Source organism: Brachycentrus maculatus, unplaced genomic scaffold (genome assembly GCF_059751285.1).
Source record: "Brachycentrus maculatus isolate JH-2025_06_01 unplaced genomic scaffold, ASM5975128v1 h1tg000292l, whole genome shotgun sequence".
Classification (NCBI taxonomy): domain Eukaryota; kingdom Metazoa; phylum Arthropoda; class Insecta; order Trichoptera; family Brachycentridae; genus Brachycentrus; species Brachycentrus maculatus.
Window position 1 is genome coordinate 417,505 of NW_028281043.1, and position 144,179 is coordinate 561,683.

Below are 144,179 nucleotides of genomic sequence, written 5' to 3' on the forward strand. Positions count from 1 at the left end.
TGAGCCTTTGAGTCAGCAGACCTGCACAAAGTGAAGTTCTGCTGACTCAAAGGGTTTGGTGGTGACCTTCGAGATATCTAGGAGGCGGTGGAGTGGCTGATGAGACTGGAGCCAAGACTTATTTATTTCTAAGACACATCCCACATGAATGAAGAAGAAGCCGGAGCCACACGACAAGCAAAGTAAGTTGTGGACAGAGGGCTAATGATGAAGATGAAGGATAAATGAAGACCTGGGTTAAGTTAGGACGCAGCAAATCTTGGGTTTAACTTTAGTCAAAAAATGCGATTCAGTTGGCTAAGTCATGTAATCCGCATGCCTCCCGAGAGCTTGCCTCTTTTACAAGGCATCAGGTTCGCGCCGCCCAGGACGACTACTGCTGACAATTCGTCTGCAGTTCTCGTCTGAACTTCGGACTTGACTCGGGAGGATGCGAGGGAGCTGTCCACCGACAGACAGTTTGTGGACATGGTTGAATGAATGGTTAAGTTGGATATGCGCACCTTGGGGGCAGCTGTCGTTGTGGTCGAGGGGGTCGCCTTGTTGGCTTGGCTGCGCGCCAGCGCCCCCCGACGCAGCAGAGAGTTGCGTGGCCTGGGTGCTTCGCCCTCTGGGTAGTCGGCGTCTTGGGCCAACACAGCCACCACGCACAGCAACACTAATCTGCAACACAAAATGCCTCGAACATGACACCATCGACAAGGAATCTAAAATCAATCACACGACACGTACAAAGTGTCGTTGGACGACTAATGGTTACGTAAAATAAGCTCGCATTATATTTGATGTAGGATACAAAACCATAATTAAAATATGTAATCATGTATTATAGAAAATAAAATTATTAATCATTATCGCTCAATAGTGTTTATTTTGACATCCCAACATAGATGAAGAAGAATATGGAAGTCTGGACATTTACAGGGCTTATAACCTATCATGTGCTGGTAAAGTGATCACTTTATACGAGTGCAACATTTACCATTCTACCCACGATTGACTACCACACTTCTAAAATTTTTGGAACTCATACATATATTATAATTCTCATGTCACTTCGTAATTCTACATACACCATGAATCTCATGATGCTGTACATTAGTAATCTCATGACCGACGAGTATGAGTTCACAAGAGCTATTGTAGAATACTTTGTATATTATTTTAGTTCGTACAAATCAGGACAAATTCGCATAAAAAAAGTACTGACAAAATAATATCACATCTCCTGCTTTTGATCAACAGGAAGACTACCTTTTTTCAAAGAAAAGTCAATAAATGTACATAAAAAATTATAAAAATTATAATTAATTCTAGCCTCAAACGAAAAATTCGCCCTACTAAGTCTGATTTGTATAGTTTTTCTTCGTATTGCACGACTAGGCTGTGGTGTCTTCTAGAATGTATCATATTTTGTGTATTTAATTCATGAACATGAAGGATAAATATATGAACTACAAATCGAATTCTCAAAATCGTTAAAAAAAAATAGGTTTGAAATATGAATTATGATCATCTTAAAAAATGTATTATTTTTATATTTTCAGAATTAATAAAAAAAACGCATTATTAGTTTGCGGATTAAAACGTAAAAGCAAAACAGGTCGACATAAAAATTAAACTTCGCATAGTATAAATAAATACATCACAATTTATAAAACAGTCGCAACATAACAAAAGCCTTTAGTAAAAACATTGAATCGCTTTTTTTTACATGTAAACATATGCATAAATAGATTTATATTAATACATAATATAACGCCAGAAATATTTGTTTACATATATATATATATATATATATATATATATATATATATATATATATATATATATATATATATATATATATATATATATATATATATGTATATATATATATATATATATATATATATATATATATATATATATATATATATATATATATATATATATATACATATAATAAAAAGAAAACGATCATTCATATTTAAACGAGCTAGAGAAAAAATATATAATTGTGACTCTGTTCATTCATTTATTTTTATTTATTTATTTATATATTATAACTTCACAAACAGAAAAAATGTACATTGGAAGCTTTAATGCTAAGAAGCATTGTCTACTAAGCAACCAAAATTGCGAGGACTCATTAGTCAGAGTTTCCCGGTTCAAACCCACTCTACTACAATTTCATACCTATATTTAATAATGAGCCGCCTTAGCTCACAGAAATAGTATGAAGTTAAGTATTTTTGAAAATAATAATAAATATTTTTTTTAAATATACGACGCGGATTCGGGATCTCTCGCATTATAGTAACTACCATCTTCTGCACCGAGCTTATTAAATACGAGCGAGAAATTATTTAATACTAATTTTTTTTTTTTGACATCTCATCAAAGATAAAGAAAAATATGGAAGTCTGTGCATTTACGGCACTTAAACCAGCCTATGACGGTCGTAAGCCCCGTAAATGCCCAGACTTCCATATTCTTCTTCACCTTTGATGAGATGTCAAAAAATAATATGAAAATAACTCCTGTAATTGGAGATAATCCAGATTTTGTGAACAAGTATTTGGACACACTCAAAATGTTGTAATTACATTTTTTAATAAGTTTTCTTAAACTTTCAAGCTCATTTATAATTTGCGCATTGCACGTAACATTCCAATGGGTGCTGATATGGTTTACAATAAAAATACATTCAAGATGGTCTTCTTCTTGTTCTTATTATTATAGGCCTTTTTAAGAGGGATTAGCCTCCCAGCTATCGACCCATCTCTTTGGTGGTCTGCCCGGGAGTCGTCTACCATGGGGTTGGCCGTACAGTGCGATGTGGAGGAGTCTGGATGGTTCCATTCTCCTCACATGCGCATACCATTGTCTCCTTCGTTGCCTTCCCCACCTAACGACATCTTCGATCTCGCATATTTCCCTGGCATTTCTGATTCTATCTCGAAGACTCTTGCCTGTCATGCTTCTCAGAGTTTTCATTTCTGACACTAAGCGCGTTTTTTTTATGGTGACAAGTTTTATCTGGACATTCAAGATGGTGACAAGTTTATTTTAAGTACGAATATTATTCGGATATTTGAGAGGAATATGTTTATGTTTAATACATATTCTTCTTCTAAATACCCCGACATTCATATTCCCTTAATCAGTGATGAGATATAATTTACATATCATACTATCAGAGTTTAGTAACACTATAGATTGCTTACTTGTTATTCTATTTTTTTAAACCAACAAGCACTATTTCATTTTATACCTAAGATTTATCAAAGTTTGGAATCTATGTGCTATAAATAATTAATTGTTATTTCAAAAGAAAAAAAAATATTTATTGAATTTATGTTAGAAATTCTGAAGGTTTAAATCATTTAACAGCTCTTGATAATGTTTAATATTGTGACCATGAGGGTTCAGTGCATCGATTTGGCAATATTAAACTGTATGTATTAGTATGTATACAATATGTTTTTTGTACTTATTTTTTTAACACGCTTTATGCATCTAATATGCATAATGCAAACAAAACTCTTTGCATAAGAAATATATGTGTATTCTAACATGAACAATTATCATATATGTGAATAAATAAAAATGTTAATATTAATTTGCTCATTATCTTAATTCTTAAAGAATTTTTTGTAGGTCAGGATGGTATATCTAGTATAAAAATAAGTCAAAAAGCTACATTGATATTTGCACAAATAGTTTAATTATTTATATGATTTAAATATTCCATTAGCTACAATGACATTACAATTTCGATGGAAATTCCATCAGTTGGCAAAGTAACGCAGTTGAAAGCAAGGCAACGCGATCGTGAGATTACTGACACGGTGCTATCCTTGTGCATTATAATTCACGGAATAACTGTATTTTTTGTCCATTCCACGGTGAACTACACCGCCAATCCATTACAAATTAAACGTTATATATTAGCGTTTCTGAATCACTCCATCTGCGTGTGTATTGGACCAGTAAACGCCTCCAACCGGCTTACCTTGAAGCCGCGGTTTGGGAAATAAATGATTATTGGTAACCGATATTTACCAATCGTTAAATAACGGGAAGGTGTTCAACAAGTGCTTATTACAGGTAGGACTTGACATTAAACACTCGTGTTTTCGACTGTCTAGCCCAGTGGTCGGCAAACTTATAAGCATAGAGCTAAATATGCACATTACAACGATCAAAAAAAATATTAGTTGCCTTAGAAAATTCTCCTTCCCAAGGATTAACAAGATCCTCGCAAGGGATTGCCAATGTCCAATGATTTATGGCATATTTAGTTTATTTGTCTTAAAAAGGATAGTGCATGTGTATAGTTGATAATAAATTAATAAGGTTGATCCCTTACAACAATACAATAGACACAATGGATTCAATGTTTCATTTCAATCAAGATTTGTCACAGAGCTCATTTATTTGTCTCGTTCGTCTTTTCATATTTTCTAAATAAGACACCACATTTCTGAAAAAATAACAAAACTAGGATGTCCAAAAAAGAGTAAAGTCTACGTAATTGGAGGGCATGTAGGCAAGATGTATGGATGTGAAAGAAGCGTGGAGTGTATGTCGGGACAGAATATTGTGGCATTCCATCCTCTCACGAAACGGCGTGATGGTATTAGTAGTAGTAGTAAAAAAATGTGAAAGGAGGGTATCCATAAGAACACTTGTTGCGAATTATGTCCTTACATCTCTTTCGAAAGTTTGATCAAGACAGGATTGTATGTCGTTATATTTATAAATATAAATAAGATAATTCCTCCGTTTGCTTTTAATAAGTTTTATGCTCGAAAATATTGTTGGCATAAATACGCAGAGTCGAAGAGCCTTCCCGCGGAGATTTGTTCTTAAAGGGTCAAAGAGCCACATTCGGCTTCGGAACCACACTCTGCCGACCAATGGACCAGCCTGAATGTAACTAAATACCCGGGTTATTGAATTCGTAATAGCCGCTGGAACGATTGGCTACATTAACTTGTGATCTAAGAACCGGATTACGGTTCGCAGGTTACGATTTTTTCTTTTAGAATGCTCTTTTTGCAATGTGTTGACGTATCGAAACGACTTAAAATTCCCTAACCTTGCTGATTCTACTTTTACCCCTGCGAGATGGTCGTGCGGTCACGCGGCTATGACGCTCAGATGGAGTTGAAAGATAAGCCGTGCAGTAAAATGTCAGATATCCAGATAAAACTTGCTATACTAGGCTGCATACATGTGTAGTGTTGGCGAAACCTCCACCACCGTCCCCTCTACCGCTGCCAATCTACCGAGAGAACATTCTATTCACCAATATCTACATCCGCGTTTCGTCCATCTAAAGGTCGCGACTCCGCTTTCTGAGCCGTTGTTGCAACTCGCTAATATATTCGCGTTTTTTGTCTCTCAGCACAATATGTAAGTGATTTGGGCGATGTAAACATTCCATAGGTGGCCGAGAATGCAAACAATTTCGCCTCAGCACAGTACACGTAAGTGATTTGGGCGATCTTAACATGCCAAGAATGCCAAAAATTTCGCCTCAGCACAAAACACGTGAGTGATTTGGGCGATCTAAACATTCCATAGATGACCCAGAATGCCAAACAATACACACGTTTCTCATTTTCTAGCTTTAAACATGCATATTAACTTATGTTTTTTTACATGCCTATTTCCTGTAACTTTTAATTTAATTTTGAAAATAAAAGAGATATTTTTATTATTCACAAAAATACAATTTCAAACTATTTCTGTGAGCCTTAGCGGTTCATTATGAGAAATTAGAAGGGGTTCGAATTCAGAAACTCTGACTCAACAGGCCTCAACACTCAAGGGACCACAACCCGACACCCGTTTTATTGCTTTATATTTTATATTTTGCCTAGTGTTTTCATATTTGTCACTTTCTTATCTGTTTTTCAGTCTTGACATCCTTAATTCCATGTCCCAAAACGAGTAATGGAAGTTACTCATCGGGAATATTATATATCGCTCACTCCTTTCAACAACGTCATAAATCAAAAATCGTCAATTTTCAGCTGTGCATGTTTTCGGAGTGCCCAGAAAATGTACTATATCCTAGCAAAAGCGGCATATTTTTAACTTAATATTTACCCGCTACAGGGCAGAAAGTGACGTTTTTGCATTTTGAAGAAAATGTAAAGTTTAATTATTTTTTTTTTAATATACTAAATATCTTTCAAATGGAGAAAAAAACCTTCAGGTTTTACATAAAAAGATCTGTTGCACAGTAAAAAGTTCAATAAGAGGGTTGATATTTATTTTAATACATTTTACGTGTTATATTTTTAAACTTTAAAATCAATTGCTTGGTATCCAAAATAAAACTAGGTTTGTTGGATTGAATTCTACATTTAGTTATGTATATGTTAATACGTGACGCGTTTCGTCTTCTTAGGACATTATCAAACACGAGACGAAGAATTGGCATTGCAACATCCATTAAGAAGAAGAAACGCGTCACGTATTAAGATATACATAAATAAATGTAGAATTCAATCCAAAAAAACTTGTTTTATTTTGGATTTATTACCCAACAATTCAATATGGAATTCTACCAACTGTCTGCAGTTACAATAAATAATTTAAAAACGATTTCCTAAAAATAAAATTGATGTATGACTTTGTTGAAAGAAGTTAGCGATATGTGACTTATGTATGTAATATGTTAAAATAAATAAATAAGATTCGTCCACGTTTCGCGCGGTATTCGAGCGCCGAAGAAACGTCCGAAGAAAGTCCGATCAGCGTCGGACACTGGTGAGTGCGTCATCGGCGCCGATATTTATGTAAATGTGTCGAGTCGCGTGGATAACGCAATGTTACAAAACCGATACCTCTTATTGAGGGAATTCAGCGATTTACACAAGTACTAGAATGCCGTCAGCCGAGATCGGGAATGCGAGAGAAGGTGTGCGCTGGTGCTAGCGGGCGCATTATGCACTTTCTGAAAGTAAGAGTGGCGGAGAGATGCACTCGCAGGATGCTGCAATGCCTATTGTTTATGTGGACGAAACAAATTACGCAAATCATAGCTCAATAGATATGCTACAACATTTCATATTTCGACTCCAATAATTATCGGTATTTCTTTAAAATAAAAGCAAATAAATATTTAAAAAAAAACGTTATTTAATTGAGATATTATGGTAAAATATATATTAATTTACGTTTTACTTGGTTAATACTACTATATCTTAAAACTTGTTTATTGTCTTTGTTCCAAATAATTAAAGACATTTCTTTAAAATAAACGCAAATAAATTGAGTCGGCAATCACTCTGTGGTAAAATATTCTAATTTTTATTTATTTTTTTATTTGGTAAATACCACTTTTTCTTAAAACCTATAGTCTGTGTTCCTACACATAAAAAAGAATTAATAATTTAATAAAAATAGGAAACAACCCCTACCCCCTCTTCAACATTCATCGTCCCAAGGATATAACTCTAAAATTTAGACTTAGCTTCACATACGGTGTTTGAAAATGATGCGCAATGCATCGAAACACGTGTCACGATAGATTTTAAGGAATTAGTAGCGATATTTACCAGGTAATACTTAAATTTAAAATAATACAAAAAAACTTCTTTTTCTAACCCTTATTCGCACCCAATGGTGCATAGGGCACTGTCACAAATGTACAAGTAGAGTTATATTGATCGTTGAATACATGAAAGAAAGGTGTTTCAAGTGAGTCTACTCTGTGCTTCCAGTACCAGGCCCGGGTAATATTAAATATTACATCTAAAAATCACTTATTTTGACCCCACCTGGTAATAAACTTAGGACATCCGTACCGTAACCAAACGCGCTTACCAATGTACTACGGAAGTGGACAATACATATTCAATTAAACGGTTTAAAAATAAAAATTAAACAAATTTATGAGGTGAATGTGGTTGATAATAGCAGCAAAGCAAGACCGAGGAAATCTTGACATGATCAAGTTTATGAAATACTTGAAAGTGGTCAGGTCAGGTTCGCTGATTATTTAGTCAGAATCAGACTCCTGAGTCGGAATAATCAGCGGGTACGGTAAGAGGAGATAAATGAATGTGAAAGAGGATAACAATGTTTGCAAATACAGATTGATGCGGCGTTCTATTCTCTCCGCCTACCCCTGCGAGGAAGCAATGTTATGGTAAGCTAGTTAGTTATATAATAAATGAATAAATAAAAATATTTAACCAATATGTTTAGTTAAGATCTGAGATGCTTTTACAATAATTGAAATTTAATTATCCGTATCATTTTAATATATTTACATATCTTTACAAATTGCGTGTATGTGTGTGTATGTGTGTTTTTGAAATATTAGGAAAAAAAAAGAAAACAAAAAAATGTTATGATATTCGTGATTTAGAAATTATGAAGCGCTTCGGGTAGATTTAAAAATATATGTGTTCATACGGTTATTTAAAAAAAGTATTTAATCATAAGTGATACGATGAGAATCTAATGGGAAAAAAACATATGCAGTAAGAGGCAAAAAATAAAAACTTTTGCTTATGACGTTACTTTCACAATTCAACAATAATTGATACTTAACGTTCATTATAATTGATAATTTTAATGAGTCTTCTTATATTTTTTTTCTTTAAAAATTGTGTAAAAAGTCACTTAATAAAATTTATTTAAAAAAATGTTTTTAATATTTCATATTAACATGATTATAGACTAGGCTGAATTATGGCAGGCGCTGTGGCGTAGTTGGGTAGACGCTCGACTGCGAATCTGTGGTCGCGGGTTCGATTCCCGTCAATTGCAAAATGAATTCAAGATATTTTTTTTTCAATTGGTCTGGGTGTTTGTGATCCTATCCTCACTATCCTATCTGCAGACAAGCCTCTAAAATAGAGACTTTGCGGGTTATTCCATTTTTAGAAATGTTAAAATTATCACATTTTACTGATATAAGTATCATATATATAATTTTTTTTTGGTAGCGTGCTTTTTGTCTAAAATAATCCCTAAAGTCATAAAAGTCACAAAATTTCAGCAATTCTTGTGACCCAAAAATGGATTAGATGATTTCATTTTTTATTTAATAATACCCATATTATTTAGATTAGTGGTAGTTAACAAAACTAGCTATCCAGACTAGATTAGTTTTTTTTCCCATTTTTACCCAACAATTATTGCGTTTATTTTATATACGTATATAACTGCATTTTAATATACTCTCCACGTGTTATTATAATTAAACTAATTTATGTTGTACAATTGGTAGAATTGTGAATATTATACCGTGTGTAAAGTGATCACTTAAACAGCCTTTGATAGGTGATAAGCCCTATAAATACCCACACTCCCATATTCTTCTTAAACTTTGTTAAAATGTCAAAAAAGTATAATTACTATACAGTAGACTAATAATTATCAGTAATAAGGACAGTCTAAAGAATGAATTACCTCTCTTTGTAAAAAAAATCAACCTTTCTAATAACTTTTAAGAAACGTCTGAGACATTACTATCTATGTTAAAATTCTAAACGTCCATCAAACCTCATCCCTAAGTTTTTCCCTCTATCTCCTTCCCTTAACTACATTTTTAATTGCCTTCCTTATTATCATCAATTTTTAATTTTTTTTTTTTGCTCAAGTACAATCATCCCTCTTATTGCAAACAGGTTTACAAGGTATCAAACATTCTTACTAATATCACTAGTCTGTTTTTGGTTGGTTGGAAGATATTACTTTTTAGCTGTACATGATTTTTTTTTAATGTACATGAAGTTTAAGTAAATAAATAAAAGGGAAAATCCTAGATTTGTAAAAAAACGTTTAATCGGGAGACGGTTAATGCGACTCGGATAATCAAGAGTCCAGTATACTAAAATTGTCTACTTTTATTAAGGGTCTATTCTTTAGTAGGTGTGACCTTGTATCATTCGCGATATCCTGGTTTCACGCATTGATGTTATGATAAACTCGTATAATTATTTTTTATTTTATTATGTATCATGTTAATCGGACAATACAACCTACCTATCGCAGGTGACCTTCGATATCAAATACTTCTACACTGTAAAACAAGTCTGTCGTACTTAAAAAGTAACATAGTATACGGGTGGCACTGAAAGTATCGAGCAAGAAAAAAGTTGCTTGTAAAGGTTTTGATTTTTTGGTCTACGTATAATTACTTCTTATTGCCAGTCAAGTTTTAATTGACTGTATAAAAAAATCTGTCAAAACACGCATTTTTAAGTCGAATATTTTCAAATTACAAATAATTTACTTCATAAAAACATTTAAAAAGGGGAAAAAACGCAAATATGAAAAATAAATACCACGTTTTATCGAATCAATGTTTTAGCCCAATAACTCTTATAACCTTCATTATTCATGTAGTTATTGAATACCTAACAATCGTCCGCCTCCGTAGTGTAATGGTCAGCACGCTCGGCTAACGTTCTGGAGGTCCCGGGTTCGATTCCCAAGGGGGGTAAAATAAATATAAGTGATTTTTTCACTGTCATATTTATCCAAGATTACCCTGGACTGGTATCTGAAGCAGAGGGCTGATCACCTTTCCTTCATGTGTAAACGATCAAGATAACACTGCGTTTATATGACGCAGTACCCCATGCACCATTGGGGTGCGGATAAGGGTTTGATTATTTATTATTAACAATCTAGAAAAAGTAATTGATAAATACGCAATGGAGGTAGGGACAAAAAACGAAATAGTTAATATCATTCAAATTTGAATGATTCGTAAAAACACATACTTAAAGAAAAATAACAGTATAAAATGTGCCCACGGCATATTTTATAAATTAAATGTAAATATTCAGTACTTTATATGTAGTGTAAACATAAATTTTAATTCACATTACTGTGAAGTATTTTTAAGTGATGGAGATTAAGACTAGCTCCCCTTTCTAAAATCAATCGAAAATTCTCACTATAATTTTTTCGCTTGTAATTTCGTATGAAACCTTAAAAAAATCATGTCCAAGTAGAAAGAAAATCTACAAGAGACCAATTTTACACGGAACGTCAAAATTGTTTACAGAAAACGTCAAAATGTAAACGCAGGCTTGCCAACGTAACGTACTTGTATTGTTTGTCAGCCGATGATACATCAATACGAGTATATCATAATATCAAGTTAAGTTAAGTTATATTTAATATATATGTAAATATCTACTATTAAATAATTATTATATATCATAGTACGTCGTTTAATCGAGCAAAATGATATGTATTTGATATCGATTTATTATATAATGATCGATTTTAGTACTGCAAAGAGATGAATGGGTTAGTAAAATAAATAATAAATAAAATAATTAAATAAATAATGTTGGAACTATCGGACAGGCAGAACGGGGGCGACCGGAGGCGTTTGAGATGTGATGCTACAGGCGCATGTTGGGGATTCATCGGTTGGAACATGTAGGGAACAACGAGGTATAAAGCAGGGCTGGGGAGTCAAGATGTTCACTAAATAAAGTAGCACAACAGCGAGCAAAATGGATAGGCCATAATAATACAAGACAGGCCCGCTTCTTACGATTGCGGAAGGCATGTGCAAAGGCACAAACTACAGAGGACGAACCTGCATAAGCCAAATGGTTCAAATTATCTCCGACATGCTCTGCAGCGGGTTCGCCGAATTGAAGAGACGAGCGGAAGAACGGGTGGAGACTGACCATAAAAGAAACAAACCATCATCTACTCGCGAAAAAAAGGATTCATATATATATATATATATATATATATATATATATATATATATATATATATATATATATATATATATATATATATATATATATATATATATATATATATATATATATATATATATATATATATATATATATATATATATATATATATATATATATATATATATATATATATATATACATGAATAAGAATGCAACAAAATTCCGATTATACTTGGTAGTTTGATCCCATACCTCTATGTAGTTGGATTTGATTGATTTATTAGGGTTGGATTCAGATTTATTTATGGACAGATTTGAAAATGTGACTATCACGTCAATACAATTACTAGACTCTTGAAAAGACACCCAAATAAAAATGAAATAAAAACAGTACAGTTTAAATTCTTCATTATTAAAAGGAATATTTTATAAGTCACAATTTGAAATAATGTTTGCCCAGCTATAAAAAATAATTATTTTATTAAACAATGGAAAACAGTTTAAAAAAGTAACTCGTCAAATGCATCAAAGGACCTTTCATTTTCAATTCACAGTGATAGACATTGTCGAATATTCGCTAGCTATAAAAATGACAAATAAATATAAATTATTTTCGCTCATGGCAAAACCAACTATAAACCTTAAATTGATTTAACGAAAGAAAGGATTGAGATAGCGCATATAATATAGGGTTATTCCAATTTTCTACTTTTTGTCGTTATGCTTATATTAGCTTGACGATCAAGATTGCGTTTACATTGATTTTAAGTACATGGAATACAGAGCGACGGTTATTTAGTAGAAAAATGATTGTTTTGTTATTGGGTGAGTGTAGGGATACAGGTAATTAGTATCGGCCTAAAGTGTTTCCATTACAGCCGTCACTAATTTCTCGATACTGATAAATATAAAAATACGATAATAATAAAAAAAATCTCTAGTTTTTTTTTTCAAGAAAATAATTAAATTTCTATCTGGGACTGACGTAATTTTAAGTCATTTTAGATAATTTCTCACAAAATGGTAAATAACGCGATCAGACGATATTTTACTTGGATTTTGGGTTTTTAAAATAAATAAATAAATTCAAGGGGTTCTGGGCACCGGCTATACTAATTCGGCCCTGGAAACTATGATGTAAATCCGTAATTATTTCTTAAACATAATAAAGCACAAACAACGTTATGACTGGTTGCCAAAGCCTATGCAATTGTAAGGCCAGTATTAGACAAAGCAATTTTGTACATTTCAGATATCATTTCGCAAGTGTTCTAGTAATTGTAAAAGCCGGTTTTGTGTGAAAACTTCACTGAACCAATACCACAGATGGCGACCTAAATCAACCATTCCGGAAGTTAATTTTATTAATAATACTCAAATAATATGTAAATATTGCGGGTAATTAATCGCAATTAGTTAATTTCTACATAAAAAAATAGAAGACAATTGATTAAATTATATTTTTTAAGAATCAAATAATATAAATTTGGTACTGACATCAGTTGATGGAACTGCATTTATATAATAATAAAAAATCGACTTAATGCATTTTCCACATATATTTTAATATTTGTGGAAAGTATACTTTATAATAATTATCAAATAGGATATCCGAGGAGGTAAAGAGAAAGAGAGAAGAGAAGAAAAAAAACATATTTTTTTTACTGAAATTAAAAAAATGAAATAAATGATACGATATACCATACATTAAATACAGTTCATATTATGTTTTTATCTGCAATTTATTGTAAATTAATAATCTCTAATGGGTTTCAAGAAACCCTTGAAACATTACTATTTTTCATCCTAGCTGTCAATCATATTGTGCTCTCCTAAACTCTGTACCTAATCCTACTTCCTTTGCCTTCTTTTCTTTCATTAATTTACAGTTAACAATATTTAACGTAATAATTATTTGTCAAATCGTATTGCAATCAACATTTTTTTATACTTATGCGCAGATGCTATCTCCTATATCATAAATGTACAAACAGCTGTGTGAGACTAATTTTTAAACAGAATCACTAGTATGTATTTGGTTAGGTGGAAGATATTGCTTCTTAGCAATGTAGCAATAATCCCACTCAGATAAATACATGTATTCTGTACTAAAAGACACACACACACAAATATATATATATATATATATATATATATATATATATATATATATATATATATATATATATATATATATATATATATATATATATATATATATATATATATATATATATATATATATATATATATATATATATATATATATATATATATATATATATATATATATATATATATATATATATATATATATATATATATATATATATATATATATATATATATATTCTGTACTAAAAGACACACACACACAAATATATATGTATAAATATGTGTGTGTGTGTGTGTGAGAGAGTGTGTGTGTGTGTATTATGCAGATATATTATTATGATCTACAAATGTTGTTAAGAGTTCGCGCTTGCGTATTGCAGCCTCCTAGTATCCAGACAAGGAGCAGAACTTCATTGAGCGCGTGTTATGTATCTCGGCTGATAAGATATCGAATTTTTATATATTACTTAAGAAGCATATTACCAAATTATCAGGTCATCAAAATATAATGGCCTTGCTCAATAAGGTGGGGAAAGTATACTGCAAACATTTTGCTCCGAGACTTGTTATGTACGATGTGTGTCGCAATAATGAATATGAGCTTAACAGCATTTTAATTTAAACGTATCTTGCAACAATTAACTCATACATATTCTAATTAAAATATTAATATTGTATGGAGACGAATTTTTAATTGGCCCGTTCGCGGATAATGCATCTGCAGTTTAAGATTTTGAAAAACCTTTGATTGATTTCAACACTTCATCAATGAGTTTTAGTTGAACGTCTTACTACAGTATTGTAAGGCAAAGTATCTTTTTGAAAAAGAGACGAGATTTATTCCGAATTGGTTCACATATATTTTTAGGAGACAGAGCATGAAATCATATAGATCTATTTTGTACAAATGTACTACAAGAAGTAGTAAATTTGTACAAAATATGTCTAAAAAATGTAACGTTTTTTCTTAACTAATTCGGAATAAATCTCATCCATATTCGATTGAAGTAAGCTATATAAAGCTCACAACTGCTTAACTGATGGCGTTATTATCAGTCGTACTTTTGAATCTATTGATTAACGAAAACGATTAAAGAAATCCGACAAAATTGCATAGATGGATCTTTTAAAAAAAATGCAATATGGATCATATGGTCACACAAGTATATAAAATGACCACTCAAGCCAGCCAAATAAGCCCTGGGATGCTCAGACATTCATAACTAACTAACTAAAAAGGAACGATAGATGTTTTCTCTCAAGTTGAGACACCTATAATAAAATATATGTATCGCATATGCCGTTAAGAATTCAGTCCTAAATATTATCAACAGTTAAATAAACACAATTCACAACAAAATAAGTAAACTGATATTGAAAATCCCGCGAATCGAATCCAAAAATAATATGAACTAAGCAATATTAATCACAATCACCCGGTCCGTGTGACAAGTTATACAATATAAGAGTGAAAGCTAAAATATAGAGAGAGATATATGAGTGTATAATAAACAAGGCGTATGAAAGAGACTCACAAAAACGTGGAGTTCATGTCTTGTCGGTCGGCGAGCAGGCGAGTGGCGTTCTGAGCTAGGAACCAAACTGCCTCGGCGGCCGGCCGACATCTCTATTTATCATTTCTCTGGGCCCCGCGCTCACCGCGCGGCCCGCGGCCGGAGCTCGGAGCCCAAAGGGTGGATGATCCGGTAGAAGAATGATCATCTAGCTAGCATCTAGCCTCTTTCAGGATGAGGCCTGCAGATTCAGAGGCACCCTCATCTCGACTAGCCCCTGTGGATGAAGCACCAATACAGACAAACGGGACGATATCTAGCTCCATAGATACAAGGTATAATTATTAAAGACAACAAGAGCTTATTTTATGAAAACTAGTTTCGGAAGCTAAGCTTCCATCTTCAGGTCTAAATGTAAACTAAACCATAATAAATAATTTACTGTTCTATAAATAATAAAGGGTTAAGTTAGTCAGTTAGTCCGCCCCCTTGACTAACCCCCCTCCCCCTAACTTACCCATCTCCTTATTTATAAATCAGTTAATTATTTATTATGTTTTAGTTTACATTTAGACCCGAAGATGGAAGCTTGTTATGTATACAACATAGAATTTTGTCTAGCCTTACGCCAGTCAGATGACGTCGGTTACGACGTAACCCGGTTGTTGGTCAAATGAAATTCACGTTGAAAAAAATACATTTATTATTTACATACAAGTTATTATTTTATTTCATAGGTACATTATACATACAACAATGCAACAGACCATCTTTATAATAATTTCCACTTTTCAGATTTGTTGATGAAATATTACTACATCTTAATCAGACTAATTTTATGAAAAATTCTTAATAATATCAAGTTCAATAATTTCATTAATTGATTTGGCACTTTGTTGTAATATATACTCGTTTAAAATAGTGTAAATAGTGGTATTTACTAAGTAAAACTAAAACATGTTCAACAGAAGTAAGCTATAGCTGTTTAAACTTCATGAATATCTCAAATGATGGCCCACCATTTTTCTTTTAAAAAGTGTATTGAAAAAAAATAACTCCCTACCTAATCACATTTTTCGTACCAAAACTATATAAAAATGTATTTTTTTCGAAGAAAAACATATTTTCAATACTAAAAAGGCGATTTAAACAACAAATTTGTTTATTAAGATGCGGGCTTTGGATTATCCCGCCTTAAAAGACCATTAAGATACCAAATAAGGAACACGGAAATGGGGAAAATGTGTAGTACGGAGGATATAGTTAAATGGAGCAACAGCAAAGACGATTCTGGAATGCCCATGTCAATAGGATGCAAGAAAATAGACAGACCGATTTTGCTCTTCAAGAGGACCCAGAAAGAAGTAAACCACCTGGAAGACCTCCAAAGCGATGGCGTGACAGCTGGCAGTCCACGTCACAAGAGAAGGATTACGGAACAGACAGATCCGAGGATCTACTCGTTTAAGAAGAAAGAAGAAGAAGAAGCTTTCTACATTGGGGACTTGAATTTTGTAAAATAAGTTTTCTTCGTTCTACATAGAATTACATAAATGATTGTTCTCTGAACTATTTTGTTCTCTAACTCGGAGCTCAAACCTTGTTTTATGCTGCTCCCTATCCAACAATGCCATATTGTAGTGCAAAATGAATAATGGCATAATACACTATTTTTATGTAGTCGATACCTAAAATCTTTCCAAGTCTAATAAATACATGGTTTTTCACTTCAAATTACAAAACAAATTAGACGTTGCATTGTATTTTATAAAAAAGTTTAATTTATATTCTAATTCTTAATTCATAATTTTTATTCTAATTAGTACTACGTATACTGTCAGTGTGAATACCTTCCCCCATCTTTTATTCTTAAGACTAGCAAGACGTTAAGTTGGTAAGCCTGTGCGGCGCGCTGTCATAGTCTGTGTACTGAAGTTTTCAGACAAGATTTTCATTACTAGTTTGAATAATAAGTACTTTGAATATATTTTTACAAATTCTATTTTTTTTGTGAAACGTAATGTAATTAATCTAATTCGTTTTGTAAAATTTCCATTATGATTTATAAGGCGTCCAATTTGGTTTATAAAACTTTCAGTTTGGGGTGATCCTGTGTATGCATTTCCGTTTTCAACTTAAAACAGAGCAAATGTTTGTAGTTATTGTTATGAATATTAATATTTATTAATTTTTTTGGGTTTTTAAGTTGTTGAATGAAAAAGAATAAGGAGTTAGTTAATCATTTTCAAACACCGCCTCAATTTCAAACGGTGTTTGAAAATGAGGCGGAATGCATCGAAACACGTGTCATAGTAGAGTTAAAGAAATAGTGTATTTACTAAGTAAAACATTAATTAAAAATGGATTGATTTTACCACAAAGTGACTGCCGAATCAATTAATGAAATTTCAGGGAAAATTAGTTAATTAAAAATGTTTGGGAGCCAATAAAATCGAGTTGACCATTAAAATAGACAAAATGTATTATGTGCATGTCTAGTAATGAAAGGAAGTAATTAGATTCAATTTTCCATAAACAGAGAACCACACCAATTTTGGAGTATTTATACATATACGTTCAATAGAAAAAATCTTAAAGTTAGTGTCCTTTCAAACGACCCTGATCAGAAATAAAGTAGAAAGAGTTGAACATTAATTTTTTTATTAATAAATAAAATTAATTGTGAATAAAATAACTGATCAAAATACAAGCACAGCATAATTATTATAAACCAATCCAAATAAATAAAACAATTCGTGAGGAATCTTACAAACATTTCATAAAGGTTTTTGCTAAATAAAAACTTACTCAATTGAAAGACAGATGGTGCCGTGAGACTTTCATATTTGTTTTCATATATGTTGAGATATCAAACTAAAAACAATATTCAACTTATAGGGACTTGTATAGCAATGTCCAAATAGCGATATCCAAGTTACACAAGATGATACGATGCAACCCCGAGTGGGCTAGCCTGCTGTTATTCTCGATTCCTACCTTATATTCTTCCTTCATTACCTTTCACACTGTAGGTCCTTCACCCTTCATATACGTCCCTTCAGAGAAAATCTATATTATTAATATATCTTTACATGTCGCTCACTCCTTTCAACATCGTCATATATAAAAAAAAATTGATTTTTCAGGAGATCGTTTTTAATGTTAAAAAATTTAATACAATGTATTAAAAATAAATATCAAGCCACTTATTGAACTTTTTACTGAGCAACAGATCTTTTTAGGTAAAACCTGAATATATTTTTTTCTCCGTTTGAAAAATATTAATATATTTAAAAAAAATCAAACCTTTTCTTCAAAATGCAAAAACTACACTTTCTGCCCTGTAGCGGGTAAATATTAAGTCAAAATTTGGCCGCTTTTGCTGAGATATAGTACATTTTCTGGGTATTCCGAAAACATGCACAACTGAAAATTAATGATTTTGATATATGACATTGAAAGGAGTGAGCGATGTGTACAAAAATAAAATTCATATATTTACTTCATTTGTGTCTTTTTTCATTTAATGTTTCATAAGCACATAATCGAGTTATTACTCAATTATGCGGCAAAGTGTTATCCGAAATCAAATATATTTTCCTAATGTACTTTTCATAACTGTTTGTGTAGAATCATTTATATTCTTGTATACTTATTTATTTATGTTGATTTACTATTCTTCTTCTCACCTTTATCCCCACCCAATGGTGCATGGGGCACTGCATCGTATTGACGCCGTGTTATCTTGATCTTCAATTACATGAAGGCAAGATGATCACTCCTGCGTTTCAGGGACCAGCCCAGGCAGTGTCGCGCATAGAGTTTATAATCAGGGTAGCCAGTAAAAGTGGTCGTGTTTCTAAATGGAACGTTTAGTAATCCAGTTTAGGCACGTAACTAATTAAACCGTAAATTAATCACTCAAACCTTAATCTGTACCCGATGGTGCATAGGGCATTGCAACATATAAACACAGTGTTATCTTGATAGTTTACAGATGAAGGAATGTGATCAGTCCTCCGCTTCAGGTACCAGTCCAGGTAAATATTGTATTTATATTAAAGTAAAAAAATCACTTATATTTATTTGCCCCCCCCCCCCTTAGGAATCGAACCCGGCACCTTCAGTACGGTAGCCGACCATGTTGACCATTAATAAAACCACAATTTTATATGGTTGATCTAACAGGGATTTCCGGAGTGGCGAATATAACATTCATGGAACAGCACTACGGAGGCTGTTATACGTTCCTACAAATATGATGTGAGTAAACAAGATAATACTTATAACAAAAGAGAAAAAAATCCGTAAGACGTGCATCGATTACATATCGCATTTTAGTCTTTGTATTTAAATATGAGAATTCTTGAGCCGGATTTGACTATATGTGGATATTACGTGTACATTCGTTGAAGGTAGGGTGACTCCCTCTCTGAGTGCTGAATATTCTACGGTTAGTTATCACGAGGGTGATGGTAGTAGTGCAGGGCTGGCCAAAGCTATGTTGGAGATCCATTGGTCGGCACATGTAGGGAACAACGAGGTATTAAACAGGGCTGGGGGGTCTCGATGCTTACTAAATAAAGTGAGAAATGTAACTAAAACAAATTAACAAATTAACAGCGTAACAACAAAGTAACAGCGAGCCAAATGGATGGGCTATAATATAATATAAAACAAGTTTTGCGCAAAAACTTTTTTATTCCTTGCGCCAAGGATATTTAATTTGCTGCCCGAAACCATTTAGATTTCCAGTAGTGATCAGGTCTTTAAGAACAGTGTCCATCGATGGTTGCTTCGCATTGGAAGGGACAAGGCAGAAAGTGACTTAATTAAGGTCCAGGTGTAATTATTTAATTGTAAAACCTTTAGGCTGTAAATTATTATTGTATCTCTTGTATGTAATGTATATAATTTAATAATTAAAAAAAAAAAAACAAAAAACAAATAATAATAAAAAAAAGTATCAACGTGTTATTATTTCGGCTCAACACAGGCCATGCCTAAAGAGCCGTAATACATTTAGTAAATGTATCTATGAAATAAATATGTATCTATGAATGTATCTATGTATCTATGGAATAATAAACATTATATATAAGACCACCTTTTTAGAATTGTGGAAGGCATGGGCGAAGGTAAAAATTAATCGCAGATATGCGTTGTAGCGGATACGCCGAGTTGAAGAGACGAGAGATAGAGACGGGTGGAGACTATCATGAAAAAGCAAATCAATTATTACACATATTGTAACCTACGAAGTAGAAGTTTATCTTTGTATTTGTTTTGGTTTTGAATTACTAATTTTCTTTTGATCACTTTACACATACAATAAAGATGTGACTAACGGATAACTGATGCTTATTCGGTTACCCGATAGCGATGATATTCGATCATTTTTCTTGATTGATTTTTCTTTACAGATTTTTTTGCAAAAATGTTTTGAGCTGGAAATACTCAAATTTTAACCAACATTATGCAATGGCTACGTTGATTTGCTTTAAGTGATCACCGAATTCAGTAGCGGCTTATTTTAATGAGTCGCCATTTTATATATTTTTTTTTATTTAATTATCGCGTCCATATATGATGTTGGTGCATCGCCGGCTTTATTAATTTTTTAATTCGATCAAACGTTGCCACCCCTGTTGTAGTGTGTTTCCATATCATACCAAAAACCACACTTACATTACTGGAAATACCTTTAGAGATGTGATTGCTTCATCGTAAGTATTTTAAAAATATATAATTTTTACATTCATTGTACGTGGTTTATTACATCTAATAAAATCTACTTATGTATACAAATGTATTATTTTAAGCCACTCTACTCCAAAAACTTATAAGTATTTGTGCTTGAAGAGCAACTAATACTGACATATATCAAATGACAGTGTTTTTTATTTATGGGAGGCTATTTAAATGTATTATATCTGAATATAACTCGTATAATTTTTATGACATTGAATAATGTTACATTCATAATTGTTCACATTGTTATTTGGTTTAATTAATTATGTAATTTTTTAATTGAGTCCTTTTCCCATAGAGTAATTCCACAATGGTGTAATGAGTGAACAAAACCGAATATATCGTAGTCGTACAGGAGAAAGTGACCAATTAATAATATGTAAAATGTTCAGGAGGGCCATTTAAGTCACTTTTGCTTGGCAAGAAAATAAACATCAATGCAGTTAGTCATTTTTAACAAGTCAATATACTATAATTCACAGTTTAAAATCACTTTGGGATATTTTCAGGGCAATATTAAGCTAGTAAGATATCAAATAGTCAATGACCATGTTTTTGTAAGAAATGCACTTGGTCACTTTCTCCTGTATGACTACGATATGTTCATATGTTCATGTATATTATGTACATTATTATTATCGTTCATATATATATTTGTATATATTTATATGTGTATGTAAATATATTAAACAGTATTTTTATTAATTATATTAATGATTTTTTGTAAATTATCGCACGAAAATATAACTAACGAATACTTGGGTCGTAAAAATTCACACAGAAAGAGATTCACATCATAAGTTTTTAATTCTCTTCGTAAACCATATTTGAAATTTAGTTACACATTAATAACGAAGTTTAACATTAATTATAAAATTTTAAAATATATATATGTATATAATGCATATAATATTAAAATTACTTCGATGCCCTGTAAAACAAAGAAATAAATGATCAAATCCTTCATTAAATTGACGAAATGTAGTTTTCTCTAGACTGAATAATTTTACAATAAAAAAAATTCTCTCAATTCTTTTAAATGAAATAATAATTCTTTTGATCGGACTTAGAGCGGGGACTTTCCCTAGTTTGTCTTCTTCTTATTATGCTGATCCACGCTGATGGTTAGCGAACATGAAGGCGATTTTTGCTTTGTTTGCAGTCGCAACGAATTAGTGCTACAGTGGAACCACTCTTTCAAGTTTTGGGACCGGTGAGTGAGAAATATATTTATTTTTTATTACTTTGTCCATTTCAATTACATTTTCTATAATTTGTATTAAGTGAGTATTAATAATAAAAAAAATATAAACATAAATTTATATACCTGTGAGTAAAACTAGTTTCAATAGTTTATATCCATACGAAAGGGAGACACGCCATAACTTAATTAACGAAATAAAATTATAACCAACATATTTTTGAAAAGATTTTTCAAAAAAATATATATTTGTGTGTACAGTAAAAATACAAATGATTGTATTAAATTGGGTTTTCCGACACAATTTTATAATGTCCTCGCGGTTTAAAGAGTAAAATCATTTATTATTTTGATTTGAATCATGTTATATAAGTTTATAAAGCCATCACATACGCCAGGTCGTAAGCTCTAGCATGCTCAGACATCCATATTATTTCTTTAAAAACGAAAACGCTTCGTTTCAAGTTGAGACAATTATAATATATTATAAATTGGTATAGCCTCTGTTTGGTGAATAATCCAGTATCTGAACGAATAAGTAATGTAATATAATTCCATGATAATATCCTTGATAAATATGAATGTTATCCAAAATAGTTTAAAAGAAGATTTAATTGAAGGATAAACATCATTTCCATTTCGAGTTGACAAATGTGGTTGTCAATCATGGGTAAAACGGTGAATGTTACACGTGTATAAAGTAATTACTTAAACTAGCCTATTAGATACTAATTTTAAGCTCTACAAATGCTAAGAATTTCACATATTCTTCTTTATCCATGTTGAGATATCAGTAACAATAATAATAATAAATCCCCTACCGCACCCCAATGGTGCATAGGGCACTGCTTCAATTTCAATTTTCAATTTCAATTTCAATTTCAATTTCAATTTCAATTTATTCAACAACAAAAATAATGAATACATAACAAACAATATTCAAGGCGTATATATTAAAAGTAAGCAAGAAGACTTAAAGGTGTTGAAGAATCCCGCTTCGGAAAACTCCTTCGGACAACTCCTTCATATAAACGCAGTGTTATCTCGATCGATTACACATGAAGGAAAGGTGATCAGCCCTCCACTTCAGGTACCAATCCAGTGTAATATTGAATAAATATTAGAGTGAAAAAATCACTTATATTTATTAAACCCTCCTGGGAATCGAACCCGGGACCTCCAGAACGGTAGGCGAGTGACAATCTTGATATATATTATAGTAAATAACTCCTAAGTGTGGTCAAACCAGGAAACTGCAAGCGAATTGCGACACACACACAAAATACTTACATTTGAAATCCAAAATTCGCAATGAAATATTTGGATCTTGTTCAGAGATCCCGGCGCGAAATTGCCAATCTTGATTGTTTGCCCTTTTATTAGATCAACGGAAGACTTTGGAAATTGCACTCGGTTTAGTGATCAATTTAAGTGCAACGAGACGCGCACAGGAAACAATGCATCTCCTTCGAACTAGCAGAAAGTGCTTTGACATTATGACCCAGATCAGCATGTCGAATAAAAATGCTGGTAGCGTGTCAATCCAATTACATGCGTTCTCAATAGTGGAATTATCATGCGGATTTCACAAAGCCATTCACATTCTGATTTTAATTCAATTCTTTATACACCATACGTACATTACATGTGGAACAATACATTTATAACCAAAACATATCTTGATTTCTAATCGCTGATTAGCACTCTTATGTATTTTGTCGCTCCTTACCTGATTTTAGTCGTTTTGGATTATTCTTATTTCTACGTTTGGAAATTAAAAAAAAATATTTTGTAAATTAAAAGCATTGTCTACTTTGCGGTATGGTAATATAATAATCTCCTTATCATTCGTAGTTCACCGTTGTTTAATAACACGTGTTTTTAAGCGGCATTACACAAAGTGAACGATGAATGATAAGAAGATTGTTATAAAAAAGTTACTATTTCAATATTATCATTAATATACCTGAAAAAAAATGATCCTACTGAATTTATTTATCTTTTCATTGATTCAGCAGTCACTTTGATTTAGTATCTATCCATTTTTAATTAAAATTATACTTGATATATATCAGTTTAAAAAAATATATTATGACACGTATTTCGATGCAACCAGCATTATTATTAAACACCATATATGTTTTTTTTTCAGATTATTTTTTAAGAATTTTCTCTTCTATCGTATGTATGGTACAGCACACGCATTAAAAAAAAATCATAGCTAATATATAAAAAGAAAAATGATAAAAAATATATTAGTACAAAAATAAAAACATACATTTATCAATTTATTCCAAACCTTGAGGTAAATTTCTCAGAACGTTGAGGTTAAAATTCCGGATACATTATAAAACATGTTAAATAGAAAAATATAAAGATAATAGGTTTTAAAAATATTAACAAAAATATATTAAACGAAATTGTAGATATATATTTATGAATTAGACACAGCGATGACAATTGACAAAAATTTTCACAGAAAGATGCATTCGAATACGCGCGTGTTTTAAACATATCTGGGACAGTTTTTTAAGAAATGTAAAAAAATATTGTAACATTTGAATATAACAGCAACAAACGCAATGCAAAATATTGCTCATGCGGACAGCTTATCTCTTCAGACCTGCTGTCAGCATTTTTGTTAGCATTTTTAATGTTTTCGATTGCATCGTTAGTTTAAACATTTCAAAAATATATATTTACCAACATTGTGAAATCAAATATATCGCTCACTCCTTTCAAGAACGTCATAAATCAAAAATCGTCAATTTTCAGTTGAGCATGTTTTCGGAATGTTTTTGTACTATATCCCAGCAAAAGATGCATATTTTCAACAAAATATTTACCCGCTACAGGACAGAAAGTGTTGTTTTTGCATTTTGAAGAAAAGGTATTGTTTAATTTTTTTTAAATATACTAAATATTTTTCAAATGGAGAAAAAACCTTCAGGTTTTACCTAAAAAAATCTGTTGCACAGAAAAAGTTCAATAAGTGGCTCGATATTTATTTTTAATACATTGTATTATATTTTTTAACTTTAAAAACGTTCTCTTGAAAAATCAAGTTTTTTTGATTTATGACGTTCTTGAAAGGAGTGAGCGATATCAGAAATTTTCATGTTATATTTTTATTTTTCCATGTTATATTTTTATTTTTAACCAGACTGAGGCACAGCAACGCGTGGCCGGGTACACCAATTAACTAATGAGTGTAATAAAATAACGTTTAATTTAATCGAAAATATTAACATTTGTACGATGCTCATAGTTGCGACAGTAGCAGGAAATGAAGTTAATGAATACAGGAAGTAATTTAAAAATTATTACCATTGAACTTGCCGAACACAAGAAATTTCAGCTTCAGTCTAACCGCGGCGCATGTAAGCCGGCGCATTTCTGCACTCCAAATTCTACAATACTAAATTCCTAACTGGTTTCAAATGACCTCGGCAAGAACCTTCCTTGTATGATTACGCATGTACAATACAAGGTGCCATAAAATGAGGTTATCTCTTCGGGCAATTCGAGAATGTAACCATTTTTAAGTATTTATTAATATTTTTTATATATTTATTTTAACATATTACATACATGGGATAAAGGTTATTAAGACTGAAAAATAGATAAGAAAGTAATAATAAAAAAAAAAACAAATAACATATCGATTAGACTTATAAAAAGTTCTACAAAATAAGGTTGAATCTTTGGGCAATTTATGAATGTGACCGTTTTTAAAGTTTTGATGAATCTTGTCTAATATGTATAAGTATGTATTTTTTTAAATAAGAATTGCATTTATTATTCACATTGCTTATTATGTACGAGGTTTATAGATCATTAAGTGGATTTTTGTTTTTTCTAACTAAATAAAGATGTTTTATTTAAATCTGTGTTGGAAACAGGAGGGACAATCTAGTGTGGGCCAATCAAGAACTTCTCAGCATTTGCTCATTGGGAGGAAACCATGTAAAACTCCTCGGGAGAAGGCGTACTGTTGACTGTCGTAAGCAGACCTTCCGTTCCACTAGAAGAGGGTTGGCATTTTCTTCCTAGTTTCGTTTATTTTACCAATGTCCTTTACTATTTTTATCATGTATGATACCACCTCTCGTGACAGTTCCTTATGAACTATCACGGATCCGATGTCAGATTGGTCCTCACCCAGACTCCTGCAACGCGCCTTATTTATTTATTCAAACATATAACTAACATAAGTAACATATCGCTCACTCCTTTCAAGAACGTCATAAATCAAAAATCGTCAATTTTCAGTTGTGCATGTTTTCGGAATGCCCATAAAATGTACCACATCCCAGCAAAAGAGGCATATTTTTAACTTAACATTTACCCGCTACAGGGCAAAAAGTGTTGTTTTGCATTTTGAAGAAAAGGTATTGTTTAATTATTTTTTTTAAATATGCTTAATATTTTTCAAATGGAGAAAAAACCTTCAGGTTTTACCTGAAAACATCTGTTGCACAGTAAAAAGTTCAATAAATGACTTGATATTTATTTTTAATACATTGTATTTTATTTTTAAACTTTAAAAACGTTCTTCTGAAAAATTGAGTTTTTTTATTTATGACGTTCTTGAAAGGAGTGAGCGATATATGATATTACCGATCAGTAATTTCCTTTTCTCATTTTGAGACATAGGATTAAGGTTAACAAGACTGGACAACAGTGAGAAAGTAAAAAAAAAAACAAGAAAACAATTAATTTTTCGATTAGACTTCTAAAAATTGCTATACTGCCATATTGCCATAGGTTACAAATCTCTTGGAACAATTCGGAGAATGTGACCACTTTTTTAATTCAAATTAATTTATTTTGAATATTTATCGATTTGACTTCTAAAAAGTACTACAAAATAAGGTTATCTCGTCGAGCAATTTTTAATTGTGAAAATTTAAAAGTTTGCATTAATTTTGTCTGATGTATTTACTAATTAGACTTCTAAAAAGTGCTACAAAATAAGTTTATGTTTTTCGGGCAATTTGAGAATGTGACCATTTTTTAAATTTATATAAATTTTGTCTTGTACATTTATCGATTAAACTTCTAAAAAGTGCAACAAAATATAGTTATCTCTTCGGGCAATTTGAGTTGAATTTTGTCTCATATATTTATCGATAACACTTCTTGTACAGAATATATGTACACTTAAAATATGTACCAACCAACTATGAAAAGACTTTAATAATGGATCTCGACTAATGGTGTCGGCGTGAACTTTGTTATTACCACTTCTTTTGCAAAATAATTGAAATTTAAGTGTGTTAATTAAAAGCCAAATATACAAATTCTGTTAACTGAGTGATTTAAGACATTTGATATATATTTTAATTAATTAGCAGAAGAGTGGTATATATATATATATATATATATATATATATATATATATATATATATATATATATATATATATATACATATATATATATATATATATATATATATATATATATATATATATATATATATATATATATATATATATATATATATATATATATATATATATATATATATATATATATATATATTTATATATATATATTTTATTTATTGTTTCGGCATTAACTTTGTGGTAAGACATGTTACAATAATTAAAGAAAACACTTTGTTTTTTACCACTTGAGTTTTATTAAAGACTACATGTTTCAGAAGTTAAACTTCCATCATTCAGGTCTGTATAATAACTAAAATATAAAATATAAAATTTTTCTATAAATAAGGAGAGGGGAAAGTAAGGGGAAGGGGTTAGTCAAGGAACGGAGTTTGAAAACAAAGGAAAAATTGAAAGCAATGGCGAAGAATATTGTTTCAAAATTCTTCGCCATTGCTTTCAATTTTTCCTTTGTTTTCAAACTCCGTTCCTTGACTAACCCCTTCCCCTTACTTTCCCCTCTCCTTATTTATAGAAAAAATTTATATTTTATATTTTAGTTATTATACAGACCTGAATGATGGAAGTTTAACTTCTGAAACATGTAGTCTTTAATAAAACTTAAGTGGTAAAAAACAAAGTGTTTTCTTTAATTATTATATATATATATATATATATATATATATATGTATATATATATATATATATATATATATATATATATATATATATATAAATATATATATATATATATATATATATATATATATATATATATATATATATATATATATATATATATATATATATATATATATATATATATATATATATATATATATATATATATATATATATATATATATATATATATATATATATATATATATATATATATATATATATATATATATATATATATATATATATATATATTTATATATATATATATATATATTTATATATATATATATATATATATATATATATATATATATATATATATATATATATATATATATATATATATATATATATATATATATATATATATATATATATATATATATATATATATATATATATATATATATATATATATGCATTGCTGTGGCTCAGACTAATTAGTTGAAAAAGTGATAAATAGAGAGCACAAATCTCTAACATATTTAATTTTACAATGCTAAAAAGTGAAATTAAACACACACACGTATGTTCTGTATCATGAGATTGATCATATATCTAGGAGTTACAAAAAAATTAATAGTGTGGTTGTCAATTATGGGTAGAATGGCGAATGTTTCACGTGTTTAAAGTGATCACTTAACTAGCCTATGACAGTTCATAAGCCCTATTAATATATTATACTAAATATTCAGACTAACACATTATTCTTTATCTATGGTGAGATGTCATAAAAAATGTAAACCAAAGTTGAACATTTCCTCTCCAAGATTTTAACGTATTCAGTTATTTTTTGCAAATTCCTTTACTGTGTTTCGGTCTTGCACATTTGCGATGACAGTCACGTCACATCTTGGCGTGTGCTATGATTTTTCCAGTTATTTTTTTATTGCAGATGTCATCGTCATAGCTATATAAAAAATTGGACCTAATATTCTCCTTTATTACATACCATTATTGCTGGTCAAGTAAGAATCGAATCAGTGGCTCAATTATTTGAGACGTTTGTGCTCGATTCGTATGCAGTTTAGGACTGTGTGGCTTTCGTCAAAATATTTTAATTTTGATACTGTTGAAGATAATCAAATAATTGACCTCTAAAATGTGGTTGTTTGAGAGATAATTAATTACATTAGTTGTGCATGTTTTTGGAATGCCCAAAAAATGTTTTATATCCCAGCAAAAGAGGCATGTTTTTAGCTTAAAATTTACCCGCTACAGGGCAGAAAATGTTGTTTTTTGCATTTTGAAGAAAAGGTATTGTTTAATCATTTTTTTTAAATTTATTAAATATTTTTCAAATGGAGAAAAAATATTAAGATTTTACCTAAAAAGATGTGTTGCACAGTAAAAAGTTCAATAAGTGGCTTGATATTTATTTTTAATACATTGCGTTATATTTTTAAACTTTAAAAACGTTCTCCTGAAAAATCAAGTTTTTTGATTTATGACGTTCTTGAAAGGAATGAGCGATATCACAATAGAAGTTTTAAAAAGTTTTACTTTGTGGATCCAGGAGCACAGAAACTGACAGAGTATTTTTTTGTGGACATATTTAATTGTTGGTTAGTTAGTATAGAATATATTTGAAGCCTTAAGAAGATTTTCTTAATGTATTTTATCCCAGGAGCACATAAATGGACCGAGTAATTTTTCATGATAATATTTAGCTGTCGGTTCTTCAGTATAGAATACTCGGACATTTGAAACCTTAAAAAAATCTTCATGGATTTCATATCAGGCGCACAGAAATTGACGGAGTAATTTTTCATGGAAATATTTAGCTGTCGGCTCTCCAGTATAGGTACGTTACAAGCCTTAAGAACATTTTTTCATGGATTTTATACCAAGCGCACAGAAATCGACGGGATAATTTTTCGTGGACAATTTCGTTTGATCAGTAAAGAATATATTTGAAGCCCTAAAATATTTTTCTTGTGGAATTTACCAAGAGTACAGAAAGTGACGAAGTAATTTTTCATGGACATATTTATTTGTTTGTTAGCAAGAAAGGAAAAATATATTTGAAGCTTTACGAAGATTTTCTTTATGGATTTTTAACCAGGCGCACAGATATCGACGGAGTAATTTTCATGACATTTAGTAGTTGGTTTTGCGTGTGTGTTTTTTTTATTTCATTTTGTTTATATTTATTTTAATCTACCTTGTATTATATTTATATGTTGTATTTATTTATTTATTCAGTTGTCTTCTTACGAAATAGTTATCGCATCATTATATTCTCTCCAACTTCATACAGCGTGGAGTTGTTAAAAGAAAGCTGAAAATAGACTGAATGCTGTCGAAATGCAATATCTCAAAAGAATGTGCGGTAAAATGATGTATTATACATATTCGAGTCGTCAATACAATTAAGAAAGGTGTGTTGAGATGGTTCGGGCATGTGAATCGAATGAGTGAAGAAAGACCAGTAAAATAAATTTATGTGTTTTAGTTTGTAATAGAAGCAGAGGAGAAACGAAGAAAATTGGTACTCCTGCATATACCATAAATCTCATGACGCGTAATTGCATACATCTAAATAAAGAAGTCTCTGCTAAATAAAATCTGACGCAAAATTAATATGATTACTTATCTGACGATTTTTTTTCAAAATTGGATTTTTTTCGGTATAAATATCTACATAAATTAAGAACTAATTTATGAAAAGAGGTCATAAGGTCGTGACTGACTCAATGCAAGGGACTTTAACCGGAACATGAGCTATTGACCTATTCAGATCACACCCATTTATATTGATGTGTAATTTAGATACGCCTTTTTACTTAAAATTAACCTGAAAAGGTTGTGTCTTCAATCAAAGTGCAATTTAATTGACAGTCCTCAAATATTATTGACCAAAAACTGTTTAAAATTTAGAAAGAATATAGGGTAAGGTTGTTCCTTAAATTTCTCAGTGTGATGTCACCATGTTCAGGTAAAGGCTACCTATACTCCACATACAGAATTCATCTCTTTGAATGTATCTAAATCATTTGGCTGTTGAAACAGTTCTGAAACCCCAAGGTAGGTCCATTTTTATAGTTCTTAACCATGACAGTCCCTCAATCATTTTCCCGCTACCTTCCCTAAAATTATGATTTTGAGGAACTCAAACTTTGCCTCTTTTTATGTGACTTTATATTTTCTATATACATATTGTCCGCCTCCATAGTGTAATTGTCAAATAAATATGTGATTATTCACCCTAATACGTATTTATTCAATATAACCCTGGACTCACTGAAACCCTGGATCACCTTTCCTTCGTGTGTAAAAAATCAAGGTAACTCTGCGTTTATATGATGCAGTGCCTCATGCACCATCGGATGCGGATAAGGGTTTGAAGATGAACAAGAAGTTCTGGAATATATTGCAGTTGCAACATTTTAACTACGTAGTGTCGATAACTTTGGTTTAACAACTGGTTTTAAATACCAAATTAGAAATGAAAGTCTAGAAGTAAAGTGAAATTCATCTTCGTTTCATTGATAAAACATTACAAAAATGTTAATAATAAGTAGTGATTGTCCTGACGAAGAGACGGGTACGAAACCGGTAGACATACAAATCTCGGTGAGTGGTTATACTCGTATACTATATTATTAATATTTTTGTAAATAAAATAAATAAGTATAAATGACTAACAAAAAAATGCTTTTAGTGTTAATAATATTGAGAATATGATAAAACATTAACATAACGTATGTAATTGTTCCACAGTTTTTTTTTTTAAGTGACATTGACATTTCGTTTATTATTATCAAATTCTATCATCTAACAATTAATTTTTAAACATAAATGGGCCACCAAATACTGGCATATTAAAAATGATTGTTTTCATCTTTTGGAGGGCATTGTTCATTATTATTATTAAAATACAATCACGCCCTCTTTCGATGTTCTCGGCGTCGCGTCGCTTCGGATGGCTCCGCGCTTTATGGCATCGCCTAGCGAAAGTTTATTGTTTGAGAATGTGGTTAACCTTATGATGAACAAGGTGGTAAAGGTTACAATCAACTGTCACGGCTCGCTCCAGTCACAGATACACTCTCAACTTAATGTCACCATTCCAATATGAACTATGACCCACTCTTCATGACTTTGGAGAAAAAAACGCCGTAATACCTTATGCATTAATAGGGCGTTTGTCCACTACACGGAATTACACAGAATTTTACCGTCCGGCACAAGCGAGTGTTTTTGCCAAGAATTTTTACTCATGAATTACATGAAATTATAGTAACTTTAAACATAAAGAGTAAATCCACTCACGAGTAGGCAAAAGCTATGAAACTAATAAAGTTGAAGCCTGAGTAGGGACATGAAAAACGGTGTTACATAAGCTGTATCTAGATTTCAGAGTCACTTGGACGTTAGGTAATTTAAAAAAAAAAAAACGTCAGTTAGCGTTTTAAAACGACGATTGGCTTGGATTGGCTTGTGCTTTTGTCCATCTTTATTCGAATCGGTGCTCTTGATCGGTGCGTGAGCACGTTGCGCGTAAATTCGATAAAGCTAAACTGTCGTAGTCGCTTTCATTTTTCAAATCCGGACTGCCGGACGGTCAAATTCCGTTTAGTGGACAATCGCCCATAGGGTATTGTCACTCGAGAGGAATATCTAATATAACATACTCAACATATAAAGGATTGTGTACGACTCGTTTTGTGTTTATAACAGCCAATTTAATCAATATTTTCATTCATCATTTTCTTTTGCAAAATTCGCCTTCGTAAAAACGTTGTTTTCGTAAGTTGGTAACGAATGACGTCACAGAAACGTATCCACGCTACTACTATTACAGCTCTATAGAGCAGATACATAAAGAGATACGCCCCATAACACACCCGATGACGTAAAATTTGATGACGTATAGCGGTGTAAGTTTTTCGTTTTATTAAAATATCTAAAGTCTAAGCCTCCATATCTCCCTAGCTTCTCTACAGATTTCAATAAGAATGTATCCGATGGTCTTGTGATTTTTCAGCTTAATTTTTTAGCCAATAATAACACACCATGAGAATGATCCATTCAAATCTCTGGTGACATATAATATAAAACAAGATTTATATCATATTATTTTGACATCTCAACATAGATGAAGAAGAATATGGAAGTCTGGGCATTTACGGGGGTTACGACCGTCATAGGCTGGTTTAAAATATCCTTTTCATTTTATTATTTAAGCTTATAATTTGTTATCGCTTTATATCCATTTAAAAATTTAATATTTCAAAATTTAATATGCCGAAATGCAATATCTAAGACGAATGTGCCGCCAAACGATGATAGATGTTCAAATGGCGAAATAAGGAAATATGCAAGGCTGAGATAAGCATTATATATCAAATTAAGAAAGGTGTAGGTATTGAGATGGTTTGAACATGCTGAACGAATGGGTGAGGAAAGAACGGTAAAACAAATTTATGAGGCGATTGTTGTTGGAAATAGGAGCAGAAGGCCGAGGAAAACTTACTATGATCAAGTATGTCAAGTACTTGAAAGCGGTCAGGTCAGGAGTCGCAATAATCGGCAGGTATGTATAAGGAAGAGCAAAAAATGATAATACAGAGTGGTGTGGCATTAAATTATTTATGCTTTCCTCTGCAAGGGAAGTGGCGAGATGGTTAGTTTGTTATTTACAATATTCCATAGTCAAAACAATTGTGCCGAGTCATATATATATACATATAATCAAAGGGACAATCCAATCTTGATATATAAACATTTAAAATTACTACCGGTACGTGGAATATTGTGGATGAGTACCATCGTTGAACAGCAAACTAGACAAAAATATCGAAATCCTTTTGTACACAACCATGATACACGATTTACACACAACGAAGGTTTGATAGTCCCAAGAATTAACAATAAATATGGGAGTCGAACACTGCAATATATCGTTCCGAACATTTTTAATTTGTTGCCGACGGATGTTAGAGGTCAAAATAAAATATGGAACAAAGGCAAAATAAAGGAATGGGTAATTGATCAAGAGTTAATTTATGAAAATTGTAAAATGTTTACCAAATATTCTTAATTTTTTTCTGTTTTTTGTGTCTATATTAGGTTAAAATCGTTAAAAACAATAAAAAATGTAAGAAAAAAGAACTCCACCGACAAGACACACAAGGTGGCTTAGTGGGTCTCTGCAAAAAAATACTAAATACGTATAAATTATGATTTCAGTAAATGTATATAAAAAAATAAAAATAAAATTTTTAAAGATTTTGAAATTTATTTTCATATTTATAAACACCGTAATAATTATTAATTTGATTCTGATACAAAAAACGCAATTTTATTTATTTTATTATCAAACTTATTTTACAAAATAAACTAACATTGGCGTGCTTATTGCCAAGAAGCAATATCCTCCAGTCAACCAAAAACAGAATGGTGATACAGGTCAAGGTTTATACCTTATACAGTTGTTTGAAAATTAGTGGGCAGATACTGTTTGTTCATAAGTAAAACGAAAAAATAAGATATAAGATGCATTATGAATAATTTTATCAAGTAGGCGACTTCATGTAAATTTGTTTCAATATTGTTTACTTTTGTTCCTACCGCGCTCAAAACTAAGCATTAGCACCGTTACATAGCGTTTTATGACTTAAAAACGATTTACAATATTACAAATACGTTATTTATTTATACCATATGGTGTATATATGGTTTATCATTGAGAATCTTATGATAAAAATATGTTTTACTCGTACATGTTATAGTATAAAATTTATGTGTAGGGATTTTTAAAACCATCTTCGATCGCAAAAAAAACTTTATTAAAAAATTTGTGAAACATAGGAGAATGCGAAATTTAAAATTAATTCAACAAAGGAAAGTGGACAAAATCATATTTTTCTATGATAACTCTTACTGGATGTTGCGCTCATCAAAGGGTTTTAACAATGATTTTACGTTCTTATTATAAAATTATACAAAATTATATATTTATGCTTTCTTTTATAACTGTATACAAAGCTTAACCTAAAAAAAAATAGAGTTGTGTTTAAGTGAAGAGATGAAAAGATAAACAGTTGACCCCGTTAATTTCAAGAGTAAAAACCGAATGTACTGATTTACATATGGCAGCATTTATTTAGTACACACTTAGTTCCTTTCTGGCAACATCGACCGGCATGGAGCAATACAAACGTCAAAACGTCAATAAACATGACGGGCGGTAGGCCTCGGCGATGTTTTCGTTTTGCAGAATATTTAATGTTTTGAGACGTACTTGTTAAGAGAATGAAAACCGATATTAATTCAACAAATTTATTATTTATTTTTGTGTATGTAAATTTTTAAACACATAGGTAAGTGAACCGACTTATGAAAATACAATTTCAAGTTTAGTTTTTTCGTACGAATTTGAAAGATCTTTCCTTCTTGGGCAAGTGCTATTTGGTGTTTTATTTTATTTTAACAATATTAATTGTTAAATTTTTGTTTGAAAACGTAATTCCATGCCTTTTTCCTTATAGATATGTTTTCAAATTGTGAAATCACGATGAATTTAAACTTCATCTGGACTCGTGAAATCCAATGTCCTCTTTTTTGCTTTCGTTGAATTTTCAACGACCGAAATGAATTGATTGTGAATTAGAACTATGTTTGGTAAGAAATTTACAGTACAGGCCGATCTGAACTTGGGTTTTGTGAGTTGTTAAAATTGAATCTATTTCTAATTTTTAATGGTATTCTTTCAAACACCGACACTTCGCACTACGAACGATTAAGTTTAAGCTAGTATTATTAACACATTTTTTGTGAGCGGTTTTTTCATCAACCCCGACCCTAATTAGTATACTAATTAGAATCGTATACTAATCACAAGTAACCGCAAACCCAACTACGATCTGTACACTTTTTTTAGGTGCCTAGCGCTGTACCAAAAGTAAGCAAATAGTCAATCATAAGTGTCTCCCGCTCCCTACTTATGGTATGTTAAAGACGTTTTCAAGCGTTTCCCGCAAACAATGTGTTAAGGAAGTCTTGCATTTTGAAGAAGTGGTCTCTCGCCATTTCTATCCTGATCTTCATCTTTAGAAAATGGCCCCACAGGTCATAAAGCCAACAGCCCAGATATTTAGAGTCCTTCTTTAATTAGTGAACTAAGCTTAATTACAACATTTTGAGTATGTCCAAATACTTTTTGGTCTGGTTTATCTCCAATTATAGGAGTAATTTTTTCATATTATTTTTTAACATCTCAACACAGATGGAAGTCTAGGCATTTACGTATATTTTGCTGGATATTTTCTGGCATTTTTCATGTATATGATTATAATCCAGGATTCGGACCTCACTTACAAATAAAACAGTTTCTGCTCAGTAAAAAACTTCTTCATCTCACCAATAGATGTCTCTACTGAAATTCTGGTGATTCAAGTACAGCTTCGAAATTGGATCATATTTATATAATTTTTAAGAATTTGACTAGTGTGGTTGACAATCATTGGTAGAATATGACCGTGTAAGGCCTGTAAATGCCCGGACTTCCATATTCTTCTTCATCTGTGTTGAGATGTCAAAAATAATAAGGTTAATTAAATTAATATTTTTGTTTGTTTGTTTCAGCAGTTAGGAGTAGAAAGTTTTACAAACGACATTTTTAAAGAATCGCATAAGCCAGGATGGCATTATGGTTGGCTTTAGCCTGTTTTGAATTCTGATTATGGAATTTGCAATTTAGGTGTTTTAGTATTTTACTGAAGTAATACAATTAGTTGAAAAAAGAAGACAAAATGGCAATATTTAAATGGAGATTCATCAAGTTCCCAAGGACTTGGAGGTAAGATTCATGACAAAATCTGTCAAAATGCAGTGGGAAGCACATTTGGCTACTGTACTTGGAGGCCCTGGTTTCGATTCCCAGGGGGTCAAAATAAACATTAGTGGCTTTTCAGTCTACTATACATACACTTATTTAAGTATTACTTTAGACTGGTGCCTGAAGCGCAGGATTGATCGCCTTGCCTCCATGTAGGTAACGATCATGATAGCACTGTCAATACAATGTAGTCGGTGCTCATTGTACCACTGGGTGCAGATAATGGCAGTGATGTGCTGCTAATATCTTAGCAACAGGCTCGCATTTTGGTAAACACATAAGATGCAGCAAATATTCAGTAGTTATTTGTATTCGCCGTGGTTTAAATGTATGGTATTGGGCATAATATTCGGCTGAGATACTGCCAACCGCGTGGAATGCCAATCTAAATAATTTTTTAACCCATAGCAGCACATCGCTGTATAAGGGTTTGATGAAGAATGAGAAGAATTATTTATTAAATCATAATATTGCTTATTTTATGAAAGAAAAATGTACAACATTTTGAGTGTGTCCAAATACTTGTTCACAAAATCTGGATTATCTCCAATTACAGGAGTTACAGAAGAGAACAAGTATTTGGAAACATTCAAAATGTTGTAAATAAATTATCTGGTCAAATTATAAGCTTAAATAATAAAAATTAAAATGATATTTTCTGGCATTTCTCATGTGTGTGATTATAATCCAGGATTCGGACCTCACATACTAATAAAAGAGTTTCTGCTTAACAAAAAGCTTCTTTTTATCTCACCAATAGATGTCTCTTGTGAAGTTCTAGTGATTCAAGAACAATGTTTCAAAATTGGTTCATATATATATAGAACTTCCAAGAATTTGAGTAGTGTGGTTGTCAATAATGAGTAGAATTGGTGAATGTTACACGTGTGTAAAGTGATCACTTAAACCAGCCTATGACAATCGTCGGCCCCGTAAATGCCCAGACTTCCATATTCTTCTTCATCTTTGATGAGATGTCAAAATATAATATGAAAGAAAAATGAGTCATGACAATAATAAGAATGAAACAATGGCAGATTATCATTATCCTCAGACTCCCACATGGCAAACCAGTGCGTAGGGACTTTACAATTGTTTAATATTTCTATAATAACACTTCTTTACAGGCGAAAATACTTAAGGGCTTGGAAGGAATGGAAATTAACTGTTGATTCCCTTACATACAATCATCATATGAATGCCAACTACGCCACCGATGTAGCTCTGGAACCCATCTTTTGGTTTGTAGATAATTTTGCAGGTGCACTTGGCAAGGTATGAAAATATGTAATTTATATATCGCTCACTCCTTTCAAGAACGTCATAAATCAAAAAACTTGATTTTTCAGGAGAATGTTTTGAAAGTTTAAAAATGTAATACAACGTATTCAAAATAAACATCAAGCCACTTATTGAACTTTTTACTTTGCAACAGATTTTTTTAGGTAAAACCTGAAGGTTTTTTCTCCCTTTGAAAAATATTTAGTATACTTAAAAAAGTAATTAAACAAAACCTTTTCTTCAAAATGCAAAAACAACACTTTCTGCCCTGTAGCAGGTAAATATTAAGTTAAAAATATGCCGCTTATGCTGGGATATAGTAAATTTTCTGGGCATTCCGAAAACATGCACAACAGAAAATTAACGATTTTTGATTTATGACGTTCATGAAAGAAGTGAGCGATATGTTTAATAAAACTTAACGGTATAATAGATCAGTGGCCGGCAAAACGTGGCTTGACAGCTGCAACCAATGATGAACATTATACAAGTGTATAATGTGATTACAGTTAAGCCAGCCAAATACCGGGTCTTGATGCTTAGACTTCCTTATAGACTATAAGATGTTTAATCTGAAGTTGAGACACTTACATTGATATATCATCCGTAAGATGAATAATCCAGTGTAAATTTACTAACCATCCAATTTTATACTATTTACTACAAATTAATCTACTCTTTTGTCAACATATTGTTGTCGGGCGGACTGCATGCTAATTAGTTCCAGGAGTAAGCGTTTTATTTTATTTTATTATTTTTACATATTTTGCAAAAATTCTTTGTCATACCTTTGAAAATATATATATAAATAACATATTGTTGAAAATTTGTTTGACTTATATTTTTATTTGTACATTGCATGTGTGTTGAAAGTGCAATTTTTTGTTTACTTTTATGGTTTTTAGTTGTTGATCAAAACCAATATTCTTGTAATTATTCACTATACAAGATAGTTTGAATATTGCGGCTTTTGTCATGTAAACCCACTTTACTGTCTCCATCACAGAGCAATATGTCCAGTGCTCAATGTGTGTATGTCCATTGTTTTATGCTATTTCTTTGCAAGTACGCAACCCTCGCTTCCATGGGGGGTCACCTATTTTGTTACCTATAGCTTTTATTACCTGTTTTCAGTTTTTCATATTCGCTGTTTCGATGCTGACTCTTGCGGTTGTGGGAATCGCCTACTGGCTCGGTCTACCATACTGGTGGGAAAGGAGTCCCTCTATGACCGTATTCCTCATGATATTTGGGCATTGGCTCCTTATCAATGTTGTGTTTCATTATTACAAAGCCGTTGTGACTCCTCCAGGAATCCCTCCAGAGGTAAGTACGTCTGCACATTTTCAAAGGCGAAGCAGTTACTAAATTACCATAGATTATCTATAGTTACACTATGGATTATCTGTAGTTTGCATACAGTGCTGAATTTAGAGTAGTATCGGCTTTAAGCTAAAATATAAATACGGCCTATTAATGTTTTTTTTTATTATTTTAAATAATAAAAATATAAAGCACCTTTAAGACAATATTTAAAAAAATGAAGCTTTGTGAATTAGCCAAATATTACTATCATTATTATAAATTAACTACTTTTAATTTACAACCTTTAAAATCTATTCCGCTGTGTGCATACATATATAATACATAGATAATTGAAATTTTTTGACTTTTTCGCATTGAATTTCAGTTCAGACAAAAATTTATGTATTTTATTTTTAGTACATATCTCGTGCAAATAAATAATTTTAAAAATAATTAACGCCACCTCTTGGACATCAGCAAAAACTAATTCCAACACTTTATTTACTTAGTCCCTAGATATCAACACTTTCTATGTACATATACTGTTGTATGTCCCAAATTGTCAATTTCAATGTCAAAAAGTCAATGTGTAATTTAAAACTAACAGTTTTATTTCTGCGACTATTACATTTATATGGTTCATTGGAAATTTATTGCGATAACTCTCCATTATTTTGTCAACTACTTTCATCCTTCTTTTGCCAACTCTTTGCTTCACTTCCATACATTATGTATAAGAGACAGTTTGTTAATTATGTCGAATCTCCTCAAGGTATTCATAGATTTTTTTTGAAATTTTCAACTACAAATATTCACATAGTAAAATTGGCCAAGCTAGGACCAACTTTAATGTAGTAAAAAAAGGTCAATTCGTGTATCATACAGGTATCTTACATGTTCTTCAAATGATTATAAAAAACTTTTTTTTTCTGAAAATGATAGCATTACATTCACTTTTTATAATTCAATATCCATTTTTTTCCATGTACATTTGTTATGTTATTTGCATAACTGACATAAACCGACTGAGTAGGCACATCGAAAATCACAAATGGAATGATGAGATACATCTTCAAATATTGTAAACTAGCTGTATTCGGCCACACGTTGCTGTCGCTCAGTCTGGTGTAAAAGAAAGAAAATATAAAGCTCACATTTCCAATATGCAAAATTTAAAATGCTCTCAAAGCTATGACAATATTAAAAATCTACAAAAACAATAGTGCAATAAAAATATTCAAAATGCTAAATGACAGCAGCTGTCAAGAAGCACGCTGTCCGCAATGAGCAATGTTGCCATGCGCAATGTTTAGTATTGCGTGTGTTGTTACATTTAACAGATGCAATCAGTTTTGGAAAATAAGTTTTTTTTAGCTATGGCAGGTATAAAGAACTATGGGTGTATTCAGATGCAAGATTGCGTAAAAATTTCTAACCAAATCCGTAAACAACTTGACAAGGTATAAGATTTTGAACAAACTAATGTTTACATTTTTTATATAAATAAATAAATACACGCACATATTTGAATGTCACGTTATAATCGCTAAATAACTTGAAGAGATGGAGAAGCAAACAGTTATATTTTAATATATGTAGATGTTTAGATTTATAATATTTGGATAGCTATTTATTTAACTATCTGCTGTAAAAAATCAGTTGCGTTATAAACACACTACAAACATGAATGAAAACTAAATTGACTTGTATGCGACTTTGTTTATTTAGGATGGTTCTGCATTTAAGTGATGATATGCATTTCAAATTTGTTTTTGCTTCTTTAAAATGTGATGTAAAAGGTCTTTGTAAAATATTAATTCCATATTTTTGTGTCGCAGGGGGCGGTCATTTTGGAAGCAGCCAGCATTTGTCGAAAATGTATCTCACCGAAACCCCCTCGCTCCCACCACTGTTCTGTCTGCAACACCTGCATATTGTCTATGGATCACCACTGCCCCTGGCTAAACAACTGCGTGGGTCACTTCAACCGCAGGCACTTCTACCTTTACATGCTATACACACTGATAGGTGTTACTTTCATTATAATTGCCGGAATAGACATCGGGTATGTAGTTCTATGGGTGGGGGACACTACAGCCGTTCCTTCGGATAACGAACCGGACTTGATTGGCCACCCCGTTCGAGTGAATAATTCAGGGGGCTTTGTGCCCGTCTTAGGGCTTCCTGAATATGACACAAACCTGTTACCCAGAGAACACAACCTTCCCGTCCCTGAAATAACCTTTGCGCAAAAAATATCTGCCAACCCAGTGATGAGGAGATCCGTTATTTTTATGGCTTTAATAAACGTGGCAGTGTTCTTCGCTCTCGGGACATTAGTTATTTGGCACGGCAAGCTTATCTCTAAAGGCGAGACGAGCATCGAATCACATATAAATCAAGCGGAGGCAAAAAGGCTCGGGAAAGGTTTTCGAAATCCTTACGATTTTGGATGGAAAAAGAACTGGAAGTTATTTTTAGGCCTCGTCGGTGGTCGATCTATATTTTTTCACTTAATTCTTCCTTCAGCGCATCCCCCTGTTGGCACTGGCCTTATTTGGCATACAGTGCACCAATCTTCGAGAGACTGGCCGTAATTGGATCAACCACCTCAATCTTTAAATTTTTGAAGGGAAATTTTTTAGACAAAAATGAAAAGCTGTCCCCTTTCCAAATCCTACCAGCAGTTGAAAGGAAAGAGTGGGAGAAATGTTTTTACACTCTCCGTTGCATACTTCATAGACAGTCTATGCACATTTTTTTAAAAGGAATAACCCGCAAAGCCTTTACTTTTAGAAGGTTTTCTGCAGGTAGAATAGTATAGATAGGGAAGGTAAATGTGAAAAATACACAAACACTCAGACCGATTGAAAATATATCTTTCTTGAATTTATTTTGCACTTGGCGGGGATCGAACCCATGACGCCAGTTTCGCAGTTGAGCATCTACCCAACTATGCCACGGTACCTATTTTATAATGTGAATTAATGTTTATGGATAAATAAATTTTTCATTAAATTAAGATAGATTTTCTACAAATAAATTCCACATAACCATTTTGTAATCACGAAATAGTAAAATCGTCAATGCATATAATCAACTTTTTCTTAATCCTACAAAGTTTCACGTGTCACGCACATGTTTTTTAAAAATATATGTACAAAAAAATTATGTTTTCTACATAAGGACCAAACAAATAATAATTACCAAAAAGCCAGTAAAACCGAAAGACAGTTAATATGGTGGTATCCCGCTGATACATAATAAAAAATACCGTAAAGAGTGCCCGAGAGATGCCGGAAACGTATGCAATATGGTTTGCAATTACTTTTGTTCTTCGACCATGCGCAGGCAATACAGATAAGTGCTATCCGGCAGGTGCTCTACACCTGTATTAAATACATTCATCGAGTTAGAGCGGATAAAGTGTTATTTATATATTGATGATTTGCCCACCCCATAGAGTGGCCTTAAGAAGGGCTCTCAACCGGGAAACGGACGTTTTTCCACCAACTAGAGTAATTAATTGATATATTGATATTGTATTACCAATTAAGACATCCTTAGCAATAATAATACATATATTGTTGTATTCATATTGTATTACCAATTAATACATCCTTAGCAATAATCTAATACAGTGGTGACCAACCGTATGCCAATTTTTTCACAAACAAGATGCGCTCAACCGTGATTTTTCACCTTCTTACTTTTACCTTTTTGGTTGTAAAATACAGATAGGGGTAAAATCTCTTTAACCTTTTAACCGCGTTAACTTTGTTCCTAAGAGACGCCCGTGCGCGGGGGTATTTCGCCGTTTTTTAAATGATTCTTTTATCATATATTTAGTTAAGAAACGATTTATTTTCCTAAACAAAAACGTTCAATGGGATTCATTGTGCCTTTTTGGTACTCATAATACATGTGTGTCACATTATTCTTGAAATATATCGTAATATAAACAAATAAGATCTTAACATAAATAAATCAAAGCACACATCGTGTGTCACTCTTACCCACTGGCGATGCGTAGCGTCGAGAGCGAGATAGATATAGGGCATGATTATGGCGCGGACTAATTACCGACCGCAAGAAAAATCAGGGATCTGTTCTTTTATTTATCCTTGTGATGTTACAAATTATTAGTCAGATATTTCAACAGATGTCATAAGGCCAACGATTGACGTATTATTTTATCCAAAGTTCCACACCATGAAAAAATTCCTCTAAGTTGAACTGAGGTTCGAAACTTGGAACAATGTAAAAACACAAACGCTTATGTCAGCCGCGTATGGGGCATGTTTTGTTAAAACACATACGGTTATGCGAGCCGCGTGGATCCGGTTAACATGTACGGGAGTATGGCCGTACATCAAAACTTTGCACAAAGGGGTATGGGCATACATGAACGCCCGTGCTTATTACTAAAGCCCGGTGACATTTATTTCTAAAACGGCACTAGTGCTGCCATCTGTTGTTGGAATACTAAAATCACACTTCAGATTTTTTTTTGTCTACCCACAACATTTTACTTCAAACAAGGTTTAAAGAAAACTCTTGAAATAAAATATGGATAATTTGATATAAATCATGTTTACTGGTGTAAATAATTTTTATTATTCAAGAAAATTTGTTACTTGTAGACTATGATATAAAACTATGAAATAAAAAAATAATAAATACATACTCACTCCCCAGATACAGTTTTGTCCACAGAAACTCACTCCTGGACAAAGAAGAAAAGGAATAACTGAATCACACAATTCAATTGATTGATTTGTGCCATTTCAAAAGAGACATGTTTATTGGAGCACTAATCTACAATAGCTAGAAATAAAATTAATAGAAAGGTTGATCGCTCTCATGGACTTCACTAGTAGTGTTACAGCTGCCGCTTAGTCTTGTTTGGTAAAGATAACACTGGACCACAGTTGTTAGATGTGATAAGAGAGAGAGAGACAGCTTTGAGCGAGATGAAGTCCTAAAAGTAAAATCAGCCTAGAACTTGGAGGATGCAACGAGCTGTTTGTAATAATCTTAGGCGTCACGTTTGGCCACCACTGGTGTAATATAAGAGTCTAATAATGTATAAGTGCAATAATGAATACCTGTTTTTTTTTTTTTTATGTATTAATTTTAAATCAAACACAGATTTTTTGAGTCTACTAAGTTGTATTTTATTAACAAAAAAAACATAAAAAATTATATTGTGACAATTGTTTCGCCTTGTTAGGGCATTATCAAACGAATGTGAAGATCAAATGGACTACGGTCCTTATGTAGCTATACAATACTAAGTGACAGTTTTAACACGTGCAGCATTAATTTATGGGAGACAACAGTAGCTAATGGGGGATGTAGGTATAAGGGTACATACCCTGATCTTCACATTCGTTTGATAATGCCCTAACAAGGCGAAACAATTGTCACAATAGAATTTTTTATGTGTTTTTTGTTAATAAAATACAACTTAGTAGACTCAAAAAATCTGTGTTTGATTTAAAATTAAAACATAAATTAAAATGGAGTTCTACAAATTAAACGCCAAGTCAATAAATAAAATGAAAACCCGGGACTTTTCCTAACTTTTGATATTTCCTTTTTCTTATTATGTATGCGACTCAAGCAAAATGTTGGCTGCACTGCAATAATTTTTATTTTATATTTTTTATTCAATTTAGTAACAAGAGGTTTTTTAATAATTAAATTAATTTTCTAGGTATTTCTACTTTATAATCTTATAATCAATTACGGTGTTCTCTCCAATAAAGAGACAAAGCTCTTGTGCTTGGATATTGTTATTTATTGATTAAGTTTGTGGGTGATATAATTTATTATTATTATTATTATAATTGGTATCATTGTTGTAAAATATTTTTTTCTTTATAACTTTGGGATAGGATAAGTATTTTTTATGAATGTGAAGGTATTACATAGTTTGTAAAACTAGAATTCTCCAGTCAATAAGTCTCTGAGATATTCATAGTAAGGTATCTAATGTTTTATAAAAAAACAGTGTTTTAAATATTGTAAATATGTTTTTTTCAATGTCGTGTTTATTTTTGCTTTCAGTAGCTTTCAGCTATTTATACTGTAGAACGGGGCTACTTGAACTTTGATGTGTTACTTGAGCCCAGTACAAAAAAATAATTTAAATCCGTATTTGGTCTACAATAATGAACGTATCGTGTCAATAAGTGTGACCTGTCAGGAAAACAATGAATCATGTCGATACGTTCATTATTGTAGACCAAATACAGATCTAAATATTTTAAGTAGCCCCGTTTTACGGTACATAGGTTGTTTAAATATTAATGTTTAGGGTGTTTTTTTTAGCTGAATGAGAACTTTTGATGGTTGTTGTCTATGGTTTGACAGTTGACAATGTCAAATTATGTTGACATTTCTGTTCAGTAAGGTTTGGCAATTTATCATGAATCGTTGAATGCCAGAATAACGCTTCCAAATTGTGGAAATTTACTTTGAAAAACAATAAATCTGTTCGCCATGTTCACAGAGCATTTTAACTGAAGAATTATGTTGAAACTCATTTCTGGTTAAATGGCCTCGTCAATAAGCAAAATTGAAGTATATGGAGCCAAGAGAATCCTCAAGCCATTAACGAATCACCATTATATCCAATAAAATTGACTGTTCGGTGCAGTTTGCACGCTAGTGGCATCATCGGTCCTTATTTCTTTCGAAATAAGAAAGGAACTGCCGTTACTGTAAATGGCGAACGCTATCAAGCCATGATTTCTTATTTCCAAAAATTAATCAGCTTAACATTGACGACATTTGGTTCCAACACGATGGCGCAACTTCCCATACAGCGCGCTTTACCATAAATTTATTGCAAAATCAATTTGGAGACAACTTTAATTCCGAAAGTGGTCCTGTTAACTGTCCCCCTCGTTTGTGCGACTTGACACCTCTCAATTACTTTTTATGGGGATATGATTAGTCATTGGATTAGTCATTAACAACTCTTCAAGCATTGGAAGCCAATATTCAAGCCACCATTGACGCCATACCGCCAGATTTATAGGAAAAAGTATTGAAAAATTGGACTGATCGCATGAACTATATAACTCGTAGCCGCGGCAGACATATGCCGGAAATCATATTTAAACAATAAACGTCATGAAATTATCTACAAAAAACTATCTTTAAAAATCATTCCAACAATATTTCTGTCTTGTATTATTATTTAAAGTTCTCAAGCTTAAAAAACACCCGTTATATTGTATAAAATTAATTTCTAGTATCCAAAAAAAAATCTCATTCTATTCGCCGCATTTTCGTTGTTTCCATTTTCTGATTGAAAAATAATTACTTCTTATTTATTTCGTAAATTAAAAGCATTGTAAACTTTATGGTATAGCAATATTTTTACATTATCCAGATTTTTATCCGATATTTTTGAAGTTTGTTATATAGAGGTCCGTTATATCAAGGTTTTACTGTTTAATGTTGAGTTTTGATTTGAATTTGTTAAATCACTAATTTGAAATCATTCATGTGTCAGATATATGTCATCCAGAATCGCATTATCTTTGTGAAGAGAGAGATGCAGAAGTTGAATAATCAGAGCCAATTTTTTTAATGACCTGAAATAATTGTTTGATTATTGAAAATTATTTGTTTGATCAGAACTCGATTCAGAAAGCAATAGAAATTAATTAGCAGTAATTCATAGATATTACGTGTAAGAGGTTGTGGTCCTGTGGTTAGTGTCGCAGACGCTGAGTCGAGATTCTGGGTTCAACAAAATCTCTGTCGCCACTTGATTCTTATTTTTAAACAAACCTTAAATCTTTGTATCATTACGTAGGTTGCAACTTAAGTTTAGAGATATGGCAACACCAGTGTGAATATGTCAAAAATGACATTGTCATTGTAAAGTTTGCCATTTTTAATGGTAAATGAACTCAGAACATTTTGTCATACGAGCAATATTTGTGTTGTTTACTGATACTTGAAAATTTGATTTTGTTAAAAAAATGGAACTTAATCGTGAACATTTTCGTGGAATGATTTTCAATGACTTTCGACATGGATTAAACCAACGACAGTTTGCCGATCAATTGCCGCGACTTTTGGTGATGAAGCACCATCTCAAGCCACCGTGTTTCGCTGGTTTTCTGAATTCAATTATGGTCGCACTTTTTACTGGACGAATTTTGTGACGGTTGCCAAGATCGGCTGTTGTACCAGAATAAAACCATGGTTTGCGTAAACTGATATTGCAAGATCGTCATGTGACATACCATTAGATCAAGGCATGCTTGGAAATTAGTTCCACTAGCAAACATTCAATATTGATGAGCATTTGGTCTTTAAAAAGATTTGTACGCGTTGGATACCGCATGATTTGAAAATCACTCAAAAAAAGGCTCCTGTCGATTGGTGCATACAAATGTTTAAAAAAATTCAATTGTGGTGCTTCAAAAGACGTCTATAAGATTGTGACAGGTGACGAATCATGGATCTATGCATATGAACCCGAAACTAAACGACAATGGACTGTATGGGTCCTTTAAGATGAGCCAACGAAAGATGTTCGCGAATGAAGCACTTTGAAGCAAATGGTCGCCTGTTTTTTTTCTAAATAACTGGACATGTTGCCACCGTTCCATTAAAGCAATGTAGAACAATCAATTCTGAATGGTACACCACCATTTGTTTGCCAGAGGTGTTCGGAAAAATAAGGGAAACCTATTGCAGAATACGAATCATTCTCCACAATGCAAGCTGACACACATCAGCTCAACCAAGTGAATTTTCAAGCATCCAAAACATCGAATTGATGGGTCGTCCGCCGTACAGTCCTGATCTGGCACCCAATGACTTTTTCTTAATGCTGGATATCAAAAATAAATTGCGAGGTTAACGTTTTTCAAAGCCTGAAGTGCGGTTGATACATTCAAAACTCGTGTTTTGGAGGTTCCTCAATCGGACTGGAAAGTGTTTTGAAAATTGGTTCAAACGCATTCAAAAGTGGAATATTAAAAAAAAACAACAAAGCCATTTTCGATGATAAATATTTGTTTGTATTTGTCTATCTCAAAACTTAGTACGTAGCAACCTACGTAGATACTGATTTTACTCTTTTGCTTTAAATAATTAAATAAATAATTTGGAGATATCATTGTTTTCCTTTTTATTAAAATATGTTTGCATTCCATCATAAAAATATAAAAACATTATGTATACAACTATTTTTATTAATTGGAATCCAAAGCAGCGTTGTTTTAATTTTTTTACTCTCGCTCTATTATTATTATTGTTTTAATCATGCTTGTTGTCTTGTTTTGGATCAATGTTTATATGAAGGCTGATTGTAGTTTACAAACAATAATAAATGGTATAAATCTAATTATTTTGTTTCAATGTTCCTTTTTATCATCTTTTATTTAACCCTAATCCGCCCCAATGGTGCATAGGGCACTGCATCACATTAATGCAGTATTATCTTGAACATTACTGAGGTGATCAATCATGTGTTTCAGGTACCAGGTGCTTCCATATTGGCAGGAGCCTCCTCACGTTTCAACCATTTTATTTGCCAACGGTTTTGGACTTTTCACTGGCCAAAACATTGATCTTATACCCAAATTTTAGCTGATAATGGGTCAACTCAGTACTGACATTAACAGCATTCTTAATACCCCAAACAATATCTGGCAACCCCGACAATCTGGTATTTTTCTTAATTATTATAACTTACCTTTCTCTTTTACTCACCGTTTGTTTAGGGCAGTACAATGCGAAGCAGCTGTGGTAACCATGCATTCCATGTTTGATTTTTTCCATCATTTTTGGTTGTTATTTTGAAACAGTGTATAACTTGTAGATTATTTTCCTTTTTTTTCATTACATGACTTTACTTCAACTTAATTTAAGGAACTGATGATAAACTGCTTGAATCACAGTTTACTAGAACTTATGTAAAATGTATAAGTTGTAGATTATTACTTTTATTGTTTCATCGTATGACTTTACTTCAACTTGATTTGAGAACTCAATGATAAACTGGTGTATTGCAGTTACTGGGACTTCATCGCATGACTTTATTTTAACTTGAGATAAAGACCCAATGATAAACTGCTTGAATTGCAGTTTAATAATAATTATAATAAAACCCTCATCCGCACCCCAATGGTGCATAGGGCACTGTGTCATATTAACGCAGTGTTATCTTGATCGTTTACACATGAAGGAAAGGTGATCAGCCCTCCGCTTAAATTGAATTGCAGTTTACCGGGACATAATTTTAATTTGTATTTATTTTTATAATGTATATTTTTTGATAATAATAAGAATAAAAAAATTGCAAATGATTTTGGAATATAATATTTATTTGATATATTTCAACGACATCATACATTTATAAAGCACAAATTATTAAAAAAACATTCATCCATAATAATTGAAGATCATAATAACTAAGCATTAACAAAAGTTGTGGAAATATAATATAATTTAAAAAATCACCATTCTCAATAAATTGTGAAATTTGTCAAGAATTCAAGAAATAGGAAAACTTAATGGATAACTTAAACCAATATTATATAGGAACTTGCTGTATTTGAAACAGTTTAACAAGAGTTCTCTCTGCAATCCATTTTATTCTGAGAAAAGATTAACTAAAACTGTTAGTGAATTCTTTATTACTCTATCTATGACCTATTTTATATATGACTGGTAATAGGCATAAAATGTTACAGATTACATTTTTTTTTAAATAAAGTTTGTACTTAACGAAAAAAAAAGGAAAAATTATTGTTAAAGTGTAAATTCTTCATATCAGAGGGAAAAAATAACTGTTTTGGGCTAGGATTCAAATCCGGGTCTGGCCAGATAGATGATTTACAGGTAGCTTATAAGTTACACAAAGATCATCTAACAAGACTGAATTTACACAATCTTGAATCAAACGCATGAAACGAATCCTTCGTATATTAGCAAGGACCAGAGAACAGTCATTGTATCATTACATTGTTCCTGAATGATCTTGATAATATTTCTGAATGAGAAAACTGGAGTTTGTTAAAAATAAAAACACAAACAAATTCGACTTAAAATAATATTTCAATTCATACATAATGCATTATATTATAATCTTATCATAAACATTTAGAATATAGAATAACACTTTAAGCAATATCGATATATCAATTTGAATACAATACATCAATTATTGATCTAAGAAAATACCAATTCTTATACTGATAAATATTTGAATTTGATAACCAGGTCTTAATAACGCAATTATAGAAGTGCGTTAAGTTTGAAATTGTCAATATGAATAATAAAAATACATTTTGGATATATATTTAATAAAAAAATTAAAAATAGTATAAAAAATACACATTCTATTGTTATTTCATTCTGTTTGAAATAATCACGATTTTATGCCCATTTCATGGGTCCGTTTGTTTTATTGTTTTTGATAAGTATTGGTAATGCAATTTTTGGACCAGAATGCTCACCCCATTTAAGAAAATACATTTTATTATTTAAAAACATGCATTATAATAAAATACATATTGTTAATCACATTAACATTTAGATTAATAAAATATTTCATTCATGAAAAATATACTTTGTTTAACATGGTTAGTGAAGGTACATCTGTTTGTTGATTTGAAAATGGGTTTAAGAATTTAAAAAATATATTTCAGGTATCCTGATGATTATAATATTTGATTTTGATATAATTTTTAACTTTTACATTTGTTTAAGCGCTCGCTTTCCCACAGTTTTAATGATAATTCATGTAATTATTTCTAACGCCAATTAATTGTATAAGAAAAAAGTTTTTCTACCATTTATTACTGATTCTAATTTTATTTATCATTTCTAAAAGCTTTTTCACATTTTATTACAGAATTATCTTAAGTTGATTTTCAGTAAACCTATTCATTTTTCAAAGTTACGTTAGAACATGATACAATATGAATCATTAAACACAAAATGGTCAAGCTATACCGCATTTAAACAACTACAAATTAATGATTTTATATAGATGATCCAGTGATGCCATACTAAGAAAACTGCAAATGTATAATTATATGTTCACAAGTACATAAAATTAAAATAGTCAAGGATTCCATATTGTGATGTTATTGAGGAACTGATCATTATTGCGTAACCCACACATACTATATTTAGTACATAAGATTTAAATGCTTGCTTTTTTGTTATCCTCTTAATGTTTACAAGTCCTATTACATAATAAATGCAGAACATATTTTTTTTTGGAGAAATAAATAAAATTATATTAATAAATATAAAATAAGTAACCGTTAAAAACAATTGCATTTAATATTACCGTTGCACTATTCATTATCGCATTTGAATCTGTTGAGGATATTCTTAATAGTACTTTGATTGTGGATTACGAGAGAGAAATCCTATGTGTTTAAGTTATATATTTGCAGATTTTCTATGACAAATGTTAGATTACATAGTATGTTAGTTACTATTCTAAGATTATATAATACAATCTAGTTGATTACATTAATGGAAACAAAACATATCACATTCTCCTTACATCGTGGGTAAACGCATTTAAAAACTATTTTTTGTTAGTATTTTTTCGTTAGCATACAAGTTATAACTGGGATCTCATAGAAAGAAGTTTGTTAGTAATTTTAGCTTATCACATATTAAATATAATAAATCCATTAGATTATAAACATTTCAATAATTACATATGTTTGTCATTACACTTTAAAGTATGTAGTCTTTAACGATTCTCATACACACATGTTCATTTTAAGAATGTGACTAAACCAAATCGATTTTACCGGGGCTGATGAATGTAATATAGCTTCAGGAGTGGAAAGAGAGGTTGGAAAAACATCGCTGTCCTCACACACATGCACTCCTGGTTTTATCAAATCTTGGCGGTTGTCAAATATTTTTGTTATTGTTATCAGCTCTGGCTCATATTTGAAAAATAACTGCAATACATAACTATATTTTTTCAATGACTTATGCTAGAATTGAATAAAAGGGCATTAGCCTTACTGTGGCCCAAGTTAGCCCTACTATGACTTTAGATTAGTCCTACTGTGGCCAAACGATAGCCCTACTCTGGCTCTAAGTTAGCCCTACTTTGGCCATAAGTTAGCCCTACTCTGGCCCTAAGTTACCCCTACTTTGGCAAAAGTTAGCCATACTCTGGCCCTAAGTTAGCCCTACTTTGGCCATAAGTTAGTCCTACTCTGGCCCTAAGTTAGCCCTACTTTGGCCATAAGTTAGCCCTACTCTGGCCCTAAGTTAGCCCTACTTTGGCAAAAGTTAGCCCTACTCTGGCCCTAAGTTAGCCCTACTTTGGCCATAAGTTAGCCCTACTCTAGCCCTAAGGTAGCCCTACTCTGACTTTAAGTTAACCCTACTCCGACTTTAAGTTCTTCCTACTCTGGCCTGAGTCAGCCCGATTCGGTTTCTAGTAAAATTAATTTAGTTTGAAGAAAGTTTACAAAAAAAATGACTGGAAAAACTTATATTCTAAATTTTACTTATTCTACTCTTGTTTGGTGACTTCAGCGAGTCGTTAGATGACACCTTTGAATATCGTCATAATAATTATTAAACTTAAAAACTAAAAGCTGCTTAAATAGCTAAATGTTTATAATCATGTATTAACTTTCTAAAGAAAGCTTCTAATGAATATTATAATTTAAGTAATGCAATTACAACTTCTTGCAATACTACAATTTCACTGACTCACTTGTGTTTCGCCAAAACACTTTTTGATGTTTTTTTTCATTATTGTTTTTACTGTTTTTGAAGTAGATCACCGTTTTTACAGTAAATCACTCTGTTTTTAAAATAGATCACGGTATTTATTGTTTTTAGTCTTTTTATTGTTTTTTGTTGCTCACTGTTTCGATTGTTTTCAATATTTTAATTGTTCTCACTATTTTTATTGTTTTCACTGTTTTTACTGTTTTCACTGTTTTTAGTGTTTTCGTTGCTTTTATTATTTTCACTATTTTTTGCGTTTCAATTATTTTCATCGTTTTGATTGTTTTCACTGCGCTTGGCGTTTTTATTATTTTTGTCATTTTTATTGTTTTCACTGTTTTTAGTGCATGTACTGCGTTCATTATTTTCATCATTTTTAGTTGGTGAAATATATTTCACACAGGTATCGTTCTTAACGTCCTTTAAATATTATCATTTAATAATATTTTTTTGGAATAACAAGCAAAAAATGCAAAAGAGAGCTTCTTTTACATAATATAAGTGGAATATAATTTTGATGTACGACGTTGATTGATTGAGGTTGATTCTCATGTCATAGATCACTTTTCATTCGCAAGTTGCCAGTCTACATTACATGAAGAGTGAACTTATTCTGGATGTAGTACACGAGATTGGCAACTTGTTGATAGTTTCGTCGCATCCAGGCGACATTGTTTTCGGCTTGTTCCAGTGACTGCTTCAGGGAAAGAGAGTTGCGCTTTGTCTGTTTTTCAATTACTTCGATCAGATTCTTCATCTAAGGAAAATAACTCGAATTAAGAGATTTCAAATGGATACTAAAATTTTCAATTTAAGTTGTAAAAGGATTGTAGATTTAGTTGTATAATTGTAGATTAAGATTAAGTTGTAAAAGCATTGTAGATTTGCGAATGTAAATACTCACGTCTTCCAATTGGTAGGGGCTGTTGATAAATCCTACGGTGTCGGATATCATCTTTTCAATAATAGCGGGTGCGTTGTTGAATCTATAGGATGTTGAAAATGTGTTATTTTATAGGTACAAAATATTTTATTTAAGTACCAGCACATATTCGAGTTATATATTTACCTATCCAGGAAGAACGGCCATTGGAATCGGATGAAATTGACAGCGATCTGATGTCCCAAATTATTTTTAGCGACCGATTCGAAGATGACCAGAATCTCGTCAATACTTAATTTTAATTCACTGTTCGGCATGATAAAACTAAGAGACCTGCGGACAAGGAAGACGACCATGTTAATTTGACTCGTATACCATAAGCGAAGTCAACAACAGTTATGGTCGGAAAACAGGAAAAACAAATTGTTACTTTGTCAGTAGCCATGTTTCCTTTGTACAACCCAGGGCAAAGAGGCGTCGCTTTTGTTCAACGATATCCGTGGTGTTGCGGAACTCGCGCAATGCGAATTCCCACTGTCTTCCTCCACCCCTTTTGACAGCGGCACAATACATCCCCTGGCGAATGGCCTTCGGTATTCTGAAAACAAGCAATCATTAAACCGTTTCCTCGAATAAGGATCAAACATATCGGATTGATTCAGTTAGCTTACTCGTTGACTCCCGTGGATATCCACTCGCTATACCACTGGGCTGATTTTCCAACGCAGTGCGGATGGTCGAAATGGCACGCCATGTTAATCATATTTTCCATATGGGTCTGTTCATCGACATTTTGCTCAAACTCCAATGCGAGATCCGTGTTCTGGGCAATGTCGGTGTAGGCCCTTTGAATCAAAGCCAGGATATAAAGCTGTAACCAAATATTTAAAAATATATATATACAAAAATACTCTCTCGTATAGCAAAAATACAAAGTAGCATCAGTTTATTTTACTCTGTAGCTCCCGTAATCCGGCATGTTTTTCATTAGATTGTCCATGTAATACAGTGGCGTGGCCACGGCCATCCACGGTAAGTATGTTACTTCCTTCGTCAGTTGGAAAGCCAAGGATAGAGCTATGTCATACTGAAATAAAAACAATCATATTTTAGTACAACTTTAAATCAATTGACATATTTTTTTATAATATACCACATAGTTACTCACCGGTAATTTACCTCCCTGAGCCAGATTAAGGCTGTCGCTCAAAAGTTGCGCTTTGATAGATGTAGGGAATTTGTCATAAGCGTCAATCAGTAACTTCCAATTAGGGGTATCATAGTTAACGCGATACAAACCTGACAAGAAAAAAGTAATAAATTACACTCGAATTAAAAATGAGATGCCAACGCATTGATAAATAGTTGAAATTAAAAACGATATATTTATGTTCTTATATACTTTAATACTCTACTGGAACGTAATACCGCGATTAAAGTATAAGTATAAGTTATATCGTTCGACATTATTACTCTGTATTACAATATTTTGTTTTTTATTGTAATAGGAAGATTAGATGAATCATAGAAAAACTTGAAACAAGTGTGATAAAACATTGTTTTAGACAAATAGCAATAAATCACCGGCTTACTTGTTTGGCGGAGCTAGCAATTTTCCATTTTTTATTTGGTATTACGAAATGAATAATGTTTGAAAACTTAATAAAGTGTGCTCGGTGAGGCAGTTAAAAAACACGATTAAAAAGGGAAAAATACGAAAATTTATCATTAATTACGGATCCCAGTTCGTTTTTGTCATAATTAGTTTTCTGAGAATAATCACAATATGAATCTGATATAATAAAATATTTCGACTTGCCGGTTTGGTTCAAGTTAGCCACTAGCCACTTCGCGCCTTTGGGCAAGCGAGTTATAAGCGTCTGAGATTCATTAATCCATACTTTGGGAGCCAAATCCTCGAAGTTATTTTCTACTTCAGTGGTATAAGACAAAGGTATCCACCACTTCGTCAAGTTGTCGCTGTTTTCATTTAACGTAAACCTTTCCTGTAAACAAAATATTAATATTAAGCGCAAATCCGAATTAGCGTAAACTCGAGGTTAAATAATTATGTTCTGGTTTATGTACTTAAAGTAAAACCTTCGTTGAACGCTACTTGAGAAATGCGAAGGCATATTCAAATACAGCTAAAACCATCTATAGAAAAAAGATTATAGATTTCTTTTAAATCGAATAAATTTACATAATGCGGAATGAAATAATGTATAATTTTAAGCGGATTATGTATCGCCGATTTAAAAATAGTACCGGTAGGTCCGAATATCATTTAATATACTCGTAAAAAATATCACAAGTATCGCGAAGTAAAAAAAGCTCAATTCGAATCATTGGTCCTATATTTTTTGTGGAGTTTTGAAAATGTCATATGTTTGATCTGGTAGAGTGACGAAACGCGTTAGATCTTCTTAGATGCGAATATACTCATTTGCGAAGAGTTAGAACAGCTGTAAGTTGACTGAAATGGAACGCCTAACAATTCGACAGAACCCCATATGTACGAGTATATTCTGGTTTATCCAAAATATGCCAGTCATCAATATTAAGGGGCCTGCTCGCAGATTGACAAATTCTAACGCCATCTGATATATTACTATGGTATGCACTAATTTGTTGTATCACGCGACGTACCTGCGTGATAACGGCGGATCCCAAATCATAATCTCTCATGACGTTCACAACCGGATATCCGACTTGATTGGTCCAACTTTCCATTACTACCTTTATATCGAGGGTCTCGTTGTTGGGGGATTTCGGGTTTTTCTTGGATATGGCATTCCAGAGATCATCTTGATCGGCGTTTCCGTATGCGTGTTCCTTGAGATAAGAAACCACGGCCTCTTCCATTACAGTCTTGTCGAGGAAGAAGCTCATCATACGGATGAGGGACGCCCCTAAAGTAAATCAATATTTTTCACATTTATTCGACCCCGCAAAAAAAATAAAAAAAACGTATATTGATGTAATAACGATGTTTGTTAAATAACACTGCAGCCGCATTTCTAAAACGTTTTCCATACCTTTGCTGTACGAAATCTCGTTGAATGTTTCATAAGATGGAGTTTTTACAGTTTGAGCTATTGGTGTAGAAGTTTGCAGAGAATCTACCAAGAATGTTTTTTGGAGGACTTCAACTTGGAATTTTTCCTTTATTTTCCAAGCCGGGAACATCTAAAATGAATTCAAAACAAATTAAAATTCGGAAACAGACTTGATGTAGGATGTATTGTTATGTAAAAAATATCAAACAATGACATAATATCATTTTACTCACCTTGTCTATGATTTCGTAAGCGTAAAAGGTCGAAAACCCTTCCTTGAGCCAAAGGTTGTCCCACCACTTCGGCGTCACGAGGTTTCCGAACCATTGGTGAGCGATTTCATGTGCCAGGATAAGAGCTATTTCCTTCTTTCTTGATTCGAGAGTGGAAGGGTCCACATAGGCATTATTTTTCCTAAAAAGTATTGTTCGTAAATGGAAGTGATTGACATATTGTCCCGACTGAGGATGTAGTATCAAAAAACCTGCTCGTATGTTATGTGTAGAATGAAGTAGATGACGTTATTTGTAAATAATTAGTATGTGTCCGGTGATTGAAAGTTAAACAGCCACTCGGACCGATTGAACTATGGGTAGTAGACAGCCTCCCCCTTCGTTGAGTGGGGTGCGGTCGGTAAAGAGGGTGGCAATGGAAAGGGTATTGTCGCGACGGTTTGGAGTGTTCACACGTCAACTCCATTTGAATAAATTTGCCGGGAGAAGCTCAACACGTCTCGTCAAATTATCTTCTTGACGTGTCGAAAAATCCAATGACCTGATTTATAGTATACCGACGCTATTAACGAGTCTCGAAGTCTTAATTATTCAATACGGAGGTGGGTGCTTTGTTATAAATTCACCACAAATTATCTCCCGACGAATAAATCTCCCCCAAAAAGTATTGTGAATATTTTATTTCAACGAAAAACCGATTTATTTTCAAATGTATACTTTTTTAAGTACGACGAAATCCGTTAAATGTAAAAAATTTACGACAAATGGGAATATTGTATTTCTTAAAGAAAAAACTTTATTTATATTTATCTAAATAAAAAACAACAGTAAAATACACTTTTAACAGCCTAACGTCTAACCAATGTGACGAAACGAAGTACAAAGGTATTGACAAAATATATTTTGGTTAATAAACATAGAAAATTAGCGATTTTTTTAAAATGAGAGATCTTAATTTTAGAGAGATTGTAATAATGCTTCCGAATGTTACTGAATTAATATTTCAAACAAACAATATGACGCAAATTACACCATTTATCAGATATGGTATTACAGCTTTCATATACCTGCTTCCGATGAAATAATTTTAAAAAACTACCTGTCATTATGAATTAGATACCGACGTTTTCGGAAGTGATATTTAAAATCAACAAACAACTCTATAAATAATTAAATGATAGTTATTCTAGAAGGCGATCATATTACAAGAACCAACCCACATATCTCTAGAGCGTTGATACTGATCTTAAAGCTTTGAAATAAATTTCAAACCTATAAATTACTTGAATAACACTGTATTAAGTGCTTACCCGAGAGTAGACAATCAGAAAAAAAGTTCTCGCGTATGCATAACTATTTTTTGTTGATAGTTCAATGTATCTTATGTACCTTCAAAACACATTCGTTGCAGTAAAAAAATGTGGGTTATAGCGGTCGATGATTTCCTGGTTTCATTGGGAGCATGCAAAACAGCTGATTGTAAAAATTTTTGACTGAGATTTTAACGTATTAATTAGAAACAGTTAACACTGTGCGGCGTTCATGAGTTATTGGAGGAACTTAAATAAAAACAGCTCGTAAAAATTATTAGCAGAAAAACAACATACGCTTGAAATCCAAATTCCAATGTACGACATGTTTTCACATCTCGAACAACGATACGAACATTACATCGTTGTGTGTGTCGTTTAGAATACTATTAATGACTTCGATCGGCGTTTGATAAGGATTTTACATTACGGAAGAAAAAATATATACGAGTATACATATAAGATTTTGTAGCTAGTGCAATATTGTTGAAATTCACGTTCTTAAAATCTCACACAATTTTAAAACGGCGAAAGAATGCAACAATAAATTTTTTTTTTGTTGAAATCCACAACTATCAACTGAAAATTATCTCTGAATATTCTCTAGTAAAATCAAGTAAAATATAAGGATATCCATAACGTAAAATCAGGGAGATAATATTAAATTTTGAATGTTTTAGTCGACATAAATGCGCGGTAGGTAGGTAAACATAAAAAAATAAGCGGTCGCCGAAAATTCAACATGATTTACATACTTCAAGTTCGAAAAAGGTAAAAACAAAACTTACCTGAAGATGATCAGGCCCCAATTTTCCATGGCATCGAAGAACTGGTCTTGCACAGCGACTATGTCTAATTTGGAAAGAGGATACTTGATACGAAAAATGGACTCCATATTCTGGACAATGTCAGCAGCCAGTTCTAAGATGTATGTCATTTGGGAGATATCGTTAGGTAACGAATAACCCGTGTAAGAGACGTTGGTATGAGATTGGATGGTATTTAATGGTTTGTGTTTTGAAATGATGAATGCCGTAAGGTATGTTGACATCAGAGGTGTCTCTTCGAAGAAGTCCCAGACAAAATCATCGGATGAAAGGCTGAAAATAATAAAATAAATAACATTCTTGTCCGAATAACGAAGTAAGGTCCATTTTGGTTCATGGTGATGCACCGTATAATAATTTACAGGAGCGGGAATTTTTTTAGAAGACAATGGTAGTAACTTGTAAGGGTTACCGCTCCTCTCGCCGACAGCAAAATCAGACATATAGTTCCAGTAACAAATAAGTAAGAGCTTAGTACCTTACTTTAGCTCGTCACAAAAGGCATAAAGGGGGCGATAAATATAACATCAATCGCTCTATGGCGATGCTGAATAAAAGTTTAACTCAACGTGTATAATAATTGAATTTTGTACGATTAGATTACGTCACTTCGCAGTAAATCATAATTTAAAAAAAAATTTACCTTATTGAACAAAATTTAAAAAAAGGCAATAAAATTAACATATATTAAAAAAAACGTAATCGCTAAAATAATCGAATGAAAAAGTGTCGTAAATGATGATTTCAGCTATTCCTCGCTTTTCTGTTATTATGTAAATTATTTGTTATTTTATAAACTAACGTTTTTTTTGTACAACACGGTTGGACTAAAATTAATATGAACGGATATCTGTAAACTACATGAAAGAACATTTGAAAAATCAAAATAATTTTATTGTCTGGCCATTTCATGATTTTTGGCTAGTGATACTAAAAAATAACGAATCTCTCAAATTTATCTTTGAGAGGTCGTTTATTTTACAAAAAATACGTTAAGTTAACGAATCTGGCATAGATGGAGGTCACCAATCACCGAGACAAAGATAATATCCTATTTCGAGCACGTATGCCTTCAGATCATTTGAAATTGCATGAGATTATACAAAAATTATATTTTTTTAGTAGGCCTCAGAATAATTATTGTCATACTGAGATATAAGTAAATACCAATAAGTAGTTTTGTTTGAAAAAACAATGCTGACAGCCGAAACCGTTGTAATAATTCATCTTACAAACAAATTGGCGAGGAAAATTGAAAAATTTAAATATTATACACGTTGAAATGGTATTTGTTAAAATGACATTGAAAATAATAAAAGACTATATTTTTGTAAAACTTTTTGTTCAATCGATTGAGTAGTGGCGAGCTAAGAGAATGGCACTGGCTCTTACTTGTAACTCATTTTAAAGAGACAGTACTACTAAGAACAAGAAAAAATCTTATAATAGCAAAATCTGAATAAAGGGAAGGCGATCCGGAAAGGAAAAATTTGCGGTGAAATGGTGGAAAGTAGTTACAAACAAGCAAATAAAACAATTGGGAAGGTGGTCGAATAATTTAAGGGCGCATCTTTTATGGGAATAGGGCGCAGCATTCAACTATGAAATATCATCTGGGTTGTAAAATGGATCAATGTACTATAAAATTCCTTTTCCCGAAGCGATAAAAATATTTCTAGAATATAAGGACAGTCAACAGTGACCTAGTTTTCTAGCGCACTATAGTGAAATGTAAAACTTCTGAAAGCAAGTGCACTACTTCTGCTATATGCAGGAGTACAGCTACTGACCATGACATATCGACTAGGCTTCGTAGTCCCCACACAAGTTTAAAATTTTACTGTAACTCAAGTAGATATCTTGTAAATCGGATTATACACCCTAAAAATAGAATCGTGGATACCATACTTTTTTAGTTTGAGGGTGAAACCCGGTGGATTATTTACATATCTGTTTTTTTTTATATGAAAACGCATTTTTTTGGCAAATATTAATCGATCTTCTTTTCTAGTGATATTTTTATCGCACCGACAAAAGTCGCGTTGGTATTATTCAATCGCATTCAAATGAGCAATAGCAAATTGTTGTATCATTAATAATAAAATCTTGATGATGCACTATGTGTATGAAATTATGAATGATATCAAGGAAAAAAATATTTAAAAAAATAAATAGGCACTAACATTTTTTCTGATTTCTGGAGCTTCATATTAGAGAGCGTAGTATAAGAGGATGGACGGCCGATAATAAATGTAAAACAGGCTTTGTAGATAGGCTCATCGAAGCAGGGATAAACACTTCTGGCTTCAGCTGGTGAGAACATGGTGTTCAACGAGTAGCTGGAGAAAAACACAGTTCAAATATATCGTTGACAAAAATCAATCAAAATCTTGATTCCATATAATATTATTTTTGTATTTACCTGGATCAGATCCTAAAGTTACACAAATTTAGTAATCGCCGGGGTTTTCCGGGATAGATGTTAATTGGCGAGCATGCGTGAATGCTACCAGCAGAATATACTATATTTATACGAGGACGTGTAAACACTGAATTGGTGATTCAATTAGTTGACATCTTTTGATGAAATTTTGAATCAAATCCAAAATAAACACCGACGACATGTTTTCGACAAAAATAAAACCTTTAACTCTGTTTTATCAAATATTTACATGTATCTAAACTGTAACTAACTTGATCAAAAGATCAATGAGAAATTACTGAGGCTATTGGTTAGGTATATGAAAGTATCAAAGCACACATACAAGTGTACTCATTTAACTACGACTATGTAAAAACAGACAAGTGGATAGAAAATAAGAGATTAAAAAATATAAACAACACAGCACGAAAGTGCAGTTTTGATATATAGGCTTGGCTTAGTAAGATGAAGTGACAATTTTCACAAAGTAAGATTAAAATATTTTCACATAGACTTTTTTTGACTGATCGTGATTTTATTTTTGATCCCCAATGAATTGAAAAAAATCATTCATATTTTTCCTAATCCATTAATTCGCTTAAAATTTAAGCGAGTCGCCTTTTATAGCAACTTACTGTAGTAATATATTCGTTTACTCTAATTTGAATGCCGAAACTAATCATTCATCACTAAAACACTTAATATATGCATTAATGTAAAGCACACATGTAACTATAAATCTTGGTTAGTATACATACAAAAATAAATGTATTATGGACGGCAAACTATGTAAAAGTTTGAACAAATGGTTCATCGAACACAAGGTAATCATTAAATTAATTCTCAATACGTGTTTTTTTTTCTTTTCCGTTAGCGTGTATTTAAATATAAATTAAGTTAGATATGTAATAAAAATTTTGTAAAAATTTAATTTTCTTTATGGGTCAGAAATAAGTGTTACGGTAGTATTCTTTTGTTTTTGTGTTCTATGTACGTAATATTAGCAAGTAAATCGTTAAACAAGTACTGTTTCAATGTTTTTTTATTCTTTATATGATAAATTATTGCCCATATATAAGAGGTAACCACTCCAGGGTTTTTAAAATTGTTTTGTTGTTGTAAATAGAAAAAAAACAATGAATTGACTAACTCTTTGGATTGGATTTGTAAAATTTCTAACGATATTTTTTTTCATGATAAAAACAAAGGAAAAAAAACAGTTAAAAATACTTTTCTAAATAAAGTCTATTTAATTGTAAATAATAATATTAGTTCCCACAAAAATTAAGAAGAAAAAAACATTTTCATTTACTTGTTAGTCATATAAGCATTGATTTACTTACTCATCGGTTTCAGTGCCTCCGATCCTTGTCTTGTAGAGTCCTTTAGTTTTATTTTGAATGACGCCGGAAAACTTTAAGAATAGTTTGTACTTTTTGGACGGCAAAAACTTTTCTTTGATGGTCATGGTAAATGTTTCCGACTTGTAATTATATGCCGTATCGATGATTGTTAATGTCTTTGGCTTATTAGAATCCGTAGATAATTTAATTGATTTTTGTTCAACACTTATGTCCTTGGCGTTCAGGACAATTTGATTGGTTTTTTGGATGCAAACGAAATAAAGGGTAAGTTCTCCGACGGTTGTCCATTCATCCTCGAGGATCGGTAAGATTTCTATCCTGATTGAAATCGGAAAAATGAATTAATTATTATAAAGTAACCCCATTCGCTTAAGAACTAACAAGTCACGTCACAGCAAACGTTAACAGGATCGCCCTAGAACAGGGATGGCGAACCGATGGTACACGAGATGATTTTGCATAGCACACGAAACGAAGAGGATAAAAAAAGTGATTTACAAAATTGAAAAAAAAAAGTTTAGACTTACAGACGAAAGTACTACTGCTTGTATTATATTAAAATCATGCTATGAACCCGCATTCAATAACAAAACCTCAATATATTTAAGTTTTAAGGGTTCTATATTTTTTCTCATTTATTTTATTCATTTATTTTATTTTGCTATAAAAAATAATAAGTTATTTTTTCGACGTATTACTGCTTTGTTTATATAAAAAATCTGAGGGTACAGAAACATTTGATTTATTTTTATTTCCATAGCATGTGGCACGCATCATATTATTATATTGAAAAAAAATCAAACTAAAAAAGGTTCGCCATCCCTAGAATATTGTAATCTTGTAGGGTGATTTGTTCCGTTCGAATTGTGGTTCTTTGCGCATTCCTTGGACGGCTTGAAACACAAGCGTCTCCATCCTCCAGCACATATATATCTCTATCGTCAACATGTGTAGAGGCCAGACAATCTGGACGTCACAAGAAATGGTTGGGGCAAGCTCAGACGGCTTTCCCGAGATGGAGTGGCCAAATAAAGGAGTTACCGGGGTCCTACGTGCTGTAGGAATGGGGACTAATCGTAAATGAAGGTGTAACATAACATTTACGATAACCATGACGTTACAACATGGAATGAGATTTCCCTCAAATCAAAATAATAAAATTAAATAACTACTTTAAGAGAGATTTGTGCGATATATACAAAAGTGTAGTATTAGGTATTTATAAATTGAGGAACGGATAAAGACTACATTTGTATTGTATGTAGGTTTTACTTAAAATTTTACCCACTCATTTAAATCGAGCAAATAAAATTTACGATATCGCTCGTTTGCTCTCGCCTATAATTATTTAGTAGGTAACATAAATGTACAATTATAAAAGAATAATGATAATACCTGTATGCCTGAGGACGAAGATTAGTGGGCAGCCTGGTAGAGGAGTCCGGAACTGCGGCGTCGCTGACTTTGATTTCCTGATTAAGAATTAGTTGGTCGTGGGGGGTGACGCCGGCGACAGCCGCGGAAGCCGCGGAGGCTTCGGAAGCCGAGGCGGCTGTGGAGGCGGCTGAGGCCAGGAGGGCCATGAGGCTTGCGGTGGCCGCGGAAGTAGTGGTGGCCGCGGCAGACGGGGTGGGCTTTCTAGTGGTGGTAGCAACCGCGGTCGTGGGAACCACAGTGGGTGCCATGGGTGCAATGGGAGACTTAGGAACTGTGTCACAATCCGGAGGAAACGTAGTCCTCGAATTGTGAATTTTCATCCCAGTCCTGTTGCATTTGTGCTGGCAATCGGGGTTGACCACGTGGATCGCTGCGACTACGATTGCCACGAAAAAGGCTAGTCCAATGGTGCATAGTACCAGTTTGATCGTGATTTTAAAAAAACGATCTTTGGATTCTTCGGACGAAAAGCAGCTCTTTCCTGAACGATATCCGGTTTCGTAACCTGTGATATAAAGTCCTGGTTTTAATATCATACAATTTATGCTTTACTTACATCGCGTTATTTAAGTACATATCCGACATTTCGCGGGTTGGTTTAAATTATCACTTAATGGACGTGTTACATTCAACATTCTACCCATGCATGACATACTACTGAAATTTCAGAATTTTTTTCATATTTTTACTTCGGTGGAAAAGATCTTATGTGAGCTAATTCTTCGGTGACATCTATGATTAAAATAATAAATGTCACCGTAGAAGTTTCAATTGAAGTATATTTTTAAGATCTTTTCAATTGAAGTATAAATAAAACTTATTCCAACTGAGATATGATAAAATAAAGCAGACATTGGAGTAGTGTGGTTGTCAATCATGGGTAGGATAGTGAATGTTACTCGTGTATAAAGTGATAAATAAAACCAGCCTATGACAGGTCGCTGGTTGATTCACAGACTGTCATATTCTGTTCAAGCTTTGTTGAAATATCATTTCTAGTCAAATTCAAGATGATAAATATGAAAAAAACCAGGAATTTTGCAAGCTGGTGTTAAAACTTTTATATATGAAATACAGAGGAAGCGATTATTTTTGTTAAATGCCAGTGTAAGAGAGGAAATATAGATATTTGAGAATTATTTCAATCAACCATTTATTAAAATCAGCTGTCACCAACGACATTAAAATTCGGGGTCTTTTGATATCAATAAATTAGGAATAACTTCGCTCTATTCTGTTTTAGTTGTATTTTTACCTGGTAAATACCACTTTACCTCAAAATCTATTGTGACTTCGATGCATTCAGATTCATTCTTAAACACCGTATGACATTTGAAAATGAAGCGGAAGCTTGGAAACACCGTCTTGGATTGGCTTGTGCTTTTGTCCAGCTTTCTTCGGATCGGTGCTCTTGATCGGTGCGTGAACACGTTGCGCGTGAATTCGATTACGCTTAACTGTCGTAGTCACTTTTATTTTTCGAAACCGGACTGCCGGACGGTAAAATTCCGTGTAGTGCACAAGCTCACTTATAATAGATTTTAAAAAATTGTGGTATTTACGAAGTCAAACTAAAATGACTGCCAAATCAATTAGTGAAAATACTTATTCTTCTTCAAACCTGAATGATGCATAGGGCACGGCATCATATTAACGTAGTGTTGTCTTAATTGTCAACACATGAAGAAAAGGTGATCAGCCCTCAGCTTCAGGTATCAGTCTAGGGTAATACGTAATAAATATTTGAGTGAAAAAATCACTTTGATATTTATTTGACCCCCTCCTAGGAATCGAACCCGGGACCTCCAGAGCGGTAGCTGAGCATGTTGACCATAAAACAACGAACACTAATCGTGTGTAAATAGAATAGTGAAAATACACTATCCTGTTTACATACAATTAGTGCTAAAATGTCGCTGGTTAAATGCCAAAGGGCCACAACGCAAAAAAAAAACTAAATAATTGAGATAAATCTCAAAAATTGTATGTAAATCGTCAAAATTTTCACATTCGGAAGACACCCATTTTTCTAGTGCTAAAAATGGTAATTTCTTACCCTAGAATCATGGATCCCTTTTCCAGTGTAAGAAATGGACATTTCTTGCCATAGAATCATGGGTGCTTTTTCGAATATAAAAATGTTGACGATTGAGATAAAATTTTTGGAATGATGAGTTAATTATATTTTTTTGAGTGGTGGTCCTTAGGGATTTAACCAGCGATGTGTCAGAATTTCAATTTTGTAAAAATTGCTTTAAAAACTTTGACAAAGCTCAATGGGGGTGGGGGTTAGTTGAACGATCTTTTTTTTGTTGCGATTCCATTTATATAAGATTTTTTAAGGAACTGATTCAGTACGAACCGGCGCGTCTTGCCGACCGGCGGGAGATCGGGGAGTCGTCGAGTTCGCGCTGTTCCTCCTGGTTACGATACATGGCTCGGCTTGTTTGAGCGGGTTGTAAATGTTTCTTAAAGACAATGCGCTGAGGGTAATCTGAAATGTATTTGTACAAATTGACACGCCTGTGTTACAATGCACAAATAATTCACGTTATCGCGATACTTCAAAAAACACATAAGTATATTCTTTTAAATAAATACCGGGACTGGGTAATAACCCTAGATCGCGGGACATTGGTAAAATTTACGACGGCTTGTGAGGAGCACATGTAAAGAATGTAGTGACAACTACCATGTACCTTAATTTTTTACCTTTATTTTATACACGTACGTATTTTATTTAAAATTATCAAAAACCAGTTGCACTTATTTTTTAAACGTTTTTTAATTAACGTGAGTTTTTCTTACCGTCGTACATTTTACGATAGTCCCGTATTCAGGCACATCGAAATAAGTTACGTGGACTAGGGTTAAAAGGCATAAATGATTTTTCAGTAGTAAAATATTAATGAAAAAGTTGTACTCCGCAGACTGAGTTTTTTTATACGCATTTTTAATTTTGAAGCTAAATGCTATATTGAATATCATCACTATAAACATATGCCACGCACATAATTAGTAAATAGTATCAATTTTAAATAATCACCACGCCCCATACGGCCACACACTATCTGACTTGTTATTTTATGCCTCCACAATCGAAAACATAGATTATAATTTGTAATTAAGCGCGTCTGGCGATTTTTGCAATGGAGAAAAAAAAGTGGAGAATTTGTGCTGCGGACAAAATTTTAGATTTAGACGCGGTAAAAAGGTTGTAGAAGGTTTACGGTGACCGTATTATATCGAGAACAAGAGAAATTGAGCGGTACAAAGCGTAAAGAGGGTCTAAAGTGGTCGAAGACTAACCTCGGTCTGGATATCTTTCAAGTAACATCAACCAATTAAAGGAATGAGTAATGAAATTGCCATTTCAACGTCATAACTTGTACGTAAATTAAACATCTCTTACGAATCGGTTTGAATGATTTTAGTTGTTGTTTTGAGCATAAATGTCAGAAAGGACCCCACATTTATAGAGCGCATCGCAACTGGTGACGAGACATGGGTTTATGAGTAAGACTTGCACTCTAGCCAATATGCATCGCAATGGAACTCGTTTTGACTCGAATGAAGACAAAAAATAAAATTCGCCGAGGAAACACAGGGTGATTCCGGAGTACGCTTGCAAAGAGTGCACAAATGACTGGATTTGAAGGAGCTTATTCAGGGAGATTCAATCAATTTGGAAGATTTATTAATTTTGGACTCAGTCCCGGTATTTATTTGTACATAAGTAAGAACTATGCAAACACACACTCACACACATACACAAACTACATACATATTGTATTTGGCAGTATGGCGTTATTTTGCGAATATGGGCATAGAACTCAAGTTGTTTATATTGTAAATAAATATTTTTTACTTCAAATTTTAGGGAAATTTCGTCATAATACCTAATTTGAAACAAAATTACATTATGTCACTTCAAAAGAAAGAGGAATGTAAATGGTGTTCGGACTTATTCACGCAGTTGTAATGTTGGTTGTGCTTCGGATAGCCCCATTTACAATACCAACGACGATATACTCGTAGCTATGTACACATGCTAGATCCACAAAACAAATTGCCACTAAATAAATACAAATAATAGTCATATTCATACGTTATATTAGTCGCCTGGGGGAATATGTTCGTAAACCATACAACATACATCCTCTGCGTCTACCTTTTCAATATCCTCACCTTGAGGCTCTTTACATTCAGTGAACTTAAAATTTACAAAGCGAACCAGTTAAACTGTGTATTGGTGTTCCTAAAGATTCAACCACAAATGTAATAATAATTAAAGAAAACACTTCGTTTTTTACCACTTGAGTTTAATTATAGACTACATGTTTCAGAAGCTAAACTTCCATCATTCAGGTCTGTATAATAATTAAAATTAATTAAAATTAATTATAATTTTTTCGGAATTTGCAAATCATATAATAGATACTAATCACTCATTTCACTCCCATAAATTAAAATTATTACACCTTGTTCCATATAAAGGCCAAATTATGAATTATCTTGAAAATTTAGAAATACAAAAAAACCTGAATTCTAATAATAATTTATTAAATAATATATTGTTTCAAAATTCTTCACCATTGCTTTCAATTTTTCCTTTGTTTTCAAACTCCGTTCCTTGACTAACCCCTTCCCCTTACTTTCCCCCTATCCTTATTTATAGAACAATTTTATATTTTATATTTTAGTTATTATACAGACCTGAATGATGGAAGTTTAGCTTCTGAAACATGTAGTCTATAATTAAACTCAAGTGGTAAAAAACGAAGTGTTTTCTTTAATTATTGTAACATGTCTTACCACAAAGTTAATGCCGAAACAATAAATAAAACACAAATGTAATGTTAATATCAATATGCAGAATATACAGCATAGTCCCCCAGTTGCGTCGATATCAACTAACGTAGCGTACGTAATTATGAGAGTCCAGTCGTGATTAGATCGTTTGACGAAGGGATGTACAGTATTACTCGCGTTTGGAGAAACAATTTGGGTATATTACATATTTAATTAAGTGTTGGATATTATTTTAATATCAATTTGTGTTCAGTTAATGCTCGTGTTTAATATCAATGGCTATTGCTTATTAATAGGGTGGGTCCCTAACTATTGGTTTCATCAAGTATTAATTTACCAAGGATTGCGTAAAATTAAACTTCATACCTTTAACCAAAGAGGGATATTCTAAATTAAAAACAACGTTTCACTTGATAACTTGATCATCATTTAAGCAATTTGATTAATATTTTTTTGTAATCTTTATTGCATTTAGGAATACTTGGGTTTCTTGTTTAAAAATAATCAAAATGTGTGATCTAAACAATTTATCGTGTCAATAAATATTACGCGATTTACGGTCAAATCCATCAATACATCCAACGGTCGAACGTGTCACCGTGTGTTATTTCTTTCACCCAAGACATTTTATTTATTTCACTCTAACTACCGCGTGTCATAACTGTGTGGCAGTAAGACAGCAGTAGATCTGTGAACTGCAAATCGTTTTTCGCAAGCTATATTATTTAAAAAATATATATCTCTATGAATACGACTGTGACCTTTCAAATAGGTACCCCTCATGCGAATTTTATTAGATGACGAAGGTGAATAGAAATACATTTAGGTTCCAGTTTCGTTGTGTCGTTTGTGATAAAAACGTAGGTAGTCGTAGATAAAGGTTAAGTAAATGGTTAAGTCAACATTTAAATACATGTTTTAGTGTATGAATATTTTATTTTTAAGTAATTAATTAAGGTCAATTAATTAATGACACAATAAAAAAATTAAGCAAATTATTTTTTTTTACAAGAATATTCTAACCGGATGAAGACAACCCCAAACCTTATATTACATCTTCTACGTAATGTAATTTTGTTTCAAATAATATCGTGAATTAAATTGTACGAAAAATTATATTTTATTTATTGTTTCGGCATTATCTTTGTGGTAAGACATGATATTATTAAACAAAACATTTTTTTTACCACTTGAAGATGAAAGCTTAGCTTCCGAAACTAATCGTCATAAAATAAACTCAAATGGTAAAAAAGTGTTAATAATTTTTTTTTTATATTTCCGCCCAAAAAACTGTGAAAATATCGCCCTGTAATTCGAATTCCATCTACGATGAAATAAAAAAATCTTCAGTTATAAAGGTACGGTGACGACATTGACACTTTTGGGGTAAGTTACAAAATGATTGGCTCTGTTGGAAAGTAATTCACTACAAGCGCTTACGTCTATAAGTTGCGTGAGTGCAGACAGGGGATTCGTCTAAATCGATTTGAGTATCTTGAGACTGCGAACCCGATGTGGAACAAGAGGCGCTCGAGGGCGCATAGTGATGGTTATTGTTCTGCTTGAAGATAATTCGGCGAGCGTAATCTGAAAGTAATATTACAATTTTTTTTTGTGTATTTTTTGCGAATTCATGTTCATGTTTATATTTTTTTAATATTGAGATTTTTTTTCAGTGAAGGAGTTAACATCAAAAGTATGACACATGTAGTACACCGACATTTTTTAATTATATATTTTTTTATTATTTAATAGTTAATTAATTTTCTAGACATTTCTACTTTTTCAATCTTAAAATTAATAACGCAGTTCTCTCCAATAAAGAAACTAAGCTCATGCGCTTGGAGAGGGACTTGCACTTATCATTTATTGTTTATGTTTGTTGGTAATATAATTTATCTTTATTAAAATATTTTTTGTAAAATATATATATATATATATATATATATATATATATATATATATATATATATATATATATATATATATATATATATATATATATATATGTTTGTTCATGTGTGTGTTTTATTTGATTGCGTATTTTGAAAAATGTATACTTGTATTTTACAGAACATATGCATATAACAAATAATTATTTTCGTGTAAATGTACGTGTGTATAAACAACAATTCTAAACCTTTAAACATACATATAAAACTAATATAATTCCAGGATACTTGGTAACTCCCACCGAACCAAAGGTCGGATTTTTCATAATCATAAGTCTTAAATACAATAAAAACGTAAATATTCGTTTGCTCAAAATCTTAAATCTCCATAAGTTATTCACCGTAAATTTGGAAATAACAACGTTACGTTCGAATACGCGCTTGTTTTTGTATCCTCTATTCTTTCTTTTCCATTTTTCCATCTTTTTTCTTTACTTTTTCGAACCAGACTGAGCCACAGTAACGCGTGGCCGGGTACAGATAGTTAAGAATAAAAAAAGCGTTTTCTGAATCCTTTGTTGAAAGCGAAATGAACAAAACTTTGTAACACGTGTTTTATAAAATGGCTTGAAAAAAGTTTTCAATAATATTATAAAATGTAACACAAAAATGAAGTCATGGGAAAGGTATTTAATTGTAAGGACTATAATAATACTGTCCCCTTTCAGGTAATGCAGTACAATACAAATATAAGCTAAGCCGTGCCTACTATTTATTGCCATCACCCATTCCGCTCACTCCTTTCAAGAACGTCATAAATTAAAAATCGTCAATTTTCAGTTCTGCATGTTTTCGGAATGCCCAGAAAATGTACTATATCCCAGCAAAAGTGGCATATTTTTAACACAATATTTACCCGCTACAGGGCAGAAAGTGTTGTTTTTGCATTTTGAAGAAAATGTATTTTTTAATATTTTTTTTAAAAATACTAAATATTTTTCAAATGGAGAAAAAACCTTCAAGTTTTACCTAAAAAGATCTGTTACACAGTAAAAAGTTCAGTAGGTGGCTTGATATTTATTTTTATTACATTGTATTATATTTCAAAACTTTAAAAACGTTCTCCTGAAAAATCAAGTTTTTTTATTTATGACGTTCTTGAAAGGAGTGAGCGATTTATCGGGAACAAATGTATTCAATTATACAAAACGATATATAATACGATCAGAACTCGTTGGATTTTAAAGTGATAGTTATAAAATAGATTTGCAAGTTTGGTTTGGTGAATTATATATATTTTAGTATCGAGCATAAGTGAGATTTATTCCGAATATTTCTTAGATACTTAGATTGGCATAAGGGAAAAGACCAAGGTAACATATCGCTCACCCTTTCAAGAACATCATAAATCAAAAAACTTCATTTTTCAGGAGAACGTTTTTAAAGTTTTGAAATAGAATACAATGTATTCAAAATAAATATCAAACCACTTATTAAACTTTTTACTGTGCACCAGATCTTTTAAGGTAGAGCCTGAAGGTTTTTTCTCAATTTGAAAAATATTTAGTACATCAAAAAAAAAATTAAACAAGACCTTTTCTTCAAAATGCAAAAACAACATTTTTTGCCCTGTAGTGGGTAAATATTAAGCTAAAAATATGCTTCTTTTGCTGGGATATAGTACAATTTTTGGACATTCCGAAAACATGCACAACTGAAAATTGACGATTTTTGATTTATGACGTTCTTGAAACGAGTAAGCGATATGTGGCTCAAAGAATCGCGAAACTAAAGTGGAACTGGGCAGGTCACGTGGCACGTGTGTCTGAAGATAGATGGACGAAGCAGGTGCCTGAATGGAGGCCTAGAAGCGTGAGTACGGCTCATACAAGATGGTCCGATAACATTAGGAAAGTGGCGGGCCTGCACCGGAAGAGAGTCGCGTCCAACAGACAACTGTGGAAGTCCAAGTTTGGGAGGCTTGCTCAATACTGGACACCAGAAAAGCCTGAAGTAAGTAAGTAAGTAGGTACTTCAATTTGACTAATTGATAATCAATGATTCGTTAGTATTTATTCTACCAGACACTGGATTATTCACCCTGAGGGATGATATAATTAATACGATACATAATACGTTGAGAACTCGCCGGATCTTAAAAGCGAAATTCTGGGCTTGTACATCTGTGCTTCCAGACATTCGCCCAAGTATGGGGTCGGGCGGATTCGGAAACCTGTTTGAAGCTCAGTTTGAATCGGGACACATCGCGTAGCGCCGATAAACGGCTTCTTAAACATTTTATCAGCGCAGGAACGGCGAAATATGCAATCGAAAATAATAAGAAGCGCTCCCTAAGCCACTATTAATAGTTTAGTGGATTTGGCAGGTGAACGATCCGTCTACAGTAGAGCGATATGGAGCAACGAGTCATTCACCAACCCGTATTACGTTGACTTCACCGACGTATATCTACGCGCCTAGGTGCAACGCGCTTGCTGCAAGCACTTAAACTATGAGACATTTGTCACACTAACAATTATCTACAATATTAATATCGAGTTCCCGGTGATAATTTTAGCATTTGTGTAACACGATGCGTTTGCAAACCCTGTATCAGAAAGTATACACGGTATTTTAAGCTTGCTTGAATTCTAAGACAAATTTAAGTCTACAAAACATTAAATTAATAATTACTTTTTGTACTGATATTTCTTGGTGGAGCTGCATTTTATAGAACAAAATAATAACTATATAGTTTTTTTTAAACATAAATGTTATTTGACCAGTGACCGGGTTTCGTCGTAACTGACATCACCGGTCTGATGATGTCGGTTAGACGAAACCCAGTCGTTGGGAAAAAAAAAATTTTGTGTAAATAAGTACACATATAATTATATTATTCTCTGAAATCAATAATAAAAAATAAAAGTCAGACTTTGGAGTATCAAAACTTTCAAGTTTCTAGAAACAGTCGATTTTAGGCATGCGCTCTTTTCATTTGTTGACTATTTTATGTGTAGTTTATTTCATTATTTACTCTTAAAGGTTCGCACTCTTTCTGTACTAGTTTTTTTCTCTTTGTCACTTGCCACACAATAAAATTGTTTGATAATAAATATAAAAATGTTCAGTTACTGTACAGTATATGTAGCATCTGCTGGTTCCCTATGCTACGTTTTAACACAGTACATGAGGCTCATGTACGTAGACTGTCTATGACGTATACGACGGAGAGAGCAGAAACGATTCACCCCTCTATTTTCAATTACAGATTGAATTCAGAAAACTGAAACTTGCTTTATTAAGAGGGAAAGGCTTCTTCTTTAGTTAAATAAATAAATAAAAACTAGATTTGACTCCAAAAAATAATCATAAAAAAGAAGCTTGATCATTTTGAAACCCCTCGAATAGCGAGCATATTAAATTCTCAAAAAAAACTGTTTTAAAATGTAAAAACTTTCGCTCATGATAAACGAATTTCTCGAAGCCGCATAATTTAATTATCGTGTTTTTTTTATTATTTAGTTTATCGTTTTATTTATTTATAAATAAATTTAATTTTCAATGTATGCTCACTGGGTTTTCAAGTACCGATGGCACATTTTACAAGGATTGAACAAATTACTTGTTAATTACATACATGTCTGTCGTGAGTCATTAATCATACATAACACGAACACACCACACGATCTATTTATTTATATATTAAAATAAACATAAAAAATAACTGCCAAATAACAAACTGAAATCTAGATATTGTTTTCTGTAGCTTGCGAGGTACTGCATTATCATGAGCGACTTTTGTATCATGTCATATGATGTGATAAACACTAACGTTTTTCAATGCTCAATCTTCGTTTTTTTTTTTAAACATATCGGCCACGCACTAATACATGTGATCTTAGTTTGAGAATGCATTCCCTCCGTCCCTATTCTCGCAATATATAACTGTAATATGTGGACATGTACTGCATTGTTACCCAACTGTATATAAGTACAGTGGTAATCGGTTATAGCGTCGGTTTGCGGGCGGCTATCTGACCCGCTTTATATGATCACCGCGATAAAACGAACTGTCCAAAATTATGATTCTATATATAAATTTACATTTTTACTAAATATAAATAAAAAAATCATACATAATCATTAAAAAAAACAGTGATCTCTTACTGTTTTTTTTAAAGGAGAATAGATTTTTTAGGGAGACTAATGGCATGAGTTATTCCTTAATTGATTCGGCTTAAAATACTAAATTGTTAATGGTGTTAATGGTGAAATTAATGAAATCAAGATCAACTATTTTCATTTTCTCACTTTGTAGTAAAATCTATTTGTTATTTGAGTTTTACTTTGTAAATACCATTACTTCTTAAAATCTATTGTGACACGTGCTCCGATGCATTTTGCATCATTTTCAAAAAGAAAATGATTCAGAATACATCGACACACGTGTCATAATAGATTTAAACAAATAATGGTATTTAATAAGTAACACTTAAAAAAAATCTTGATGTACCTCTAGCCATCTAATCGAGTCTCTCTATCAATCTTTGCACTTATTCTTGGTATGTTGGATCATCAACAAGTCTATGAAAATATATTTATTTTGTAAAAGTTACATTCTTTATTTCGGATCATTTTCGGTTGAATTCCCACCGAAACATTACTTCACAAGAATTTTAACGTTTAAAATGCGAAAAAATACCCGAGGTTTATTCGAATACGAGTTAAAAGAGTCGCGTTATAACCGGCTTCTACTGTATTACGATTATAAATACCGCTTTACACACACAAATGATTACGAACACACACACTTGCATATGTCCTGTGCAAGGGTGTCTAACAATTAATGTAAAAGGGGCTTGTGACGCTAAAGAGGCTGTTCATAGTCCGTTGTGTAATCAAAGCAATTAAAAGTAGAAAAAGTAATATTACAATGATAAAGTAATATTACAATTATTTAAAATGCAAATAAGTACGAAAAGTGAGAAAAAAGTACTGGACTCGTCATTTTACCAATCATATGTTAGTTTGGTACATCTAGAAAAATTAGAAATGAGTAAAGCAAATCATAAAGGCTTACCCATAATAAATAACCAATTAAATTTAACTAAAAGTCTATTTGAAAAATATTCCCATTGAGACCGACGTATACTTAACGATATGAAAAATTATGGTGGTGCGAATTAATGAAGCAACTTGTATTTAGATATAATAAACAAGGTTCCTTCTATATTTATCGTTCATAAAAATTGGCCGAGGATGAATATGGGAATTTTGATGTTCTATTCGTCATTGTCAGCTTTAAGATCGCCCTATGAGTGTATCCCTATTTTCACATAGGTAATTTGTCTTTAACTTGAGCTGTGATCTTTCCCTTTTCCCCTTTTCCTGCCTCCCGTCCCTCTTCCAGGTATTTATATTAAATTACAAATGTGAAATTTTGTAACTGGAATGGTACAAATACCTGTTTTGTGTTACTTGTTCATATAAATATATTAATCTAACTGCTAAGTAAAATTTATTTAAATAGTTAAATAAAATAAAGTAAAATAAAATAAAAATAAAATAATACTAAATCAATCAACAACATTTTGAGTGTGTCCAAATCTGGAATATCTCCAATTATAGGAGTTACGTGTAGTATAATACGATAAATAACTCGAGATTATAATTGGAGATAATAGAGAGAGACTACAATTGGAGATAATCCAGATTTGTGAACAAGTATTTGGACACACTCAAAATGTTGTAAATAAATTATCTGGTCATATTATGAGCTAAGATAATAAAATGAAAAGGATACTTTCTGGCGTTTCTCATGTATGTGATTATAATCCCGGATTCGGACCTCACATACAAAAATAAGAGTTTCTACTCAATAAAAAAGCTTCTGCGTCTCATCAATAGATGTCAATGGTAAAAATTCTAGTGGTTTTTGTACAATGTTTAATATAACTCCTAGAATTGGAGATAATCCAGATTTGTGAACAAGTATTTAGACACACCAAAAATGTTGTAAATAAATAAATCAGCTGAATTGGATTATCAGTCAGTTGATCCAATTCAAATTTAACAAGCCCAACGAGCCCCTTTTGGCAAAACCCTGTGTCTGTGCTTACTACAATGTAGAGACATATAGGTATAAAAGTGTTCCCCGACGCACGGATTCATTGAAATTCACAAGAGGGCGCTCTGATACTTGACACCAGCCTCAGCGACTTTTGATCGTATTTCGTTCATTACCTACGTAAGTCGTTGTGCTTATGTAAATCCATATGCAAGATGCATAAATTTTACGCGTAGCAAGAGAAGCGTCTGTAATTTCCTTTCATTTCTTTTGACTAATATAAAACATATTCTTTATTATTATTTAATATTATTTTTCAGTGTAGCCATTCGAAAACTAACTACAATATGTTCTCTCCCATTCCGAGAGTTCTAATATATGGCAATGAATATTGGTTGATATTTTTAGTACACTAATTAATGTCTTTAAGTCAAAATTTTAAGAGCACTTTTTGGATCTCTTGCTATGAATTTTATGGCAATTTTTAGCTTCCCTAATTTATACCAAATTAAAAAAAAAATACACTTATACGGCTGTTCCACATAGGGAGCGGATATGGTTAAAATAAATATTTTTCTTCCTCAAACCGTCATCCGCACCCGATGGTGCATAGGGCACTGCATCATATAAACGAAGTTTTATCTTGATCATTAATACACGATGGAAAGGTAATCTGCCTTCCATTTCAGGTACCAGTCCAGGGTAATATACAATAGAATAAATATTAGAGTGAAAAAATATTTATATTTATTTGACCCTCCCCCTGGGAATCGAACCAATGACTTCCAGCACGGTAACCAAGCTTGCTGATCATTACACTACGGAGGTGGATAAATAAATTTTAAAAAGATGTTTATTACATAAAAGTAAGGTGATCAGCCATGTGCTTCAAATACAGGGTGTCATATCAAAAGATGAGGAAAAAAACTATTTATTGTTGAATTATACACTGAATTATTTCGGTAGTGAATATATTCGATCACAAATGAGTTTTAAAATATACGAGTACATTAGGCTGGCTGTCGCGGCCAGTGCTGGAGGAGTATTTTTTAAGTGGGAGTATCATATGTTATAAATATATACGTAACTATTATCATTAAGTATAAGTGGAACGGTAGTTGAACCAATTCAAGTTTCAAGTGGAAGTCTTACTATTTTTAGAACTGTATAATTAAAACGATTTTTCAAATATTTAATACTTTCGGCTATGTGGCAGATGTTACGATTGAACGTGACGCTATTCTCAAACACTGAAGTATTTATGACAAAATGTCTTATTTGATAGTAAAAAATTGGAAGTTATAAAAAAGAAATTTCCATTGAAAAAAATCAAGTGAAATATTATTTGTTAATACTAATTGTGTATTTTGTAACATTAACTGTCCATATTAAGTATCTAATTGTGAACTTTATAATATCAATTGTGTATTGAAGATTTTGTTAAAAGTTTTTTTAACTCTGAAATATTATTTGCAAATAAGTACTTGTGGTGTGTTTTATAAAATAAATTTACTTTATTAACTGTCTAATATTATTCGCCTAATTTTGTATTTTGTCCGCCTCCGTAGTGTAATGGTCAGCACGCTCGGCTACCGTTCTGGAGGTCCCGGGTTCGATTCCCAAGAGGGGTAAAATAAATATAAGTGATTTTTTCGCTGTCATATTTATTCAATATTACCCTGGACTGGTACCTGAAGCGGGGGCTGATCACCTTTCCTTCATATGTAAACGATCAAGATAACACTGCGTTTATATGACGCAGTGCCCTATGCACCATTGGGGTGCGGATAAGGGTTTTATTATTATTATTAATTTTGTATTTCATAATATTAATTATCTATTTTCATTGTCCAATATTGTCTAATTTTGTATTTTATAAAATAAATTGGCGTTATTAACTGTTTTATTATGTATTATATAATATCAATTGAGTATTGAAGATTTTTTTAAAGTTTTTTTTTTAACTTGTAATATTATTTGTAAATAGGTAGGGACTAATTGTGTGTTCTATTAAATTAATTTTTCATATTTACTGTCAAATATTAATTGTCTGAATTTGTATTTTATATTATTTATTATCATTGTTAATTATCCAATATTAGATATCAAATTGTATATTTTATCTTAAAATTCATTTAATCTATTTTTATTACATTACAACCAACCATTTTAAAAATATGTTACTTCAGAATTGAAGCAATAAAAATGTGTATAGGAATTCTAGATTAATCGATTTTATTCATAATATTGTTTAATCGATAGATTTTTTTATTAGCTGCGATAGTTAAAAGAGGCGAACGTTTTAAAAATAATTTCGTTAAATGAATTTTAATTAAAATATAAAATTCGTTAATTGAATCACCGTTATTTTTCGATGAGGCAAATGCACGATGCAAGAATTTAAATTATTAAGTATATTATTTCCTACAATACAGTACACATCGATCGCTGTGACTGTACTACTCCTAAAGTACATAGCCGTGCATATATCCTGTTGAGCCAATGGAGCGAAAAAATAAAAAAAAACTCGTAAAATAGACTATGTATGCTTTATCATTTAAAAATAAATTGTGAAATTTATTAAATATTTAATTTGAATTCAATTTATTTAAAGAGAGAAAAAAGGTCAACCTAATCTTAAAGAACCCCTAGAAACTTTCAGAAAAAAAACATTTCAATTCTAAAAGGGTAATATCTTCATACTAACCCTCTGCGTACCATGCGGGTCCAACGGACCCGTTTATTTAAATTCTTATTGTAATATGTAAATTATATGGATAAAAGAATATACATAATGAAAGAGGGTTACAAGTAAAAAAAGTACCATTAGGGTTCATTGGACCCAGAACAGTAGATATCAATAGTTTTTGTTTGTGGTAGATCGAGGGTTAAAAATAAATTAATAAAATATCTTTCAAAACCTTATCAATCACAAAAAGTATTTTTATGATTAAATATATATTTTCATTATCAAGTTTTCAAATTAGATTGGGAAAACCTGATTGAAAAGTTTTTCAATATATTATATAAGTATAAAAAGAAACCTTTAATAAAAACTTGATTAAAATGAAAGATTTTTTCCCTACAAATGTGAAAAAATACCATGATTGTTTGAAAAGTGGTTTTCACGAAATAATTAATTGAATAAATTCGATCTCTTTTATTTGATCAACCGAAAACCAAATTGGAGAATGTCTACGAACATTATCAGCAAAACCCTATTAAAAAGGACTCGGTACTCCTTTTAATATGGGCTACTGGTCAAAATGAAAGCAATCACGAATTTAAATTTTTATTATTATTTAAAATTAAATAAACAGAGCAAACCAGTGGAAAATTTGGGCGGTAGTATTTTTCAAAATCTTTTGATCGGAAAATAAACGAAATAATTAATTAATGTGGATATTGTATTTACGTTGGTTCCTTTTCGGAAAATTGGTTTTCTTTCCGAATCGAATTTATTCGTGTCTAACGGAGCGTGAGACATACAATGTAAGAACTTAATCGCTAAATAAACGAAGGGAAAAAGATCATTAATACGCTTGAGATACCTGTCTATAGTAATGAAATTTTATATTTTATTCTTAAAAAAAATATATTTAAAAAGATATAGTTTTGTATGTTTAACTTAAACGTCAACGCAAATACAGGATACATTGACAATAAAGCTACAATCCGAACGATCCGTAATCCGAATCGCGCTATAATCCGAATGATTTCGCGGGTCTGATGAAGGCGAGCAATTGATGCCAATTTTAACAATTCCACTATCTGAAGCGGTTAAGGTTTCAATATAACCATCAACTAGGCTAAAGAAATCGTCTTAAATGCTAATGAATTGATGGTTTTGAGACGATTTAAACCCTTGAACACCAACTGTGGTTTGTTGGTTGAAATAAAATATCTGATTTATTTCAAGCTTTAAGAAAAATATGTATTTTTTAAATTGTTTATTTAGTTACAACATTTTAAGTGTGTCCAAATACTTCATAAATCTGGATTATCTTCAATTATCATATATCAAGAAGTTCCAAGAATTTTAGTAGTGTGGTTGTCAATCATGGGCAGAGATGGTGAATGTTAAACGTGTGTAAAGTAATCACTTAAACCATCCTATGACGGTCGTAAGCTCCGTATACGTCCAGATTTCCATATTCTTCTTCATCTATGTTGAGATGTGAAAAAATGTTTTTCATTTTGTCCCTAAATAAATATGTAAATGTTCATACACTGAATTTTTTTCATAAAACACTAAGTAATCCGAACGATTTCCTCATCCCACTGCATGATTTACGTTCGGATTAGCCAGCTGGTATCTACTGCAATACTAATGTCTAGTAGGAGGTGTACAAATCGAATATAAAACCCATAAGAAATCGACAGTATATTTATATTATTTTTTGACATCTCATCAAAGATGAAGAATAATATGGAAGTCTGGACATTTACGGGGCTGACGACCGTCACAGGCTGGTTTAAGTGATCACTTTACACACGTGTAACATTCAGCAATTCTGCCCATTATTGACAACCACACTACTCAAATCTCGGAAGTTCTATATATATATATGAACCAAGTTAGAAACCTTGTTCTTGAATCACTACAACTTCACTAGAGACATGTATTGGTGAGATATAAAGAATATTTTTACTAAGCAGAAACTCTTATATTAGTATTTGTATTGTCAAACAATAATATGAAAATAACTCCTGTAAATGGAGATATTTGGAAGTATTTGGACACACTCAAAATGTTGTGACACTATATTTCTTTATTTATTGGAATTTAATTATTTTTTATTGATAGTGTTGTATGTGCATTCAAAAATAATTATTAAAAAAAACATCGACCGGTCCGAGACTTCTCCGCCCCCCGATCATGAACAATTTGGATTTCTAACTATAAAAAAACCCGATAGTTTAGCGGGTAGGTAAGGTTATAAAACCGGTTTGTTCTATTTTTATACTAAATGTTTTTAAAGATGATAAAATACAAGAATTAATTTCTATGACGTATAATATACGCTTGAAATCAATAGATATGAGAGTTTTTCTTTTTGTCCGCGGATTGGACTAGAATTGACAGTGATATTTCAAGGACGCGTTACGTTTATAAGCCACATTTCGTTACACGAGAGAGAAGAAAGATATAACGCAGAGAGAAGGGGAAAGAGAGCTATACATTCGATATAAAGAGAATGTTGTAGATGCGCATTTCAGACGCTATATTCGAGTGTGAACAAACCCAATGAATTGACAAAAAAAAACGGAAATACAAGAGATGCATTTTTTTCTCGTACCACAAAAATATCAAATTCATATTTAATGAAAAACAAAACCATTATTATCAGTATTACCAATCGAAGCACCAATCAATCACAGTGTAAATATTGAAATGTAAACGGAATATTTTTGATGCAAATTTAGTAGTGTATTTATTTTGAGATGCCCTCTTTCCCTGTTCTCACATTAAATCTCTCTTATTATTTGTCTTTTATTTTACTTGCTACAAATTTTTCTAGCTATGGGGATGGATACAATCATAGAATTATGGACGTATTAATTTTATTTTATTATTCCCATTACTTGGATATTTTTACTACCGCGACTGCGTCGTTAGATGACATCACCGCTGTAGCACTACATTCGAGATGTGTTTATTAGAGTTAACGCAGGATACTCTTTGTAATTTCCTGAACATAAGGTAATAAATATCTAACAGGAGGCATTCTAATTGGTTCCGCGGTTCAAATTGCAGAATAGTGTTAAAATAAAAATAATACACAGTGACCTTGAATATACCGCTACGAGCAACTATCAGTACTTTTGTATTTTTTTTCCAACATATTATGTCATAAATTACAATGCAGGTAGGTATGCGAACAAAATATTTTGGGAGAATTTCCCAAGGGCACTTCGTTTATATTCGGTCAGTTAAATGCACGAATATGCTCGATTTAACATACGATGACAATTTGAAACGAAAATGACACAATCCGGCTTAGAACAGACGAGGTGACGGTCACGCAATTTCTAACTATCTAAACTTACTTTGCTTAGCCGCAGGGGTACGCAGAGAGAATAGAATGCCACATCAATCTGTCTTTGCAAACAAAAAGTCTACGTCATTTCCACATTCATGCATGTCCTCATACATACACGCTGATAATACTGACTCCTCACCTCACCACGTCCAAGTATTTGAGATACTCGATCACGCCAGGGTTTTCTCGTTCTTCCTTTGCTCCCAATTTCAACTACAATCACCTTATTGTTTTATATCGTTCTCTCCTCACTCATTCGTTCCACATGTCCAAGCATGTCGAATTTTAACAGCATTCAGTCTTCTTTCATCTTTCTTTTCTTCGCTGCTATTTCCAACTGCATTCGTCTCACAAATTAGTTTATAGTTCTTCTTCACTCATTCGATGCATGTACTCTTCCTAAACCATTTCAAATCTCAATTCACCTTTATAAATTGTATCGACAACTCTTATTTCAGCCTTGCATTCTTTTCTTATATCACCATTCAACATCTATCATTTAGTCAAGGAACCATGAACCAAGCTAGGACACAAAATGCCAAACTCTCTTCCAGTGGAACGGAAGGTGTGTTGACGACAGTCAACAATCCGACTCTCCTGAGGAGTTTTACGTTGTTTCCTTTCAGCAACGAGTAAATGCTAAGATGTTCCCGATTGACTCTTACTAGATTATCCCTTATTCCCAACACAGATTAAAATATAAAAAAATTAAGCTATAAAAAATAAAAATCCACTTCTTCTTCAAAACCTTATCAGCACCCCATAAGGCACTGAATTGATTTTTAACACTATTATCTTGATTGTTAACACATGAAAGAAAGGTGATCAGCCCTCCGCTTCAGGTACCAGTCCAGGGTAATAATGAATAAATACTCGCATTAGATTGATAAAATAACTTACATTTATTTGACCCCCCCTGAGAATCGAACCCGGAACCTCCAGACAATAGTCGAGCGTGCTGACCATTACACTATGGAGGTGAAAATCATTTTAATGATCCATAAACCTTGTACATAATAAGCAAGGTAATTAATAAATGCTACTCCCATCTATAAAAAAAATCTATCATACGTCGAACATCTATCATTGGCATATCATGCGACTTCAATATGAAGTTTCGGCGTATGTGGCAATTTAAGTTTTTGTAATGAAATTGCAGAATGCGCTACCGCAACTGTTCCAAACAGTCGGCGTATAACATATCTCCCGGTTAAGCCGGGAGATACATTGACCGCTTGGAGCAGTCGTGGTCTGGTCATTCTACCAACTGCAGAATGGCCGTGACCTCGACTGCTCAAGTCAATGTATCTCAAGGCTTACACTTAAGCCCTCAGCGTCATATTCGGGAACTAAGCATCACAGAAATTTGCTCTCGCATCCATGAAATTATTCAAAATTAAGCATTGCGTAAAAGGGGGAATCCGCAAATGCCTAATTCAGAAAACGATCGGTCGCGTGAATGGTCAGCCGTGTCTCCACGCAATTTATTTTATTTAGAGTATATTGTATATTGGAATTAGATTTTTTTAGTGTTGTATAGTAACTTGGCGAATAATTATTATTATCATTTTATTGGCCTATTACCTTTGATGCTTTTTTTTATAACCATATATATATTTCGAAGAAAAACTTATTTATTCAAAACAAAATGGTGTTTTCTGAAAAAAAAAAACAATTACGTCAATTTTAACCTGAGTTTAGAGAAAATTGTGTTGAGGGTTTATTGATTACATGTTAATTTACTATTGCTTAGGTCTATTCTTAAGGCTATTGAGAAATACGAAAATTTATCGCCCTGGCGTCATTATACACACTGATAAATTCTGATGACAAAACAATTTCTTTAAAAAAATACTTTCGCAACCCGTAGTACTTCAGCTGTTCATATATAGCGTGCAACATCACATCTACAACGGCATATGCTAGACACTTTCTTATTGTATATATTTGTATCGTGGCATCGAAATGTACAGACCTCTTTCTCCTCCTCTCTATGTTATAGCGTTTTTCTCTCTCGTGTAACGAAACATGCGTAATAAATTAAAATTTCACTCTCGATTACTGTCCAATTATCAAATCGCCACTTGAAAAGTTCTAGTTCAACAATAATAATAAATAAACAAGACGTTTATCATTCAACTAATGTGAATGCTGTAAAACTTTCGGCGTCAGTGCTGGAGATTCATACAAAAAACGTGGTAGAATACACCGTTAGAATGTGTAACGTAAATAATGACATACGTACCTCCAGAAATAAGCTAGATGATAAGTATTCGCGGCATTGAACTTCCTCAACACGTAACAACTCTTTATTTATGCAATATTTATTTATAAGTTTCGTTCAGCGGTGTGCGTGTTGCGTAGACCAATGCGCAGTGTGCAAAAGTGTGTACATTGTATCATAAAACTAGGTGAATACGATAAAGATGTAATGCTGCTACGCGCAATACACCGCAAGATTCGAGCAATTGTGGAATATGATTACACGTAACTAATTTCACAAAATTTTTAGTTATTTTTACATTTTTACATCACATCAACATAGATGGAGAAGACTATGAAACTCTGGGTATTTACAGGGCTTAAGACCTAGACTTATGGTCAAATGCGCTGTAAATACCCAGATTTTAATACTTTTCTTCATCTATGTTGATATCGCTCACTACTTTCAACAACGTCATATATAAAAAAAACTTGATTTTACAGGAGATCGTTTTTTATGTTTAAGAATATAATGAAATGTATTAAAAAGAAATATCTAGCCACTTTTTGAACTTTTTACTGTGCAACAGATCTTTTTAGGTAAAATATTTAGGATATTTAAAAAAATAAACAATACCTTTTCTTCAAAATGCGAAAACAACACTTTCTGCCCTGTATCGGGTAAATTTAATTTAAAAAACATTTCGCTTTTGCCGGGATAAAGTACATTTTCTGGGCATTCCGAAAACATGCACAACTGAAAATCTACGTTTTTTTTTATATATGACGTTGTTGAAAGGAGTGAGCGATTTGTCAAAATGGAACTTTATTCCAAATTTTGATTTCGTCCAAATATTTGTTCACAAGTCTAGGTTTCTCTCCTCTTAGGAGTTATTGTCAGTTAGGAGTTATTTTAGTGTGAAATAATCTGGTCAAATTATAAGTTGCAAAAAAAATTAAAATCAAGTTTCCAGGCGTATCCTAGTATGTAAAATAATCCAGTAAAATAATTCGAGAAGGACCTTACATACATTTCATTAAGAAGGTCTCTGCTAATCGGAAAACTAACTCAACCATAGATGGTGCCAATGAAGTAGCATGAGCAAGAAGGTATCAATTGAAATACAAATATATCTTTCAAATTTCGAGTAGTTTGATTGACAATTATAGGTAGAATGGTAAGTAATGCACGTGTGTAAAATGATCACTTTAACCAGCCTATGACAGTTCGAGATCCGCATTCTTCTTCAAATATGTTATGTTGAGCTATCGATATAAATAACTTCGGTTAGTTTAGCTTCCGAAACTAGTAGTCATTAATAAACTCAAGTGGTAAAAAAAAAGTGTTTCCTTAATCATTTTAACTTCTAAGTGAATACAAACTCATAATTTGGGAGTAAACATTTTGCCCTTATACGAGTAAGATGTTTGAAAACGACACGGAATGCATTGAAATACGTGTCATAATAGATTTTAAGAATTACCAAGTGAAATTCAAATTTAAAATAAAATGTTTACGTTTTAATGCTTGTTTTCTTGGTAAAATTTTATATTTAGTTATTATCTGTCTTCTCAAAGCGGCAGTACTTATTTGTTTACGGTTCGTATTATATATGTGCCGCTGAGATCTTGCTCCATCTCTTCTCCGAAGGGCCACAATGCCGGGTTGACAAAAATAAACAGTCGCGTCTCGCGCTCAGTTACATACACGTATGTAGAAACGGAATTCTCGACATGTCGCTCACTCCTTCCAAGAACGTCATAAATCAAAAATCGTCAGTTTTCAGTTGTGCATGTTTTTGGAATGCCCAGAAAATGTACTATATCCCAGCAAAAGAGGCATATTTTTAACTTAATATTTATCCGTGACAGGGCAGAAAATGTAGTTTTTGCATTTAGAAGAAAAGGTATTCTTTAATTATTTTTTTAAAAAATATTAAATATTTTTCAAATGGAGAAAATACCTTCAGATTTTACCTAAAAAGATCTGTTGCACAGAAAAAGTTCAATAAGTGGCTTGATATTTATTTTTATTACATTGTGTTATATTTTGAAACTTAAAAAACGTTCTCCTGAAAAATATTTTTATTTTATTTATGACGTTCTTGAAAGGAGTGAGCGATCTATAAATCACAGTCCTCATCCTTCGTCCAACCTAGACGAGACGGTGCATGGAGGAATCTTCCCCGCTCGTATTCATAGTCGACTGGCGAATCGGCATCCAGACAATGGGGAACACGCGAATATTACTTTATTTTTAATTCAAGTCTTACTTGGTGAATACCATAATTCAGTGTTCCGCAAACTTTTTATATTCAAGGTACACCTACCAAATGAAGAAATTTCAGAGTTGCATATTTGCCATATAATGGTAACATATTTAACATATTATGTTAAATGCGAAATGTGAACCTACTTAATTGAGCACAGGCAATAAAAATTTGGAAGAATTGTGTTATTTTCACAAAACTAGACCTTTTTCCGCGGCACACCAACTAATAAGCACGGTAGCCCACTTTGTGTGAACAATGCCATAATTCATCAAGTAAAACTAATAGAGAGATATTTACCAAGTAAAACTTTAATTACAAATTGATAAATATTACTATATTGTGGATGCCAAATCATTTAGTGTTTTTTTTTAATGTTAACCGAAAAAAATCATGTCATATTATATTGCATTCTTACGACGCAGATTAAGTGTAAACATAGTTACAATTTTGACAGTTATAGTATTGAAGGCCCGTGTATTTATAGGTTTTACGACCTGACATAGGCTGGTTTAAATGATTACTTTATACACGTGTAAAATTCATGATTGATAACTATACTACTCAAATTTCGGAAATTGTAAATGTCCTTGAAATGGCACCTTCTGTCTCATGTGAGTTCTCGGCTTCATCTATGGTATAGTTATTCAAATAACTCAAAATCAAATTTGTGAACAAGGATTTGGGCACACTAGATTCTGAATAGTAACATATTTTTAAAGCTGTGTGTTCAATTTCTCGATGTAACTAAAAAAAAAAGAACGCCCTGATTAGTAAGGTAGGATGGGCAATCGTTGTGTTCTTATATGACACTTAAGTGATGTTGGGTAGGCAATGATTTTCTGCCTTTATAGAGCGTACGCCCCTGTTAATAGTTATGTCTCCTATTTAGCATACACTTTCTGAATTCCGTTCACATGTCCATTACACATGTTTATATTTTCAGCCACATTCGTCGCGACATGGTTCTCGATCTTTAATTACAAAAATACGGAATATATAAAAAAACGCATGTTTTTATCGTTAAAATAAAATTATCAGAATGCTTGGTAGTTTTTTTATTGTTTTATTTAAAAAATGTGTTGGTGGGTAGCGAAATTCTTTCGAACCGGGAAGATGTTGAAAGATACCGATGAAAAAGTGAAAAAATATCGATAAAACCATTTCGATTTATTTTTGTTTTTCATCGATTATTTTAGAATGCGCCTTAGTGTCGGCGTTGACTAAGCTACATTATCTTATATTTTATACAATGTGTTTTTGTGTATTCCCACGTATATCTTTTACATACGTAAATACAAAACGTACGTATATACAATCATTCGCCGAGCACGTTTCCTTGTCTTTTTATTGTAGAAGTGTGGCGATCTTGAAAATTAAATCTGTAAATCATTTATTTATGTACATCATTGTTTTAAATAAAAAAAACATACAAAAAATGTTTATCTTGTGGGACAGTATAATAAAGCACCCTATAAATTAATAATGTAAATGTTCGTTTCTTCAAAAACATAAATCTCCTTAATTTATTCACCGTTTGCATAGAATTTTTGAATGGTAAAATATTTTTTTACAGCAATGGCAACGCCATTTGTTTAACGTAAGAGCATCACACGCAATAGTATCCATTACTCATGGCTGACAACATGCTGCTAGATAGCTGCTGTCACGAATAATTTTTAATTGTTTTTTATCATTTTACAAGCATTGCGATATTAAATATATTTCAAATTTGTCCTATTTTTTTTTCTCTCTTATCAATTTGATCACACTGATTCAAAGCAAAGCGCGACATAAAAAATCTCATAATGTTTTAATGATTTTATTTTTGAAAATTACATACTTATAATAAATATGTCTATTTAAATGTAAAAATTGTCCTGAAGTTTGTTTTTCAAATACGCAGAATTTCAAGTCAGGTTTGAGGACCTTCAATCGTTTTTGGTGACTCCCCTTAGAAAACTATTCAAATAATCCTCTCCGAAATGTAGCGTTTACATGTGGACGAACTTCTTCGTAATTCTTACGTTTAAAATATATATTTTTTAAATTTCTTACTTTGCCTCATTCCGAAGTTTATAAAGAAAAAATAAATTTCATTAAAAATATTCATCATATAAATCATGAAAAAAGGGTAGTAATGCATATGTCTGTGCATTTCATCTGAAGTTATTATATGGGACATAATTTACTTTTACCGTTACATATCGCTCACTCCTTTCAAGAACGTCATAAATCAAAAAACTTGATTTTTCAGGAGAACGTTTTTAAAGTTTTAAAATATAACACAATGTGTTAAAAATAAACATCAAGCCAATTATTGAACTTTTTACTGTGCGACAGATCTTTTTAGGTAAAACCTGACGGTTTTTTCTCCATTTGAAAAATATTTAGTATATTAAAAAAATTAATTAAACAATACATTTTCGTCAAAATGCAAAAACAACATTTTCTGCCCTGTAGCGGTAAATATTTAGTTAAAAATATGCCTCTTTTGCTGGGATATAGTACATTTTATGGGCATTCCGAAAACATGCACAACTGGAAATTGACGATTTTTGATTTATGACGTTCTTGAAAGGAGTGAGCGATATGTTACACAAAGTATATAATACATACTCAGTGGTGTATAATGAACCTTGAACGCGGACCGTTTTCACTACTGTATATTAAACATTTTATTTCATTTAATTGATGATTCACTAAAATAAATAATATCTCAAATATCTAGACATATGCAATTTAATATATGTTAAAAAGACATGTGTAGAAAAACATTATCGGTAGCTGGTTTTGTGAATATTAGTTGAAAAAATATTAGTTGCAAAATTACAAGCAAATGGAAACCAAACTCGGGATGTGCATGTGTATTAGTATTCAATCTACGAAAATACAAAATGATAAGCAATCGGTAATTAGACAACAAAAAAAATATACACGAAAAAATCACATGTACCAAAGGTATTATATTATTTACATATGTATGTGCATAAGTCGTTGATATAAAGACAGACGACTTATTAAGCGATTTGAAATAAGACAACTAAATTATAAACAACAATATCACAGTTCGGTACTAAAGATGTCCATGTTTAAAAGTGTTATATATATATATATATATATATATATATATATATATATATATATATATATATATATATATATATTATACGTAGGGACAAAACGATAAGCAATCGGTAATTAGACAACAACAACAAAAATACTACTAACTCTCTGGTAGACGTTACAAATGGGTATATTAGTAGTAGTCTGATTCGCGCATAAACGAAGAGGAAAATTGAAATTGAAACTATTCGGTAATTATATTATTATATTATTTATAATTATATTTAAAAAGGTTTTTTTTACTTATTAATTCAAAGTTAGATATCTAAAGACCTACTTTTAACGTTTATAAATTTTGTTTTGATTCAGTTGTCGCTAAGTTGAATCAAAATTAAACTTATTATTATAAGGCACAATAAGAATAAGGTAATTTTTTTATGTATTTTTATAAAGTTATTTTTTTTAAAATCGTTTGCAATCTCTTTTATGTATTTATATGAATTAATTAAATTTTTAGTATGAGTTCTAACATTCTCTTAATTTGAGAATAAATAATTTCCAAACGTTTTTCTTCTTAAGGTCAAATATTTAGAAGAATACAGTTTTTTTATTTATATAATTGCAAGTATTATGCAAAGGATATTGAGCTCACTAGAAATGCAGTAATGTGATCATTTAAATTTTGTTATTCAAAATTTTTAATAAAATATTACCGAACGCATCTTTTAATCATAATATTTATCCCATTTATTTATTTTTTAAATTTCGAAATTCTGAAACTTTGCTGATAAATTACATTTTATGTTAAGACTTTAAAATAAATTTAAAGCGTTTTCCTAATATTTGTCTAAATTACGTGAATCTCGCTCAATTGAAGTTAATAAATCGTGTCCTTGGCCAAATATATCTTCCTAAAATTGTAACAAAGAGGATCGCAACTCACTATTTTTATCCATATAGCTTTTAACATAAACTTTTTAGGTAGAAATGATATACAGGTGTCCCTCATATCGTAAATTTATTCGTACCGCGTTATATCGAAACCGTGTAAAAGAGGCTTTGAAATAATATAAATCATGTGTACCGTGTTAAATCGAAATCAAGTCTTAAGGTGTAAAATTATATAATAATTGAAATTTCATTACAATATGACTTTAAAAAGAAAAAGTAAGTTAACTCGATGTTTTTAATCAAAGACAAAATTTAAACATGAAAAACAACAATATGGAGAAATACAAAAAAAATATATATTTTTTTTTAATAATAAAAATTATTAATTTAATTAATAGAAACGTCTTAGTAGGATCACAAAATTATTTTTCTATATCACTCTCACCAGAAATTAAAGTAAATCTTTTTTTTTTCTTCTGAATGTTGGTTACACTCCTTGTCCCTAGTTGTTTCTCCATCATTACAAAAATATTTGACGTCGCTACGTCGCTACAATAAACAGTTTGTTTGGATCTTACAAATCTTTAAGAATTTATCCATAAGAAGCTAAAGAACTTTGAAATTCTCTTTTAATTTTTCCGCTACGTACTACTGAAATATTTTTTTTTTAGCTGAAGCTATTCTTTCTTGCAGAATAATTAAATTTTAGTAAGTAGCTATTGCTATTGAAATAAAATCCAGTTGGGAATTTTCCTAGTTGAACGAATTTTTAATTATTTTTAAATCGTGTTGTGTAAACTGTGTAGTACTTAATTTAGAAAAATTTAGAATTTAAAATAGTCGCAAATTTTGTACCGTGTAATATCGAAACCGCGTTTTACATGTACCGCGTTATATAAAGGACACCTGAATTTTAAAAAAATTATAAAAAACGATGCGAAAATTCGATAAACACAAATCAATTTTTGTTTACGCACTAGTATAAAAGTTCTTTAAATAAATTTTTTAAATTAGTGGGTAAATCTTAACTTAATTTTTAAGTTCTAATTTTATGCATATATCATTTATTTATAAAAAGCATTTGTGAAAAGATATATGTATGAAAATACTACGTTACGTTCCCCTTTGCTAAAATATAAAGGTATTGTGAGCTCTTCGAAGTATATAATATAACCCTATTACCATACTTAACATTCGGTGCTCGGCCATGCGATCAATCAGATTACACGTGGATATTGAAGGTTAGAAAGGAGTACCAAGTATCTAGAGTTAGAATTAGTTGCGTGATGCAAATGCGGATAGGTCTCGAATTAGGTGGTAATTTTAAAACTGGTCAACACTATTTTAGTCAACGTGAATTTTGTTCTTGTACCACTAACGAGTACCGGATCTTTATGATCTGTTCAGATATTGTGACTGAGTTACCGGATCTCAATTTCGATTGAATCTCATCGTTCTCATCAGTGATCTCCTAGCTTTTATACCCAATTACCCTAATAATGAAATAACCACTTATTTTACTTTTGGTTTTTAAAGGAAAATATATACTTGGCGTGTTCATTCATACTTAGACTGACGTCATAAATCTAAATATGCTTTATTTAGAAGTTACTTGTCTGGGTCCACTTCAAAATATTCACCTTCCTGACCCACACACTTATCCCAACGGTGTTTCTCTTTTTGGAAACACTCCTGAAATGCTTCTTTTTTGTTTACTTCAGTTCTTTCGTCGCATTTGCCTTAATCTCGGGAATCGTTGCAAATCTTTTTTTTCAAAGGTCTTTTGGTAAATTTTAGTTTGGGGAACAAGAAGTCAGAAGAAGCGTGATCAGGTGAGTGGATGGATAGGGAGGAACAATGATTGAGTTTTTGGCCAAAAAGTCAAGAATTCTGAAATTGAAACTGAGTTTCCGATCATGTTTCAGAAATCGCGAGATTTTGACAAAACGGTCGATCACTGTTCTTCCTCATCCACCCTAATCACATGATCTGGCTCCTTCTGACTTTTCTTGTTCCCTTAAACTAAAACACCTTTGAAACGAAGAAAATTTGACATGATTTCTGAGATTAAGGTGAATGCAACGAAGGAGCTGAAGGAAATCACAAAATAAGCGTTACAGGACTGTTTCCAAAAGCGAAAACACCGTTGGATAAAGTCTATTTCGTTTTATTACGTCAGTCTACGCATTAATTGAAAAGGCCAAGTAAAATGGTGGTAAAATTTACGATTATTTTCGTCATAAGGGTAAGCGGTTAAAAAAGTTTGGATATCTCTGATGTGAACGATGAGATTTCAAAAGAAGATATTTTATTTCTGGATTTGAATTGAAATTAAATGGGAAAAATGTGATTGAATTTGATTCCCCTATTGACTATTCATGTCCATGATTGAAAATTACCTCCGAATGAAAATAAGTGCTTTGTGTGTTTAAATAAATATTTAAAAATGACTTACAATCGCCGGTATCAGAACCATCATTTTGGGAGTCCCTGAAATGTTGAAGTTCTGTCATCTTGAGGCCGGTGTACTACATGTGTTATTTTTTTGATGTATACTCCTCGACTGGAAAAAACAATATTATTTCTACGTGAATACAAAATAAAATGCATGCACTAATTCGCAAAAAAATAAACATGAAACAGAAAAACATTGAAAATAAAAATTAACAGTGATATTCCATAATACTACAATAATCGTTAATTTCCTGAAAAAAAATGTTTTAAATCTCATCTACTACATCAGCGATTTTCAAACTCTACGAAAAAAATAATCATAAACTTTATCCACTGACTCGTCCATATTTCATGCTTTCATATGTTTATATATTTTTAAATATGTACTTATAAACACATTTTTTTAAATAAAAAACGTGTGAACACACATGTTATATTATTTACCATAATTTGGTATGTCTAAGCGTCTAAAGTAATTAATTCTTTTGTATTTAATAAATAAATGAAACCGCAAAATTAGTCTACCTTGAAACAGTTATATTGTCTACATACACAATGCGATCGTCCAAGTACGGTAGAAATCTCCAGCGCCAAATATTACTTTGAACATTTTAAGTTTGAATCTCGTTGATGGTCAACACTCTAGTTTTATTACGTGACATGTGATACGTGATACGTGAATCTATTTCTTTCTATTTCTATCTACGTTTAACTACTTGTACTTACTCATTGCGAATCCTTTGATAGCTTAGAAAATAGAAAAAAATCAAAATGGTTAAAAGACGAAGAAACACTTGAATTAATGAAAATTATAAGTAATTCCTAGAAACAATCAAAGAAAAATAATATTAAGTACCTTTACGACCGTGAAATTTGAAAGATATCTGAAGTTTCGAAATACCTAAATAGTTTTTTTCATCTAATTTTAGCTGTATTTCAGTAGATATCTGTGCCTTACGCGTAACAAATTACCTTCGGTGCTTTTCTTTATGTTAAAAGTTGAAAAAAATATTTATTTTGGTTTCAATAACATCTATATATTAAAGATAACTAATATACAACATAATAAACAGCTATTGAGTTTTTTTCCCACAATTTTTTTTTATTTGACTAGTGACAATAATAATATTGCTATGGTTATAAACACAATAAGGCAGGGGTTGAAACCATATTTTGAAAAAAAAATCTGTCAAAATGAATTTAAATTTAGTGAATCAATACTTAAATGATCATTTTATCCACTTTTAAATCGTAACTGAATACGCTACTAAAATTCTAATAATTTGAATTATTTTTGTGAGAATACATTTATTTATTTACAATGATGGTTTTCAACCTCTGCTTTGTGGTTTATATAACACGTTTTGCCAAGCCTTACACTAGTCCGATGATGTCGGTAACGACAAAATCCGGTCACTTGTAAAATAAAAAAAATACATGAGTAAAAAAACTATACATATTGTTGTTTATTAAAAAAATGTGGTTCCCCAAGAAATGTCAGTGTGAATTTTAAATCAGGTAATAATAACGCAAACCTACAGATTAAACTACAACCATCGCTTTAGTTTGCATTTAATTATCATCGTGTATATGTCGCTCACTCCTATCAAGAACGTCATAAATCAAAAACCGTAAATTTTCAGATGTGCATGTTATCGGAATGCTCAGAAAATACTATATCCCAGCAAAAGAGGAATATTTTTAACTTAATATTTACCCGCAGAAAATGTTGTTTTTTGCATTTTGAAGAAAATGTATTATTTAATTTTTTTTTAAATATATTAAATATTTTTCAAATGGAGAAAAAAACCTTTACGTTTTACCTAAAAAGATCTGTTGCACAGTAAAAAGTTCAATAAGTAAGTGGCTTGATATTTATTTTTAATATATTGCGTTATATTTTTAATCTTTAAAAACGTTCTCCTGAAAAATCAAGTTTATTTCATTTATGACATTCTTGAAAGGAGTGAGCGATGTCTAAATACATTTTTTTCTAGTAAAACCGGCAGACGCTCTCATGTATGAATGAATAACTAAATTTGTTGTATGCGTAATTAGCTGTTGAACTCATTTAATTGCGGGTGAAGTCGTCCGATGGTTTAACTACTAGAACTATTTCTACGGCCGAGCCACCAAAGGGCAATCTAGTCAACGGTGTCACAATCGTAGATATTTGTCATCATCGCATATAAAACAGCTGTGTATTCCAGACGAATCGGTTGATAGACGTCTCACGCTTTGATCGGCTACAACAACTGCTATGAGAAAAGTGATCATACAAGGTCGCACTAAATTTTGCGCGCGTGCCTTTACTGTTACGGCACCGATGGCGTGGAATGCTCTTCCACCAGTTGGAAAAAGTAATAGTGAGATGATTTAAAAAAAAAAAACAAAAACACATTTGTTTGCCAAATCATTTCCAGTTTTTTTTATTTTCCCAAATGCATTCACAGTGAGGCGCCCTTGAGGTAGTATTTTACGAAATTGACGCTACATTCATTATCAAAATTTATTTTTATTAAGATATTTTTGCGACAAATATTTTTTTTCACAAAAAACGATTAACTATTTCAAAAATCGTTTGATTTTTTTTTCCATAAACGGATGCGTCTGCCACCGCTAGGAAGGTTAACCTTATCGAAATACATATTAGTTCGCAATTTTTTTTACATTACCCTCGCTTTTATTTTGCTACATAGTGACGCTTATTTCACAACCATAAAACAAGTTAATTCGCAAAAAAATATTGTAAAATTTGAATATTCCTATTTTCATTGGTTGATTATTTTCCTTCATTCGTTCATTTCCATTTTTTAATACAAAAAAGAGTTTTTGTCATAGTTTGTCACATGACATATTTATTTTATAAATTTTGGAGCAAAACTTTTTAAAGTTTATTTATTCTCCAATTATCGGTAATTAGTAGCTTATTTAGAATTTTTTTTAACCCTTTATTTTTTTAAATTAAGAGTTTATCGTTAAAAAATTTGTACGAAAATACAAGGTTTCGATGACCCTTTATCAATTTTTTTAATTATGTGTATGAAATGCTTGAAAATACTGCTTTTCAATGACGCTTAATTTTTTTTATCAAGACTTAATCGTTAAAAAAATATGTATGAAAATACTACTTTTTGATGACCCTTCATGTTTTAAATTAAGAGTTTATCGTATACTACATTTCGATGATCCTTCATATTTTCAATTAAGAGTTTATCGTAAGAGATATAAATAAGTATGGGAATACTGCGATTCGGTGACCCTTTATTCTTAAAATAAATATTTTATCAAAAGAGAATTATGTATAAAATTACTGCTTTTCAATTAACCTTTATTCTTAAAATCAAGAGTTTGTCGTTAGAAAATATGTTCGTATATGACAATACAATGTTTTGATGACCCTTAAGAATGCAAAGTCCACAACACTAGCACACGAGAAATGTTATAGTATCAAATTACGTATTTCGACTTATTTTTAATACCCTCCTTCGTATAATAAGTACCTACCTGTATATTATGCTATCGTAGAAAATTATATTAATAGTTATAAATAGCTCTATTGAATTAATGATCCACGTAGTTGGTAATTTAAAAATAAGCAAATATACTAGTCAATATACAAATTCCTTGTTGACTCAATTTTATTTAAGATTTATTGGCAAATAATATTTGTAGGTAATAAAAATTCTCCATGGTAGTGAAACTTGGTCCGATATTGAAATAAAATAATAGTCTGAGTTGCATTATAGATAAAATTAAGAAATGCATGTTTTAGACATTTTCAAAAAGTAAGTGAAGAAAGAACGGTAGTTAAAAATAGAAAAGATAAAATAATTTAAAAGTTTGGACGTGATCAGGTTAGGAGTGATCAGGGTCTGTACGAGGACATGCGCGAATGTGAAATAACCAAAGAGCATTTGTGTAGATAGTTATATGACGTTCTATCCTCCCTGTTTACTGCTGCCAGCAAGAGGAGTGTTGGTTAGTAAGTTTAAGAGTGATAAACAAAGAGGTTTTAAGAAGTGCGAACGAAAAAATGGAACAGAATGAAGGGAAAATAGAAGGTGGGATATTTAAGGAAGACCGGAAGCGATGACGGATTGCAAAAAGATCTTAAAAACCTTGCTGTACGCATAAGAGTCTAGCTCTTAAACGCAATAAGTAAAAACAAATTAATTAAAGTGAAAAATTAATAAAAAATATTAACGCTGCAAAGTTTTTTTAATACATTTAAGAAAAAACATATCATTTAAATTAAGAATTGTCTTAACAAAAATATTAAAAACTGCACAAAACAATATTTTTAGTTTTGATTGAAGAGATACTTTTTTTATTTTTAAATCGATTTTTACTCGAGTAAAAGAAGAAGTATTTTATAATTTTTTACATATAAACTAATAGGAAGAATCAGTGAATGAAATTTAGAAGTAACGAAGTTTTGAAAACAAAATAAAATCTGAGCTGTGGCCTTTTTCTATAGTTCAACAATGGAGCGTGATTTTAACACCTTAACGTCCGGACCCCCGCTATAGCTATGATACGAACCTTTTTGAGTGGCATGAATTTATTTTCAAAGGAACACGTGTTTTGCTTAACTCAGTAATGCACAAGGCATTGAGGCGTCTATTTATAAATCCGCGATAACGCGAGACTGGTCCTTAACGGTTGGGGTCCTTTTAACGGTTGAGGGCCCTTTAACGGTGGGTTCAAATTTCGACCGGTCGTTAAGGTGTTAAGAGGTTTTTATGTTGATTCATGTTTAAAGGCGTATTAAAAAAAGACTCGTGAAATCTGTTTTGCTTAAATGACAAAAATCCTTAGAAGATTGGCTTACCTTGGAACTCACTGAAAGGTACGTTAATGCAAAATGAGCAAAATGAATATCGCGGTTTGTTGCATGAGTTTATTTGGATAGGCTTTGATGTCCTGACCATTTTTTTAATTTAAAAAAAATAAATGAAACTCTCCACTAGTCAATTAGTGTAAGAAGTCAAAGGAGAACTGGAGGGTCCAAAAATATGTACATATATCGTAGTCGTACAGGAGAAAGCGACCAAATGCATTTGTTTACAAAAACGTGATCATTGACTATTTGATATCTTACTAGCTTAACATTGCCCTGAAAAAAATGCCGAAGTGATTTTAAACATGAAAGTATAATAAATTGACTTGTTAAAAATGACAAAATGCATTGATGTTTATTTTCTTGCCATACAAAAGTGACTTAAATGGCCCTCGTGAACTATTTATATTTTGTTAGTTGGTCACTTTCTCCTGTACGACTACGATATGGCCACTATTATGATTTCGTGTTTCAGAAGTGAACCAAAAGGCAAGGATTCGGTGATTGATAACTGGGCAAGAATTGATAGTGAAATTTCAAGGATGCGTTACTTATATAAAGCACATTTCGTTACACGAGATGGAAGAAAGATATAACAAGAGCACAGTCTCTTTTATGGAGAGGCACAGCGAATCGAAATATAAAAGTTCTCCATATGTATAAATGATTCAAATGAATTATGTTATAAATAAAAATGTAAATATGTTAAATAAATTTTTAAAAAATAACGTAGAGAAAAGGAGAAAAAGAGAAATATACCTTCTGATATCTAGGGAGTGGATCAAAAGAGAGCGACGCATTTCCAACGATACAAAACGATAGAACGCATTTTTAAAAAATTTATAATTTTTAAAAATAAAATATGACTCGGTTATTCCACTGCGCTTGGAACTTACAACGATTCACTCCTGAACCTTTTGATATGTCACTCACTCCTTTCAAAAACGTCATAAATCAAAAAACTTGATTTTTCAGGAGAACGTTTTTAAAGTTTAAAAATATAATACAATGTATTAAAAATAAATATCAAGCCATTTATTGAACTTTTTTCTGTGCAACAGATATTTTTGGTAAAACCTAAAGGCTTTTTTCTCCATTTAAAAAATATTTAATATGTTTCAAAAAATAATTATACAATACCTTTTCATCAAAATATAAAAACAACACTTTCTACACTGTAGCGGGTAAATACTAAGTTTTAAATATGCCTCTTTTGCTGGGATATAGTACATTTTCTGGGCATTCCGAAAATATGCGAAACTGAAAATTGACGATTTTTTATTTATGACGTTTTTGAAAGGAGTGAGCGATATTTAAATATATTCATTTCATGCCAAAAGCAAACGGAATAGAATTTTTATTTCACGAATTCAAAGGTAATCCCTTTAATTTAAACACCCTTCAAATCCACAACCACTCAAAAAACACCCCAGTTTTACTTGACTCTAGTATGATTAAAAGAAGATTAAAATTTTAAGACAATTGTTCATTAGCCATTTCTTCGAAATTTCCTGTTTACGAACTCTGTGTAAGAAGTCAAAAAAAATCCTCCTTACCTTACTTGATTCATCGCCTGAGGGTAATGAATTTAATCTGGGAATGAATATTTGGTTAATTAAGGTCCTCTATTTACGGATATAATTGAATAATCTTGATAAAATTAAGACGATAGCTAAAAAGTAATTGACTTATATTATATTATATTGTTTGACACAACGCTCGCTAATTTGAATCAGAAATTAATCCCTGCTTATTAACGGTTTGATACTATAAGGTTCAATTGAAATATTTTGAGAAAATTCGACAAACAGAAGTCTTTCATACGAGTGACTGAAATTGTCGGCAGTGCATTTTTCTTTAAAAATGATGGCTTATAAAATAAGCCAAAGTTTATAAAAAGATAGTTTAAAATATGAAATAGAAAGCGCAGGAGTGATTACCTTGCCTTCATGTAAGTAACGATCAGTGCGATCTATACGATTCAGTACCCTATGCACCATTAGGTGCGGATGAGGGATAGAGAGAGAGGGTAGTAAATTTAGTGCTGATTATATTGTAAAGAAATTTTGCTGTGACCTTTTAAAGAATTTTTTTCAAAATAAGAAATACATAATTGTTTATCCTGCGAATTTAATTTTAAAGAGGTTTAGTTGTATCATATGGCGCAACAGTCACGTTTAGATATTACAACAATTGAATAAGTTTTTGTGCTTGTTTAGATTACGGCGTTTCTGATCTAAATTAACAGTATGGCGGATAATGCATGTCCCCCCGTTCCTCATACACCTACACATATGTCCACACTTAAACGCTGATTCAGTCAATAAAGAGCGCAAATGGCGCGCTTATTTCGACCATACCTCGTCTACCTTTTGAATGCGGTGAATCCCAACGATCTATAATCATTGCTAACCATCAAGTCAGATGAGGCCGTGTTTTCGTGAGACCTTGAAAATTACCGATCGGCAATTTTTTTTCCATCTGATTCGTATGGTAAATGCAACATGTGGCTATTTGCGCTGCTATACGCATTGTTTGAATCATGCCTGCGTCAACAGTATGTGTAGCGGGTACGCTGACTTGAAGGGACGAACGGAGGATAGAGGCGGCTGGAGACTGACCACGAAAGAAGCAAACCAATCATCGCAAAGAAGAAAATATACCAAACTGTTTTACATTTTGAAATCTCAACATGTGAAGAAGAATATGGAAGTCTGGGTATTTACAGCAGCTACGACCTATCATAGGCTGGTTTAAGTGATCACTCGTGTAACGTTTGCCATTCTAACTATGATTGACAACCGCACAACTTTCTTTTTTGAAATTCATACGTTGCCTCATGTGCGAGTTTGTGGCAGTATCTGTGTTGGTTTGAGTGAAGCGATTGTATTTTCTCTACAATATTATGACCAAATTTTTCAATAGGTTTTTTTAAAAATCAAAAAAGTTATTTTTTAAAGACGTTATCGTGAATTAACACAAATATCATGTTTCATCACATTAAAGGCATAAAATTTACACACGCGATGTGTTAGCGGTTTCCCTATGGAACAGGAAAACAGGAATCGAATTAGTGATTTTTATTACCCAATTAAGCGACTGCACGTGTTATCGACGCTGTCTGCAACATCGACGGAAAAATTAAGCTCAAATGTAAGGCTTCACGACTGCTTAATCTCGTTTTGTAATATACCGGGCCTCAAATATTGTAAATACGGCACTGTGGTGAATTTCAGCTGAAGTGCATATTCATACGTAGTAAATTGCAGCTGTAGTGCACATTCATGTGTAGTGAATTTCAGCTATAGTGCATACTTGTATGTGGTAAATTTAAGCTGTAGTGTTGTATATTCATATGTAGTGAATATCAACTGTGGTACATATTCATATGTCGTGAATTTCAGCTATAGTGCATACTTATATGTGGTGAATTTCAGCTGTAGTGTATATCATATATGGTGAATTTTTACTGTAGTGCATATTCATATATAGTGAATTTTGGCTGCAGTATGCTGTAAGTGTTATTGTGAGATTATATTTCAAAATAACGAGTTTTTTGACAGCGAACGTTTGTAATTTTTATCGCAAATCTTCCCCTCTCAGTGGATGTATGGCCCCTACAACAGAATGGAAATTTTACCCAACAGAGCGAAAATTAATGAAGCGGAGCGCTCTTCATTGTTCGTTCTGGAGCGTTCCAGATATATAAGCAAAAGTCTCATAAAGCAGTGGTATATTTATCAGAATATCAAAAACCGTCCTTTTTAAATTCTGACACCACACTGCTTAATGTGTTATGCGGGTGTTATATCTTGAAAACACGAACGGTTCAAATCTATTTTGAGCGTGTTGATCATGAATGATCACTTAAAACACCTAATGGCAGGTCGTCAGCATTGTAAATAGCCGCACGTCCATTCTATTATAATCTCAATAAAAGATCTATATTTTTTGTATCAATAAGGTTTTGAAAAATTTTAACTTTGTTTCAATAATAGTGACTATCTTTCAAACAGTGTTGATCAACGCTGCGACAATTTGGTTGGGTTTTACAATTTCTGGCAGACGAAAACTTACAAAAATTTCAACAATATTTTGAGTGTGTCAAAATTTTCAATAATTAATTTAGCAGTCACTTTGTGGTAAAATCTATTAATTTTAAATTGAAGTTTTACTCGGTGAATAACACTTTTTCTCAAAATCTATTGTGATCCGCGTTTCAGAGCAACACGTGTCATAACAGATTGTAAGAAAAAGTTGTTTTTACCAAGTAAAATTTGAATTGTCAAAATTATGTGCCCGAATTCTGGAACTGCTCCCATTTTTGGACACACCAATTTTTTTTAAAATTATTTTTGAACATTATAATTTCCGCTATCTCGGGAAGAATAATAGGGAAAGGAACGTACACTTTACGAAGATTTTTGTGATGTGTGTGATAGATGTCGCCAAAGAAGTAGCACACAAAAAGATCTCTTCAATTGAAGCATAAATATATCTTCAGAAATTTGAGTGGTTGTCAATCATGGGTAGAATTGTAAACGTTACACAGTGTTAACAGAGTACTTGAAACCAGACAGCGACAGGTCGTAAGCCTTTTAAAACCTTCCACCATATACCCAAATGCGGTATTGTTTGATCCAGACTCTTTGTTTGAAATCGGATCCGTCCATGCAAAAAAACTAATATCGGTATTTAATTAATCATGCAAAGTTTTACACGATCAAAGATAAAAATAATAATTAATGCTTCAAAGTCTCTATCACTGTCAGCGGGGCATGTAACTTGATGCTACCCTACTTCTACTTCTAACTCCTTATCCGCATCAACCGGTAAATAGGGCACTGCATCAAATAAACGCATAGTTATCTTGATCGTTAACACATGAAGGAAAGGTGATCAACCCTCTGCTTCAAATACCAGTCTAGGGCAATATTGAATAAATATTAATGTGAAAAAATCACTTATATTTATATTAAATAATTTATAACCCGGGACTTCCAGTACGGTAGCCGAGCGTGCTGACTATTACACTACGGAGGCGGACAAACACATGCTAACTAGGGTGTACAATATTTTTAAATCTAATGTAAACTATATTATTTCGAGAAATAAAAATACTTTGTATTCTGATCCACTCACATTTTTACTAACCAACTAGTTTCGGCAACAACCTGTTGCCCTCTTCAGGGTTACATTTATTACTAAAAGTAACATTTACAAAGTAACATTTAAATGTTACATTTATTACTAAAAGTATTTTAGTAATAAATGTAACCCTGAAGAGGGCAACAGGTTGTTGCCGAAACTAGTTGGTTAATTAAAATGTGAGTGGATCAGAACACAAAGTATTTTTATTTCTCGAAATAATATATCAATATGATCCACAAAGTTAATGCTTTCAATATTCAAAACTATGTAAACTGTTCATGTTGTAAGCCCTATAAATTCACAGAGTTTCGTATTATTCTTCAACTGTGTTTGAGATGACAATAAAAAAAATCAAGGCGTGAGTTTTGATCGAAGGAAACTAAATCTTAATCTTGATCCACTGTAATCTCTTTTATTTTGTCGGTGGCGCGAAAAGCATCAAATTTTGTTTGTCTTGCAGAGAATGAAAAGTTTTCTCTTCGAAACTTAAGTTTAATATGTAAAACATCGCGATGATCTCAAAAGTAAAATTAAGTAAGCACAAACACCGGCGAGATTTACTTAACTAGAATAATATTGGATGCCCTTACCACGAGTGTGTTAATCGCGAAATGAGATTTTATTCAACTTTTAATTGGATTAGATCGCAATTTTCCAGAGTTATGGAAAATTAAATCAAAAGTTTATTGACGCGGCGAATCAACCCTTTACTTACCAGAATTTCTGGGGTTGCCATGCCAGAATTGTTTTTATTTAAACATAAAAGCAGGAATAAATGCAGGAAAAGGATTCTGTCCTACTTTGGGCATATCGCCAGAAAGAACGAGAAGAGTCTTGAAAAACTGGTAGTAACAGGTACAGTTGAAAGCAAGCGGGCAAGAGGACGGTCTCCAACAAGATGGACAGACCAAATAAAGGAATTAACCGGATCCTCGCTAAACGCTGCCATCAAGTTGGCTCAGGACCGGGGAGAATGGAGAGGACTTGTGCACCAAGTGCTTGACATTCCAGAAGACCACGACGCTCAGCATTGAGCAAGAAGATGAAGAAGAAGAAGAAACATAAAAGCTTAAAAAGTAAAAAATGTTTGAAAATTTATAAATACTCTTTGCTATTGTTTTATCTAGTTTAGGCAACCAAATGTATGCAACATTATGAAAAATCGGCCAACAAGTAAATGCTGCTCGCTCAATGTCAACTTCCTTTTTACGCCGTGCGCACAACACTGGAGACAAACGAATCGCCGACATAATTGCTGATATCCGGTGTTGAAAGGAATAGTGTAGGGGTGTTAGTAATTAACAAATCATTTTTATTTTTTTAAACATATTTGTATCAATTTATTGTGTATTGTGAAAAAAATATATATATCTCAGCTTATTTTTCAAGAAAACATAATTGGTTTAATGTGATTTTTCTCGTTCACTGTAAGTATTTTTTTAATTTCAATTTTTTGGAATTTAACAACTAATTATAAGTTATAAATGATCAATTATTCTAAATTTCAATGTACGAGTATGATTTATTGAAACAAAAAAAAAACAACGTGACTCAAAAAACTTATCACAACCCTAAAGGAATCCCTAACATACTGTCCAAAATTCATCTGATATTTTATAAATCATGACGTCAGATCCCACGGATCCGGTATTTCTTGCTAGAGTACCGAAAGTCGATATATAGGATTTTGGTAACCAAAGGGTTAAAACCGTTTCGCAAGAACTTTTTAGACAAAACTTTTTTGACGGTATAAAGATTTTATTGATATCTCAACAAAGATAAAGAAGAATATCGAAGTCTGTCTATTTACAGGGCTTACGACTTACACGTGTAACATTAACCACTTTACTTATGATTGGCAACCACACTGCTCAAATTTCGGAAGTTAAATTTATGCTTTAATTGAATCTTCTTTTACATGTTACTTCTTCGGCACCATATATGGTTGGAAAAAGCAAGTTTTTTTTTCTCTAATGCTTTTTTGTGATATTTTGCGGAACATTTCATAAACTTTATAAAATAAATCGGAAATATTATTTTTAACAACATTTATTTTTAGTACTTTTTCAAGCCGGTTTCGACAATCACCTTTTCATCTTCAGTGCGTATCCATCCCTGGAGGTGACAAGGTACTTGTAAAAAGCCATTGAAATAAGCGACAAGAATAAAAATGGTTAAAAACAATTTCTGGATTTTCAATAAAGTTTTTTTTGTTGTCAGACCATTTTTCCCGAATTATCATACATTCTAGGAGACGCCTGAAAATTTGTTGGAGACGGAAATGTTTGTTCATCAATTCTGGGTTTGTGAACAAAGATTGTTTTATTAATAGTGTTGAAACCCCATTATACGCATCATAAATAGACTACGCATGTGCATAAGCATATTTACTCATATTATCACATATTGAGAAATTCCAATGCTATTATGAGTAAAGTGCATCTTAAGTACATTACTCTTAGGGGAAATACCAAGTGAGAAGATAAATTATTATTTCTGATGGGTATCTAAAGTAGATCTCTTCTTAAGTCATGCTAGTACATAAGTATATACAAAATTGTTAATAAATCATTTCAGTAAACCGAGATAAATGACTAAGTTTTAAAAAAAAATGTAAACCCACACTTAATGGTTGATAGACGCTTTGAATTTTGACCATGAAATTCCAAAAAAAAAGTGATTTATTAAATTTTTATTTCAATCACTCGTCAACCAATATTGTCAAGTCGCTATAAAAAAAGAGTGGAAGAGGCACAGAATGTTTGCAAAGACAGAGTGGTGTGGCGTTCTATCCTCTCTGCCTACCCCCGCGGGGAAGCAGCGTGATGGTTAGTTAGTTTTTTAGCTAGCCATAAAAAAATATATTTTTACTTTAAAATTGGTATAACATTTTGACCAAACCAGTCATCTACAATTAATATCAAAATCTGTGATTGGAAATTGCTATTTAAAAAATTCTTAGCCGGCACTGACACTGGTCACTTTCCCCCATCTGCCCCTTGCCCATTGGCCCCTCTATCCCCCCTCCTTTGTCCCATCTGCCCCATCTGCCTCATCTGCTCCCGTTGCCCCCTCTGCCCACTTTGCTCACCCTTGCCTTTATGCTACTTTTGCAGATTTGCATCTACATTTGATCCTACATATTTTCTCCCTTTTATTTGTCCCCATATTTGCCCTCCTTTGTTGACTACCGTATTTACCCCATGTCTTATTTGGCCCCTTTCTTTGCTCCCTCCGACCTAGTATTTGCCTCCCTTTCTCTTCATCCATTGCCCTCTTTTACCGCCCCTTTCCACCACACCCTTACACCACCCCCTTACATCACCCCCTGCACATCCCCTTACATCAATCACCCCCTTTTACCACCTTATTTTACCACCCCTTTACACCACCCTCCTTCAACACCCTCTTTTACCACCTCCTTTTATCACCTCCTTACACCGCCCCCTTTCACCACCTTCTTTTACCACCCCCTTACACCACTCTCCTTCAACACCCTCTTTTACCACCCCCTTTCACCACCCCTTTCGCCAACCCATTCACCACCCTTTCACCACCCTTTCACCACCCTTTCACCACCCTTACCCCACCCCTTCGCCACCACCCCTTCGCCCCCACCCCTTGCCAACACCCCACCAACTCCTCACACCCCTTTCCCTTGATCCCCTCTATCTTTGACCTTTCCCGTTTTTGGTCGCTTTCCCCCTCTCTCATATTGTTCTTTCTCAGTTTTGGTCCCTCTATTTTTGCCCCCTTGCCCTCTATTCCCATGCTACCTTTGATCCTTCTCGAAATTTGCCTCCTTTTGATCATTTCCACCTTTTCCCCACCTCATTTGCCCCTTTCCATATAAGCCTTCACCCATATTTGGGCCCACGTTTGACCCCCATATATTCCTCCCCTAACATATTCCTCCCACTTACATATTACCCGCCACACATTTAGCACAACATATTTGAGACCTACACGCCCTCCTATATTTTGCCCCATTTATTTGCTGACTCATTTTACCCCTTATTTGGACGTTTTAACATTTTTGAATGTCTTATTACTGACGTTTCTAATTTATTACCTTCTTATTATACATTTCGCGATTTCGTCTACTCTGTATTATAACATCGTTTAAAGGATTCCATCAATACACGATATCAGTTTAAACTACTGGACAACATAATGTCTTAACAACATAATATCTTAACCTTCAAAAAACGCCTGAAACGTCATTATCTTACCTTAGAACCCTAACTGTCCATCTCCTCCTCCCCTGACCCCTCCTCTCTTTCTTAAACTTGCTACCTGATTCTACCTATTTATCATTAGAATCCTAGAATACTTTTTTGTCTAATTGTTAATAATTGTTTTTTAGTTTTTTGATAAAATCTATTACACATCAGACAATAATATGTATTAACTTTTAAAAACGTCTGAGACATTACTATCTGTCATTAGAATCCTAACTGTCGATCAAACCTCCTCCCTCTGCCTCCTTCCCTAAACTCCCTTCTTCCTTTGCCCTCCTTATTATCGTCTTTTGTTAATTTATGTTTCTTTTTAAATGTCAATTTGTAATTTATGTTTTTTTTAATGTTCAAGTACTATCTGCCCACTGATTGCAAACGGCTATATATGGTATCAAACGTTTTGATCAATATCACTAGTCCGTCTTTGGTCGGTTGGAAGATATTGCTTTTTAGCAATAAGCCCGCCAATGTACTTTTTATTTTCTGTACATGAAGTTTAAATAAATAAATAATGTCAAGCTTTCGATATAAAGTTGACATAATTGGGATTCACAAATCTCGTTGAAAAAAATGTTGATTATATCAAAAAGTTGTTTAAAAAAAACTAAAAGTAGTTATAAATAGACATTATCAAGTTAACCAAAAAGACGTCTCTATATTAACCATGATATATGTACCTATATATGACTATTTCTATTCTTACGTTTTGACAAATTCGTAATTGAATTATCTGTGCCATGCAGGATACCATGTTTAATGTGGGTAACGGTACCTGACGTGTCCTGAAACTGGGTAATATTGTTAACTACCTTTTTATCTAATTATTTCCAAGGAAAAACCAACTCACCCTGAAGTACTTAACTCATTAGTGAAATTAAAGTTCTTGGCCAAAAATAAACGTAGCATTTTAACATTGATTATTTCCATAGTTTCTTCAGTCAAGAATATAGTATATTATCGCATATTTATGATTCCTTAGGGGTCCCCAAACTTTTTTTTGTCAAGGGCCAGTTTGTAAAAAAAAATATATTACTTTGGCTTAAATATTTATTAGTTACTCGCGCATATTTTTTTACAAATTCGATTAAAACACGTACAAAAAAGGATGAAATATTCATAAAATTGAACAAAAATGTTAAAAATAAAATAAGTATTCTAACGAAAATAATAAATGAAATTACGCTTTAAAGTGAACATCAAACTAGGGTTCGAAGTAACGTAACGCAAAAATTGATTATCCATTGTTAACTGTTTAGGTTGATATATCGACGTTTAACGTGTGCTATTTTTGAAAACATTTGCAACTAAGCAATGCTTAGTTTACTTATTTTTTCACTCTTATATTCAAATAATATCACGGACTGATACCTGAAGCGCAAGGCTGATTACTTTTCCTTCGTGTATTTAACGATCAAGATAACACTGCTTCTTTACGATGCAGAGCCCTATGTACCATTTGGTGCGGATAAGGGTTAGAAGAAGAAGAAGAATAAGTTTACTAATGTAATGGCGAATGGTAAGGAGAGTATTACTAATGTATTGTTTTTCCGCTGGATTTTTATTTGATTGATTGTCCATATTTAATTTAGAAAATATTAAATCCATTATTGATTTGCTGGCCGTATTGTAATAAGAAGTAAGCCGTAGTCAACTCCTAACTTTGTGTGAGCTTAACGATTCTGTATGTGCTAGCGATGTGCAAGAATGTCAGTCACAATGCAGCGCAGCGTCATAACCCATTATTGGTCGTTATTACCAACCGCCCCTATTACAACTATTCCACCATTCCCTGCCATCTAGTTTAATAGAACACCCATTAAATTATCCTTAGCGGATTCATACATTGTCTGATGACATAATGCTTCTTTATACCGCTTGAATATAAACATGCTATAAATTATAATTTGTATTTGAAGCAATAACTTCGTGATTTTTCCATTTTATAATTAAAATTTAACTTTGTTTCAAAACCACTATAATATTTATAGAGATTTTAAAACAAAGTAACATTTTAATTAAATGCTTTAGATTACTTACGAATGAACCAAAGTAGGGAATATCATAGATCGCATGGTAAAACTCAAATGGCAACGGGCAAGACATATTGCAAGACAGGACCCCACAAGATGGACGCCAAGAATTTTACGGGGAAGACCTTTTGAGAACAAAAAGGGTGTCGGAACACCCCAAAAGAGATGGTCCGTCGACATAGTCGCTGTAGGGGGTAGAAACTGGCTGCAAGTAGCACCCAACCGGAGGAAATAGAATAAAGGAGGAAGAGGCCTTTATCCAGTAGTGGAGGTCAGAGGCTCACGAAGAAGAATATTTACACTATTAAAAAATGCATACTTGATTTTTATAGTACGATGTCAAAATGAATATTTTTATTTTACTTCAGCACATTTTGGTAAGCACTGACGGAGGTTTGCTCCATATTAAAAAAAAATCTTTCTAATATCTTCGTAATTGAATAAATACCTACAAGAAATACATATTAAAGCATTTTACCCATTATATTTTTTACTTAATAAAAATTCTTGTACCTAATAATGTCTGTTGAAAATCTCTAAGAATGTAAAAAAATATGAGTTTTTTACATTAAATTTGCAAAATCGGGATAGCGAATAATTAGAATGCTTTACAAATACCGGCGATTCCCAAACTGTTTAGGTCCAAAGCGTCCTTAATGAATTTCCTAACGACAACGATGGCGACGGTGAAAATCAGCATAACGCTGATATCTCTTGGTTAGATCTTATCGATAAATACCGAAACTTTACTTACGGCACTCTTGATTGAAGTAATTTTTTAAAAACAAGTATTTCGAGCTGATATGGTTAGAACTAGAATTGAATAATTTGGATTGAAATACACAGAGATGGTGTTAACATGTCAGATTAAAAGAAACATATTTATCCGTTTCGAAATGAGATCGGGCGACACGTTTGTTTGTCAAAACAGTTGTTATGCAACCGCCTCGTAAACCGTTACAGCACGCAGGGCTATACAAAGCAGTTAACAGCAGTTCCTTTACAGAAACAGTTGTTTTTAACGCTTTGAAATATAATCGAATGAAAAGTGCACTATCCTTGGATGTGTTATGTGTATTTAGTAGCAAGGCTAAGATTACTTGACCAAATTATAGCGACTATCGCACATGGTTCAATTATTCAAACTGTTGCATTACCCCCATGAGGGTGTTAGTGAGGATTAACCCTTTGACCGTGACTGACGCACATGTCTGTATATCACATATGAATATATGATTCAGATGAAGGTTAATCAAAGTACAGACGAAGGTACCCAATATTGAAAACTTAATGTATTGCAATGGAAGATTCGGATTGTAATTGATTTTGTTTAAAACGTAGATTGTTATCGATAGAATTTTTTTTGGTCAGCGGTAATAAAGTTAAAATAGAGAAAATTGCAAATTGTCGAGTTGTTAATGGAAAAAACCTGAGATAAGATCATTATAAATTTCCCCTTTATTATATTTTGCGTGCCGATGGTAAATTTTGGTTATTTTTCCCCTTCTACCAAACTAAAAATTATTTTCTCATTGTGTTAGGTACAGCTAATAAATTATGAATTCAAGGGGCTCTGGATCAAAACAGTTTGGCAACCTTTGATTTCTTCGTTTTTCGAAGGAATTTTCAAATATTTAATGTCAAATATTGATTCATGGAATAAAATTAATTTTCTCCGGAATTTTATTAAATATTAGATTGTAAGATATTAAAATCATTAAATTAAAATTATTTTACAAACCATTTTTCCTTTTGAGAGAAAATTTAAGGCTTTAATTTTAGGATATATGGTTATTTTTAGGCGGAGTGGGAGACTTTTCTACGCTCTCTCTTTAGGATAATCTGAAAATCCCCAACCGTATATGGTAAACTGTGTTTTCCCAGGTCTGGTATAGGCTTCCATTTGGCCCACACATACAGTTTTTAGTTTAAATACGATACTTAATATATCGCTCACTCCTTTCAAGAACGTCATAAATCAAAAATCGTCAATTTTCAGTTGTGCATGTTTTCGGAATGCCCAGAAAATGTACTATATCCCAGCAAAAGCGGCATATTTTCAACTTAATATTTACCCAGAAAGAGTTATTTTTGCATTTTGAAGAAAAGGTATTGTTCAATTTTTTTAAATATCCTAAATATTTAGAGACGAAGAAGCTTTTTTATTGAGCAGAAACTTTTATATTAGCAAGTGAGGTCTGAATCCAGGATTATAATCACATACAAACGTCAGAAAACATATTTTAGCTTATAATTTGACCAGATAATTCTATGTTGAGATGTCAAAAATAAAAAATAATATGATAGATAACTCCTATAATCGGAGAAAATTCAGATTTGTGAACTAGTATTTGGACACACTCAAACTGTTGTAAATTGAACTAGATTATTACCTATTTCTTCTGACTTTTTCTACACTTTATACCGCATTGGGTATTTTAGTTACATTCGTTAATTTCTTAAAAATAGGGTGATTTATCTTGCATTACTCTGGTACTTGTAACGTATTAAATCAATATTACTGAGGAAATAAATCAAATTGATTTATTCCCTCTCTTGGGATCTCCCGAAGTCCTCATGTATCTCATTATAGCCAAACGGCCTAACTCTACGCTGTAACGACGAATACTTCTGTTTGAATGGGGTCGAATCTTGATAGTAGCACCTCATAAGGACTATTTGCGTGTTGTGAAATCCGCATACTGCCTGTGTTTACCCGAATTGTTATCTGCTGGGAATATGGAAAACTATCTGTATTTTTTGGTCCTACGAACGTAAATTGTTTAACTTTTCATATCAGCTTTCGGACTAACTCTCGTTGGTTTTTTAAAGACTGATGACGCAGCAGGTTATATAAACATATTGAATTAATTTTTAATACATTGATATATTTATAAATATTTTATTATCAGGATATATCTTTCATCCTAGATTTTTTTATTATTGACCTCTAACATCCGTCGGCAACAAATTAAAAATGTTCGGAACGATATATTGCAGTTTTCGACTCCCATATCATAAACAATCTCCAGGTACTTTTATCCCAGAACAAATAACATACGTGTAACATATGGTAAGGTTCTTTTAGCATATAAAGCATGGTTTGCTCAACCGTTTTTTTTCCGGCGGCAGTTGTGACTGGCCTTTGCTTCAGTCAAGGGTTATATTGAATAAATATTTAAATGGCTTTTATTTATTTGACTTCATCCCAGGGAATCGAACCCGGGATCTCCAGTATGGTAGCCGAGCGTGCTGACAATTACACTACGGAGGCGGCTACGGTCACAAGTATCACTCAAGACTGGCGATAGAGTCATTTTGCACGTCTTGCGAAGGCTTTGATCAATTTGCCAGATGTCAGATTTCTACCTACCTAGATGTCCACTGCTGAAAATCCGTCAGCTGCTGACAAATCCTACATTGAACTTAGAAAGGCCGGCATGACTTGAGAGGACGGAAGGCAACAGACAGTCAATGAAAGAGCTCAGAGGGTACATACGGATTTTATTTGCTACATACAAGGATCAGAATGGATAAGAAGGTCAGAATCGACCACGAACAATGGTGATCAGTTCTATTTTTCAGGAATTATGTATTTTTTTCTCCTGTCGAGAATATTCCAGGTCTTCCAAACACGACTGATGACGTAGCAGTTTAAATATTAAAGTTATACCTTACAAATTGATATGTTTGATAGATATTCTTGACACAGTTTGATACCAAATTGATGTCTTAACGAAGATTTAGAAGTCTTTTCATATTTTCATCATAAAACTTCCTCACCTTTGTAAAACAATCAATAAAAATCTTGATACCACAAATTATATCGTCAGTGATATTCCAACACGAGCTAACTCAAAAATGGTATTATTTTATATTTATTTTACGAGTTCTATGATGTTTAATCGATTTGATTAGGTCAACACACCAAAATGAAAAAAAATAATTATGAAAGTAATAATTTAATTTTGCAATCATAAAAATAGCTCGTGTTACAATAACATCGACGATATGCACATATTATACAATAGCTCATATAAACAAAGGGATCAAATAAATAATTTACTTCCTTTTTTACCCTTACACGCATCTTACGGTGCATAAAAAACTGCATCATATAAACGAGGTATTGCGGAAGAGAGACACAATTATAAAGGTAAATCAATCAAAACTGTCTATGCAATATTGACCCGTTCTCGGTAAAATATTGTCAACGGCAGCTAGGTTAAGATTTTAAAGTGTGGAATTTATTATAATTTCAGTTAGAATTCCAATCATATTTAGGCTAAAACAAAAACTTATAAATTTACATTTTTGGCTGATTTTTTTTTAATTAATATGCCGCTAGATCTATTAAATTTACCTAAGTGGATAATCAAATTGAAAAAAAAAAATGTTAAAAACATGTTTCTTATCTTAAATTCTATTTTAAATTATGCCTTAAAAATATTATCTTAAAAAATCGTAAATTAGCAATTTGTTTGATAGTGGATTTTTTTCATGCTAAGTTGATTTTTTTAAATTCATACACTCTCGCTTCTTGCAGCGCTTCTCGTCTTTTTACTTTTTAGCGCTATACAATTGCGATAGGTTGTTATCAGGGTTGACTATGGACGACGCAATGCCATCCGAAACCTCTGCAAAATGTAGGGAACGAAGCGCTAACGATAGTCATTGATAATAATTGAAAAAAAAATCATTTGAAAGTAGTTTTACTCGTAAAATTTAACTTTAAACCTTATAAAAAATGTGTTAAATGTAATATATCGATATTTAAATTTCTGCGATAGTCAGATATGATTTTTCTGAGTTAATATGCCCCGTGTCGTAAGTCGTTAGCACTTATTGTATGCGTTACGAATACCTTTGCGACGGTCTTAATCAGGACTCATTATGGACCCTGCAACGCTATCCGAAACGTCACCTAAAAGTGAGGAACGCTGAGTTAAAGATACATGCTATAATATCCCAGAAAAACGCTATCAGCCAAAGTAAGAAAATCTAGGAATTAAATAAAAGGGCTTACCATATTTTACACTCAAGCAGTAAAATATGTCATTTTATCCAAAAAATAAAATAAAGACAAACTTTCGTCTATGCGTCGTTAACGCTTTTAGACAAGAATCATTGGGTTTAAGATAAGATATGAGTTTTTTTCCAAGATTTTTCGAAATCTCACGTACGTGAATTTAATTACTCTTAATTTAAGAGTTTTGACCTTAATGATTTCTTACTGAAATTATAATCAACACAATTTTTTGGAATGATCGATCTTGTTGCGTCATTCGACATCAGGCTAAGTTGAACCTAAAAATCATATTTGATGATTGAAGCTGAAAGGGGACTATGCAATGTTGAAGTGGAAAATCTTTTAATATTTATCTGGACAGTCTTGAAAATTAATTAAATTTATTTTAAAAACTTTATTTAAAAAAAAAGTTTAAAAAAAATGGAATTAAAAATACAATATACATAATCTGTAACTCATTTTTTTTAAATTTATTTATATTTTAAACAAAAATATGTTTACAAATTTACATTTTACTTTTAATGATTTTTTAGAAATTCTATAAAATTATATCCTATAAATAAGTTTAAAGAAGACTTTTAAAATATAATATGTTATTGATAATAAATACCTCATTTATAATAAAAAATAAATCATTTTTTTCTAATTTTTCAATGTTACTTTCCTTTTAATGAAAAAATGTTTGGAATCTTATTCATAATGGACTTCTAAATTATATCACTCTACTTTTAGATTTTTATAATATTTTACCTGTTTTTTGAAGAATTGTTTAAAATTCTTGAAAAATGTATTCTATCAAAAATATAGTTTTATTATTTATTATTTCAAATGGATTCAAAAAATATTCATAAAAATATATCACTGAAACAATTTTTTTTTCAATTTTTTTTTATTTATTTGGTGGAAATTGATTTTTCAAACATATAGTTTTAAATTATTTAAAAATACGTCTTATCATAAAAATACCAAAGAAAGAATTAAATTTTACTTTTAAAGTAAATTCATGAATAAAAAAATCTAATTTCATGACATATTTTTATAATTTTGAGAATATGTTTGGATTTAAATCTCTTTTTTTTGTTTATTCAAAAAACTTTTAATTTAAAAAAATGTATATTTTGATATATATGCCATTTGTTTTTATTTCAAATCTAATTTAAAAGTTATTTCACAATAATATATATCTCATTAAATACAAAAAAAACATTTGTATTTTCTTTACTTTTAGCGAAAATATGTTAAGATTAATTATTTTTTCTTGTTTTCGAAAATTCATTTTGTACAGTATATAAATTCTGTAATATTTGATTCCCTCTCGTTTATATAAGCTACAATATACATAAACATGAACATCGCCAGCAAAAAATAATTTTAACACACAATTAAAATAATGACCTAAAAAATTAGGAAATGAGCTCAATTAATTAGCGTTTTATTCGTGTTTGTAGATTTTTGTCTGTACATCTCGCAATGAAGCGAGAATAACAATATACAGTATATTAATGAAATATTCACAAATCGCTAGTATTTATTTTAAAAAATGCATTTATCTGAATTCAGGCATCTTTTCAAACATTAAACTTCAGTAAAAGTATTTTAACAAGTTTCATAAAACAGTGGGTAAAGTATAAAATAGTAGAGTAAATAATATGAATAAAAAGCGAGAATAAAAAATTAAGTATTTAAGTGAAATATTCACAATTCGCTAGTATTTAAAAAAAAAAGCATTTATCTGAATTCAGACTTATTTTCAATATTTTAACATCATAAAACTTATGAATAAAGTTTTGAATAGTGTGTAAAGTACTTAAAATAATAAAATAAAAACAGTAGAGTAATATTAATAAAAAAACGACTTACAAATATGTAGGTGAAAATCTTCTTTTTCTCCTCCCAAGGCGGCCGGTGTGCTGATAGCGATGTCACATGAATTTACACAAACTAACTTATTACGGATAAGACTGTACTAAGAAGTTAAACGAAAAATAAAATAATAAAAAAAAAACTTGCGAGAAGCTACTACCAATAATAAAAGGTTGACTTACATTATGATGCAAATGAACCTCACTTACATTTCACGAAACGCGCACTCGGTAAAACTACAAACTTTACGCGTGATTCGCTCAACCTGATGCGCGTGAGTCTTCTCCGGCTGGCGGTGGAACAGTGCCGGCGTAGGACGTCGTCTGGCGGCGTCCGCTGGAACTACCGCCGCTCTTGCACTGGCGCTATATGGGAGGAGCGCGCCGCAAGCGACCGGTTAGGACTGAGGCAGGAATCTAATGTAAATCCTCGCTAACATCCGCCCTTATATACTCTCCGACTCTACCACCGACGCACCCTGCGTCGGAGTGTGCGCAAACTGAAAGGGTATAAGTTCAATACAAGCGCAAAATTCTTCCTATACTAGATGAACTTTTTAACAAAACTTTTCAATCGCTTAAAACCAATACAATGCAATACACAAAGTGTACGTGGAATGATAAGGAGAGTGCTATATAATTGTATAAAAATACGTTTTTCTTGATTTCTTTGGGTTTATTAATGTAATTTTCACAATTGTAATCATTTCATTTTATTGAAAAACTATTTATTACAAATTACTAAATACGTATTTTCATATGAGGCGAAAAAATATAGGCGGTGAACGTAAAAGCCTAGTCGAAATAGGATACATTGTTTATTTAGTTTTATTTACCAAGTCATATTAATAGGCTAACACTCTAGGCTAACGCGCTGGAGGTTTTGGGTTCGATTCAAAAGACGGTCAAAATAAAGAATGGTGATTTTTCAGTCCAATATTTATTTAATATCACCTGGACTGAAGCGCAGGGGTGGTCACCTTTACTTCGGGTATATAACGATCAAGATAACACGTTACGACAAATTTCCCTATGCATATAAGTGCGGATAAGGGTAGGAAGAAGAACATTTTTAGATTTAGTTAAATTCATTAAATATATTAATTTTTAAAAAATGACGGACATTATTGGTCGAAAACGTGAATATCAAATTGATTTGGATATTGATATAAATAGGTATTTTGCAAACTTACTCTCGTTTTTCAAAAATAATTATATTAATGTAATTTAATGTAAAATGATGTTTAATCGCAAATTACAGCGATTATGTGATCAATTTTGTAAATTAAGGCTTAAGTATAGAAAAATATTTCTTTTGATAATCGGAATGATTGAAAATACACATCTTTAATTGATGAATTTGATTAGATTTATTTTCGTTAAAAAACTAGCCCCTATTCATTTGATTAATCAATAAAAAATACCCCAAAATAAAAATTATACCGTCTTTGTCTGCTCTCTTCGTGTAGTTATTAGAACGCATGGTTACCATTCCAGAGGTTCCACGTTCGATTCTCGAGGAGGGTAAATATAATTATCAGCGATTTATCTACAATATGTATCAAACATTAAGTAATTAACGAACAGGATGCGTCAATGCGATACTGTGCCCTTTGCATATTTTTGATATTGGAAAAACCAAAACGACGGATTAGAGAAAAATTAGGGTAGCGACGGAAAAACCTAGTGAAAATCAGATACAACATTTAATTAATTTTTAAACTTAAATTTCTTAATTTTTTACATTTAAATTATTTGATTTAGTTAAATAAATTTAATAACCGTGAATTATAAATTTCTAGCCCATTGTTGGAGAAAAACTACTGACTCGGATGAATTATAGTGGATCCCGACGGAAGATCAACTAGCGACAAATAGGTATTGTAAAAAAATGGCTGAAGTTTAGTAATATTTTTATTTTTTCATTTGATATAAGTTTAACTCACATTGATAATATATTTTTTTCATAAATTCGTTTCGGTAATATGAACTTTCTGGCTGCATGGTTGAACGATTGTTTTAAAATTATCATATCGTTAGAAAAAAATCAGAAGCAATGTTTAAGTTATCGACACGTAGTACGCTATATTTAATTTAATATTAAGGTTTTTTATTACACACAATTTAGTTAAATTTTCAACATAAGCATATTTTTAAAAGATTTAAGGTAAGGGTGGATATTTTCTTGTTTCTTTTCGTACATCCTTTTTTATTTTATTTAATGTTTCGGCATTCATTTTGTGGTAAGAAATATTCAAACCCGTAGATGGAAGCATCTGTAGCTTCCGAAACCAGTCGTTAACAATAAATATAATACTAAAGTGGTAAAAATCATGTGTTTTCATTTACAATTCTAAATTATTGATTGTCACTGTTGTTTACTCCATAAAACTATATTTTTGGCCCTAATTATTACATTTCAATCTGAATATCATTTTTCGAGTGATACTGTTTTCAAAAGAAATTCATTATTCTTTCAACAGATCGATAAAAATAAGACGGTTTTTTTTATAATTGATTACCATTTGTAGTTATATTAAATGTTCAAAATCCTTCTTATATTCGGTATTCTTAGATATTCTAAATCTAGAGACACAGTACTGCAATTCCATGCGCCGGGATCTACCAGCGTTTTACTGTGGTGCTTAGGGCATTGCATTGCAAAGACTAATTCTCATATTTATCTTTTGCATAGTTCGTTAATTACGAAAAATCAGGGTTATGAATATTGTACATAAGGTAAAGATTGATATTAAATATATTTAGAAGTAAATATTATAGTTACTTACAGATATGTAATTTGTTCCCTCTGGGAATGGAACATGGGACTACCAGCACCGTTGCTAAGCGTGCTTACTATTACACTATAGAAGCGAACATTACAAGTTTATATTCCCACAAAAACAAAAATAATGTTTGATATTTCAGAAAACGTTATCTCAATAGTTCTGGAACCTTCTAATGAACTCTGTTTAATTATTGATTTTCATTTTTACGTAATCAAGTTGCAAATTATGCTTTGAACGAATATGTTTTGGACTTCAATAGAACCTTCAAACTTCTAACTGCTGATAGGTATTATAATTATTTATAAAAAGGTTATACTAAAAGTAATATAAATCAAAATATTGACTCTACAAATTGTTTTAAAAAAATAATGTTTTAAGCAATATTACTTCAAAATGTGACTTTAATTATGACACGACATGAGTTAGATCTGACATAGCGTTGGAGTTAGGCTGTGTGTCAAGGATTTGTATTCCTGTATTTGAGTCAGAGATTCTGGGTTCAACCACAACTCTGATTTTACACAACTTTTTATACATAAACCGCTTAGGCTCACCCGAAAACGCGTTTAATTGAAATATTTGTGTTTATCATGAAATACAAATAGTATTGATTAAGAAAAATAAAACTGAAATTATCTCTTTATCTGATCCATATTATTTGTAAAAAAGGTTATATTTCGTATCAAAGTTAACGCGGTCTATAAAATAATGTTATAATATATTTTTTATATCTGTTACCATGTGTATAATGTAAGTTTATATAAAAAAACATTTAACCATGAGTACTTACCAATATTTGAGTGATTTACGTGTTTCAATTTAAATCGTGGTTTACTAATAGAAAGGGAAATATCAAATAAAGAATTAAATAAAAAAACCTTTTCTGATTTAAAACGTATATGATTTGTATTAGAAGAATGTTGCAAAGACAGAAACGTATGGCGTTCTACTCTCTCTGCCTACCGTGATACGGCATGTGTGTGTTTATATATGTATATTTATATAATAATCATATACATTTAGCCTATTTCTTCTTAATTTTGCAGATATGTTGACATAATATATGCAAGAATGTCGCGCAATGTTTATATCAGTGTTCATGAGTTATTAAATAAATAAAAGCAGTAATTAGGTATAAGTTTGCCATTTTATAAATATTGGTCAGTAAATTATCTTGCCTCCCACTTGTTGAGTCATAATTTAAGCACTGTTCCCAAAGAAAATTCTCAAGCTGATAAGTATTTTAAAGTAAACATAGTTGTTTGTAATTTAGATAAGAGTCCATCTTTTCGTTTTTTATATTTGCCAAACTGAGAGTGTAAACAACTGTTTTAATTCATATTCTAGTACTGTAACAAGACGTTATGCGGTTTTGTCACAAGACACCTCTCAGAATATTTGGCGATTGCCACTAGAGGAATTTTGCAAGTGAACATAATAAGATAAGCTTGAGTGAAAATAATAAGATAGGCTTAATAAAAATATAATTTTTTAATGCACAGATGGTTTATCCTGTGAGAACTTATTTTTTACGGTATAATATTTAGTATATGGATTGTGATTCATATTCTTGTTTGACATCTCAACATAGATGAAAAAGAATACGAAAGTCTGGGCATTTACGGGGCTTTTACGACCGTCATAGGCTGGTTTAAGTGATCACTTTATACACGTGTAACATTCGCCAATTCTACCCATGACTGACAACCACACTACTCAAATTCTTGGAAGTTCTAAATATATTATTAAATTTCGAAACATTGTGCTTGAATCACTACAATTTCACTAAATGTCCAGACTTCCATATTCTTCTTCATCTTTGATGAGATGTCAAAAAAATATCTTTAATTGATAGATTTATATTATCCACTGACACTTCGTGATGGAATTGCATTTTTAATTTATTATTGGATTAAAACCAATATTTTTAGCTTTTTCACTTTTTTTATTTGACCAGCGACCGGGTTTCGTCGTTACCGACATCATCAGACCAGTCTGATGATGTCGGTAACGACGAAACCCGGTCGCTGGTCAAATAAAAAAGTGGAAAAGCTAAAAATATTGGTTTTAATCCAATAATAAATCTTTAATTGAGAATATTTTAACTGAACAGAAACTCTTTCATTTATGTGAGGCCGAATCTTTTGTTAAAATCACATACACGATAAACGCTAGAAAACATCATTTTCATTTCAATATTTTGGCTTACAATTTAACCATTTAATTTACTTAAAATTTATGTTGTGTGTGCAAATACTTGTTCACAAATCTGGATTATCTCCAATTATATTTAAGATAAATTACTCCTATAATTGGAGGTAATCCAGATTTGTGCACAAGTGTTTGCACGCACTCAAAATGTTGGAATGTAATTTACAAAACAATTTTCATAAATCTGCTCTTGAAAGCGAACGCAAAATGGAAGGCAAAAAGCATACTTTCAAAGTGAGATTTATATTCTCGTTGAAGTTTCTAGAGGGAATTCCATCGTAAAAATATATTAGTTGTACTGTTAAAATATGATAAAATTAAATACTCCCCGAGAATTTTCGTCTTTCCTCCCTTTTGTACAGAGATTATCCGGGATTTTTAAATCTAGGTTGTTTGTTCCCGTTTTTTTCTAAATGGAAATTTTCCACATGAGCTAAATTGAAACTGTTTCATAATGGAAAACTTGCACTCGGTCCTTTCGCTCTTGTAACATACATAATACTTATTATCCTTAACGTTTTATCTGTGGCGTTATCTATATGAGAGTATTATCACAAAAATATTTTAAATTCTTTTTTATCTCACCCTAATCTATAGCTTATGGTGCCTAGGATACTGCATCGTCTCAACACATTATTAACTTGATCTTTACATACATACATAATGATCAACTCGGAGCTTCTTTTACTAGTATAGGTTGAAATTAAGTAAATGTGAGAGTGAAAATAGCTGATTTTTATTTAAACCCCCTAGAAGTCAAACTAAACGCACTTACCATTGCACTACGGAGCCGGAAAAATATTTCAAATACAAATAATATGAATAAGTTTCCGAAAAATTCTTCAATACAATTTCAAGAGGATACAATGCAAGCATGACTTTGTCGTCAATTCAAAAAAATACATGAAAAAATTTGAACAAAAGGTGTTCTATAGAAAATTTAAGAGCATGTCTTATATCGATAACCTTAGATAACATCGAAAATAAATTTGGCATTCTATTGAATATATACCAAATATTACAACGTCATGTGCAAATATCGAAATGAGTCGTAATAATCGTTGACGCGACCAAACCTACATATTTAATTATAATCCTTGAAGTATATTATTTATACAATTAATGAGTTAGCTCTGTAATAGAGCGTACGGCTGGTGTTTAGGAAAGGAATTCGTTTTACAAACTTTTATTTTTAACTAAACTGTAAATATGATTTATTGGGTAGAGTAATAATAAGCCTGAAAATTAATTCTTTGGTGTATTAAAGTAATAAAAAAGGGGTGATTCCATGAAAAATTAGGCGGGGAAAAAGAAAAGAGTAAGGCTATTATTAAAAAATATATAAGTAACAGTATTATTTTTTGACATCTCATCAAAAATGAAAAAGAATATGGAAGTCTGGGCATTTACGGGGCTGACGACGGTCATAGGCTGATTTGATGATCACTTTACACATATATGTATAAATATATATGTATATAAATATATATATATACATATATATATATATATATATATATATATATATATATATATATATATATATATATATATATATATATATATATATATATATATATTATAGATAAATATATATATATATATATATATATATATATATATATATATATATATATATATATATATATATATATATATATATATATATATATATATATATATATATATAAAATTTGAGTTAAAGATTCAGGCTACAAGAACGAGACAATAAACATCAAAATAACGTTTTATAATCATTAATTTAAGAATTTAAGTAGTAATTTTCTTAATCATAATGCTTTACATCTGTATAAAAAGGTTTAATGTTTTAAGTTCACTTGTATGTACGGGGCTTAATTCAATTACTTGCCCGTGTAATTTCTCTTCTGTTGCTGTTCTAAAATAAATATTCAATACTTAAGATCCGCAGATCGGATTTTCCAATTATATAGAGTTGGGATCGGTTCACGCAATTATTAGATTGTTTCATATTTACTTACAACTTAATAAGTGAAAAACAAAGTCTTGGTGTTTGTTGAATCTGTTGATTGTTTTCATACCACTCAAAAATGTCCAATAGTAAATGTAAATAAGAGCAAATAAATATTCGGAATTTGCCTTAGATTTTATTATAAGGTGTCACGTTTTCACTTTAATGCGTAATTACGTAAAACAAACTCCATTCCGATAATTTTTGCTTCACTTTTATTGATGTTCATCTTTGTAGTGAAGAGGTAATCGGGTTTATTTGCCGCGGTTAGAGTCCCTGGTTGGACACCCTGGGGGTAAATGTAAATATATGTGATTTTCTCTCTCATATTTATTTAATATCACCCTTAACAGGTACAAGAAGCGCAGGACGAACATTGACGCAAAAACGACTAAAACGACTATAACGAGATAATACTGCGTCGATACTGTGCCCTATGCACCATTGGGTGGAGGTAAGGGTACGAAGAAAAAAATATTTATGAATTTATTTAATCAATTAATTGTTTAGTATAGAAAATAAAATTTTATTCTATATAAGGCATTAATTGTAAACGAAAATATGAAACAAATAAATCCGTGTTTGTTTGCATTTGTGTGTGTATGTGTGTGTGTTTAACTATCTTTGCTTGAGATCCCGTGCTCAATTCCAAGGGGGGAGGATGGTATAAAAACAAACATACTTGATTTTTCAATAAAATACTGTTACCCTGAACTGGTAACCTTATTCCTATCATAGAGTACGTGCTATTTATCCTTTATTTGATTTCCCGTATAGCAGTTATGTTATTGCAGAGTTCAGGACTTACGTCATCCGTATCCTATCAATGTATTGTAACTTATACTCAATAGTCTGACTGAAAAAACTGAAAAGTTGTTAACGTTGAAATGAATTAAACAAACTGTTTTAAATTTTTATATTTTTGTAATATTCATCCACTTTTTATCTTACACTCACTTAGTTAGTACCACAATTTCTGAAAACCTTTTGTGACACATCGCTCACTCCTTTCAAAGAACGTCATAAATAAAAAAAATTGATTTTTCAGGAGAACGTTTTTATAAAACGTTTTAAAATAAATATCAACCCACTTATTGAACTTTTTACAGTGCAACAGATCTTTTTAGGTAAAACCTGAAGGTTTTTTCTTTATTTGAAAAATATTTATTTTATTTAAAAAAAAAAATATTAAATAATACATTTTCTTCAAAATGCAAAAACAACACTTTCTGCCCTGTAGCGGGTAAATATTAACTTAAAAATATGCCTTATTTGCTGGGATAATGTACATTTTTTGGGCATTCCGAAAACATGCCTAACTGACAATTCTCGATTTTTGATTTATGGCGTTCTTGAAAGAAGTGAGCGACATGTATTAATTGAAATGCAATAGTTTTTAAGAAAAAGTAGTATTTAAAAATTGAAATTTTACTCATTTTAACTACATTTTGATGTATCAAAGAACAGTTTTCTTTGGTGAAAACTCAAACTGTTGTTATAAGTTGAAATATTATAAAATCAATGTATGTTCAAATCAAAAATCACCCTTTTGGAGCGAAATATATAAAACTGTACGATTGCAGATTACATCAAAGGTTTCAGTACGTTATTTACAATAAAAAAATATGTATATATATTTTATTGTTTTTTTATGTATGTATATACATCTAGGAATTAAGGTTAGTAATACACATGTAGGCTGCTAAAAACTAATTATTTCCCCTTTTAAATTATTTTCAACTAGCTGTACCAGCTACGTAAACGTAGCTGTACCAGCTACGCTTACATTGGCTCAATCTGGCAAAATGGAAAAGATAGGTAATAAAAAGGGGACAGTTTTTCGTTTAACAATGCTTGTGAAGCAGTGAATATATTTCAAATCTATGAAACAAGCAAAAACTGACAGCAGCTTTAAATGTTTTAGTTATCACAAAGCAATATCAGTATTACCAATTGAAGCACCAATGAAATAAAGTATAAATTGAATAAACCTAATATTTTTTATGCAATTTTTGTATCGTTATATTTATTTAAAGATGCTCTCTCCTTTTTTCTGTCTTTCACATCAAATCTTTCTAATTTATTTTTATTTTTGTTCAGTTTCACGTACACGCGTTTTTTTGTTCCATAAAGTCATTGGCACGTGTTTAATATTAGCTTGAATTATTTCGAGTATACTTCGCTAATTCCTTCAAGTAGGGAATTCGATGTTTCCACCTCTCTCATAAGATGGAAATCACCAAACAAACTAAATCTCTAGATGAGTTATAGCACGTGTAACCTGAATAAAATCACTCCGACTAAACACATTGAATCAAAAATGATTTCAAAAATATAATTCAAACATGCTATTAGGCAACAAATTTCTTTAGAAAGCTCCACTTTTGTGGGCTCCTGAAAGAAAATTTTTCACATGATGTAATGTCAAATAAGCTATTCATGAATTGTATTTATTTCACAAAAAGTGTATTTAATTTACTTGCTAACTTTACAGAAACTTGGTCGTATGGATGGAAAGAGAAGAGAAATGTGAACAAATACGATACAAACACCCAAACCACTTGGTAATAAATCTTTCTTCTATTCATTTTACACCTAGTAGGAATCGAACCCGCGACGCCAGTTTTGCAGCCGAGCGTCTGTCCAATTACACCACAAATAGTGCCTTTAATAAATAACAAGGATCCTTAAATATTCCAAAAATTAATATTTTGAACATATAGAATTATAACATATTTTATTGTATGATAATCTGATTCAAATTCTGTATGATAATCTGATTCAACTTTGACATCTCAACATAGACACAACATCTCTCATATGCTGGTTAAGTGATCACTTTATACAAGTGAAACATTCCCCATTCTACCCATATTTGATAACCACACTACTCAAATTTTTGGAATTCATACATACTCGTATATAATATCATATAAATCTCGCGTCACTTTATATGTGATTTCGCAGCAATATCTAATATTGATTTGCAAAAGCCTTCATTTAGCGGGCACCCTTTTATTTTATTTCTTTCAAAATCCTTACCGAATTATTTTACATACTCGGAAACAACTGAAAACGTGCTTTTAATTAATTGTAAAGCTTATTATTTTTATAGATATATTTGTGTTTCATTTATTAAAAAAATACTTGTAATAATTGTGGTAGGGTGGTTCGAACCGAGAAACTCTGACTCAGATTCCGCGACACTAACCATGGAACTACAACCTGACACGTTTGACATGTTTCCTTTAGGATATGGACACACTTAAAATGTCGTGTATATTATATTTATCTTATCTTTGTTGTACATCTCAAACCAGTTGATTTGAAATATTATAAATTATATGTTTGATTAATATATTATCTGTACAAAACCTTCTGTACAGATTATAGATTGATCAAATATAATATAATATATAATAGATTAAGAGAGATTAGCCTGGATAAAAAGATCTTTCATCGCCACACCCAACATGTCTTTTGAATGCACTTCTTAATTCCATGTTGGTTTTCCCTTTTCATTATATTTTCCCTTTATTAATGTTGTAATAAGACTGTCGGGTCGCAGAAAATGTTCAGGTACATACTGATCCCAAACAAGGAATGAAAATAATCGAAATCTTTTCGGTAGGTACCTACCCCTAATATATGTATATATATATAAATATGGTTTGTATGCATATATGTCATGGTTTTTTGGGAGATGCGTGTTGTAAATGGTAAACAGTTGGATGATATATTAGGGAAATATGTTTTCTATGAATGTAAGGATGGATAAGGATAAAGAAAGGAGATTAAATGCTAGGAGCATAGTGAATGGTGCACTGAAATAATTTATAACAAATAAAACCGCAGTGACAGCTAAACTGGCAGTACACAATGGAGTCCGGTTTCCAACCTTAATGTATAAGTAAAGCTTGGATTTGGCAAAAGAAGGAAGAATGCAGTCAAAATGCAATCTCTCAGACGAATGAACGGCAAAACGATGTATGATATTAATTCGGATAGTGAAAATAAAGAAATAATGCAAGGAAAAGAATTATCGATAAAATTAAGAAAGGTATGTTTCAGATGGTTTGGAACGAATGAGTGAGGAGAGATCGGTAATATAAATTTACGGGGTGAATGAAGTTGTAAATTGGAGCAGGGGAAGACCGATAAAAACTTGGCATTATCGAGCATTTCAAAAACTTGGGCATGGTCAGGTCACGAGTTGGAATAATAAGCAGTAAAGCATGAGGAGATGCTAGAATGTGGAAGAGGCAAAAATGGTTTGCAAACTCAGAGTGGCGTGGCATTCTATTCTCTCTGCCAACTGCGAAGAAGTAGCGTGATGGCAAGTTAGTTTTTTTTTTATTAATAAAAAATTATCCTTAGATACTTAGCGTGGTATACCTCTGAGCCGTAGAAATAAAAATATACCAATTCCAAAGAAACGAACAAAATACAGGAACTGTAGGATTCTCAAATACGGGTTCCTGGAATGTGTCAATGTATTACTTTTCGCCGAAATTTGTTATCAGAAAGCACATGTTCGATTTCGTAATCAACGTGATTGATGGAACAAGTGGAAATATACCTCGTTATGTAACTTCACCCTGGACATAAGAGAGATGTTATTTTATATCTCTATATGTTTATCCGAATGGATCTTCAGTAGAACTTCCCCCGAATTAACCATGATTTTAATTACACGAAACGCTATAAAAATATACACAGAAATATATTCCAAATAAGAATAAAGCTCTCGGTGTAAGGTGGAGAGTTTTAGTCGAAAATTGTATATTAATTAATATATAAATATATATATTTATATATATATATATATATATATATATATATATATATATATATATATATATATATATATATATATATATATATATATATATATATATATATATTTATATATATATATATATATATATATATATATATATAAATACATATTTTTTTTAAATTAATTTGTAGAACACCATTTTAATTTTTGTATAATTTTTTTAATCAAACACACATTTTAGATTTCTTTAATTGATTCGGCAGTCACTTTGTGATAAAATCTATCCATTTTCAATTAAGGTTTTACTTAGTAAATACCACTATTTCTTAAAATCTACTGTGACACGTGTTTCGATGCATTCCGCATCATTTTCAAACACCGGTGTTTGAAAATGATGTGGAATGAATTGAAACAAGTGTGACAGTAGATTTTAAGCAATGGTGGTATTTACTAAGTAAATCTTTAATAAAAAATGGACAGATTTTTGAGTCTACTAAGTTATCACACTGCATCTCTCGAGGATAGAGCGCCACACCAAATGGGCTTTGCAAACAAACTTCGCCTCTTCCACATTTAAGCATCTCCTCATAAATAGCTGCCAATCATTCCAACTCCAGACTTGATCACGCCCAAGTTTTTGAAACGTTTGACTATGCCATATTTTAGTAGGTCTTTCTCTGCTCCTGTTTCAAACTACATTTATATTACCGTTAACATAAATTTATTTTACCGTTCTTTCCTGACTAATATGGATGTTCAATAACGGGCTGAATGGTGAACGTTGAACAAGTGCATTAAATAAATGATAAAAGAACGAATGAAATATACATTGGCGCTGGTCTATTTGAAGTGATTTGAATATTTAATGGCGAGGTGAAATAGGAAATTTCCCTTCAAAATTACAAAAAGCACCATTTTGCGGCGCACTGCGTCCGTAATGTCATTTTTTAGCTATTGCAAATAGTTCATTGGCTCTAAAAGTTTATATTTGTGGTTTTAGAGGTATGCTTAACTGTTATAACGTATACTATTAAATCATACAATACAAATAATGATTGAATAACGACGCGAGAATTTAGTACGAGGAAAATAATTGTTATTTTTTTTTCACGTATCATTTATAATGTAAATAAAAGTCAATATAAAAGTTTAAAAATAAAACCCTTTTTTTATTGATTGATTAGTCAGTTATTTATGGTTTAGAAACTTTTTTAAAAAAAATTGTGGTATTTACCAAGTACCTAAAACAAAATAAATTATCGTTATTATTCAGACCTGATGGAAGTTTAGCTTCCGAAACTAGAAGTCTTTACTAAAACTCAAGTGGTATAAAAACAACTGTTTCCTTAATCATCGAAGTAAATGACCTATGATATTTTTACAAGTTTGTTTTTTATGGGTATATTAAGCGTCTGAGGCCAAAAAAATAATAAATATGTAATGCTTAACAGAGACGAAGCTTCCTTTTTTTTTAAAGGGAATGTGAGAGTCGTATATATATATATATATATATATATATATATATATCTTTATATATATATATATATATATATATATATATATATATACATATATATATATATATATATATATATATATATATATATATATATATATATATATATATATATATATATATATATATATATATATATATATATATATATATATATATATATATATATATATATATATATATATATATATATATATATATATATATATATATATATATATATATATATATATATACATATATATATATATATATGTATATATATATAAATATATATATATATGTATATATATATATATATATATATATATATATATATATATATATATATATATATATATATATATATATATATATATATGTATAAATATATATATATATATATATATATATATATATATATATATATATATATATATATATATATATATATATATATATATATATATATATATATATATATATATATATATATATATATCCATCCGCCTCCGTAGTGTTATGGTCAGCACGCTCGGCTACCGTTCTGGAGGTCCCGGGTTCGATTCCCAGGGAGGGTCAAATAAATATAATTGTTTTTTTCACTGTAATATTTATTCAATATTACCCTGGACTGATAGCTGAAGCGGGGGGCCGATCACCTTTCCTTCCAACGATCATGATAACTCTGCATTTGTATGACGCACTTCCTTATGCACCATTGGGGTGCGGATAAGGGTTTTATTATTATTATTATTATATTTATATTTATGTAAATAAAAATACTAAAATGATTGTAAGGATTTCTAAATTTAGACACATCATGCTACAACTTCCTGAATTGCGCTAGTTTCGCTTTCTCGAGTAAATTAATAAGGATTAAGGGTATATTATATCTGCTTTTATATAAATCAATACATGATACCGCTCTAGAGTATCTAAAAGAGCTGTTCATTTCAGATGGATGGGTTGACGGACATCTCACGTTTCGGTCGGTTACAGCCACTGCCAGGGATGTAAGTGATATTACTAGCCCGTAACTAGCGTACTAAATTGAACGAGCGTGTCTTTACTGTTGTGGGATTGGTGGTACGAAATACTCTTCCCTCATCATTTGAGATTACCTTTGAAAAAAAAAGTATTTGTTTGCTAAATGATTTCCACAAGTTGTCTATTTTTCAACTTAACTACAGTATTAAGATAGTATTTAAAAAGAATAAATAAAATTTGTCCGCCTCCGTGGTGTAATGGTCAGCATACTCGGCTACCGTTCTGGAGGTCCCGGGTTCGATTCCCAAGGGAGGTAAAATAAATATAAGTGATTTTTTTCACTGTCATATTTATTCAATATTACCCTGGACTGGTACCTGAAGCGGAGGGCTGATCACCTTTCCTTCATGTGTAAACGATCAAGATAACACTGCGTTTATATGACGCAGTGCCCTATGCACCATTGGGGTGCGATAAGGGTTTTATTACATATTATTATTTAAAAAGAAGGAGCCATTTAAAATATTTTAAATTACAAATTTATATATTCTATGTAAAGGTCAAAAATAGAATGATGCAATAATTATTTGGTAAAAAAAAAATTAATTGAAAACTCAAAACAATTTATGATGCCGAAAACAAAAATATACAAAACGAAATTAAAAAACATAAAACAGAACCAAAAATATTAAATGTAATGAAAAATGACTCCGTCGATTTCAGTGGGCCTGGTATAAAATCCAAAACGAAAATCTATTTAAGCTTCAAATATATTCCATACTAGTGAACCAACAACCAAAATATCATATATATATATATATATATATATATATATATATATATATATATATATATATATATATATATATATATATATATATATATATATATATGTATATATAACATTTTGAGTGTGTCCAATTACTTGTTCACAAAATCTGGATTATCTCCAGTTACAGGAATTATCTCAAATTATAAGCTTAAATAATAAAAATGAAAATGGTATTTTCTGGCGTTTCTCATGTGTGTGATTATAATCCAGGACTCGGACCTCACATACTAATATAAGAGTTTCTGTTTAGTAAAAAGCTTCTTTACATTTTACCAATAGATGTCTCTAGTGAAGTTCTAGTGATTCAAGAACAAGGTTTCTAAATTGGTTCATATATATATAGAACTTCCAAGAATTTGAGTGGTGTGGTTGTCAATAATGGGTAGAATTGGTGAATGTTGCACGTGTGTAAAGTGATCACTTAAACCAGCCTATGACGGTCGTTAGCCCCGTAAATGTCCAGACTTTCATATTCTTCTTCATCTTTGACGAGATGTCAAAAAATAATATGAAAATAACAAATGTTCATAAAAAAAATACGTAGATTTCCGTAATCCTTGTATAATCCACAAAGCAAAACATCTTGAAGCATAAATAATTTTATACTAAATATATGTCCACAAAAAATAACTCCGTCGATTTCTTTACTCCTGGTATAATCCACAACCAAAACATCTCAATGCTTCAAGTATATTCCATACTAGAGACCAAACAACTAAATCTATCCATGGTAAATTAAATTGCTCCTGATATAATCTACTACTACTACTACTACTACCATCACGCCGTTCCCCCGCAGGGGTAGGCAGAGAGGATGGAAAGCCACAATCTTCTGTCCTGACAAACACTCCTCGCCTCCTTCACATCCATACATCTAGTCATACATGCCCTCCGATTACGCAGACTTTTGACACCGCCAGATTTTAGGTTCTAATTGATCTGATCGTGCCAAGTCTTTTTCGGTCGTCCACATTCTGTTTTCCCTCTCACATTCGCCACATACATTTTCTTAGTCATTCTCTCGCTATCCATTCGCTCCACATGTCCATACCACCGCAAAGAGCTCTTCCTAATCTTTTCAATTATTCCTCGTTCAGCCTTACATTCCTTTCTTATATCGTCGTTTTTAATTCTATAATAATTATATAATCTATAATACAGCAAAAATTCTTAATGCTTCTAATTTATGCTAGGGAGAGTATAAAATTTACCAAACAACAAAATATCTCAACTTCGTCGATTTCCTCTTTAAAAATATACTCTGATGATTTGCATATCGCTCACTCCTTTCAAGAACGTCATAAATCGAAAATCGTCAATTTTCAGTTGTGCATATTTTCGGAATGTCCATAAAATGTACAATATTCCAGCAAAAGCGGCATAATTTTAACTTAATATTTACCCGCTACAGGGCAGAAAGTGTTGTTTTTGCATTCTAAAGAAAATGTATTGTTTAATTATTTTTTTTAAAAAACGAATATTTTTCAAATGGAGAAGAAACCTTCAGGTTTTACTTTAAAAGATCTGTTGCACAGTAAAAAGTTCAGAAAGTTGCTTGATATTTTTTTTGAATACATTGTATTTTATTTTTTAACTTAAAAAACGTTCTCCTGAAAAATCAAGTTTTTTGATTTATGACGTTCTTGGAAGGAGTGAGCGATATATTCACTTACCATGAAGATAGTCTACTCCTCTTTCGAGACGTCAAATAAATATGGATACTTCACCCTTAGTTGTTAAGATCAGTTTTCAGAAGAAGCCTCTTATTATCCAAATAAATATTTATTTCGATATAGGTATATCACATTATTAAAATCCCAATTGGAAATAAAGAGCTTTCAAAATTAAAACGATATATTATTTTAACAAGGCAATTATGAAAAAAAATAATACGAAATTGCTGAAGCACTTGAAGATTCCAATTAATATGATATCTGAGTCTATCATCCAAATCGCATTGAAGCGCCCTTGAGGTAGTATTACGAAAATGGCAAAAAATATAAATTTTCGAAAAATATTGCTATTTTTACTATCATTAGATATATTATTCCATGCTTATGGTATAAAAAAATATTTTTTTTATCTGAAAAATCTTTAATGCTCATTGAAATCTATTTGTTAGGCATTAAAATATAAAGGAGAATCAAACCATGGAACCCGACATTTTGGAAGAAGAGATTCGAAATGCACTGAAAAAACTAAAATGCAACAAGTCCCCCGGCAATGACTGCATACAGGCCGAGCTTCTAAAAGAACTAGGGGATAAGGGCATAAAAACAGTGCTGGATCTCTGCAACCTCATATGGAGAACGGGAACATGGCCTCAGGAATGGGCTGAATCTGTTTTCATTCCTCTTCACAAAAAAGGCTCATCCAAAAAGTGTGAAAACTATAGGACAATAGCACTTATCTCTCACACCAGCAAGATAATGCTATATGTTCTAAAAGCACGATTACACAGTTACATTGGATGGCAAATACCAAAGGAACAAGCTGGTTTTGTGAAAGGAAGAGGAACAAGAGAGCAGATCCTCAACATCCGCCAAGTGATCGAAAAAAGCCGAGAGTTCCTGACGCCAACAGTTTTATGCTTTATCGATTACAAAAAAGCTTTCGACTGCGTGAAGTGGGAACATCTGTGGAAAGTACTCATGGAGATGGGAGTCCCATCCCATTTGATAAAACTCATCCATGGACTTTATGCCCAAAGTAAGGCAATCGTAAGAATCAATGGCATAAACACTGCAAGCTTCCCCACTGAGAAAGGTGTAAGACAGGGATGCATACTCTCCCCTGACCTGTTTAACATCTATGGGGAATACATCATGCGCAGGGCTCTCTACGAATGGAATGGAGGAGTGTCCATTGGTGGCGTAAAGCTGTCCAATATACGATATGCGGACGACACAACACTTCTGGCCAAAGACCCAAAAGAGATGGTAGATCTCCTTAAACGAGTAGAGATTGAGAGCAAGGCACTGGGACTAGAGATTAACCAAAGCAAGACCAAGATCATGATCATAGATCGATCTAAGAAGTTTGGTGATCTCGGGAACTCACTGGAAGGTTTAGAGATAATAAACGAGTTCCAGTTCCTTGGATCTCAAATCAGCAATGAAGGAACTTGTGAAGGAGAGATTAGACGTCGTATCGCCATCGCCAAAAGTGCCATGTCTAAGCTAGACAAAATTTGGAAAGACCGGGGTGTGAGTAACAACACCAAGATGAAGCTTGTCAGGAGCTTGGTCCACTCCATTTTTCTCTATGCTGCTGAAACATGGACTATAAAAGCAGCAGAAAGGAGAAAAATTGATGCCTTCGAAATGTGGTGTTGGAGGCGCATGCTCCGAATTCCATGGACAGCTAGACGCACCAATGAGTCCATTCGCCAGGAACTACGCTTGGATGGCTTGTCTCTGGCCAATATCTGTACCCGACGGATTCTCCAGTTCTTTGGACACGTTGCGCGTGGCAACGAGGATAGCCTGGAACGCCTAGTTGTGATCGGTAGCCTGGAGGGAAAGAGAGGGAGAGGAAGATCCCCCACACGATGGACCGATCAAATTAAGGCAGCAGCAGGCACCTCAGTGGTTGGAGCGCTACGTGCAGCGCAGTCAAGGGATAACTGGAGAAGAGTCATTGCTTCTGCAAGGGTCACAACCCTCAGCAATGAGGATTAAGACGGAGAAGAAGAAAATATAAAATAATGAAATTAAATAAAATTGTAAAAAATACTCGATACTTCAAGTATTATTTCGATGTAATCTTTTGAGAATAACGCATTTGAAATTTATTTGAATATTAAACATCCAATGTTGTAAAAAATATGTATTTCGTTTGAAGTGATGATCCTTTGAAAATGTTATATTTGTTTGTTTCAAACCTTGAAGTAAAGTGTGTAGGCCTCGAAGGTTCACGAGCCACACACATCTCAAAACAAACAGTAAAAATAAAAATAAGTATAAATTTGAAATGTCAGTAATATTTATGAATGTAAATAAGTGAAAAACAAGGTCTCTCTTACCAATGTGTATTGGGTACTGTACCCACTCTGCTACGGTTCGAATGGTCTCAATTGTTTGGGATGTGCTGAGAAAAGCTCTCAAATCAATATCATCAATCTCTGGCAGTAAGACTAGGAAAGATTTAACATATCTTGCTGTAAATATTTTAGAAGCACAGAATAGAAATTGTGTAGGTTTTCCACAATTCGGCAGTGTACGTAGATGTCAATTATTTTGAAAATAGGGGCGTGATAAGTAATATTACTTCTGAATAAATAATCATAGTTAAAAGTATTACTCTAATTGTGACTTAAATTAACACAACTTTCGGTAGAGCAGTCTTCTCACCCAACAGGTGATTTAACCCTTTCGTACATATTATAAAAAATAAGTATAAAAACTTGTGTCCGACCCATCATGACGTATGGAATCAAAAGTAGAGCAGACAACGCTACCACAAAAAACGCGCTTAGAGTGTCAGAAATGAAGACTCTAAGAAGTATAACAGGCAAGAGATAGAATAAGAAATGCCAGGATCAGGTATATATGAGATCGAAGATGTCGTTAGATGGGGAAGGCAACGAAGGAGACAATGGTATGCGCATGTGAGGAGAATGGAACCATCCATACTCCCCCCACATCGCACTGTACGGTCAACCCCATGGTAGACGACTTCCGTGCAGACCAACAAAGAGATGGGTCGATATCTGGGAATTGACGTCGCAGGAGGCTAATCCCTCTTAAAAACAGGCCGCAAGGCCTACAATAAGAAGAAGAAGTATAAATATTCCTTAGTGTGGAATATTTGTGGTAATTAGACCCAGAAGAAAAACATTTTTATTTTAAATGGAAACTACTTAGGCGGTGATTCGATAATTGATAATTGGTAAAATTTCAAGGCACATTTCAACAAACAAATAATAATAATAGAAGTTAACAGATTTTACTTGCGTAAATGGAAATCTTCGCTACATCGTTCGCAAACTATCGAGTTTTCATCCTATAACCGCTATGGTGGTATTTTAATCAAGCAAGTTTTAAAATAATTTCTTCTTCTTCTTTCCATGCTCGCTCCCTTGGTGGAGTTAAGTAATTTACAGAACAAATAAATAAATTTGGAATATAAGCAGTTTTTAAACAATTTTCCGGCACTTTAAATTACTATTTTTTAGACGTTATTTGAGCGTTTAGTATAGAAGAGGGTTAAAACTTAAACCTTGTGAATACTGAAATTATTTTAAGCAGACTTTATGCTGACACAAGTGGTTGGGTGTGAGACGATGTGCCCCCTCGTTTTTCGTTGAAGGATGAAGGGGAGGAGGGAGAATAGAGGGAGGATGGGTTTGAAGTGGGGAACAAGCACAGAGCGGGCGAAGGGTTGTAGAATATAAAGTTATTTATTAAGTATTTATTAAGGCTTCATCGTCAGCCCTCTGATCTTTTTCCCCTCCACCTTTTCAAATATCAAAAGTGAATATTATTTTTATTTCTATTTTTACTGAGCTCGTTATCATTTTGAGAAATCCTGCCAACATGAAAATGGGATTTATTTATTAAATGTTAAATCAAACACTGTTTTTTGAGTCTACTTAGTAGTATTTTATTGTTAAAAAAGCACATAAAAATCAATTTTGTGACAGTTGTTTCTCATAGTGATGGCATTTTCAAACGAAAGCCATTCGTTAGAAAATGCCACAGCAAGACACACATAAAAAATAAAAACATAAAAAAAAAAGATTTTTATGTGTTTTTTAACAATAAATATAACTTTGTAGACTCAAAAAATCATTGTTTGATTTAAGATACATACGAGTATAATAAAAAAATACATTTAATAAATAAATAAAAATGGTTTCCACGAATAAAACGCCAACTCTATAAAAAAATGAAAATGGGATTTTAGAGAGTCATTACTTAGTTCACGTTTTGTATAACTCGGCAAAAAGTTAAAAGCTCTCCAGACTGTTGCGTAGGTAGAGACTCTCCATCCACTTGACTGCTCCTGGCGTAGCTTCGTGGAGGTCTTCAAAGCCAGAAGGGTGTGTCCTCTACAATGTGCTGGACAGTCTGACTCTCCGCTCCACAGTCGCATTCTGGAGATGGTGTCAGCTACCATCAGTGGAGTAGGAACTTACACTGTCCTTGCTCGGTGCAAGTCCTGTTTAAAGACGTCCACAGTCCGCTTGGAATATTAAACCCTAAAACCTGGTGTGACAGAGTAATCATTTTGTAATTTTTCACATCGTGTCGGGGTCACCAGATGAGGTAAAGGTATTGTATGATGATGAATACCCCGCTCTTTATACTCATCAGAAGATTGTTTAGTAATGAAATTCGTACTTACTTGCTTAAAAATACAATGGTTTTTTTTTTATTTCAACTATAAAAATGTAATTATAAGTAAGAGAATCTAAAACTAGATAAGAAAATAAAAGTCAATTAATTAAGTAAACGATAACTCTTACTGCGTAAGGGTCTTGGCTCAGGATGCAGTTGGTCGAATGGACAAGCGAAGACAAAGATTGCCAGTGTGTAAGGACATTCATCACGTTTATCGCTTTGTCACTGTTGTAAACTTTTTGCTTGGTAGGTCCGCCATCCCGGGACCTACCCGAGTCACCACGCTCTCATATGGACTTCCAATGAAGCCCAACATCCTTACATCGATTGCCGATTTTTCATATGAGATTTCCGGACGTGAGTCTTTTGTTTGCATGCCGGAAAATGTCATTGAAAGAAGGGAGCAGCGGGTTACTTCTTCCTCTATCTTTCATTTGATAAATACCAGGGATCTTATCTACGCAGGATTGGGTTAATTACTTTATGTTTATTTCAGACAATTGATTGATTCGTTAATTTTGGTGTTTTAATGCGTAAAATTTATATCAAACCCGTTTTCGCGCTCCCCCATCTCAGAATAATTTATTTATCTTTCTAATGAGGCAGTTGAAAGACACGCCGTGATTTTAGTAAGTTTACAAATGAGTAGCCCACTTGCAAACCACGTTATGTTAAATAATTAAGTTTTTTAGCTAATGGCGCTATTTGGTAGAAAATAATAATAAAAAAATACGCACACATTTAACAAATTCTGCAAAAACTCTTTAAGTTAGGAATAAAATGGAATATAAAAATCAATACCCTTGCAAAAATTGCTGTGCCAATCGACAATTCACTTCGCAAAAATCTCTCAAAAAGCTAAAAATCGGTAGAAGATTTCATATCCTACTGATTAGCACAGTTGGCTTTAAAACTTATTTTTTAACATAACGTGGTTTGCAAGTGGACTGCTCAAATGAACGAAATAAAAATAAATTGAATGAAAACGATCGTAGACTTTCTGACAATATCAGAAAATATATTAACTTAACCATCTTCTAATAATGTTAACATTTCGTAGTAATACAGGAGAAAGTGACCAAGTGCAGTTTTCTTTTTACAAAAACGTGATCATTGAATATTTGATATCTTACTAGCTTAATATTGCCCTGAAAAAATCCCAAATCGAAATTGACTTGTTGAAAATGACTAACTGCATTGATGTTTATTTTCTTGCCAAACAAAAGTGATTTAAATGGCCCTCCTGAACATTTTATGTTACGTCTTCGCGCACGAACCACGCGCCCATTACACCTCATATTGATAAAACATATAAATTTTACTGCAAGGTGTCTCAACTTATTCGAAACATATATTGTTTTATACGAAAGACGATTGATAGAAAACAAAAAAGATGATAAATCTGGTGTCAAAAAAAATTATTAATTGAATTCATTCCAAAAAAATATTTTTAATATAAGTTATACTTAGTGAATATTCTTAGTGGTATTTATTAAGTTAAACTTAAATTAAATATGGATACATTTCACCATAAAGTGACTCCCGAATCAATTAATGAAATAAAATTGTATACTGAATTCAATTCCTTTGTACTTCTTATTATTTCTTATATTTCTTTTGGATTTTTGTTTTGGATATCTCAACTTAATATGAAAGATCTATCTTTTTTTTTAATTATTTTATTTGAAATAATAACAAAAACATGTAATGAAGAATGATGGATGTTTTGTATCAAGTTGAGGCACATATAATAATGACATATCCTTAGGGTAAATAATCCAGTGTCTGATTTAATAAAAATAGTTTATTTATTGTTTCGGTCACTTTGTGGTAAGACATGATGAAATTATAAAAGAAAAACCCTTGTTTATTTTAAAATAGAGTTGTAATTATTTAATTTTTCGCTAAATTAAAATAAATAAAACTCAAGTGGTAAAAAAAACAAGTGTTCTCTTAAAATTTAATAAAAATAGTATTAATAATGCAAAATTGTCATTTGTAGAATAAAATGAGAAGCACTAGACTGATGAAAAGGGTAACAGCGACGGGGTAACAGTAGGGGGTGGCAAGCTCTGCATTATAGCATCTTCTAAATGGGCAAATCATTCCTCCCTCTAATACACATCCTGATTAAAAACACTGTGCGCGCCACTGGTGACGTGCGGATGGCGGATTCGCGTCTTCATTACTTGATCTCGTGCAGTTTTTATTGCCTGACACAGCTTAGTAAGATTGGCTTGCTGCATTTGCTGCCAAAGGGTTTTTCTCCCCTTTAAATCAGTGATCCCGTAATCGCTTCGTCTTATTTTTTCATTATTTGACAAAATGAACTATTTGAGTGTTTCATTTTATGAACACAAAGTGAGCGTCTTACTTGTTGATTTAACCGTTAGAATACTGGTAATCGATACATTGACTCTGGTATATATTTTTTAACGCAGTCGTCGATATACCGACAATGACGCCAGTGCTTTTTTCAGTGAGATTGTGTAAGATAAAGTTCGAATCATCAAATAAAAAAAATTACAAATTGTTTGTTATAAATAGAAATACATTTTTATGTAAAATCTGTTGTTTTGAATATTAATATCCGCTAAATTTTAAATGGATGATTTTTTTATAGTCTTCAGAAATTTAAGCAGATTTCAAAAAAATCGCTTTATTCCAAAAATAGTATCTTAATCGTCAACATTTTCTTATTCGAAAAAGACACCCATGATTCTAGCGTAAGAAATGTTCATTTCAATTAGAATTATGGTTACCTTTTTCGAATATGAAAATGTTGAAGATTTAGAAACCATTTTAGGAATAAAAAGTGTTTTTTTGTGTAATGGCCCTTTGGCATTTAACAGGCGATATATGAGAAAAAATCTCAGCAATGAAACGGTTAATGTTGTAGGCCTCGAAAACACACAACTCAAAATGCCGTATCTGAGTAGTCAGGAGATTGTATGCGGTCTTAGGGCGCAGGTTCCTTACCCCTGAGCTTTATTAGGAAATACTCGAAGCTACTTTGACGATGCATGGTATGTATTGGATTTGTAAGTCTATGAATTTTAGCATGTATTGTTAGTTACATATAGTATGAGTTCAGATTTAAATTACGTTTAACTTGTAGGCTTTTTTTGTGATTCGAATGAGTAATTATGAATATTATACCATTACAGATACGTTAATCTCCATCGTGAAACAATTTGTCATCATATATCACGATCTATTCGCTTGAATCCTCAGGGACACTGTGTTCAACACGTGTCTTGGACAGTCGTAAAACCGTAACACATGTACGTGTTTACTATTTGCTACATATGAATTCACAAATTGTAAATTTTGTTCTACTCGATATTATATTAACCCTATGTACCTACTTTTTTGTTCGTGTCAACAAAGACAGCTGGGTAAATAACAAAAAAAGTTGTTTCTCAGTTAATAATAACGTAATAATAATAACTTTAATTAAATTTCAATTGTTTATTTAGTGACTTGGTTCATCATTTTCGACAATCGACACAGCTGTCACATTTTGGTAGTATCTATTAAATTATAATTTATATTTACGGTAATTATTCGGCAAAGAAATGTAAGTTCATATTATGCTTAACTCACAAGTTAAGAGATTTGCGAAGTTGATCGAGAAGGCAGATTCTTAACGAGTCGCTTGCATAAATTAATACAAAGGTATATATTAAGATTGCCGAACAAACTAAGGGAGGTTTCAGGGCTGTGAATTTTTTTGTAAATCATTAAATGAACTGAAATTAATAAATTTATAGTTTATATGTGTAAACACACACACACACATATATATATATATATATATATATATATATATATATATATATATATATATATATATATATATATATATATATATATATATATATATATATATATATATATATATATATATATATATATATATATATATATATATATATATATATATATATATATATATATATATATATATATATATATATATATATATAAATAACATTATTTGTTTCTACTTACCGCGAAAAATCAAAAGTCTTAAATATATTTGTTATATAGAACGTTTTGTTTGAAAATGAAAAACAAAAGATTTATGTATTATTTTAATAACCATTATTATGAATTATAATCTTTGTATAACTGTTAAATTATGTTGCATACCTTAGACTCACATAACTCTATAACAATAAATATATTTTTTATTTAAAATTAACAGTTTGAAAAAAAATAAAATAAAAAAAATAAATCAATAAATAAAATTATATATATATATATATATATATATATATATATATATATATATATATATATATATATATATATATATATACATATATATATATATATATATATATATATATATATATATATATATATATATATATATATATATATATATATATATATATATATATATATATATATATATATATATATATATATATATATATATATATATATATATATATATATATATATATATATATATATATATATATATATATATATATATATATATATATATATATATATATATATATATATATATATGTAATAAAATAACTAGGTACCTACCTATTCATTTTATTAAGTACTTACAAAAAGTACCTACATAAAACAGTTCTACCACCAGATGCCGCATGCGTCGCTCAGAATAAAACAAAAGACTTCCGATAATATAATTAACTGTCAGAATAAGATAGATAGATAGATAGATAGATATAAAAATTATTATAAAGATAAATTAAGAATAAACTTTAATTACAAAGCAACACATTGTTTATTTTATTATTATACACTTACTTTACATATTATTTACACTTAAT

At 31.7% G+C, this 144,179-nt stretch overlaps 3 protein-coding genes across 7 annotated transcripts in view; 1 reads left to right on the plus strand and 2 right to left on the minus strand.

Moving 5' to 3' along the window:
* LOC148305036 (uncharacterized) overlaps window positions 1-15,409 on the minus strand; it is a 32,012-nt gene extending 16,603 nt beyond the window's left edge. Inside the window, exons 1-2 of the mRNA XM_088267326.1 lie at window positions 15,341-15,409; window positions 504-663 (exon numbers count right to left, since the gene is read on the minus strand). Coding sequence (XP_088123452.1) covers window positions 504-663; window positions 15,341-15,357 — 177 coding nt within the window. The 5' untranslated portion in view covers window positions 15,358-15,409. The remainder of the gene's footprint in view (window positions 1-503; window positions 664-15,340) is intronic.
* A 20,087-nt stretch (window positions 15,410-35,496) lies between these two features.
* On the plus strand, window positions 35,497-43,602 carry LOC148305037 (palmitoyltransferase ZDHHC16). Of its 3 annotated transcripts, none has more exons than XM_088267323.1 (5): window positions 35,497-35,672; window positions 36,937-37,150; window positions 38,317-38,464; window positions 39,605-39,796; window positions 41,614-43,602. In XM_088267323.1, the coding sequence occupies exons 2-5, from the start codon at window positions 37,104-37,106 to the stop codon at window positions 42,370-42,372; spliced, it is 1,146 nt and encodes a 381-aa protein (XP_088123449.1). In that variant the 5' UTR covers window positions 35,497-35,672; window positions 36,937-37,103; the 3' UTR covers window positions 42,373-43,602. The 3 variants fall into 3 exon arrangements, with proteins under 3 accessions (XP_088123449.1, XP_088123450.1, XP_088123451.1); XM_088267324.1 differs by having other exon boundaries at window positions 36,940-37,150; XM_088267325.1 differs by having other exon boundaries at window positions 35,497-35,648; window positions 36,940-37,150.
* A 9,934-nt stretch (window positions 43,603-53,536) lies between these two features.
* LOC148305038 (thyrotropin-releasing hormone-degrading ectoenzyme-like) lies at window positions 53,537-118,352 on the minus strand. 3 transcript variants are annotated; one of them, XM_088267318.1, is made up of 19 exons: window positions 117,927-118,347; window positions 94,774-94,881; window positions 71,324-71,470; window positions 67,434-67,565; window positions 65,030-65,576; window positions 63,614-63,952; window positions 62,032-62,187; window positions 59,810-60,121; window positions 57,712-57,892; window positions 57,458-57,608; window positions 57,069-57,331; window positions 56,239-56,425; window positions 55,588-55,718; window positions 55,375-55,506; window positions 55,091-55,290; window positions 54,850-55,017; window positions 54,606-54,752; window positions 54,441-54,522; window positions 53,537-54,293 (listed from the first exon to the last, which is right to left on the minus strand). In XM_088267318.1, the coding sequence occupies exons 2-19, from the start codon at window positions 94,829-94,831 to the stop codon at window positions 54,123-54,125; spliced, it is 3,504 nt and encodes a 1,167-aa protein (XP_088123444.1). In that variant the 5' UTR covers window positions 94,832-94,881; window positions 117,927-118,347; the 3' UTR covers window positions 53,537-54,122. The 3 variants fall into 3 exon arrangements, with proteins under 3 accessions (XP_088123444.1, XP_088123445.1, XP_088123446.1); XM_088267319.1 differs by lacking the exon at window positions 71,324-71,470 and having other exon boundaries at window positions 117,927-118,352; XM_088267320.1 differs by lacking the exons at window positions 67,434-67,565; window positions 71,324-71,470 and having other exon boundaries at window positions 117,927-118,352.
* Window positions 118,353-144,179: the final 25,827 nt, after the last annotated feature.

Coding starts and splice junctions, on each gene's coding strand:
- LOC148305037 (XM_088267323.1), top strand. CDS start 37,104: ATGGCAATATTTAAATGGAGATTCATCAAGTTCCCAAGGACTTGGAG. Junction 37,151..38,316: donor AAGTTCCCAAGGACTTGGAG/GTAAGATTCATG, acceptor ACTTCTTTACAG/GCGAAAATACTTAAGGGCTT. Junction 39,797..41,613: donor CTCCAGGAATCCCTCCAGAG/GTAAGTACGTCT, acceptor TTTGTGTCGCAG/GGGGCGGTCATTTTGGAAGC.
- LOC148305038 (XM_088267318.1), bottom strand. CDS start 94,831: ATGACAGAACTTCAACATTTCAGGGACTCCCAAAATGATGGTTCTGAT. Junction 55,018..55,090: donor ATATCCACGGGAGTCAACGA/GTAAGCTAACTG, acceptor GCTTGTTTTCAG/AATACCGAAGGCCATTCGCC. Junction 54,294..54,440: donor GCCCCTACCAATTGGAAGAC/GTGAGTATTTAC, acceptor TATTTTCCTTAG/ATGAAGAATCTGATCGAAGT.